Below are 143,159 nucleotides of genomic sequence, written 5' to 3'. Positions count from 1 at the left end.
GCTATGAGCCACTGAGTTTAGGGATGGTGTGTTATGTGGTGTTCTTGTGTCAATAGCTGACTGACACAAAGACGAGTGTGCGATACACAGGTCTGCACTCTCCCCTTCCCCAGGACTCCCAAAGTTAGGTAGAGGTGAGCGATAGAACCTTCCGTTACTTTGAGGGTCCAAGAGCACAGGAAACCTCTGCCACGCGTTTGTAGAAGAGGATCCAGGGAACGGGCCAGCTTCTGGCGTTCTCCTGAGACACACAAAGGGGCAGCTTCACAGGCAACGTCCGTCGGTGCGCTTGGCGGCCTCACAGAGTTTCCTCAGCTCCGAACCCCGCAGCATCCGAAGGAAGCTTGCTGTGGGCCCTCGGGCCGCTCTGCTAGATGTGGCCCAGGGACCCAGGACCCCTGGAGAGGCTTCACTCTCAAGACGCAGAGGGCACAGGTGCAGCTGGTGAGAACTGAGGAAGGGGGCTGGCTCAGCAGGTGCCCAGGGCACTTGGGACAGCCCGGGCCAGATACCACTCACTCACCTGGGGCTAGACAGGCCCCGTAAGCTATGCTCCAGGGAAAGGACGACCCCATATCCCTCGAATTAAGTTTCTGCCCCCGGCACAAGGGGCTTGAAAGAGAAATTAAGTTAGAGTTACAGTCTTTGCACATCATAGACAGTAGACTCAAATTCACGTTCATCATAGACAGAGAATTTATTTAGTCCCTGGGTGAAGCGGTCAGCTTGCTTCAATTTTATGCATCTCAGTTCCCATTGGGCTAAACCACGCTTGACAAACTAGGGCTTGTGGGCCAAATCCAACCCACCACCTGCTTTTGTAAATAAAGTTTTATTGGAACAGCCTTACCCATTTGTTTACATATTTTCCAGGGCTGCAAAGGCAGGTTGAGTAGATGCAAGAGGGTCTGGCCTGCAAAGCTGAAAATGTTTATTATCTGGCCCTTTGCAGAAAAAGCTTATCAACCCCCACACCAAACTGTCGCTGACTTTCTTACCAGCTCCAAATTCTAAATCCCCACCTACTGAACTCTGCTTCCATTAAAGTAATTCAACAAACGCTTGAGAACAGTGCATTAGCAGGAATAAAATTGGCTTTATAAAAGCATTTATTAACAGCATTAACAGGAATAAAATTGGCTTTATAAAAGGAAACCAAACCCTTGAGTGGGCCAGGGAGCTATTTCCCACATACCACAAAATTCTTCAGACTTCCCCCTCCAATTAGCCAACGGGATGTGTCAGGGACCTGCCTGGATCACACGGCTTTGGTACCCACTCCTGTCCAAGAAAAATGACTTTTGCTCTTAGAGTTTGCATCCCCTGCTGCCCAGCACTTCTTACGATCCTCCCTCAGCCCTGGGGTTTGCAGGAGAGGCAGCAATGAGAAGGGAAATCTGCTCCGGCCAGACTCCACCCAGCACCGCGGATGCCAGCAGAAATCCGATGTTTGTGTCTATTAATCACAGGCGGAATCTGCAACTCTAGCCCGTGTACCAGAAATGAATGGAAAAAGTGCAACCTGACCACAAAAGTATTATTTTATAAATAAGGGCCTTCAATAGTGGTTAATTGGATACACATTTTGCAAGATTTGGGGAACATTAAAACTATCATACTCAAATTGACAGGCTAGGTTCGTGTTACAGCAGTGGCCATTTTCTAGACCTTGTCAGGCCCCAGGTTGCAAATCCTAGCTCCGAGACTTTATTTTTCCCTGAAAGATGTCACTTCTCCACCTCTACCCTTACAAAAAAGATCAAGATTAATTTAGTGTATGTTTAACAGCTCCACAAATCACTCAACATACTCGAATCTCAGCAAAATTCTGCCAGAAATGATTTTCACTAAAGCAGATGGCCTGATTGGGAAACTAATTTGGCATATGCTTTACTTTCCACCAAATCTCAGTGAGTTCCTACTGTGTGTCAGCCCACACCGAGCACTGGACGCAACCAAGGGAAGTTGTGTCTAATACCTGGCTCTACAGCCAAGAGAAAGAGAAAATTGCAGGAGCTGGAAGTAAGAGAGGCTGTTCAGGAATACGGGAAACCTGTTACGAAGATCGTGAGATGCGGTCGTGCCCCTGTTTGTTCTGAGGCAGTTTAAAATTCACAAATTTCTCATGGAGACAGAAGATCAAATCCAAGGTAAGCTTCGAGTACCGTCTCCTGCTCTGCTTGTCCTCTGTGGCTGCTGTGGGGACAGTGAAGGGACTCAGCCACGCCTAGAGGGACAGCTAGAAGGTAGGTGACAACTTGGGAGGCCAGAAACTTCATATGCTTTATTGCTGATTCCTCAACGTGACCCCAAAATGCAGGTCCAGTTGTTAGACCCAGTCCTCAGATGAGCCAACCAAGCTTCTTGAGTTTCTCAATGTTTCCATCAAAATGCTCCTGACAGTAGAAGAAAATAGCATGTAAGGTGGGGACCTGGAGGGGCTTCCCAAATCTACCTGCCACAAAAACAAAATTTCTTTGACGTTCTGGTTTTTAATGTTGAGTTGTTTTTTATATTCTACTCTATAACATTTCTCAGTCTGTTCTCATATAAAAATAATGTTCCTAATTGTCTATCAGTAATTCCACAAATCGCCGCCCCCCAAAAAAACTTCTAATAAAATTCAGTTTCCCAGAGGATGTACCTCATTTCTCTGGGGGCTTTTCCAAATCCTTCACCATTGACTTGTACCTGGAGAGCAAACATGCTCACGCCTGAGAAGTTTGGTCAGAGAGTGAGCAGGACTTGTAAACTGGTGGCCTTTGCCCCTCTGGTTTTGTTTGGCCTGTGTAGTATTTTTAAGTTTTCACACACACACACACACACACACACACACACACGCAAATCCAGATTTCCAGGTTCTCTTAAAAAACGGTCTCAAAATAGCCCTTGTGTGTCTCTGAGTAGTGTCAGCCCCTTCAGGCTGGGCGTGGGATCTGCACTTTTCCCCAGTCCCCACCACTCCCTAGTGTCTTATACCTAGACAATGTCACTGACTTATATACTCATTTGGACTCTGGGGGCATTGAGTATGGGTTCTTGTCTTGAAACTATTGGTATTTGGAGTTCAAAGTGCTGAAAAGCCACGGGTCCTCCTTGGGAAGACAGAGGGCCACAAGAGGAAGAAAGAAGAGTCCATTCACGAAAGAGCCCTGCAGGGCCTTGTCAACATGGAGGGGGGAAAAAGCCTCAATGATGCTCAAAGAAGCTGTTTTATTTTCCACTCTACCTCTGATGCTGCTCAGGGTGATGGATTAAAGAAGCTCATTTCCTTTGGTTGGAAAAGCAAAAAAAAAAAAAAGAAAAACAGAACGCAAAAGAAAAAGCCAGTGTTCAATAAAATGTGGAGGAATGACGCAATGGTGCTTGGAACCCGCGGAATGGAGCTGTTAATTGCTTCCTTCCCCGGGGCCAGGACGCTGGTTCGCCCTCTCCTGCGGACTGGGATGTGTTTGTCAAAGAAAGTATCGACCTCCCATAACTCTCTGAAATGATACAATACATCACTTGAAAGTAAGCTAGGATCAACACGTTGTTAACCGTTTGATCTCACAAGTCAGAATTAATGATAGGTATTTTGCACAAAGAGAAAAAAATGAATGTTAAAAGCCTATTTACGTTAACGAAAGACATCCCTGCAGCATCAGGATTGAGTTGGAGGCGATTTCCTGCGGCACAGCTGTTCCACGTTTGTTAGTCTGCGGGTGGGTGGCAGCAACCGGTAATCAGAGCCAGACAGAGGGTGCAGGAGCTGGAATGATGGGGGGGACACGAATCTTCAAATGGAAAATCCCAGGGACTCCCTGGAAAAAGGGGGTCCCAGGTTAGAGCTCAGAGCAAACTCCTTCAGAGCTTTGGGGAGAGTCAGGAATCAGTTTCTTCATCCGAAAAATGGACTCCATTCATTCGTTCTGAAAATACTCAAAGAGGTTGGGCTGGGCACAGGGGATACAGTGGGGAACAGACCAGGTCCCTGCCTTTGTGGATCTTACATTCTGGACAAATCTACTTTAACCAATAAGGAAACAAGTAGATTTAGAAATAATAATAATAATAATAATAAAACCTCTAGGGGGCAGGAAGGATAAATTGGGTGATTGGGATTGACATATACACACTACTATAAATAAAATAGATAACTAATAAGAACCTACTGTACAGCGCAGGGAACTCTACTCAATACTCTGTAATGGCCTATATGGGAATAGAATCTAAAAAAGAGTGGATATATGTACATGTATAACTGATACACTTTGCTGTTCAGACAAAACGAACACAACACTGTAAATCAACTCTATGCCAATAAAAATTAATTATTTAAAACAACCCTCTAGGTCACGATGATGCTATGAGAGAACAAGCAGGGTGAGATGAGCCCTAAAGGGATCAAGATTGATGGGCAGGGAAGGCCGCTCTGAGGAGCTGATACTGGAGCTGAGCCCTGAATGATGTGAGGATGGAATGAGCCAGGCAAACACTCAGGGGCAGAATGTTCCAGCAGAGGCCGAAGCCCGTGCAAAGGCCCTGAGGCAGGACTAGGCTTGGGGGGTGTTCAATCTACAGCAAGATGCTGGAAGGTGCTGGAAGCAAGCGAGGGAGCAGAGTGGTGGAAGAAGAGGCTGCAGAAACAAGGACAGCAATGTGGAAGGCTCTGGAGGCCAAGAGCCCGGCTGCGGTTCTGAGTGTGGAGGCTCCATTAGAGGAGTCTAAATGGAGAGTCGTGAGATTTGATTTTCATTTCGAAAAGCTCTCCGGTTTTGGTTGGAGATGAGACTGTGGGCCCCAGTGGGGGCAGTGGAATCCGGGAGACCAGGTCCAGGCCATTGGAGGGGCACTCCCCATGCCTGCTTTGTACAACAGCATTCCCTGCTTCTGGGGAGTTGGAGGTTAGGATTTAGGGAAGGCTGGGGAAGTTTAGAAAAAGCCATAGCTGCGGGGTGGAGGGGGATGCACAAGAGGCTCTGAGCACACACGGAGCTGCCTTGTTGGACAAGCAAGCCCGCTTCTCGTGCTCCTTCCTCCCTCCGAGCACGAGGGACCTTGCTTGGAGACCCTTTAATTTCTCGGATTCATCAAATTTGCTGTCCTCGTCCAGACAAATGAGAGGTTTTCTGGAGAGGATCAGGGACCGTCAGAGAGGGTTTCAAAGCTGGCTCAGCTCCCCTGTGTGGGGTGAGTCTCTTGTCAACCGGATAGCTTCTGGGGTGTGAAGCCTGGGAAAGGTAGGTCACGGCGGTCCCAGCGCCGGACAGACACCCTATCAGAGCTCCACATCCTGGTGGGAGCTCGGAATGGCTGCAAAGCAGAACAGGAGGCAACCGGTCTCACTGCAAATGTTCCAAGTCAATTCTGTTAGCAAATATTGGTTTGAATTAAGTCATACCTTCCATTTAAAATAATATTTTTATTATTTTTACTTATTTATTTATTTTTAAAAGTCTTTATTGAATTTGTTACAATATCGCTTCTGTTTTATGTTTTGGTTTTTTGGCTGCGAGGCATGTGGGATCTTAGCTCCCCGACCAGGGATCGAACCCGCACCCCCCTGCATTGGAAGGCGAAGTCTTAACCACTGGACCGCCAGGGAAGTCCCATAAAATAATATTTTTATATTGCAAAGAATTTTCACCTGTACAAGTTTATGTCCAGGTTTCACAAAGGCTGTTCTGAACACCCCTGGTGGTGAGATGGTTTTCGGTAGGACACAGACTTTTAAAATTTTACATATTTGCTTTTAACTGTATTGGAAAAAATATAACAAGTACATCAAATACATGAATTGCTTAAGTCAAGACTAAAGTGGGTACTTAAATGATAAAAATAAAAGAGAGGGTGCAGTTGATTTATATAAAATGCTGAATAATAATTTGGTTATTTTATGGGTACAGGTAAAAATCGTGAAGTGACTGAGTTTGGGGAGCACTTGCTCACGGATGGCTACAAATCCAGAGAAAGCACTTGACCTGTGCTATTGTCTCCAGGTGACAGGTGACGAAACAGAGGGAGGGCAGTAAGACATACACACCTCAAGTCACACATCTGGTGATGAGGAGCCAGGACCCAGATGCTGGATTTTTTTAACTCTCGGTTCAACAGTCTGTCACCTCCACTGGGCTAAGAAGTCTCTATCGCTAAAATGTGATTTTTGCAAACTTGCCCCAATATAGCGCTTCTCAAGACTTCTCTAGAAGCAGAGAAAACATGATAAAATGTGATAATCATCACTTTGTTCTTATTTTTCCTTCTCTAGCTGTGGTTCTCAACCAGGGTGACTTGGCCCCCAGGGGACGTGTGACAACGTCTGGAGACATTTGGGGTGTCACGGATGGGGGTGGGGGGGTGGGCGCGCAGGGGGTGGAGGCCAGGGGTGCTGGTTAGCATACTGCCAGGCACAGTCAGCCCCACAGCAAAGAAGGATTCAGCCCCAGACATCAATAGTGCCCGGGCCGAGAACCCTGCTCGATCCTAGTGATGCCCCATTCCACGTCGCGAAATCAGATCTCAGACTGAAGGATTGGAAAACTGTCTCTCTCTTGTACTCCTGAAGATTCCCCAGAAATTAACACTTTGTTGGCTAAAACATGGGGACTGTTTTCTCATGAATAGCCAGCGTATCATAACATCGTTAATAAGAACAAATGTTTATACAGCCTTCATGTCGTGCCAGCCTCACTTGCCTGAGGCTTCACAGCCTCTGCCTTGGAGGCAGGATTTGACCCCAGGCATTCTGGTTCCCGAGCCTGTGCTCTTGACTACAATGTTGTTCAAAACAGGATATAGCCCAAGTTGTCAGAGTATATATTTTCCATGGGACACAGTTTAACGATGTTTATTATTAGATGGGGGAAAATGCCACGCACAAGACTTTTATTTTCCCTGAGCTGGTCTTCATGAAGAAGGAGGACACACCACTGGTCCAGGTTGTCCGCCTTTATTGCGGTTACTTCCCCTGCAGTTGCCCTGTTTGGCCTTAATTTCCTTTTAGTCCTCGGGTGCCACGTGAACTGGATTGGAGGGGTTCACTGAGTGGGCTTTTGTTCGGCTTCCCAGGGCAGATCGTTGGCTTGTTTGAGCAGGATTTTCAGACTGGGTGGTGGGAATGGAAGGTTCTAGAACTGTACGAGTCTTACCATTTACTTCCAGCGAGCTAAGTTCAGCTAGTTCTGGTTATATGGCAGGCACTGTGCAAATGCTTCAGGGGTGCTATTTCATGCCAGTTCCAGCCCTTTGGGGGTAGATATTGTTTGGTTTTGTTTTTTATTGAGGTAAAGTTCATTTAACAAAATTCAGCACTTCAACCATTTTAAAATGTGTAATTCAGTGGCTTTTCATGCATTCACGATTTTGTGCAACCCTCACCACTATCTAATGCCAGACATCTTCATCTCTCCAAAAAGAGACCTCATACCCAATAAGAAGTTATTCCTCATTTCCCCTCCCCCAGCCCCTGACAACCACTAATCTACTTTCTGTCTCTATGGATTCGCTGGTTTTGGACAATTCCTATAAATGGGATCAGACAATATGTGGCCTTTTGTGTCTAGCTTCTTTCACTTAGCATCTTAGCTTCAACGTTCATCCATGTTGTAGCAGGTGTCAATACTTCCCTCATTTTTACAACTGAATAATATTCCATTGTACGGATATACCACATTTTGTTTATCCATTTATCAGTTGATGGGTGCTTGGGTTGTTTCCCCTTTTTGGCTCTTGTGAATAATGCTGCTATGAACACTCATGTACATGCTTTTGTTTGAACACCTGCTTTCAATTCTCTTGGTTATATTATCTAGGAGTGGAATTTCTGGGTCGTATGGTAACACTATGTTAGATACAGTTTTTTGTTTTTTTTTTAATAAATTTACTTATTTTATTTATTTATTTTTGGCTGCATTGGGTCTTCGTTGCTGCTCACGGGCTTTCTCTAGTTGCGGCAAGGGGGGGCTACTCTTCATTGCAGCGCGCGGGCTTCTCATTGCGGTGGCTTCTCTCGTTGCGGAGCACGGGCTCTAGGCACGCGGGCTTCAGTAGTTGCGGCTTGTGGGCTCAGTAGTTGTGGCTCACGGGCTCTAGAGCGCAGGCTCAGTAGTTGTGGCGCATGGGCTTAGCTGCTCCGTGGCATGTGGGATTCTCCTGGACCAGGGCTCAAACCCGTGTCTCCTGCATTGACAGGCGGATTCTTAATCACTGCGCCACCAGGGAAGCCCTGTTAGATACAGTTTTAAGCTCACTTGACAAATGAGAAATCTGAGTCACGGTGTAAACTTGCCCAAGATCACTCAGTAGTAAGTGTTAGGGCTGGGATTTGAATCCAGGCCACAAGGCCATAACCACTGGTGTCCCCTGCCGGTCATAAAGGAGGCTTGGGAGAAATTGCAGACAGATCATATGACACAAACCCTCATTTATTTATGTTAACTTTTATATTCTCTTTGTTTAATTTTATTTCATTATAAAAGTAATGTGTGTTCTTTGTGACATGCCAAATGATTTTTAAAAGCAAGTATATTTTTAAAAACCCACACGATTAATGGTTCACATGCTTTAAGCAGCTCTTACTTTCCAGGTTATTTTTAACATCAGTGAACACAGTGATGGCATGACACCCCAACAGAGCAGCGCTCAGCTTTAATCAGTTTAACCCTGGGGGGAGGGGCTGAGCCTCGGCGGCCAACGGCTGTGCCGTCCCAGGGACCCGGAGTGATGCGGACTCTGAGGGCCTCAGCCGAGCCATCCTGGGAAGCTTTCATGCCCTCCGCAGCCCCTGAGGTCTTGCCGACAGTGACAGTGACCCTCAGCCAAAAGCATCAGCTACCGGGTTAGCACAACATCATCTGGCCTACGTTTGATTCTAAGGAAAACCGCTGTTTTCCCTCGCATTTTTTAGGTAAGGGAACTGAGGCTTGGACAGGTGGGCTGACTTGGTAAGTAGCAAGGAAGAGGCTGGTCTGGGAGCCAATCCAGCTCTTTGTGACCTTAAAGCCAGAGAGGTTTATTTACTCTCTGCCTTTATATCCATTACTGCATTTGATTCACAGGTTCATAGGTTTATGAGTAGATACTTTCATTGTCTCCATTTTGTAGAGAGGGAAGCTGAGGCTCAGAGAAAGGGCATGATTTTTTTTTTTTTTAATTTTATTGAAGGGCATGATTTAACTGAGATCATTTGGCTAAAGGTAGAGCCAGGCTTGAACTCAGATGCCAAGTCTGACACTCTTCCTATAACAAGAAACCATTTTCTTGCAATTCAGGTGTCTATGCACTGTGCTTGGCTTTCCTTCCCAATGTTAAAAGCTTCTAGGCTTCCACCTTGATTAGCTCGATGGGCTTTGGTATCATACAGACAGGTCTTGGTTTCAAATCCCAGCTCTGGGCAAGTTGCTTAATGAGAAGTCAAACTAAATACATGAAAGGCATATCTGTTCCATGGAGAAATAATTTTAAAAAATCCAACTGGTCCAAAGAGCTGATTTCATGCCAGAAACTGGGCAAAGCATTTCCTATGTATTAATTTAATTCTCACAACAATCCTTTGATCTGGGTAGTGTTTTTATTCCCATTTCAATAGAATTCATAGATGTGGAAATTGAGGCACAGAGAGGTTAAGTGACTTGTCCAAGGTCACCCAGCTCCCATCTGCCAAGACTGGAATTTGCAATCACACAGCTTGGTCGCACAGCCTGTGCTCTCAGCCACCACGGCTTAAAATCATGCTGTGGAACTACATCCACTAGCATGGAAAACTCCATGAGTTCAGTTTACAAAGTAAACAAATCAGCACAGATGCCCCTATTTATTTGAAGTTCGTATGTAACGCTACAGTTTTTGAGTGCTGACTATATGCTGGGCACTACTAGAGTATACTGTTTAACTTAATCTTTCAAGCAGCTCTGCTAGGAGAGCGCTACCATGAACAGATTTAGATGCATAATTGAAGACTCAGAGGGGTTTTGTCACCGGCTATGGTCACAGAGCCCTGAGAGTAGGAACTGGATTCAAACCCAGACACTCAGCCCCAGAATGCATCCACATGGAGGCCACCACTGACTGACGGCCACAGAGCTCCGAGCTCCTTCACCATGGCCCGTGGCTGGTGGCTGTGGTCTGTGGGTGCACGGTGTGGCTCTGTATTATCCCTAGAGACACATGCCCCCCAACCCTGCTCCCACTTTTGCAAAGTGCTTTTCAAAATATTTAGCAACACACAGTAGGAAGATGGTGCTGGCCGCCCCACAGGGCTGATGCTGCCACTTTAGATGCCAGGCTGCGGGTAGTGAGGGAGGATCCGGGGCAATGGGAGGGATGCTCGGAGGGTTCAAAGCAATGCTGTTTGCCCACCTGCAGCTTTTCACTGCAGCCATAGTTCTTCTCCCCCAAAAGCAGGCAGGTGCCAGGGTTTCCTGTATCTCCCCAGGAGCTGCCTCCAAGCTCTGATGCCCAAGCCCCTCCAGATGCAAAGCCCCAGGTGGGAAGACAGAATCTGGAAGATGCTGGGATCATGAACAGCTTCGGAGAAGCAGCAGAGGGGACATGGGGTGGGGGGCGTGGGCCGGCTCAGATGCCCGGCCCTCCATGTGCAGGCCAGATGCAGGACGGGAAACAGGAACCACATCAAAGTGGCAGGAGCCCCAGCCAGAGTGGGAGGGGGCCAAGGAAGTGTACAGCACGGCGATAAAAAGCCAGGCCCTACAGAGCCACCACCGTCTGCGGGCACGGAGCCCAGGCCAGCAACAGGACAGCAGTGATGTTGGCAGGTCCAGGACGGCACTGAGAACCCGGGCTCGTTGGCCAGCGGGTTCACCACTGCAGCAAAGCGGGCTGAGGGGCCATGCCCTGCAGAGGTTAGGAGCACGGGCTCTGGACCCAGAGGGCCTGGATGCCAATCACAGGTTGACCAGTCTCTAGGATTGTGGTGGTGATTGCACAACTCTGCGAATGTATCAATACTAAAAATATTAAATTGTGTACTTTAAGTGGGTGAGTTGTATGGATGTTATGTTTAAAAGCTGCTTCGTAAATTCCAGAGGGCTGGACGATGGCTGTTACGATGACGATGACAGCACAGTGCGCACACGCATGTGCACACACACTCACACCCACACGGACACACGGGTCCTGGCTGCCTGTGTGCCAGACCTGCGCTACTCCCCTGCTGGATTCTCCCTATTTATCCTTCACCTTTAGGAAAACACATCTGCTGCCAGGTCCTCCAGGGAGAGGTCCCGAATAAATACGCCAACCAGGAGGAATCCCTCCTTCCCACTGAGGCTCTGGTGGGTCATGTGATGTGGACTCTCTGGACCCTCCCCAGGGCAGGGACGGCTTTCCGACCTTATCAGGAGGCGAACAGCTTTCTCGCCTTGGTTCAGGCTGCAGATGACAGAGGGCTGAGGACAGTGGTGCCCAGATGGGGGGCTCCCCAGAGCAGTCAACATTCAAATAACGTTGTGGTGACTTAGGTGGGGCCATCTCCTCCTCTCTCTCTCTTTCTCCCTCTTTCTTCCCCAGTTTTTGTGTATGTCCATCTCTGACCCTCTGATTCTCTCCCTATCTCTCCCTGGTTCTCCCTTCATTAGCATGTTGATTGCCTCATAGCTGTAAGATGGCAGCTGTGCATCCAGACATCACATCAACATTCCAGGCAGGAAGGAAAGGCAGAAGGAACATTAAGCAATGCCTCAAAATATTTTCCAGGTGCTTGTGACAGAGACACAAATCAAATATTTGAGCGCTCCTTCTTTTACCAAAGAATCCCAGAACCACCACTACTAAAGAGGATTATATATTTTGCTTGCTCAATTTTCTCCTTTTTTTCCTGCTCTAAATGGAGCCCAGCCTGTTCCTGGGCTTCTGTGAAATAGAAGTGGGAGAATAGATAGAGGCAGAGGGACTGGCGAGGCACAGGAAGGGGAGAGGGAGGGACTAATTCAGCTTGGGAAGTCTTGGCAGTTGTGACAGTTCCGGTCCTTCAGCCCTGCGTGTTTCCACCAAACCTGCACTTATGCCACCCACAACTAGCGTTTTAGTTCATTCATTCGTTCATTCTCTCACTCCCCCATGGATTCCCTCCCTCATTTCAGCAAGAACTAAGGGGCTCCTCAGACGGTGATGTGACTGCCTTGGACTTGTCGTCCTCCCTGTGAGACTGTGGGCTCTTTGAGTTTCTTTAAGACTGGGGGTTCCAGGGGACTTCCCTGGCGGTCCGGTGGTTAAGACTCTGCGCTTCCAATGCAGGGGGCGCGGGTTCGATCCCTGGTCAGGGAACTACGATCCCACGTGCCGCACAGCGTGGCCTAAAAAAAAAACAAAATTGGGAGCCTAGCGTGCTGCCTGTTCATTAGACAAATGAAAGAATCCAGGGATGTGCCATGATGCTTTCCAGAGAAGGATCCTGGGTAAGAAAAGCTCAAATAATCAGAAATCTCTGGGCCAGAGGAGATGGAGATAATGAACATTGCTTTCTCCATGACCCCTTGATGTTGGAATCTTGCTGCAATACCCTGGTCTGGTTCTCTTCCACGGTCAGGACCCATGAAGCCTGACTGGACCTCCCCATAGCACCTGTGCTGTTACAGAGCCTGGAGCCTCACCTTGAGTGATGGAGGCTGGTGGACATGCTTCCACATTGGCCGGGCTCCACCCTCCGCCAGGAGCTGCTGAGCAAGTCCTTGCTTGTTCCCCATTTGTTAATTCCCACATTCAGAGTCAGGTGGGTCCCTCGAGAATGGCAAAATAAGCCTGATAATTACAATAACAGCAATAATAACACCAGCCATTGTGCACTTATCATGTTCCATACCATCATAACATGCTGAGCACATGGTATTTATTTTTTTTTTTAATCTTCACACCAGCGCTATGCAGTACATGCTATAATTATACCCATTTTGCAGATAAGGAAACCGAGGCTCAAGGAGGCCAGACAATACAGCCAATAAGTGGGTGGCACTGGGACTTAGCCACAGTGGTATCCACCATCAAGGCACACACCTTGGTCCGCACTCTCCACCAGCCACCATCCTGCCTGCCCTCTAGCGTCTGCCTTGTGCTGGGCTTCCCTCCCTCTTTGTGTAAATTAACTTACTCTAATGTGTGGATGACTGCTAAGCTCAACTCATCATAAAAATATTTGCCTTTTAATTTTAAATGCTAGTTCATCCAAATGCATGCTTAGTTGGTGGAGTATAGCGTAGCACCGACCAAACAAAAAGGCACGTCCCGTATGCCTGTTCCCAGGGGACAGACTGGGGGTGCTGAGGAAGATCCGCCGACTCCCCTTCCATCTACAACCCCTGTTGCTGTAGAGATGGTGAGAACATCACCTCCAGCCCTGCCCTGTGTTGTGAGTAAGCCCTTCCAGGCTCTTCCATGGAGACTGCTCCTCTCCAGCCCTAACGACCAGCCTGCTCTCTGCATTTCCAGGTCTTGTTTGGACTGGAACAATTTAAAATGCTCTCTCACAATTACAGAGGTTGCGCAGGCGGGGGCTGCACCTCCGGGCGGCCACCAGACCTGCACGTCTCCGCTGCAGCCGGCAATTTCAGTAATGATAGTCATGCCTGCCGTTTATCTTTGGGGTTTCCAGAAATACAGGGACTTTTCCAGACACTTGTGAGTGTCTGTAACATGAGTGATTCGGTCCGCGTCATTCTCTGAGGCTGTGAGGACCACCGCCTGGATGAGCCAGGGCACTTTCGGTGGCTGTTCAGGGAATACCAAACTCAGATGGGTTCAGACAGTCGATGGGGTAAAGGAGACTCAGAAGCTACAGCTGGAGAAATTAGTTTTCCCAGGACTCAGGAATTTCCTGAGATGCAGGACTTTAGTTTTATTTATTGATATTTATTTTGAAATTTTTATTATTGAAGTATAGTTGATTTACAATGTTGATTTACAATCTCTGCTGTACAGCAAGGTGACTCAGTAGGACTTTCAGTTTTAAAACCAAGAAATTCCTGGACAAACCAGGATAAGTTGGTTACCCTATTCCTGGTGAACCCAGGGAATTGAACATGTGTGTTTGTCTTTGCTCCATCCAGAGACCATGCTAAAAAGTTAACAAATGAAGTTTTTTGGTGTTTTTTAAAAAAATATTTATTTATTTATTTTTGGCTGCATTGGGTCTTCGCTGCTGCACGTAGGCTTTCTCTAGTTGTGGTGAGTGGGGGCTACTCTTCGTTGCAGTGCACAGGCTTCTCTTGTTGCGGAGCACGGGCTCTAGGCACGCGGGCTTCAGTAGTTGTGGCTCACGGGCTCTAGAGTGCAGGCTCAGTAGTTGTGGCACGTGGGCTGCTTAGTTGCTCCGCGGCATGTGGGATCTTCCCGGACCAGGGCTTGAACCCATGTCCCCTGCATTGGCAGGTGGATTCTAAACCACTGTGCCACCAGGGAAGCCCACAGATAAGTTTTAAGTAAAAGTATAAACCTAAAGAACAATATGAATAGACGAGAGGACAACAGCAGTTGAAGGACACCCACAAAATATTTGAAAGTGGAAGTCAAATGGATGGGGACGACCCACGTAGGCCAGCAGAAAAGCTGAACTCTAAGAAGCATGGCCCAGAAAATTAGGCTCCCTAATTCTAGCCCCTCTCTGGAAGGAGATGGGAGATCAACCCTACAGAGATTAAACCTGAGACTCCAAAACCAGGGATGCCAGCACAGAGAAAGACGGGCAACCCTGTTGTGAAAACGGTAAACTTAAATGCAAGTTAGTGTGGGAAAATGGTGAGCCTCACCTTCCTCCCATCACGGGGCCCACCTCCACATCAAAACCAGAAACCGAAACACACAAGCAGAAAACAACAGAACATAAGGAAACAAAGACAATCCAGAGAGAAGAAACATGCCTAAGAAAAAAACAAAAAAACATGGCTAATATTATCACAGAGATAAAAGATTGAATGGGTGAAGCAAGAAGAAAATGCTATCTAAAAATTTTTTTTCAGAGAAGCAAGAATGCACTCTTGTAAAGCTATAAAAAGAGCGTCAATAGAATAATTGAGAAATAAAGGTGAAGAAATACCCCCCAAAACTTGGCATAAAAATATGGAGATGGAAAACTAGAAGTAAGAGATAAGAAAATTAGAGGTTCCATCCTGGGACCCAAATTCCAACTATACTTCAATAAAAAGGAATTATCATAGCATGAAAATTTTTCAGAAAATTGGAGATTAAAAAAGACACTTCAAGTTTTCAAAGAGAAAGAAGGGGGAAAATGTCATATACAAATGAACAGGAATCAGAATAGCCCTGAACTTCTTAACAGTAACACTGGAAGTATTGCAACTATGAAGTGCATGGAGCCAAGCCTTATTAGCCTTCAAATACCGGGAGGAAAATTATTCTCAAACTAGAATTTTATATTGGGTTAAACAATCAAAGTGTGAGTTAGAATGATGATGTTTTCAGATATTAGATGTTTCAAAAAGTTGCCTCCCTTGTATCTCATACCAGGCAGCTCCTAGAGAACCTGTTCCAATCACACGGTAGTGTAAACCATGAAGGAGGAAAGCGCAGGATCCAGGAATTGGCGGCCCATTGCAGAAGGGAGGTGAGGGCAAGTCCCAGGATGGTGTGAGGGGAAGTCCCAGTGCTGCAGCAGGCCTGGAAGCCATTGACTGGGAGCCAGGAGGAATCACTGAAAAATAAAGAACAAACAAAAATCACCCAATAGATTACCTGATACGTTTGTGCTGAGAAAAGTTTTAGAATTCTTTTGGAGGGTTGGAGAAAGACACATGATGCATACAAAGAAAACTAAGCAGATTATTTTCTTAAGGCAATTATAAACTCCAGGAAAAACAAAAGGTTGTGTCAGAAAGGAAATGATGTCATAACAGACTACACTGGGTAGAGGTAAACAGTATTTACAAGGCCAGAATAACATAAACACTAAATGTTCATTTTGCCAAACATTTGGATCAATAGATCAAGAGGATGTGGGAAGTCTATATATGGAAGTGGTGTTAGGTTTTCAATTCTCATTTTCCATATGAGAGGTCAATGGTTAATGTCTAAAATAGGAAATCAAGAAAGAACAGGGTGAGCATATTATTGAGAAAGACAGAGGTTTATATGAGAAGAAAGAGCTAAAAGAGTAGAAAGAAAAGGTGGTTTCTTCTAGAAGGCACTAATGTCCAGATTTAAGGTGCCCATCAAGTACCCAGGACAATAAATTTCAAAATGATGAATATTGATCTGAATCCCCCTGGGAGTAGGAGCCAGTGCTGAAGAGGGGGGTAGAGCACAGCTGCTCTTTATTATAAACCTTGTATTAGAGTTTAACTTTTTATTTACCTCTGCACAAATAGAAATTAAACTTAATGAGTAACAAAAGGATAGTTTTCTATGGGTAAAAAGAGGAATAAGAGGAATTGACTGGTATATACATCGGCAAAGCAAGGGGTGGTGGTGGGGTGGTCTGCTTTCAAGCACAGCTGGATTTAGCAGCTCAAGTGACGTCACCAAGGGCTAGAGCAGCCAACTCAACCCACTTTGGGGCGATCTCAGTTTTAGCACAGGGATGCCCACACTCCAGGGAAAGCTGTCTGTCCCAGGCACACCAGCACAGTTGGTCACCTTAGCAAGAGCCCAGTTTTTCTGTCTCTCTGCTCTGCCTTCCTCGGGGTCAGCGTCTCGCTCAGATTCCCCAAGGTGGCCCCTCAAACATTTGTGTGGTCATCCCATGCCAGGTGCCCACCACTGTTAACTTCATTGTTTTTTTTTTAAAAAAACCTCTGACTCCAATTTTATTTTAAATCTTCCTATTTTTTCACGTGTTTAAGTTTTTTGTTAAGCCTCCCACAAAACCTTTTTGGGAAGCAGTGCATCTATAAATCCTAAGTAAATAAATACATCACTCTCCTTCCCACAGCTGTTCTGGCAAGAGCAGCATTCCCGGCAGAGCTGCCAGGCTTCCCGATGGGTCAGGACTGATGGAGCAAGTGAATTCTTTAGCCTGAATGATCGGGTTTGTTCCTCTAGACTGGTCAGTGAGCAGGACATTGCCAAGTCCCCTCTTCCTGCTGTGCCTGGTAAATGACCAAGGAGGTCACTTATTTTGGTTTTAATTCACCCACATACAGGTTTGGGCAATAAGCTGTCTCCCCGGATTCTGGTTCAAGTTCTCACATGGTGGCCCCCACATTTGTGATGTTCAAGGCTTGGGGCAGATGCCAAAGGGAACAAGAAACAATCTTTGGTCTGTGGGAGTGGAATCATCTTGGTGTCCCCTTACTTGGGCAGGGCGAGCGCCTTCACGGGTGGAATAGTGCCAGGGGTGGGAGCAGGGTTTGGAGCAGGACGAGCCTGAGTTCAAATCTCCGCCCTTCGCTGTGTGACAGTGGCAAGTCGCTTAGTGTCTCTCGGCCAAACTCCTTTTCTCTGGTCCCCAAAGTGCAGGGGCTGTCACAGCACCTCCCTTACACCATGGACTGGAGCAGTGGGTGCAATTGCCCAGACCAGCTCCTGGCTCACAGGAGGTTTGCAGGGCACGAAGCAGCAGCTAGCAGAGACCTTTTCTCTTTTCCATCCCTGGTCCTGCCCCTGCCCTTAAACACTTTTGAGTGACTGTGAATCCCCCTCAAAAAATTAATTCAAACTAGCAAATTCAAAATTCAATTGCATAGCTCACCAGCATCCGTAAAGTGAAAAACAAAAGCAAAAACAAAAACAGATATATCAAATGTAGGCGAGGATGGGGACTTCCCTGGTGGCGCAGGGGTTAAGAATCCGCCTGCCAATGCAGGGGACTTGGGTTCGAGCCCTGGTCTGGGAAGATCCCACATGCCACGGAGCAACTAAGTCCACGAGCCACAACTACTGAGCCCTCATGCCACAACTACTGAAGCCCATGCACCTAGAGCCCGTGCTCCGCAACAAGAGAAGCCACCGCAATGAGAAGCCTGCGCACCACAATGAAGAGTAGTCCCCGCTCACCGCAACTAGAGAAAGCCCGCACGTAGCAACAAAGACCCAACGCAGCCAAAAAAAAAAAAAAAAAATGTTGGCGAGGATGTATAGCAAATGGGACTCTCACCTGCTGGTGGTGAGGATGTAGCTTCAATCACCTTGGAAAGCAGTCTGGCAGAATCAGCTAGAACAGACATTTCACAGATCCTGTGACCCAGCTCTGCTAGTCCTTTCCTAGGAGGAGACCCAGCAGAGACATGCATGGACATATGCAAGAGTGTTCACAGCAGCATTTTCTTATTAGACAGAAACTATCAAATGCCCATCAACAGTAGAATGAAGAAACAAATTTGCTATGTTCACATAATGGAATATTATACAGCAACGAAAAGCAAACAAACTACAACTAAACACAGCAAGATGGGTAAGTCATGACATTGAGGAAAAGAGGCCAGGTGCCGTGGAACAAGTATTATACTGTTTTGTTTGTATAACTTGCTAAAATAGGCAAAACCAACGTGCGGCGTGAGAGTTGCATGCAGTGGTTACTCTGGGGGGCCGGGGTGATGACTAGAAGGGCAACTCTGGGGGACCATGATGCTATTTTTTGATTTATTCCAGGTGCAGAAACTGTCACTCTGTGTTCACATTTTGCACATCCTGCATGGATATCATACTTCAGTAGAAAACTGAAAGTAACTACAATCACATAATCTTGATTGTGTTTCCCTCATCCAAGGGCTGTGGGGACCAGGCTGACGGTGGCTCCCCATCATCTTGTCTCAGCTGAAATGTCACCTTCTCAGAGGAGCCTCCTCTGAAAACCTGTCCCAAAGCGGCCATCGGCACCACCACAGCCCTGTGAATTCTCTACTGGCCCTGTCACTGTCTCTCCCAGGGCTGCTTTCTCCGGCTGGTGGGTTGTCACTTGCCGGTCTGGTGCCGACGGTTGATTGTGTCGTGCCTGCCTCGCCTCCCAGACTGTGAGCGCAGGAGAGCAGGATCCCGTCCATCTTCCTCCTGCTCTATGTCGTTTCCGTAACAGCGGCTGGCACAGAGGCAGAGCTGAAGGAGTCTTTGTGAGTGCCAGATGTTGAATGGACTAGTCAGATATCCGTCCGCAGAACAGAGGAGTGGAAATGTGCATCACGTTTACATCCAGTGAGGGGGAGAACGTTGGATCAATGGGTCATTTGTTACCTTTTCCCGTGTGCTGTTCTTTATTTCCAAATCTCTGATCAGGAATGATCAATGTTAGCCAAAGGAGCATTCTGAGGATGAGCCATAGGCGGCCAGAGAAAGGCTTAAGGAATGACGCTGAAGGCAAGCACCCCACAGCCGATGGCAGGGACGGAAGGTCACGGCTGGGCAAAGGCTGGGAAGAAATGCTGCCCAGATGAGTCTGCCCCGCACCCCCGCTGCTCACAGGCCCCGCCTGGCTGAGGACACACGGGCAGGAGCAGTGGCAGGTCTCCGTACACATGTGACTCTCGGCGGGTGTCATGAACCAGGCGTGCCAGGCTCTGCCGCCGCCGTCACGCCCGCGCACGCAGGCCTCCAGCCTGCCGGACTATTTATACCCCTGGAATGTCACCAGGCCGCCGGGAAGCAAAGACCCTTGTAATGCATCAAGGCCACGGCCGCCGCCCGGTCTCAGCCCAGGGCATCCGAGAAGCCCCACTTGGTGTTATCAGCAGACCCCTCTGAAGATAAGGCGCCTCCGCTTGGCCCACTAATGGTGTTATTTTAGGGACCACTCAGAAGGACAGGATGAGATGGAGGCCCGGGTCATCTGTCATCCTTCCCTTCATCAACACTCGAAACAAGAATGGAACAAAGACCAGTGCTTGTGTGGAGGGCTGGAGAGGCCACCGAGCCAGAAAATCATCCTCCCCAAAGACACCCGGGAAGGAATTTGCTCAGAGCGACTCTCCGTCCCCCTCATAGCACCTCTGGGCGACCCACCCACCCCCAGGCCAAGTGGGTTGCCAGATGGAGGCGCAAAGCCGTTGCTACCCAACTCTGGGCTGGACAAAAAGGGTAAGATGATTCCTGCTAAGACGTCCTGAAATAGAGAGATCTGGATCTGGATTTGGTTAGGAAGGGTCAGAGCTCAGATATGCAGTTTCGCTGTTGGCTTTAGCAACTGAAACCATTTTTATTCAGCATTTCTGTAACGTGATTAAGTTCTATGTGCACCATCAAGGGTCAAGGACAAGGATGTGGGCAAATGGTGGTCACGTCTCCCCGCCCCGCCCCGCCCGCCGGACCTCCACCTTCACCGCCACCGTCCCAGACCCCCACCCCAGCACACACGCACCAACTCTTCTCGGGAATTACTTAGTCTGCGGCTCAGCGGCTTGTTCGTGCCATTAAATAATGACATGAGTTTGGAAGAACATGGATCTCAGGCCAGAGTCACCATTCCTAAACTCCCCCAGCCCCTTCCTTTCCTAGAGCAGCAAAAGCGGAAAAGACCACAGGGTTTGGGATGAAACTCGGAGGGTCACTTCACCGCTCCATTAAAGCACACTCCTGCGTACACCTGAGAAAACGTCTCACAGATGATCCCGAAACGCTGCCCAGATGCCAAAGGGGCCCATCAGGTGGAGCCGGCAGACACCCCCGATCTAACCTTCATCTGAAAGGGCGAGGCCCAGGGGGCCAGGGTTAAAGCCCTCTCCAAGGCCCTTCAGCTACCAGGAGCAGAGCCCAAGTCTCCTGATTCCGGGCTTGTGAATAGCAATACAGGCATTTATTCATCAAACCGTGTCAAGGAAGCCCTGCTGTGTGCCAAGACTTGGGTTGGGCATGGGGACACCACAGCGACCAAAACAGACAAAATCCCTTGTCTTCTGGAGACCAAGACAGACAACAGCCACATAAATAAGTAAAAACATGGAGTTTGTCAGGTGGCAATGAGCTTTACGAAGGGAAAGCGAGCAAGGAAGAGGACAGGGAGGGTGGGGGGTGGAGTCACCAGCAGGCAGCAGAGGAAGGCTCGCAGACGAGGCGATTTGGGGAAAAGATCTGAAGGAGCTTAGGGAACAGCCTGCAGCTGTCTGGAGGAACAGCATTCCTGGCTGGGGGGCGCAGCAAGTGCAAAGGCCCTGAGGCAGGAGCGCACACCTGGGATGTGGAGACCAGCAAGGGGGGTGCTGCAGCTGGAGCAGAGTGTGTGAGGGGAGGGGCGGTAGAGTGGGGAGGGAGGCTGATGATGGCCCCCCAAAGATGGCCATGTCCTAATCCCTGGAACCTGCGAATGTTACCTTACGGAAGGTGACGTACGTTGGTCTGTATCAACCATTTTCATTCACAACACTTCTGACACCAAACGTTGGCGGGGGGGTTTCTCCCCACACCAACCAGTTCTCCAAATCTCTGGATACCAACTGGGTGTCCAACAATTCAATTCAATTCAATTCTGACACTATCTCCCTGGAGTTAGCACAGACCCTGAGTTTAAGGGCTCAGGCACCAATTGCAAATCCAAGGTTGTCACCTGCACTTTTGACCGACTGGCTATAAGTCAGGGGTTTCCACACCCCCCTCCTCAGGTTTGATAATTTGCTAGAACAGCTTACAGAACTCAAGAAGGCGCTTTACTTACTATTACCCGTTTATTATAAAGGATACCACCCGGGATCGGCCACGTGAAAGAGATGCTCAGGGAAAAGTGCAGTGGGAGAAGGAGCACGCGGCCCCCGGGCCTCCCCAACTGCCACCGTCCCTCACCTCCATGCGGTCACCAACCTGGAAGCTCTCCAAACCCTCCTTCAGGTCAGGGGTGGGGCTGAAGATTTCGACCCTCCAATCACAGAGTCTTTTTGCTCAGTCAAGAGTCACCTCATTAGCATAAACTCAGGTAGGGTTGAAAGGAGCTAGTTATGAAAAACTAGACAGTCCTAAAACTCCTATTCTTCCCAGCACTCAGGAAATTCCAAGGCGTCTAGCAGCTCTGTTCCAGGAATCAGAGACCAAAGACCAAATATTTATTTTTTATTATGTCCCGCCTTGCAAAAGGGACTTTGCAGATGTGATTGAGGATGTTGAGATGGGGAGATTTTCCTGGGTTGTGTGGGTGAGCCCGATGTAACCACAGGGGCCCTGGAAGACAGAAGGAGGAGGGCTGGACGGAGAGATGTGAAGAGACCTAAAGATGCTACCCTGTGGGCTTTGGAGATGGTGAAGGGGCCAGCCCTCTTTGGACTTCAGACCTCTAGAACTATAAATTTGTGTTGCTTTAAGGCACTAAGTTTGTGGTACACTCAGCCCTCTGTATCCATGGGTTCAACCAACCACGGATCAAAAACAGTCAGAAAAAAATTCCAGAAAGTTCCAAAAAGCAAAACTTGAACTTGCTGCATGCGGATAGCATTTACATTGTATTAGGTATTTTAAGTAATCTAGAGATGATTTAAAGCGTACGGAGGATGTGTGTAGGTTATATGCAAATACGGAGAGGGGTCCTGGAACCAATCCCCCGTAGAAAATGAGGCACGACTGTAGTTTGTCACCACGGTCACTGGTAAGGGGAAACTTGGTAGGAGGCGAGGGTCAGATACTGTAGGTTCTTTTTGGTTCTTTTACTCTGAGCGGGGTGGGAGCCCGTGGGGGGCTTTGAGCAGAGAACCCTTGTTTAAGAACATCACTCTGGCTGCCAAGATGTGCTCTGCTTACATCATCTCATTTAATGCTCCCAACAACCCTAAGAGGTTATTATTGTTGTGCCCACTTTATAGAAGAGAAAACTGAGGCTTGAGGAGCTATGCGATGTGCCCAAGGTCACTCAGCTCATAAGAGGCTCCAAGTTCATCCTTTAATAGGGCATACAAGGTCCTTTGTTTAGTGGCCCCACTCACTGTAGGAGTTTCCCCTCAACTGTCCCTAAAATAAATGCCCAGCTCTCTACTCTCCCCCGTCACTGTCTCCTGCAGATGCCCTTCCCAAGGGACAGACAACACCAGAGAGCAGACTCCTGAGGGCCAATCCAGGGGCTGGACATCACTGGGTGGGGGGTGGGGTGTCTCTAGGAGGCCGGATGGGGGTGCTCCAACCCCATTTCCTTCCCTTCCTCAGCTGTGAGTTCTTAAGTAAGTGGACCCCACCCCTCAAAATCTCCCCATAGCTCCCAGGCTTCTGTTGGCTTGATTTCAGTTTCCGTAATTCGGTGGTTCTCAACTGGGAGCGACTGTGCCTCCCAGGGGACATCAGTGGTTGTCACAACAGGGGGATGCTACTGGTGTCTAGAGGGTGGCGGTGTACAATGCACAGGACAGCCCAACAGCAGAGAATGCCCGGCCCCAAACGCCGGTGGCGCCGAGGCTGAGAACCCCCTCACTTAACCTCTTCCCATCACAGGTCTCCCGCTGGCCTTGGCTTTCTCCCCTGGGGTCTGTCCTCCGCTCCGTGGGCTCAGGGCCTTCTACCTGGGGTTTCTGCACACTTGGACCGCACACCTGGCTAACATCTCTTCAGCTGGTGCTAATCCTTCCCCCAACGCTGGCCATCTCCTGGCCTCTCCCTTGACCATTCATTTGCTCGCCTGCTCTCTTTGCCATTGCATGCGCCATCCAAGAGAGGGGGGCCTCATTCCCCCCACCCCCGTTCACAGCGTATCCTCAGTGCCCAGAACACTGCCCGCAGCCCATATATGTCCCAAATGTCCTTGTTGAACAGTGAATGTGGCAGAGGACATATCGGACCCTGGGCCTGACACCAAAGTTCTTGTTCTGTCCACCAGGCACAGGGCTGGCTACGGAAGCTTCAGGACCCGGAGCAGCATGGAAACGCAGGGCCTTCTGGAGCACAGAGCCCTGGGTGACCGCCCAGGCCACACGCCCTCGTCGGGGGGGTGGGGTGGGTGGGTAGCTGGCACCATTTTACAGCACTGCCCGCTGATGCTGGGACATGACTTGTGGCCACACTGCAGTGCTCACAGCACTAAGGTAGGGCCAGCCCAGGGCCTGCGTTCCATGGAGCGGGGGGCTTGAGACCCTGCCCCACTCGGCCACCTCCTCCGTCACCAGAGAGCCGCGGCTGGGAGAGGGCGGGTGGGAAGGACCGAGTGCCAGGGAAGGCAGCGCTGTCCTCCCGGGCCAGGTGCACTTCGTCTCTGTCCAAACAGCTGTCGCAAATCCAGAGACTTTGGAGAGTTCTGTGTTTTTTCTCTTCTATTTTTATTTCCTCAAATCTAAGACCAAGAGAGGCTGGGGCCAGAGTCTTGAAGGGGTCTGAGCCAGGAGGACCCGATCCACAGGCAGAGGGGAAGCATGTCTAGGTCACGGTGAGTATCCCTAGAAGGGGTGGACGGGCTCCAACCTGAGTGCAGGGCTGGGGCCCCCGAGAAGGACTCGGTCCTGGGAGAGAGGGTAGGAAGTTGCCCAAGGTCCCACAGCTAACAAAATAAGTTAGTTAGGCTTTGAGCTGGCGCTGATCCCAGGCCCCTCTGCCCAGCATGCACTCCCTCTGTGGCACGAGGATTCACCTCCATCTCAAGTAAATATGTGTAAGAAGGCAGCAGAGGTCTTCTCCCAGGGGAAGCGAGCATGCTCTCAGCTGCCTCCGTGTGTGACCTTGACCGGGTGCCACTTCCCATCCCAAACGCCAGGTACAGGGGTTTGAGTGCTCACCCCACCTCCAGCCTCTGCAGATGGGAGACGGGCAAGGCTCAACTGGGGCAGGGAAGATTAAAATGCCACGTCCTCCTTGAAGCCCTCCCTTATTCCCTTACCCACCCCCCAGCTCTTCCCATCAAGTCCTCTCCTGCTCTCAGCACGTCCTGTGACCCCACTGCCAAGTCCCTCTGGGGCCCTCAAAGCCTTTGCCTCGCTGACTTCATTCCTGCCTGACTCACTCTGCTCCGGCCACAAGGGCGGGCTTCCTTGCTGTTCCTCCAACCTGGCAAGCAAGTCCCACCTCAGGGCCTTTGCACGTGCAAATCCTTCAGGCAGAAATGCTCTTCCCCATGGGGACCCCCATCTCTCCCCACTCAGAGTCCTTCCCTGACCATGCTTTCCAAGAGCCTCTCTGCTGACACCACTCCCCCTTCCCTGGCTCACTCTTTCTTCCCAGTACTCATCACTAAATGGGTCACCCCTAGCTGGCTTGTCCATCAGGCACAGCAGACACCGTGCTCGGGAGCCACGGTACTTTTAGGAGCCCACAAAAAATATTTTAATATCTTTTGAAATGAGAAGATAAAAAAATATGATGCAGCCTGGTTAATATTCGTCTCTATACCAACACAATCGTGAAGGAAAATCTGTATTATTTTATATGGAGGAAGAAGCCCACGTAGCCGTGGTGTGGTACCAGATACTATTTGTTTCCTGTGCCCTCGAACATGTGCTTCCCTGAGCGGATGCTTTGCTCCTGTATCTCCAGCGCCCGCAGCCTGGCACACAGAGGACGCACGAGGAACTAGTGAATGAGCGAATGAATGAATGAAGGCTTCTGGCCGAAGAGGAAGCCTGTGCAGCCCTCAGAGACACCTTTGCACCTGTGAAGGGCACTGTGGTTCGGCCATCCTTGTTTACGGTCTGCCCACTCCTCCAGAGCTGACACGGCCCGGCACCCCGTGCTGCACCTGGCTGCAGCATGACTGGGTGAAGGCTCAGAGTTGGGGGGAAGCTGGGCTGGGCTCCCAAGCCCCTTTCTAGTCGTGGGACGAGACAAGGAGCTGCAGCGCTCACACAGCAGCACGGACGGCAGCCAGGGGGCATTGTGAGGACCACGGTGCTCTACGAGGTCCCAAAACTCTGCAGCAGGAAAGCGGGGGCAAGGCCTCAGGGGCGGGACGTGTAGCTTCATGATAGTGGGCTGAATGGTGGTACCCCAAAAGATATGTCCACATCCTAATCCCTAGTACCCGGGAATGTGACCTTATTTGGAAAAAAGGTCTTTGCAGATGTAATTAAGGATCTCAAGGCGAGGAGATCATCCTGGATGATCTGGGTGAACCCTAAATCCAGTGACAAGTGGCCTTTTAAGAGACATGCAGAGGAAGGACATAGAAAAATGGAGAAGCCATGTGAAGACAGTGGCAGAGATTGGTGAGATGCAGCCACAAGCCAAGGATGCCGGCAGCCACCAAAGGATGGAAGAGACACGGAAGTTCCTCCCCTGAAGCATCTGTAGGGAGTATGGCCCCAAGGACACCTTGAGTTTGGACTTACGGCCTCCAGAACTGTGAGGATAAATTTCTAGTTTTTTAAATCACTAGTTTGTACTTTGTGATGGCAGCCTCAGGAAATTAATACACTCAGCTTCTCCAAAAGATCTGGACAGAGGGAAGGACTCAAAATGTACATGTGAGAATTTTCTGAGCAGATGGTCCCAGTGACCACTGCTGACCCTCCCAGGCTCCCAGCAAGGTCCACACACTACCGTCACCAGGCAAGGAGGCAGAAATCAGAGGTCAGGCAAGCTAGACTGTACAGCAGGCAGGGCTGGCGGGCCCAGCCAGGGGGGAAGCTAGAAGTTCGGCAACACGCTCACAGATGAAGGCCCTCCAGCTGCTTGGAAGCAGGAGGGAGACCAAAAGCCTGAGCCTGTGGTCCAGGAACTTGGCATGGATTCAGGGATGGACGTAGGGAATTGGGAAAGGTCATTTGGAGAGTAAGGGCTGGGGGCCGGGAATCCCCACATTTCGTGAGCAGACCCAGGAGGCTCTAACTCAGGGAAGCATGGGATCGAGCCCAGGCTTTGGGTCCCAATTCCAGTTCCAGCAGTTATTAGCCGGTGATGTTGAGTACATTCCTTCACTTCTTCAGGCCCTCTCAGCACGGCCAGCGACGATGTCAGGCCAAGTGGTGGGAGCCATGGTCCCTGACAGAGGCGCTCTGTGAGCGGGACAGGGAGAAGAGGCGCCAACGCAAAATGCTCCAAGGTAACAATGAGCAAGAGAGGTGGGAACCAGGAGAGGGCAAGGTGAAGGCCAAAGATGAGGCCGCCTGCGGTGCTGCAGCCACAGACACACCTGCCTACAGGGGTCCAGCTGGAAAGGGGAAAGTGAGCCAGAAGTGAACAAAAGGCTTCTCCTCTTCCCCCAAAGTGCGTGGCTCTTTCAGTCCAGCCTTTACTTTCCTACTCTTCGTAGAGACATGGGGACAAATCAATAAATACCTACAATTTTTAAAACAGCAACTGACATTCGCACCTTGAGATAGACAACAGGGAGCAGTGGAGACTGTGGCAACAACTGCTCTTTGGCTCCAGCCGGGAGCTGCCACGCAGGAACGGGGCCCAGGGTGGCCAGATCTGCAGACTGCTCAAGGGAAGGCAGAATCTGAGGGTTTTTTTCACCCCAATCTTCTGAGTTTCAAAAATGTGTTGGCAACGAATTCAACCATGCAGGAGGAATAAGATACGTCTGCAGGCTGCATCTGGCCCTCTGGGTTGCAGCTCTGGTCTTCAGCCTGGAAACAGAACAAAAGCTAGATCACGCATCAGGACAAATGACAGGAGGGTTTGGAAATCACAGGGGCTGGAACTTGTTAGGAGCGGCTGCTTCATTTGAGGCAACAGGGCAAGAGCAAGCAGCCGGCCAGGGAATGGGCCCAGATTCTAACAACCATCAGGTGACCTCAGCGTGCACTTCAAAGAGGAAAGGGACCCAAGACGCTGCTCCATGCTGCACGGCTGCACGTTGCTGCATGCACAGCGGGCCCCTGGCTACCTTCACCAGGCCCGCTGTGGGCCATCTCCGGCTCAAGCCGGGAGCCAGCAGCAGCCCCCAAGCCGCTGAAATAATTTGCACTGGACAGTGTTGGCTCCGGGGTCTGCGCCGCTTTAAAGTTTTGGGTGTACACTCCCCCTACCCCCACTACTATTTCTTTTTCTTTCTTGTGCCTCTATTTTATTGGGATGACTAAATCTTTCAACTATGTTAGCAGTAAACACAGCTAATTTACCCCCTGCCTCTTTGAAACAGCTGCTGACAGCTGCACTGTAATTCAATCAAGGATCTTTGTAGTTGAGCCTACCAAATTCACATTTGTTGTTTGGTTCCATCTCTCCTGCCTGGAGCCCCACACAGCTGCATCAAATATTGACGAGCGTCCCTCTCTCCCCAGGGCCTGAATGATAAACAGCGTGTTAATGGTGGAGGCCAAGGCAAAGAGTTCTCAGCACACCAAGAGAACTCCAATATCCAGGCGCTGAGAGAAAAAACAACACAGACATACACAGGCCCAAAACCAGAACCCTTTTTATTTTGTCTATTTATACAGCATTTTCTCTGAGGACTGCTCTATGCAACGGCTGAAGGTACATTGGTCTGACCATTAATAAATAGTCTTAAATAAGAAAATAAACAGGTTGGAGGGAGGCAAGTAAGCTCATCGTCCTGAACAAGGGATTGGAGAGGGTCTAAAATGAGCTTCAGACGGACATAAATAATTTCTTTGTTTAGTAACAACTATTTACATGCTTCAGTGTACAAATGAGGCTAGCCAGATGTCGGCTGGGGTATACGTGGTGACAAAACTTGCACCAAGAGGGAATCACAGCAAAATCCCCAGATCTGTCAACAGACGAAACAAAATGTAACAAAAACACCGACTCTTCCCCATTGACCAGGCAGAGTGAAGGCTGCAGCCCAAGCTACTGAAGAAGAAAATATAAAAGAAAATGAAGACAGGGTCCCTGTGTTTCCAGGAACCAACTTAATCAACATGGAGAAGCAGTTTCCCACTAGACCAGATCCCAGGGGCCACAGGCCTCGCCAGGATAATCCTGTTCTTTGTTCACAGAGAGCTTGATCGTCTCCAAGGCTGTACTGCAGCTGGAGGCGGGGTGCACACCATTTAGGGGACCCACCAGCTAAGGCAAGGGAGGCTCATGCCAAGAGCCACGTCAGAAATGGCACCTTCAAGTCAGGACACTCTCACGACAGCTTCAGGAGCCTTCTGTTTGAGATTCACATCTGCACACCCTGCATCCAGCAGACCTCCCACCGTGTCACCTTTCCCTTACTTCAAGGGGCCGATTCTTGCACAGAGTCCTCTAAAAGGGGTCTGCAAACGAGGTGACCACGGAGGCCCTCATCAGAGCCCAGACTCCAGGACGCTGCTATCGATGACCAACTTGGGGGACTGACGGTCCCCCTGCCCACCCACCCCTGCTGAAGGCTAGCGTGCTTCTGAAAATAGGGCTATGGTGGCCGGAACTCAGGATCAAGCTGCAAGTTCTGTCCTGAGCTGTCCTCCTCCATCTGCCAACCCTCACTGACTTCCTACCATGGGGAGTGTTGGAAAACCAATTCCAGGCGTCTGCCGGTGCTTCACATGCCTATTTTAATTTCTGCCACCACGCACTCGGCTGAATGATGGAACCTATTTATTCTTCAAGGTCAACTCCAAGCAGAAAATTTCCCTCTCCCCTGCTGGCCAAATCTTGGCTTTTGGGTGAGTTTACGTAAACAGTGGGCTTCGGCAAGCCTCAGAATGAAACCGGAATGGCACGGAGAGGGGGCCTCCCCTCCCTCCGCCGGCCACAGCTTCTGTTTATGGAAATCAGAGTAAACCAAGAAATGGGGATAAATTGTTTAGGAAAATATATCTCTACCATCCTAACCATTTTCATTCATTCGTTTTATTGTGACATTTATTACAGGGACTTCCGCGTTAGTCTTCCTCTCGCACAGAGACGGACGTGCCCACCCCTGGCTGCGCCCCCTTCCTCCCGCTGCTGGTGGCCGGGCTGAAGGGTGTCATCATTACCCCTGGGAACGAGTTGGTGCACAGCTGAGACTTCACAGCCAGCGATCGGGGCCCGGCAATTTTTCTTGATATATATTTTCCCTGTTAGGTTTTGCCTGCAGCAGCTTGTAGGATCTTGTCTGTAGGATGCCGACGAAAAACGGATCAAAAGCCATCTGCCTCTCAAATTCCTTAACACTCCTACAGCGCTGCAGTTGGGGAGGGGGACGGGAAGGCCTCGCGAAAGGCAGTTGGTCTGCGGGCTCCTCGCCGAGGTGGTGGGCGAGACCCAGGATCTGGAAAAACGTGGCCCCGAAGCGTCTGACTTCCAGGAGGGGCTAGTGGCAACCACAGGCCCGGACAACCATGTTTCTGTATTTCTTCAGGATGACGTTGGAGCTGTCATCGAAGTAGAGCACGGAAATGGCGTTGAGCTGAGTCGGAGCACAGCAAGGCTTGGGCACCGTTTCCGGGTTGATGAAGTGCACCTGGAACACACACCAAAACGGTGGCAGTGGTGAGACCCGGTGAGTCACGCCTCCCTGGCCTCAGTATTTCTAAAAGGAACAGGTACTGCTTGGACAAAAATCCCCGCAGGTGACACTTACCGCTCACTCCCAGTTCTAAGCGCTTGATGGGTAACTAACTCAGTTCTGGGGTTATTCTTGATTCACAGATGAGAGAACCAAAGCATAGAGGGTCACACAGCACACGGCTAGGAAGACACTTGGGGCCAGGATGTGGGGCTGTCCTGTGCACTGCAGGATGTTTGACAGCATCCCTGGGCTACACCCACTAGAAGTCGGAGGCACTCCACCCCCACCCCCTAAATCGTGACAACTAAAAATGTCTCCAGACATTGTCAAATATCCCCTGGGAGGCAAAACTGCCCCAAGTGGAGAACCACTGGGCTAGAAGAGGGTCGGCCTGCAGGCCGATCCCTGCTCCACCACCTGTTTTTACGAATAAAGTTTTATTGGCACATGGCCACGCCCATTCGTCTACACAGCATCTGTGGTGAAAAGGTGCAGCATAGACTTTCAACTCTCGAAGCTGAAAATATTTACTATCTGGCCCTTTCCAGAAAAAGGTTGCTGACCTCTGGGCCAGACCTGTCCTGTCCAAGAAAAATATCATGCAAACCACATGTGTAATTTAAAATGTTCTAGTAGCTACATTTTAAAAGGTGAAAAAGAAAGAGGTGAAATTAATTTAAACAGTATATTTACTCTAACCCCAGATTTCAAAAAATTATCATTTCAACATATACTTAGCATAAGAAATCATTAATGAGATATTTTACATTTTTTTATACTAAGTCTTCAAAACCCAGTGTGTATTTTGTAGTTGTAAAACATCTCGATTCAAACTGGCCACGTTTCAAGTACTCAAGAGCCACACATAAAAGTGGTTACTGTATTGGATGGTGTGAGTCTAGACTATATTAGACTATTCTGCATCTTGAGCAATAAGAACGAGAGGAAAAGAATTTGGGCAAACACTTGGGTGGACGTCAACAAGAAAGGAGAAGGTCCAGAAGGTAAGAATGAAGAAAGAAGTCAGCCAGCTGCCCAGGTTTATTGTTCCTTCTGGCTCGTGGGCTCCTACGCACCTTACAGGTGGTGGGGCTCAGGGACAAACAAATTCAAACGTTGGCAGGGGCCACGCAAGTGCCACGGATGACCAAACTGGGCCAGGAGTCAGACCATAGGGTCCAGTGAGGACTGGGGCAAACCAAAGGGAGACGGACACGAGCTGCCCAAAGCCAGTGCGATCAGATGTGCCGAGTGCTCAGGACAGGCCAGCTGTCAGTCCTGTTTTGTTTTTATGAGAAACTTCCAGGTTTCTAACACACCACGTGGGCCAACCGAAAACCCTGTGGATGACCCTCTGCCCCCAAGCCCCAGTCTATGACCTCCCACGTAGGTCAGCGCGCTTTTTTTTTTTTTTTTTTTTTTTTTTTTATATATATATTTTTTTTCGCAGTTGCATTTTATTTATTTATTTTTATTTTTGGCTGTGTTGGGTCTTCGTTTCTGTGCGAGGGCTTTCTCTAGTTGTGGCAAGTGGGGGGCCACTCTTCATCGCAGTGCGCGGGCCTCTCACTATCGCGGCCTCTCATTGCGGAGCACAGGCTCCAGACGCGCAGGCTCAGTAGTTGTGGCTCACGGGCCTAGTTGCTCCGCGGCATGTGGGATCTTCCCAGACCAGGGCTCAAACCCGTGTCCCCTGCATTAGCAGGCAGATTCTCAACCACTGCGCCACCAGGGAAGCCCAAGCGCGCTTTTTAAACTGTTTTTTATGGATCATCTCAAACCTTACAAATCTAAACCTTCCCCCATCTCCTCCATCCTTGAATAATGTTAAAGCAAATCCCAGATGTTAGCTCACTTCCTCTGTATTTCACTAGGACTCTCTAGAAAGCAAGGATTCACCTCCTTTTCAAACATGACCTTCATTTCAGAATAATCAAAGGACGCATTCTGATCCTGGAGCTTTCTGGTGAATTGCAGATTGAGAGGGTGTCACAGGGCGGCCGGGCTTCTGCTCCGTGGGCCGTGAAGGCAGGGCTCAAAGAAGGGTGGAGGTGTGCTCCTGGCAGCCTGGGAGACACCCCCGTCACTCTGGTCCTCGGAGCAGGACAGAACAGGGGGACACTGGCACGGGGGACAAGTTCAGGCCAAGGAACAGGCTGGGGTGACTATTCATTTCCAGCCTGAAGACCTTCAGTCCTGAATAGGGCTTCAGAGTTTACTGCTGTGGGAGAGGGGGTCCTGGCAAAGCAATGCTTAAAAAAAGAGGCCTTCCCTCAAAGGGCAGAGCCTGATCCAAATAAACGGAACAGGAGAGCGAGAAGTAACACACGGGGCAGGGACAGGGAAGAGGGAGGCAGGTTACTAAGCAAAAGAAGCACAAAGCTCTGCAACAAACAGACCCGTGGTACAGAGGAGATGGGCCTGGGTAGTGAGCTCTCTATCACTAGAAGCATTCAAGCCAGAGAGGATGACCAGTTGTCAGGGAAGGCCCAGATAACGTTCACAGCAAGGAGGAAGATAACCAACGTCTCTGAACCTCAGATTCTAAGCTAAAGAACAAAGTCTCTAACTCGTTTCACTCTTGTTGTTGGTAAAGTAGTAAAAATAACATCTATTGAGTGTCCTCCGCGCTGGATACCCCATTAAGAGCTTTAATTGCATCATCACACTGAATCCTCCAATGACCCCGTGAAAGTTCAAAGAGCCCCACGGCTACCCCCCATCTCTCTATCCTATTATCCTGTTTGCCATCTTCCTGTTGTTCCCCTCTCCCTGAAGTTCCCACATTTGTTTACTTGACTGTTTCCTTGCCTGGAAAATGAGGCTCTGAGTGCAGGGACCACGTCTGTGATGTTCCCTGTATGCTGTTCCCTGCAGCGCCCCCGGCTGCCAGCGCAGGGTCTACATCTAGTAGATGCTCAATAAACACCCTTGAATGGCTGAACCACAAAGTTCAAGGCTAGGAGGCAAAGCCACGAGCTCTGGGAGGGGATGAGCCCTCAAGCCTACCCAACCTGGAGGAAGCCCAGACGTTGCATGGCCTGTGGATGTGGATGCTGACAACCAGGGACAACGGTCGCCTGACAGAGGCAGGGCCAGGGCGACTGCCGTTAGGCACAGTGACCTTTACCCACGATACCTTTAGAAGCCCATGAAACTGTTCTAACTGCTTTTAAAATTAGGAGAAATAAATGCACTCTGGGGTTGAAGACATACACGAAGATTATAATGCATGTTATTAAATATAATTTTTAATCTTGTTTTATGGAGGTAGGGCCCACGAAAGCAAAAGTGCCCTGGGCTCCTGAAAGTCATGACGTGGTCTTGGCCAGAGACCTGCTGTGGCCCCAGCTCGGAGGAGCACGAGGCGGGATCTGGTGGGCCTGCTCCCCCAGCTGCCCACAGCCCAGCCGGCGCGCAGGCCACTCACCAGCGTCTGCACGATGGCGTGGTTGGTGGCGTTCATGTAGGAGTTCAGAGGGAAGGCGCACTCCCCCTCACAGTAGTAGGCGGCATAGCCTTCGGGCGCTATGATCCAGTCCTGCGGGAGAGAGCGGAGGACGAGGCGGGGGGCGGGTTCAGAACCACGTGGAAAGTGGGAGCCGCGGGGTCCTGCCCTCTAGGCCGAAACATTCCTCCTGTGGGCCAGACTCCAAAGCTCCCAGAGGTCAAAGGCACGGCCCACGTCCTCCTGGGCAGCTGGGGCTCCTACAGAGGCAGCCTTTCATGGTCCCAACAGACTGCAGAGTGAGGGAAAGACCACCGGGGGCCGGGCTGAGCCCAGAAGGAACACTTGCTCTTCATCGGAAGGTGGCACAGAGAGGGGTGATTACGGTGGCATCACCCTTACCCCTACTAGGTGGTAACCCGTGGGCGGTTTGCTTTAAACAAAGCCTCCAGGCCTCACGTCACCCACCCAGGGGAGAGAGGACAGTATAGCCGAGCCAGCACAGTGCCTGGTACACGTGTGCGATTCAGTAAAGGATGCACGTGGTCGGGCTAGCACAGAAATGTTGTGCTAGCGATACATACACCCCTCAGGGACTCAAGTGCATCTGGGGGCTCTGTTCCAGCACTCGAACGTAAGCGCGGCCTGGCACCTCTTAGACCATGGATGTTGTCATAAGAGTGAGGACGCAATCACAGGAGGACTCCAAGCCGGCTGTGTGCACAAGTGTCCTGGGGGTGTATCTGAGGACATGATGCCCTGGGAAGAATCTGGACCCTCCCACTGAACTACAAGCTCGCTGAAGGGAGAACAACAAAACCAGTGGCCCTGATGATCTTATGACAACACCCTGTCCGGGGATATTTGGGCTCCATGAGGGCAAGCACATTGCTATGCCCAGGGCTGCACCTCTAGTGCCTAGAAAAGGGCCCAGAATGTCATAGATACTCATAAATAGTGGAGATACTCTTTTTCTAGGATTCATCCTCTGCCCTTTGCCCTGCTCCAGTGAAATGATTCCAGAGGGGCAGCCACGGTCCTAGGACATGATCCCAGCCCTAAAACAGCTGATTGGTTCAGAAACAAGCACCTGACCCGAGCTGGGCCAATCAGCACCTTCTCTGGGAATTGGAATCACAGACGGGGGAAGGAGGAGCAGACAGGGCAAAGGGTGGAAGCCCGTCCCCCAGGCCGCTGGATTCCAGCACACGGGCTCGGCCATGTCTGAGAGAAGCAGCCAGTGCAGGATGGAAATGGGGTTCACATGGAGAATGAGGTTCAGAGTCCACATTGTTTGGGTTTCTGGTTCTAGCTTGAGTCTCAACCATGTTTCTGCTCTTGGGTTTCATGGGGCATCCCTGGAGCCTCTAGTTAGGACGCGATACCGGAGTCTCAAGAGATGACAAACACGGCTCACTGCACATGTGGGACCCAGCCCCACCACCGGGGGAGCACGGGGGAGCCCACACTAGAGGCCTCACACATCCGGGGCCGATCCAGCCACCCCCCCCCGCCCACCTTACCTGCCAGCCCAGGTCCCGGAAGCTGACGTACAGCTCGTGCTTCTTACAGGCCTGCCTCTGGTCGCTGCTGCTGTTTTCTGAGGAGCAGCACCGGGGAGAGGAAAAGGAAACACACACAGATTAGAGTTTCCTCAATCTAAGACAGTGGTGTGATCCCAAGCAAACTCTGAAAGCTGGAGGGTGACCTTCCTGACACAGAAGCCGTTCAAGCACCTGTAGCCTCAAAACTCATTTCCATCCCCAGCAAAGGGCCTCTGTAAGGGAGGTACCAATGCCCCCGTCTCCCTTACGCAGTCTTGGCTCACAGCTCTCTCAGGACCCTTCTGTGGACACTGTTTTCTCTTGTTTGGATGCTGACATCTGCATGGATTCCATCTCCATCCACCTCCCACACGCTGGCTGCAAGAGTCGGCTCAGAGGGGCTGCTTCCACTCAACCTCGCTTTGTGAGGCCCGCCCGCCTCACCATGCTCAGCCCCGTGGAGCGGGCAGGAGGAGACACGGACAGGGCCTGGGACAAAGCCCCACCATCGAGAAGAAATGAGAGGGCAAATAGTCAAGTCCCACTGACCTTCCAGAAAAACACAATACTGAGGTTTCTCTGAGGAACGAAAATGATGCACTGGGGTTTTCCAGAAGTATGTAAAGTTTGTAGGAACTTTGGGTTAGGAATTGAGCCCTTGTAAACATGTAGAAATCTGTTTCTCTCTCTCTCTGTGTGTCTATGTCTCTCTCTGTCTCTGTCTCTCTCTGACACAAACACACAGCTGCCACTGCACAACCTTCCCTGAACCCAGAAGCTAGAGGGATTCATTTTTTTTCTTAACCACGACCTGTCTCTCCTCCACCTAAAACTTCCCAGGGGCTTCCTATCAGCTTTTTTGAATATCCCCAATTGTACACATATCTTTATATCTAGAGTTCAGAAAAGCAGTTTTTTAAAATGTACAAACCAACGAGGAAAGGACACAATTGATTATGACAGAATTGCGTGCGTCTTTCTAGAAGGGATCCTGGCTGCTAGGAGACACTCAGAACCAGTGAGAGGATCTCAGTGAGGGGGGCATAGACTGGGGGGGAGGGAGCACCCACCTTCGGGTATCTCGGGCCCTCATGACCTTGGTGCCTGGTATGTCATTCATTCATTCATTCATACAAATTGTTAATGTCTACAGGTTTGCAGATGCTGTTTTGGGCAGTGGAGCTACAAGTGTGAACAAAACAAAGTCCTGCCACTGAGGGGCTTATCTTCCAGCGAGAGAGGCAGATAGTAACCAAATGAGGAAACACCAACTACATTCCATCTAGATGAGCACCGTGGAGGAACTAAGGGAGGAGAGGAGGACAGGAAGGGCGGCTGAGGGGTCCGTGCCACGGGCGCTAACCAAGGCCTCCCGAGGAAGTGATGCTCGTGTGAGAACCAAAGGAAGTGAGAGGGCGGGCCAGGGAGGAATCCAAGGGAGGAGATTCCAGGATGAGGACGGAGCAGGATGGAGAGGAGCGTTAGGAGGTCGGCAAGAACCAGGACAGGAGTGGCGGTTGGCAGAGGGACGGGCAGCAGGCACTAGAGCCTTCCAGGAATGAGGAGGCAGCCCTGGGGTCAGCGGCCGGCAGCGCGGAGGGGGGAGGTCTGCTTCGCTGGATTGAGCTCCACGGCTCGGGGATGGGGAGGTTAGGGAGGATGGAGCAGGAATGGGGAGTCCTAGGCCCCCCTTCCCCACTTTGGGACCTAGCCTGAGGGACTTGAGAGAGAGAAAACCAGCTGCAGGGGTAGTAGGGCTGCTGGAGGGCCAGGTGGTCATTGATATACAAAGGTCAAGGTCAAGGGAACCATCAGAGGCGAGCCCAGGAACCTCCTGGACCATTCACTGTGCCATATGGAAGGCACAGACGCTGAGCAGAAATCCAGGAAGGCCTCCATTGCTGTGGCTGTGCCTGTGGCCCCAGGCGGCAGTCCCACAAGCCTTCTTCCCCTCCTTCCCTGTAGGGAGGCAGAAGGTAGGGGGGAGAGGGGGGAGCAGCCTCAGCCCAGTGATGTTGTGTGAAGCAACCTGAACAAGACAAAGGTCTGAGCACGTTAGCCTAGGCCAGGGATGTGGCAAAGAAGGCGTGCGTGGAGAGCCAACACTGCTGGCTGTTTGTTGCCCTGAGTAAAGAAGGATCCGAAGCTTTGTGTGGGCTCAGTGAGAAGAATGTGCCAGGATTGATTAGCAATGTCTGCCATGAGCAGAGGAAGGGCGAGTAGGGACCTTAGTGCCACTTCTCCCAACCCTGTCTGAAAACAAAGCAATGATATGTGGCTTAATGTTGAAGCCCAAGGCCCAACAGACCAAGGCCAAGAGCAGCTCATGAAGCTAGGTGTGGGCATATCAGTATGGGGTGGGCCCTGGCCCTGCCATCAGGGACCTCAGACACCTGGGTCCTTCAGGCCTCCTTGGAACGTGGCTGCTCCAGGAAGAAGTGGTTGGAACTCCTATTTCACTCTGACCTCTTATTAGCAGAAAGACGAGGAAAGAGAAGAAAAGAGATGCTCAAGAAGTAGAACCCCAGTTCCCCTGTCCCTCCTGCCGTGCCCACCCATCCCAGGCCGCAGCAGGCAGGCAAGCAGGAGTGGAGAGGCTGCTGCTCATACACCTCCGCAAGCCCGGCCTGAGCAGCTGACAAGTTACAACCGGTGCTGGGACTCAGCGCCCACCCCCGTGGGTCATCTGGTGAAAACGGCTAATGACTAGGGAGTGGAGTCCAGTCGTGGGTGAGAAGCAAGTGGAAGGGAGGCGAGGGACCCACTTTCTCGCCCCAAACCACACGGTCTGAAGAGCAGTTGAAGGCCTTTGCGGGGTGGGGCTGGCCTGCAGGACGTGTCTCTCCAGCACACAAGGGCTGCCATGGGAGAGAGGATTCTACTCGTGTGGCCCTGCAGCAGGATTCCCAGCTCATCACAGGAGGCAAAGCACTTCAACCGGGCATGTGTGCACAAACACACACTCAGAGATTCTGGTTTACTAAGCCTGCAGTGGGGCCCAGGCTTCGGTGTTCTTTTAAAATTAAACTTCCAGGCAGGGTTTAGGTGAACTTCAAACAGGCCCAGGAAGTAGAAATCCAGAGCAAGGAAGTAGGTCCCAGGCAAGGTAGAACAGCTGCCACGTGAGACAGTGAGAGCTCTGTCCTGTGGGGTTATGTAACTGGAGACTTGATGGGGGTCTGGTGAGGATGCAGTGGGGGAAGCTGAGTGTCCAATTTTAGGATTTTGAGACCCGTCCCTCCCCTTTCATTACCTCGGTTAGACCGTTACACCTGACAGACCTCCGAGCCATGGGAGTCTCTGCAGGGATGACATTTGCTAGCCCTTCCTGCCTGATTGATATAGAAAAGCCTCTCACAAATCTTCCTATTCCAACCCTCCCTGAGTGCCCCGCCCTGCTCCCCACCATTCTCAGAGCAGCCAGAATGAGCTTCTTATCAACCCCACCCTGCATCATAGCTGGAAACTCTGCAAAGGCTTCCAAATTTGCTTTGGATGAAATTCAAACTCAAGATGTGGCTCCCGAGAGGACACTTGACTATGCTCACTCCCCAGCCCAGCCACACGGCCTGACCCCCTCCACCCTCCCTCCCAGAGCTGCCACGAAAACTCCCTCCACCTGCAGGTCCCACTGCCTGCAGCGCTGGCCTCCAGCCCACCCGGCCTGGCCCCTGGGACACCAGCTCGCCTTGGAGCTCTCAACTGGAAAGTCTTCTCTGAACCACCCCCTAAAGAGTCCCTCGTCACCACATTCCAACTCCCAGGCCTGGTGTCAGTGTGGCTGTGACTGACGGCAGCCTCCTGCCCATCCTGAATCATCTCTGCACCACGGCTGGGCTTTCACTGTTGAATCCCAGCCCCCAAGAGCCCAGTGCAGAGGAGGCTCCTAATACAAATGAAGAGATTCAGTTGGGTTTTAATTTGGGGGATCACAGATTCCCTTTGAGCAGCCTAAAAAAGAATGGATGCACCTGCCAGAAAAGAATCTAAAGACTCTTTTAGATTCAAAATCTCTGCACACAAACTCTGGAGCCACACGTACCCACTAGAATCCACCCAGCAGGATGCCCTGCTCTTAAAAATATCACCAACCACAGTAACTATAATTTTCTTTTCCCTCGGAAAGGAAAATGAACAGAAATTTCCAAATTGTCCAGGTAAGGCAGAAGAAGCTATTGACAATATAAGTGAATTTGAGGGCGGCGGCTCCTTTCCCACCTCACCATCACCCTTCTAAACACCCCCATGTCCCCCTTCCACGCTTCCTCCGACCAGCCCCAGGCCTCTCCCAGCTCACAATGAACCCAGAGCCGGGACGGCTCCACAAGAAAATCGTACCAGCCATATTCAACAAGTGTTAAAATTTGACATGAGTTTCAAATGTTTTTCACTTGAAGAAATAAAATTAAAGATACAGCAAACTCTCCCCTTTTCCTCCTCCCCACTCCCCGGGCAGCAGCCTCCCTCCCTCCGGAGGCTGGCGTGAAGTCTTCCCTCCATTTATTTGTAGCTATTGTTTTGTCCGCTTAGAAATTTACATGATTGGCATCTTGTTATACTCATGTTTTGCTACTTGCATTTCGAAATGAATTTATGACACAATTTATACCCTGAAGATGGTGAGCTCTGGGGTGGAAGGGATTCTGTGGGTTGTGCTTCCTGCTGCATTGGTTCCAGAACCATCTGTCAAGCACACAAGTGGATTTTGAGTCCCACCCCAACTGGGGTCCCACAGGGGGCCCCCTGTGGGCTCCTCGGGGGGGCAGGTGTCCATGTGTTAACCCTCCCGCCCCCAGGCGTACCTGCGACGTTGGCCACCCGCAGGGCTTCCTGGTTCTTGGGTGTCTTGGAGCGGTTCTGGCTGCGCTGCTTGCCCCCCGTGGAACGGGTGCTGCGGAGGTGGACCTCGGTGGCCTTGAAGAAGGCCACCATGAAGGGCTGCTTGTTCTGGGGCCCCTGCCGCCCGATCAGGCCTGCCAACTTGGGGTTGATGCTCTGCCCTAGACGGGAAGGAGTCAAAGGCACAGAGGAGCAGTTACAGGAGAGGCGGTTAGTGGGAAGGGCTGCACAGACGCCGTTTCATCCGAGGCTCACGATCCATCCGCGCGCCCACCACCCGTCTGTCGCAAGTGTGGCCTCAGCTCTGACCCTACGCCAGGTTGCTTTAGGAGCTTGGAACACGGTGGGAACCACAGAGAGAAAACTCCCTGGCCCCTGGGTGCGCCCACTGGTGGGGAAGGCGGCCAGGAAACACGCAGGGCAGGGAGCCCGTGGTGATACGTGTGTGGAGACAAATGGAGCAGGCGAGGGGTAGGACGCTGAGGTTTGCAGAAGGACTCCAGCTGGTGCAAGTTCCACTCACATCTCATTGGCCAAATCAGGTCATGTGATCCACCTAAATTCAAAGGGTGGGGTCAGTCCCGCTTGGTGCCCAGGGGGTGGGAACAGTCACAAGCAGCCCCAGTGACTCCCACCTTCTGCGCGGAGGGACCTCTTGAGCAGAGAGGTGGGTAACAGCGAGGGAGGGAGCCACATGGATGTCAGGGAAGGGGGGCACTGCAAAGGCAAAGGCCCGGAGGTGGCCGGGGGCAGTGAGGAAACTGGCCTCCTCTTGGAGCAGAGACTAAGGGCGAGAGGGCCGGGGGAGTTCAGGGGAAAAGTGGTGGGCACAGCAGGGGGCAGAAGCAACGCAGGGTCCTGGGGGCATCAGCACGCCCTTTACCTTCATTCCGTTTACTCCCGCAAGTTCATGGCCACCCAGAACCTCAGGATGCGACCTTATTTGAAAATAGCATCTTTGTAGATGTGATTAGTTAAGATCATACTGGATTAGGGTGGGTCCTAATCCAATGACTGGTGTCCTTAGAAGAAGGTCACATGAAGGCACGGAGATGCATACACACACACACACACACACACACACACACAGGGCAGCCGCGTGAAGACAGAGCCCAAGGAACACCGACGGGCACCAGAAGCTGGAAGAGGCCAGGAAGGACTCTTCCCTGGAGCCTTTGGAAGGAGTGTGGCCCAGGACACCTTGGTTTTGGACTTGCAGCCTCCTGACTGTGACAGAATAAAGCTCTGCTGCTTTAAGTCCCAGGACACACACCCTGTCTGCATGAAGTGGAAACCACGGGGTGTTCGGCTGAGGAGTGGGCAGCTGGATTGTTTGTAAAAGACCAACCCAGGCCACTGCGGGAGACTGAACTGCAGGGGGCGAGGCTGGAAGTGGGCGTCCAGGCAGAGGCGACGGAATAGCGCAGGAAGACGTGACAGGGACAGGACGGGGGGCAGTGAGGGCAGAGGCGGCCGCAAACCCTCAGATCCTCGATGGTTCATTTTTAAGTCCATCTTTAGAATTTATTTTATTTTCAATGTCTTGTTTTGAAATAATTACAGATTCACAGGAAATTGTGATAAAAATGTACAGGGAGGCCCCATGTACCCTTCAGGAGGTGGGGAAACCAAGGCGGGGGTAGTAGGGGTGGGGAGAAGACCTGGGAAGGGGAGGGCAGAGGACAAAACGGTGTGACTGAGCGGCTCCTGTCTGAAATCCCCACCGGACGCACGAGGAAAACGGGCAGGGGACAGCAGAACATCCCAGCCCGGGCCTGGCTCCTGATCCAGGGGGAGAGACAGCCTTGGAGCCAAGACGCACTCTGGCCCAGGGCCCGCCTTCCTGGGTTCACGTCCCACCTCTGCCACTCAACACACAGATGCTTCTCCCAGCAGAGCTCTGCACACCGGAAGTGCTCACTAACCACCAGCTAAGGGCAGCGGTCCAGGCCAGAGTGGAGACTGGACGCGTGCACCCTGGGGAGAGTGTGTAGCTAGACAAGCAATGTGAGGACTGAGCCCAGATGCCCTGTCTCCATCTGAGAGATCCGGGGAATGCAGCAGAGGCTGTGCACGAGTGCCCGGCGGGGAAGGATCTGGAAGAAGCTTGAACCGGAGGAAGGGGGATGCCAAGAGGATATGGGGCTCTGGATTCTGGGGGAGAAGGCGGATGAAGCAGTCATAGTGTCCTGTGCTCTGCGGGCGGGTCGAGTGTGACGGGGGCCTAGAACAGGCTACCAGCTCCGGCAACCATGAGACCATTGGCCAGTATATACTTAACATCACATCTGGTGGTGATAAGTATTCCAAAGGAAGGTAAAGCAAGAGGACAAAGAAAGCCCATCTCACTCATGACAAAACAGCTCAGAGAGGCTGAATAACTTGCCCAAGGACACCCAGCTTGGAAGCAAGGGAGCTGAATCTGAACCCAGGCTTCTGAAGGCCCTGGGCCCATCCACATCTGGAATCAGCTTCACCTGGAGCCCTCCAGACGGGCCAGATGTCCCGAAACCCAGCCTCCCAAGGACCAGATCAGCAGCAGGGGGTTCACTCTGGTTGTTTAACAACAAATGTTTAAAAGAGCGAGCTCCTCCACCCACCACTACTTCACCTTAGTCCCTTTTAACGCCGGCTTTCCTGCATTCTTTAGCGGGGTTTCCTCGAGTTCACCCATCTATAATTTGAATGATTCTATAAAAGAAACCATTAAAGCCGAGCCCTTCGGAATTGTGTCCCCCCTGGAAGGCTTTTAGGGCAAAATAAAAATGCCTCCCTGAAAACCTGACGCTGTTCCAGATCCAGTGAATCCAACAAGCACTGCTGGCAGTCGCCGTGCATCCGAGGGAGGGTGTCTGGCTCGCTCTGGCCACTGTCAGGACAGCCACGTCCAGGGACTCACAGCCTCAGCTGAGACATGGGCAGACAGAGAGGAAAGAAGAGGGTCTCCAGGGGGTTGAAACCGACATCTGCCGCTGACCAGCCTGTGTGGGCTGAGAGAGGGGAAGTCACGTGCTGGGGCCTCCATTTCCTCATCTGTGAAATAGGGATGATGCCATTTGTCTCACCCATGCCCTCTTCTTCTTCCTACCCAACCCAATTGTTATTTAGGCAGCTGTGCCTTAGAGTGACTCCAGCCTGGCCATAGAGGGCAGGACCTGCGGTCTTATACGCGGCAACCAACCCTCCAGCTACAGCGACTGGTTCAGGAATGGGCACATGACCCAATTTAGTCAATGAGTGGAGCACAGGTATCCTGGAAGTTTCCAAGTCCAGAGCAGCCCTCTCTTTCCCTGGACAGGATTGAGAGAGAAGGGATGGAGAGAGTCCCAGAAACAGCTACCATCTGGCAACCACGAGTAGACCACATTTCCAAATGGGGCTGACCTGGTGGAAGGAAGAGCAGAGAGACAAACAGACACGTGATCTCTGGTGGTATCACCGAGCCACTGGATCACACCATTCCTGAAGCTGAATTCTTGCCCCAGCCAGCCAAATGAATAAACCCCTTTGATTGTTCAGTCCGAGTTGCCATTTTAGGGTTGTCCTTGCCCCTTTTTTAGAGGCTGGAGAACTAGGGAACAGGGTAGCAAGCCATCTTGGGCCTGGTAGAGAGCAGGCACTCACAGGGCAGGTAGGGATCATTCCCCTTCTATCACCAAGTATGAGAAAAGATGAAAGCTTTCAAGGTAAAACTGACTGTCACCACAACAGACATTCACCTTCAACAAAAAACAGGGATATGGAAAACTACAGTGAAATATCACTTCGCTCCCACTAAAATGGCTAAAATAAAGGCAGACAAAAGACAAGTATTGGTGAGGATGTGGAGAGAGTGGAACCCTCTTACACTGCTGATGGGGTTATAAAAATGCCTCAGATATTTTGGAAAACAGTTTGGCAATTCCTCAAAGAATTAAACGGAGAGCTCTCATTCGACCCAGCAATTCCATCCCTAAGTACATACCCAAGAGAACTAAAAACATAGGTTCACAAGTGTTCACAGCAGCATTATTCTTAATAGCCAGAACGTGGAAACAACCCAAGTGTCCATTAGCTAATGAGTGGATAAACAAAACATGGTGTATCCATACAATGGAATATTATTCTCCATAAAAAGAAATGAAGTACGGATCCATGTTACACCATGTATGAACTTTGAAAACATTATGCTACGTGAAAGAAACCAGTCAAAAACATCCCATGTTGTATGATTTCCAGAATATGTAAATCCATAGAAACAGAAAGTAGATTAGTGGTTGCCAGGGCCCAGGAGAAGGAAGGAAATGGGGTGAGTGCTAATGGATAGGAAGTGTCTTCTGGGGATGACGGGAATATTCTGGAATTGGACAGTGGGATGGCTGCACAACAAGGCGAATGTACTAAAGAGCACTAGACGGTACCCTTTAAGATGGTGAATTCCATGTATGTGAATTATATCTTAACTTTTGAAGTACATAAATTACAAAAAAGACAGGAGTAGGAATGACCCATCAACCAAACCCCGGGGGATAGTTTTTGTTAATAAACAGTATAAGGATGTCCGTCATAGTGCCCGGCACTCGTGGGCTCCTGATGACCGTTTACTAAATGAACAAACATCTCCTGTGTCAACAGTGGACCGGGAGCTCACAGCCCAGCCAACCCTCTACACGGCCCCATGGGGCAGACATCGTGATGTCGCTTTTCAAAGAGGAACAAGGCTCCCGCGATAAAGGCCTTGCAGCGGGTCAGTGGTGGAGCCAGTATTCGAACCCTGTTCTGCTGGAAGCCGAAGTCTGAGTTCTCAGCTTCACACCAGTGTGTCCTGGGCTGCCCCATGTGCTAAAAAGGGTTCAAGGTTCCCCAACACAGGGTGGGAGCTGCATGTGAGCTCGGAGGCTCCCCTGGCCCAGGACCACATCTCAAAGAGCCACCTGGAGGTGGAGAGGAGACAGCTTTCTCCCAGGCTGGTCTTCACCTCCCTGGTATTCCTTGAAACGTCAACTGTGCGACCACGGTCATTTGGAAGAACGTGGAATGAAGGACCCTGAACTGAGTGCATCCCCCTGGCTTCCTCTTGGGGTGGGAGGGTTATAAAAACTCTACCTGGTGTCTGCAACCAGAGCAAAGTGCAGAGAAGAAAGTGGGTTCTCCTGCTCGCAGCCCATGTGGGGTTCTAGAAGATGGACTGATCTCCCAGCCGTCCCCGGGCACCAGGACTGGCTACAGAATCTGCGGGTCCCAGTGCAAAGTGGAAATGCAGGACTTCCTGACCTAATGTTATTAAACATCGCAAGACGGAGACAGCAGAGCATCAAACCAAGCATGGGGTCCTAGTACAGGGTCCTGTGCGGGTCACACACCCGTGAAGCCATTCCCGTCATGCACGTATAGACACACGGAAACACGTGTGTGCAATTCCTCATAACTGGGACGTGTGTCCCTGCTGATTCACATAAACCTGGGGTGGGGGCAATGTACTGTGGACATCTTTCCTCGTCAATGAAACACATGCTGATCTCGTCTCTTGCGGCTGCAGAGAGGCCTCGCATCTGGAAATCCCTTTGCCTCATCCTCTTCCGTCCCAGGCTTGAACAAACAACTTGTTTATTCATTTAGCAGCTCAGTCAACAACGATTCATGAAGCCCCCTCTGTGTGCCAGGCACCGTGCCAGGTGCAGGTACAGCAGCGAACAGGGTGACAGCCCCCAGGAGCTGACCAGAGAGGGAGATGCGCTCAGGGACAAGGGGGGACCGGTCAGGGGCCGGGTCATGCGGGGCCTCGGATCACGTTCTAGGTCTGGCAGGGGGACGTGGCCAGAGTTCTGTGATGAGAGGCCCACTGGGGCTGGTGTGTGGTGAACAGATAGGGTGGGGAGAGAGGAAGCCGCGTGGAGGTCCAGAAACCAGCCCCCTCCCACCACGCCCTCCTCTGGACCCCCGTAACGCTCAGGGCGGCCTCTCGGGGCTCTGCACACACGTTGTCTTCCTCCAAAAGCTCAGTAACTCAGGGCAGGGATGGTCCCCTTCACCCACCGTCCCTGCACAGGTGAGAGCTCTAAGATGGGGCCCAAAGCACATTCACCAAGCAGGCGATCGCAAACACAGCCGGCCTCTCCACCTGGCACGGGGCGTTTGGGCTGATGATCCTCTGGGGTGCTGTCGTGGGCACTGCAGGAGGTGCAGCAGCATCCCTGGCTGCTTCCAAAAATGCAACCCCAAAATGTTTCCTGACCTTGCCAAGTGTCCCTGGGAGGCAAAACATCCCAGGTCAAGAGCCAGGTGTTACATATACCCTTCCTAAAGTAAGCCAGGCAGCACAGACATGCAAAGATAAGTTACTGCGGTCAAGTTTTTCGCTGCGAAACCCACAGACAATGTGGTGCTTTATTAAGACAGGATAATTAAATGAGGGGGCACGGGCATGAAGTACCAACCAGCCACCTAAACAATTCACTCATCTATTTACAAATATTCCTGGCTTACATGCCCCGAGCCCAGCAAAGCTCTGCGCCCTGGGGGTTACCACGGGGACAAGACAGGTCCAGGCTCTCGTGGGACCGACAGAAGGAAGGGCTGCCAAGTGAGGGGCAGAACATGATACAGTGTGATTCCACATGGGAGAAAAGAAATTTGAAGCATATACCAACATATGTGGATATGTATATACATAAAGTTTATTTCTGTTTTAATACTCCCACAAAGGGCAGAGAAAGGTTACACTGGGGGAGAGGACGTGTGGGTTAGCTGAGAGAGGAATTCCTTTTCATTTTATGCTGTTACAATATAAAGGCTTCACTTAGCACTTGCAAGTATTTGTTTTGATTATTTGTATTTAAACCTCCAGAGCAAGCCACACTGAATAGGGAGCCAGGCCAAACGTATTAGGCAGAGGGACTGAGGTAGGTGAATTCATTAATCTAGGCAGGAAGAAAAGATACACGTAATATTTTAACATAGGTCTGCATCTTCGGGAAAGTTGAAAAAGATTTATATTCTAGACAAGGATTAATAGGTTAAAAAAAACCCTGAAGATTTGCCCAAGGATGGGGTTATCCGATTTTGCAAATAAAAATACAAGATGCCCAGTTAAGTCTGAATTTCAGATAAATGAATAACATTTGCAATACGTGGGACAAACTTATATCAAGCAATTATTTGTTGTTTATCTGAAATTCAAATTTAAGCGTGCATCTGTATTTTATCTGCCAAGAGGTGCTCCTCAAGTCAGGATAGAAAGCCTTTCCTGGCCTATGATGGTAACTGACCCTGCTATACTGTAGCAACCATGATGGGGTCTCCGGCCCACCCAACAAGCAGGTAACAACTCTGCCGATTTCTTCATCCTTAGGATTCATGGCTTGCCTCTAGCAGAGTGAGTGTTTTGTTTCTGTTCCTGTTCTTTGGCTTTTCTTAAATTTTAGTTTTCAGATTAACATCTAGTAAAATTGACTTTTATTTGGTATCCAGATCTGTCAGTTTTAATGCGTGTATAGGTTCACGTTAGCACCACTTCTCTCAGAATACAGAGCAGCTCTTGCATCCCAAAGAACTCCCTCGTGCTGCTTTACCTCAGTGCATCCAACCAGGGGTGAGCCTGCCCCCCCCAGGGGACATTGGCAACGTCTGGAGACATTTTTGGTTTTCGCAGCTTGGGGCAGGGGTGCTACTGGCATCAAGTGGGTGGAGGCCAGAGATGCTGCTGAACATCCTACAGCGCACAGGACGCACCCCGTCCCAACGCACACACAGAGCACGCCAACGGTGCCGAGGAGGAGAAACCCTGCTTTCGCAGTCACCCCCTCCCCGACTCCCAGACTCTCAATGACTGACCTGTTCTAATCCCTACAGCTTTGCATTTCCTAGACATTTCATATACATGGACGCACAGTCTTTTTCGTCGGCTTATTTCTACCCGCGTGTCTTTGAGAGCCACTCGCGGTGCTGCATGTTTCACGGTCCACAGTGTGCGTGCACGAAGTTTGGTGACCCAGTCACCTGCTGAAGGACACCCGGGCTGCTTCCAGTGTGCATAAGCATGAACATCATGACAGACGCTCCCGTACAGGTTTCTGTGTGGACCTACTCTTTCATTGCTGTGACGTGAAGCGGAGGTGAAATCCTTGGTGTGGCCTATTCCCCACGGTCTTCGCACACTCGAGGTGTCCGTCGGTGCTGGAATCAACCCGCCTGCCATCTGGAGAGGCCGGGAGGGGGGGCTGCCGAGCGCCTCTGCTCCCCCTGCAGAGCTGAGCCGAGAAGGTCCGATCCCAGGAGCGTGCCCGCCACCGCGCGCAGCCCCCTCCTGCCTGGCCCTCCTCCGCCGAAGGAGGCTGCAGAGGAGACCCTTCCCAGCCTCGTGTGCCGCTCCTTCTAGGATGGGTGCTGCAGGCTCCTCCTAGAGAGGCAGAGAACAGCCTTCCTTCAGCCCCTGCTCCCCTCCTCCAGGCTTGGGCACGTGGAGACAGCCATCTGCCAGCGGTGCTAAGGTGAGTCTCAGGACACGCAGCCGACACACGCAAGACGGGGGCCGGGGGAGAAGCCCTGCGTGCTGTTCATACTCTAACCAGGGGTTGGTAACAACAGACCGCGGGCCAAATCCAGCCCACCGCCTGCTTTTTTTTTTTTTTTAAAGGAATTCCTTTATTTTTATTATCATTTTTTATTTATTTTATTTTATTTTTGGCTGTGTTGGGTCTTCGTTTCTGTGCGAGGGCTTTCTCTAGGTGCGGCGAGCGGGGGCCACTCTTCATCGCGGTGCGCGGGCCTCTCACTATCGCGGCCTCTCTTGTTGCGGAGCACAGGCTCCAGACGCGCAGGCTCAGTAGTTGTGGCTCACGGGCCTAGTTGCTCCGCGGCATGTGGGATCTTCCCAGACCAGGGCTCAAACCCGTGTCCCCTGCACTGGTAGGCAGATTCTCAACCACTGCGCCACCAGGGAAGCCCCCACCATCTGCTTTTGCAAATAAAGTTTTATTGGACATTTCTCGTTCTCTCCAGATAAAGAGAAATATGCGGAATCAAAAAAAAAAAAAAGAAGAAGTAGATACAAATGAACTTATTTACAAAACAGAAACAGACTCACAGACTTAGAGAAGGAACTTACAGTTACGGGGTGGGGCGGGGGAGGGATAGTTAGGGAGGTTGGGATTGACATGTACACACGGCTATATTTAAAACAGATAACCAACAAGGACCTACTGCGTAACACGGGGAACTCTGCTCAATATTATGTAACAACCTAAACGGGAAAAGAATTTGAAAAAGAATAGACACGTGTATGTGTATAACTGAATCACTCTGTTGTACACCTGAAACCAACACAACATTGTTAATCAACTCTACTCCAATATAAAATAAAAAGTTAAAAAAGAAGCTTTACTGCAACAGAGCTTTGAACACCAGTGCACATACTTACTGTCCGCTTTAACGCACGTATGTACTGCCGCTGTCACGGTCGAGTTGAGGAACCTGGACAGAGAGTGTCTGACCCGCGAAGTTAAAACATTTACTATCTGGCACTTTAGAGAAAGAGTTTGCTGACCTCTGCTCTAACCAACCCCAGATCCACTTAATTCTAGACTTGTAAAGAAAACCATAAAATGTCCCAATGAGATAAGATGCCTTTACTGTCTATTATTTGCCAGTGAAAGTATTCCTTGCAGAGAGGGTTCTGCCCATTGTTGGTTCACAGCAAAGATTACTGAGTGTGTGCTCTGTACCAGGCACTGTGCAGAGCCCATCCCCTGCACTGCTCTCGGGCAGGACTACTGACCCCACATTTACAGACGGGGAAAGCTGGCTCGAGGCTATGAACTTGACCACCAAACCTTTGCTGAGGGAAGGTGGATGGAAATGCAGAAAGGAGAGATTGCCCAGGCACGGATGTGGGCAGCCTACGGGGGCCTCCAGGGGAAGGAAGAATCCACCGAGGCTCTGAGGGGAGGTCCCTCCCAGAGGCGAACCAGGTGGGCAGGGGTGTGGATGCAGGACTCTGGGAAGTTGAGTTGAGGACAGGGACGAGCCAGTGCATCAGGCCACCACTGGCAGGCCTGGGTGGCCTGGGCAGAAAGAGTATGCCCAGTCCAGAAGAGCCCCGGAGCAGGCAGGGAGCACAAATGGGGCCTCTTAGGGAAGGAGGGGATGTAACTCGCCCACAGAGAGGGTGGCATCTTGGTTTTCTTGTGGTTTCTCTGTTTTCCAGGGCTAGAGCCATCGGGTACCCCTCGGAGGCCCACAGCATAAGAATGTTCCTCCTTAATTGTGCAAAACGTATTAATTCCAGCCACTTCTCCTGATGGACCAAGGCCTGAGTGACAAGTGAGAACGCAGTTAATACTTGTGACATCCGCCTGGCCCAGTTACCCAAGGCCACCCCAGCCGCCACTGCCCACTGGCCCTGGAAGGTCCCATCCCAGCCTCTGGGTCACCAAGGCCTCTTCTTCGCTCTCTTGCTTCGGCTTCTGGACAAACAGGATGTGAAGCAATCGCAAGGGCGAAGGCACCTGGAAGCCAGCTGCGCCGTGGGCGGGATCGCTCACCAACCTCGGCTTTATGGGGCTTAGTCTCCGCAGCCTCCATGGGCGAAGGCTCACTCCCGGGTCCCGTCTTCAGCTGCCGCGGCCGGCATCACACTTGCACAGCATACGCCCTCAATCCTTTAAATGCCTCACAATCCCATTTGATCCCATCTGGGATGATCAAGAACAGGGATACGTGCTCTCGCGGGCCCCGGAGAGAAGCCCGAGGCCCTCTTTGCATGCAGACGTCCAGGATGTGCCTGTGTCTGCCCTCCTGGAGGGAGAAGAAGGGGCCCTCCTGGTCTTGGAGCTCCGGGGATGTCGAGTAGCAGCTGGAGGCCCCCGGCGAGGGAGCGTGAGGGGGGAAATCAGGCCCCCAGGTCGTCTTCTTGGATCAGAGAGCCAGGGCCGATGGACACCACGGGCCTCCTGAGCCGTCAAGTGATCTCTTCTGTGGACAAGGGAGAGGAGGAAGACCCTGTCAACGAGGACAAGATGTTGGAGGCCTCGCCTTGGGAACAAAGGACTAGGTGCTTCTGTATCTGCAAAGACGATGGAGTCTCCAGCCCAAAGCAGTCTTCACCTCCCCGCCGCTTTGGGATGGACAGCGGCACCAGGAACACGGTGTGCAGGAAGCCCTCTGGAGCCGTCCTCGGAACCTCAGAACTAGTCTTCAGGGCCTCATCCCTGACCTTCAGCATATGGTTCCTTCACCGCCTGCCTCTTCCTATGAGAATGTGAGCAAAAGCCTTGTCCTATCCAAGCCGTAGCCCCGGTGCCTGCCACAGTCCCGGGTCCATCATAGCTCCACACAAATGTTTGTTGAGTGAATAAATGTGCTTTCAACATGGGCAAAAGGCTCTTGACTGTAGGAAGCTGGTTCTGACCACCAGGTGCTGGGGCTGGGAGGGTTCAGCACTGCTCTACAGGCTGGGATCCGTCAGGCACCGTGGCCAGACCCACAGCACTTTTAGGGGCCTGGGAAAACGTTATAACATCTCTTAAAATCCGAAGAAAAAACATGAACTTTTTAGGGTTGGAGAAAATGTTTTCATTTTTCATCCAGCCAGGATTATATTCATTGTTATACCAAGGTGGTCATAAACCAAGTTGTAACATTTCTGAATGCAGGGAGGACCCCCTGGCCACTTCTGTGACGCTGGCTCCTCCACTTAGTCCTGTGGGAAGCCCACTGTCTTCCGGGTCCTTTTTCAAACTCTCTTCCCAGGAAAGGGGATGTGGAGAGAAGAGCCAGGCAGAAACCAGGATGCTATAGGGTCCCAGGCTCTCTGTCTGGGTGGCCCAGCCGTGCACCCAGCAGGGGCCTGTTAATTACACACTGCCCCTCAAGGTGTGGCCACTGGTGACCACATTCCTCGAAAGGCTTTCCAGCAACGAGCAAGTCTGGAGTCAGAATCTGCAGCAAAGCCCAGGTCTACCCTGGGAGCAGAGTAACTTTAGTCAAGTTGCTTGGCCTTCTCGGCCTCTGTCTCCTCACCTGTAAGATGCTGGCCATAACAAACGTGCTACCTGGGCAGGGTCATTGTGAGAATTAAACACATCGATAACAGCAATAATAATATCTAACACTCACGAGTGTGGACAGGGTGCCGGCCCAGGGCTCAGCATTTTTACATGAATTCACTCTTTTCTTCCTCCCAGCCATAATTATGCCCGACGAACAGATGAAGGGACAAGGCATCAGGAGGTTGGACCAGCCGTCCCAGATCACACGAGGCCGCCCCGCGGAGCATCAGGCTATCGGGCACTGGAGTCGGTGCGGGAGCCGCCAGAATGTCCCCACTCTGGTCCTGTACGGGAACTAAGCACGGGGCCTGGTGGGCAGCGAGGGCGCAGCTCTCACCGGCACCGCCTAGACAGCCCCCTTGCCAGCGGGCGAGCCCTCCACACTGGTGTCAGGTCCCCTCTGCTCAGGGGCCCTCTTCTCCCCTCTCCCACTGCCCTGGGGGCGCAGCCTGTGTGGCTTGGGAGGTGGAGGGGCTGCCTCTCCTCTTGTCCTCTGTACAAGGAAAGACAGCAGACGCCAGCCCTCCTTCCCGCAGCGTCCTGTCCTCAGAGATGAGACGAGGCTCCCTACTGGGCTCCTGATGAGCCCCAGGTGCCCGGGGAGTTTATGGGCTTCTCCCCACACAGGCTCGCTGGCTGGCGGAGGCCTCGGCTGTGCCGCTCCGCTCTACTCCGAGGGGTGACTAACTAACAGGAGGGCCGCAGCTGGAGGAAGAGGGAACAGACGCACGCTTCCTGGGTGGTCTCAGGCAGCATTTGGAGACCCGGTGAGCCGGGGCTCACCTCACGTCGCACCAAACATCAGGAAAGAGGGTCTGTGACGTCTGTGCCTCACTAAGCAAGCTGGCCCGAATTACTATCATCAACATGCCCATTGTATGGGTGAGGAAACTGAGGCCCCGGAGGTGACCTGGCTGCATATTCCGGCAGGTGCCCAGTGGCTGCAAGATGCTGTACCCCGACTCAGTGCCCCATCTCCTCCCCTCCCAGACGGGGCACTGGGAGCTGGGCACGGGTGCCACGCCCTGAAACCCCGTCTTCTCCAGGTGCTGTCGGAGTTTATGTTAATGCTAGTAGGTGGTCCCAGGGCAGGGGCCAGGCCGTCCCTACAGGCAACGCAGGGCTGGCACACAGTATGTGCGCATCAGCCTGCCCATCAAATGCACCCCAGAATCCACGGACTCCCCAGCAGGCCCTGCTGGTCTTTCACCTGTGTAGGCATCCAACATGAAAAGGTTCTGACCCAGGTTTAGACCTGAATGGACTTGGCCAGCCCGGGCACCATCTTATAAACAGGGTACCCCAAAACACGGGGCAGAGTGTTATCACTGGGCCAGACCCCAAGTTACAAGGAGCCTGTGAGAAAAGGCAGATTCCTGGGCCCATCCTTGGGGAATCGCCATCAGTGGGTCTGGGGTGGAGCCCGGGAATCTGTATGCTCAATGTGCCACCCAGGGGGATTGTGACGGACAACACGTGGGAGAAACACCATGGAGGGAAACGATGTCCCAGACAGGAGCCTGTGGTCTCAGAAATGCTGGGCTCACTTGCTTCTTATCTCATCCCCCAAAAGATGCAAAACCTCATACGCCCAGTTGGCCATTGAATATTTTCCTCCTCCCTGACGGTCTGGGTGGGCGGTCCTTCCCTGACCCAGGCAACCAGACTAAACTTGCTGCGTCGGCGTGCACAGCACCTGGACAAGCCGGGTCCCAGGGCGGCAGCATCCATGCCTGGCCCCCAGGGCCCCATTTAGGAGGGGAGGAGATGGGGCATCAAGTCAGGGGCATGGCGTCTAATCCTTACCCTGGCTCTAGGCAGCATCTTGCGGCCACTAGGCTACGCTCCCCCTGGATAGAGAGGGGTCCCCAGGCCTCAGCAACTCTCAGGGGCCCCAGTTTCGTCACCTGTCCCTCGGGGATGTTAATGATAGCATCTACCCCGCTGGTAATGGTGAGGATCACAGGAGACAATGGCAGAAAGCACTTACTTTGTGCTTAGCAGCTACCACATGTTCAGCAATTAAGCTCTTCACTTGCATGAGCTCATCTAATCCTTTGCAACCACCCTGGGAGGTGGAAACTATTATTAACCCCATTTTCCAGATGAGGGACATTAAGTGACTCACCCTGGGTCATGTGGCTAGAAACAGCAGAGCTGGGACTTGAACCTGGGGAGTCTGGCCAGCTCCTGAGCCCAAGCCCATGTCACCATCAGGCTGTGCCACGTCAATAAATGCTGAGCCTCAGCCACAGGTTGGGGGGAGCAGACGCTGGAGGCAAAAGGGGGACAAAGTCCCTGACTGTGGGGGAGAAAGGGGATGGCAGGCCTGGGTTGAGTGTCACTTAAGAGAAAAACCAAACCTGTGCCACCCTGAGCCAGAAGGGCAGGCAGGATAAAGCAGCACATGACCCATTGGATCAAGTTGGCAGGTCAAGCCAATACCCACAAGTTCAGGGAAATGGTCACTCTGAAGAGGTCAATCAAGTCTCCCTTAGCCTCATTTGTGCCTCATCGCCACTATGTTCCACAGGGGCTTTTAAGGACAAACAAGAGTTGAATGATTCTATCGCCAAATAAGTTTGGAATTCTTCCATGCTGTATACCCTATCAGGAGATTCACAATGGACATCAGCAAAATAAAGGCTCTGATAAGTCCTACAGTGAAACCTGTTTAGTTTATCCAACCTAGCATTTCTTGCACTTAACTGATCATGACTCTTCATGGAACACAGTTTGAGAAATTCTGGTATAGAGCAGGGGTTGCAAACTCCTTCTGTAAATAGTATTTCTGAAAATAATATTTTCAGCTTTGTGGGCCATAGTGTCTCTGTTACAACTACTCAACTCTGCTGCTGCAGCACAAAAGCAGGCCCAGGTGATACACACAAACCAGTAAGTGTGACTGTGTACTAATAAAACTTTATTTATGGACACCAAAATGTGAATTTCCTATAATTCTATGTGTCACAAAATATTCTTCTTTTTAAAATTTTTCTTAGCCATTTAAAATTTTGAAAACTATTCTTAGCGCACAGGCACCCAAAAACAGGCTGGAGGCTGAATTTGGTCCACTGTGCATAGTTTGCCAACCCAGTATAGAGCAATGGGAAACTCCAGCATCTTCTAGGACCCCACTATAAAGTGTCAGGGGCATGAAAAGGGGAAGGTTTGGAGGGGTGGGGAGCCTGGGGGAGACCATCAGTAGAAAGAAGACCAGACTGGAAAGAAGACAAGTGTGGTCCTAAACTCTGTGGCCCCCTCCCACATAGCATGTGACCTTAGGTGGATAATTCTGGGGAAAACATTATAAAATTTATCTATATTTTCCAAATCCACTTGGCCAAACCCAGCATTAACCACAGTAAAAAGAAGAACTAAAAGCTGGAACAATATTTGCAGCTCAAATCGCAAAGGGCAAAACGTCCCTAAAATATAAAGCAGAAAAAGACCGACACCCTATGCGAGCAATGGGCAGAGGAGACAGAGGTTCGCAGGGAGGAAACTGCAAACGGCGTATTCGAGAAAGGGCTCAGCCTCGCACAGAGGAGAGAAAAGCAAAGCAAAACTACAAGATCCCACGCATCATCTATCGGATCAGCAAAGACAGGTACATTTGAGAGGTTGTCCCGACAAAGAAGGGGACACGGGTGCCCTCGTGCATTGCCGGCGGCGGGTGCAAATGGAAAGACCTCTCCGGAGGGTAAACTGGCAATACCGATCAAAACTACAAACAAGGACTTCCCTGGGGGTCCAGTGGGTAAGACTCCGCGCTCGCAATGCAGGGGGCCCGGGTTCGATCCCTGCTCGGGGAACTAGATCCCACATGCGTGCCACAACGAAGAGCCTGCATGCCGCAACTAAAAGATCCTGTGTGCTGCCTAAACAAATAAATAAAATATTACAAAAAACAAAAAACAAAAAAACTACAGACTTGCCACTTTCAGGAATTGTTCCTAGACCTACACCTACTCAAGTGTCCAAGGACACGTGCGCTGAGGTTCTCCACTGCAGCCCTGTTTATGGGAGCGGAAGATGGGAAAACCCTAGACGTCCCTCCCGGGTGGACTGGATGTGTTACTCTTGGTGGCAGTAAAACAACAAAAACAACGACAACAACAACTCCTTTCATTTAGGGCACGTGTATTACGAGCTGGGTCCTGTTCTCAGCCCTCACTACTCAAAGCACTGTCCAGGGACCAGCAGCCTCTGCATCACTTGGGGGCTGTTTGGACCACAGCCTCCCATCCGTCCCAGACCTGCTGAAACAGAATCTGCATTTTCACAAGAGTCCCAGGGAATTCCTTTGTACCTTCGGACATTATTTTTAAAACTCTTCCTGTATTAACTCACTCATTCTCAGAACAACCCGATAACCCAGGCTCTCTTATTACCCAAGGGTTGGAGATGAGAAGCCAAGGCTCTGGGACGTCAGCGAAGTTGTCCAAAGTCACACAGTGAGTGAGCGGCAGAGCTGCATCCACTCCACACGTACACAGAAACACAACAGCCTCTAAAGACTAAGGAAGCTCTTTAACAGCGGAGAAAAGACCAACCTCCGAGATAACGTTGTCCGGTGAAAAAAGCAAAGCGAAGAACACTGTATATACTATGATAGTATTTGTGGGAGGGAAAAAAAAAAGGAAAGCAGAATCTATATGTAATTGCTTAGATACCCAGAAGGCATCTCTGAACAGAAAGACATCCAATAACGTGGAGATAGCTGCCGCTGGGAGGTGGAACTCAGCAGCTGGAGGAAGGAGGTCAGAGGGAAACTACTCACTGTTGCACAGGGCTGTAACTTTTGAATTTTGAGCCAGGCACATGTATTACCTATTCTAAAATAATTCTTTTGTAAACTGGTATAAGGAAGAAGTTACCCACCCTAAAGGCATCCCCACTTAATAAGAAATACGCTTTGGGGAAGGAGAGATCGGCACAGCCGGGCCCACCCTAGTCCCACACGTGCTTTCCTGTCTGCCCTTCTCAGAAAAGATGGGCGTGGGGTGCGGGGGAGGTGCTGGGGGAGGGCGGGCGGACAGCGCATTCTCCCAAGTATCTGGGACCCAGCACCACATTCAGTCTCTTGGAAGAGGGTTAATGCCTCGTATCAGTGCGGTGGTCCTTAACCGGGGCAACTGTGCCCCGCATGGGACACTTGGCAATGTCTGGAGACATTTTTTGGGTGTCACAAGTGGAAGAGGCTATCTATCTATCTAGTGGGTAGAGGCCGGGGATACTGTTAAACATCCAACAATGCCCAGGACACCCCAGAATGTCCTGTGTCCTGAGTTTGAGGAGCCTGCATCAGCACGTTCTATGTTCGGGCATCACCGGAGGCTCAGCTAAAGTGCAGGTTCTGATGCAGCAGGCCTGGGACGGGCCAGAGAGTCTGCATTTCGAACAGGGGGAGGCCACCCATGCTGCTGTGAGCAACGAGGCCTCACCCAACCCAGCTCTGGCCAACTGTGTAATCATCTTATGCAAAAGGGGTAGGGACTGCTTTCGTTTTGGATCAAAAAGCTGGACAGTAAGTACTGATGGGTGAGGGGACAGGGGAAGCCTGGTCCTGATGGAGACAAGCACGTGGACCGCCGAGATCCTCCTCGAGTCCACGGCTGCGGGTCACACTGGCACGAGCTGGGGTGGTGGCGGGGACTTACCGTCCAGAGTCTCCACCGAGAGCTGCAGGCCCAGGTTGTGCCGTGGGTTGACCACCCAGTGGTTGCTGGTGGCCGTGATGTCGAACACCAGCCAGCCCTCCTCCGAGGCCCAGAGGGTGCGGCTGTCGAGCAGGAACAGGTCCGACTCCCTGCAAGAGAGGAGAGAGACGCAGGCTCTGGGTCAGCAGGTCATGGCTCGGTCCCCCCGTCAGCCAGCCAGCCACTGACGGACAGGAGGACCTTGTGAGGCGGGGGAGCTGGCAGGAGGTCTGTCAGTCCCCCCAAAGTGGGTTCATCAGACCAAGAGCCAGCCATGGAGATCCCCAGGTAGCAGCCGTGGTGGGGAGACAGAGTACAGAAGAGGTGTAAAGAGATACGTGAAGGAGACAGGGAGCTGCTACGAGACAGATGCGCCCTTCAGATTCATTAGGGGGGATGCCAGTGAGACAGAGCACAGGAAGGCAGCAATTACACAGCCTCCATGAGGCCGGAAGTCTCAGGGAACAGAAGTCCCCCTTCGTTGGCTTATTCACCACTTGCCAGGCACTGTCCCCAGTGTGGTACGCACATTCTCATTCAGTTCTCACAACCCTAAGCTGTGGGAGTACTATCATCTCCCATGAATCCATGGTAAAACCATGACATGCCCAAGGTCATGTAGCCAGGAAGTTGCTAGCCTGGGGGTTTGAGCCCAGGCAGCTGAGCACCAGTGCAGACACTCCTCATTTCCACACTGTGCAACTTCCTCATGAGCCCACCAAGTGTCAGGAGGTGGACCCCCATGCAGACTGACATCATTACTAGAGGGAGCCCTTTAATTCTCTCTTCCTCAGATTTGTAGTAGCCAAATGGGTAAAACCACAATTGACCTTGTAGTGGATGGAGGATGAATGGATGGAAGATGGATGGATGGATGGATGGATGGAAGATGGATGGATGGATGGATGGATGGGAGATGGATGGATGGATGGATGGATGGAAGATGGATGGATGGATGGATGGAAGATGGATGGATGGATGGATGGATGGAAGATGGATGGATGGATGGAAGATGGATGGATGGATAGATGGAAGATGGATGGATGTATGGATGAATGGATAAACAGATGGATGGATGGATAGATTTTTACATTCCTAGGTAGTAGAATTCTAGTATGTAAGATATCTTAATGTCTCTTTTGCGCTTTTAATTATAAGGATTCAAAGTTTAAATATTTTGAGTCCTTCGATAGTCAATTAGGATATTTGAGCTCCTACATTGTACCAGGCTGTGGATACAATGATGAACAGCACCCAACCGGCTCCTGCCCCAGGGTACTGACAGTCTCTATCATACCTGGAGGGATCTAATTTTCCTGGGAATTAAGGTGAATTTTCTCTGCTCTCACCTTATCAGATGTACCAGCTACTGATTGAGCACTTAGCACCTGCCAAGCCCTGGGTTGAACTGCCTGCCCAGATCATGTCACTGAGTTCCTACAGTAACTCTCTGAGGTGGGTAATATTAACTGTACCGCTGTGCAGGTCTCAGAACTGAGGCTCAGAAAGGCAAAGCTGTTTGCGCAGGGTTACACTGTTAGCACACAGCTGAGGCAGGCCTGGAACCGAACCGGGCCCCCTGTGAGGCTTGCAACCATACAAGAAGAGAAGGTCTTCTGGACGCTGCCTTTGCTCAAGTGTCGTCATTTCAGAGCCTTTGGCGAATTAAACCCATTGTATATAACTCACTAAGCCATCGGCCGAAGCGAGCAGCAGATACCCCCTCCTTGAGATGAGGCACAATCTCCCTATTGACCCCATCCCCCGCTCTCCCTCCTGAAACTAGTGCTGACCACCCTCTTCATCTTTCCTGTGTGGTCTGGAGACCTCCAAGTTTGTGAGATCTCTGTTGCATCATAACATATTAGACATTTACCAAGCATATTAAAATGTATAAGACTCAGAGAAGGCATGCATGCAGAAAACAAATTGGTAATGTTACCCAGTGCCTCCAATTTACTTTCACTCGGAACCCAGCGGAAATGTACTGGGAGATTAACAGGTCACTCAGAGAAGTCTACACAGGGTGGAGAGCCAGGCTCAGAAGCAGACAGGAGCCAAGACAGGTGTGAGGGTGCAGGGCTGTCTCATCAAGGCACAGTTTTTGGGAGTGAGGGAATGAATTTGAGCTGTATTTCCCTCTTTGACTCTCTCCATCCAAAAGTCTGAGGGCAGAGGATCTAGTTGGCCTCGTCAAGTCCCTGCCCCACCCTTGGCCACGGGAGGGCTGGGCACCCCACTCCACGGTGATGGACAACATCACCAGGACCACAAGATGGAAACAGGGGTTATCCCCACCTCACGCCCCCCAAAATCCCACTTTTTAAGTGATACTCAATAATCGCCGGAACCCAATTCAGAAAATGCTGAATTACATTATGTCACGCACGTGAACGAGATACGACTTCTGATCTTACGGCCAGCAGAATGGAGCCACACTACAAGACAGTGCATTGTCTCTTGACCAGCCAAACCGCAGCCCCTGGTGACTGTAGGACACTTGCTGCCTCTGTAATACAGAGAGAGCAGGGGGGCAAGGATGTCTTTTTAGAGCCACAGAATATTTTGAGGACACTTTGACTTTCATGGCCAAACTGAATTAAAATAACGAGACAATCTTTCATGATCTGTTTACTTCTACTTCTTCCCAGTGCCTTTTCAGAGGTAGTTTCAGAACTGACTTGGGGGGATGTCCACACAGATTTTAAACTTCCAAACAAGAATTTCCACTGTCTTCATCTCCAATCTGCCTTGATGGCTTTCCTGGCTATGGAGATTACCAAGACTGTCAACGAACCAGTTCGCTGCTCTCGATAATTAACAGATGAGAGAAGAAACAGCACTCAGAATCAAAACAATTCCCTCACTCGCTCAGGCTTCCAGGGCCCTGGTAGGAAGCCTCTATACCACAGCACAGAAGTCACAGACCTGGGTGGCGACTTCACTGGAAAATTATTTGCCGGAAAATGTGACCAGATATCTGGATAGGCCCTGATGGACAGTAAAACAATGAATAGCAACTTAGGGAATGGAATTGGGCCTTTGAACAGTGAACGCCTTGCCAAACGGTACTAAACGTTCTCTTATTACAGCCGGGACACTGAGGGCCAGATGTTACAGGCGAGCGTTGACTCATTGTGAATCAACATGCGTGCGTGTGCGGACTCCCTCTCCTGAGCCCTAGTTCGCAGTTCGTTCCGGGCTTGCTGGGAAGAGCCGAACCTTCGTGGAAGGCATCGGGACAGGAAAGCCCTGTCGAGGCGGGGGGAGTGAGATGCTAACACAGACTCCGCTTTGAGACAGAAAGCCCAGCCCCAGGATGGCCGCGTGAACGGGACAAGGGAGCAATTACCCAGCAGCCGCGTCCAGACTGACAGCCGGGGAAGTGGGAATGTCTTGCTGCCACCTCCAGCATCTTATTCGAACACAATGGTTCTTACAACTGGGAGGAACCAACAAGCCCTTTGTGATGTTTTTATTTACCATGAACATACTGGCCTCCCTGACAGCCCAGGTGACAGCAGAGGCAGAACGGCTCAGGGTGGGAGCCCGGGGGAACCTAAATGCACTCCTTCCCCTTTCCCACTGCTAAGAATCTAGGTGCTTTCCATGCACCAGCTCCCTGATCTCCAACAGTCAGGTTACTGTTCCCATTTTATAGATGAGGGAAGTGAGGTTCAGCGAGGGGAAGCCAACTGCCCACATGGATAAAACTTCTAAGTGACAGGGGCTTCCCTGGTGGCGCAGTGGTTAAGAACTCGCCTGCCAATGCAGGGGACACGGGTTCGAGCCCTGGTCTGGGAAGATCCCACATGCCACGGAGCAACTAAGCCCGTGTGCCACAACTACTGAGCCTGCGCTCTAGAGCCCGCGAGCCACAACTACTGAGCCTGCGCGCCTAGAGCCCGTGCTCCACAACAAGAGAAGCCACAGCAATGAGAAGCCCGTGCACCACAACAAAGACCCAATGCAGCCAAAAAAAAAAAAAAAAAAAACCAAAACCTTCTAAGTGACAGAACCAGGATACAGCGCCAGAAGTGTGACCTGAGGACTTGGTACTTAAGCCCCATCACCTCCTTAACTCACCCTCTGGCCAAGGGACAAGAGACCCAGGAGGTTGTTCAGTGCTGCACGATGCGTGTTATTGTCACAACATTGTGTGGAGCAGAGAAAATACTAGAGGGGGGATGACGTCCAGATGGCAGGGAACAGAGAAGGCAAGTAGGGCAAGCTAGCTCACTCCAGAGCCTCACTTTCTTCCTCTGTAAAATGGAGAGGATGCCTTCTTCTTCAGCAGGTGGGGAAGCCGAGTGAAGACTAGCCTAGTGACAAACTCCCAGGGCTCCTGGAGCATCGCTATAGTTACTACAAGTCATGTAAGTGCTGGTGTACACTCCCTGTTGGACGGTAGGAAATCCTGGGATGGGAACTTTATCTATCTTGGTCCCAGTCATTACATGACTGCCCAAGATCCATGGAACAACAGACCACATATCCATTCAAACAACGTTTGCCTTGGACTCCAGCACTCATCAGACAACTGTCTCCGGATGTTCGCAGTCGGAGATTTTCTGCAAATATGGCCATCAACAATTCCTCCTCGCCCTCCCCACAGGCAGCTCTCTCATAAATCGGGGAGGAGGTCTGCTCCCACCTCTGACGTCTGCGCTGACCACCTGACTTGTTGTGGACTCAGCGGCAGGGAGGCCCTGCCATGTCCAGGAGGAAGACGGAAGAGGCTTAGCAGATCTGCTTCTGCTGCCCACTGCACTGGCAACTCTGACTCTTCTGCGGGAGAGATGACACGGAAGGCGAAGGGGCAGAGGCTGCGGAGGAGGGGGGTCTATGAGGGGAGAGAGGGAAAAGCCAACCCAGCCCTCAGCAGACATGCCATCCAGGGTGTTCCAGCCCCAGCCAAGCTCTCAGCTTCATCAGGGACTACAGCAGACGCTACCAAGAGTAGAAAAACTGCCCAGCTGAGCCCTGCCCAAATTCCTGAGCAATTAAATGATTGTTGTTTTAGCCACTGCGTTGTAGGTGGTTTGTTCACCACAGAGATAGAACCCAAACAACAGTCACACTATTTAGAACAGAAAAACCAAAAACGAACCATCTACTGAGAGGGACGGGTAAAAACAGAGGGTGTATCCAAGCGCTACACAGTTGTGTCAAAGGACCACATAACTCCATACTTCTTGACAAGAGGGAAACACGGTATTAAGTAAAAAGGTGTCATAAAACAGGATGTGTAGTATGCAAATTTCTGGGAAAATACAATATGCTAAGGTTGGTTTAAAAAAAAAAAGGAAATAGAAAATTTGAGTCACCCAATATGCACTAACAAATTGAAATAGAAGTAAAAGGCCTTTCCCCACACCCAGATGGTTTTATACTGTATTTTTACCATATTATCAAGAGAGAATTCCTTCTGGACTTCCCTGGTGGCGCAGTGATTAAGAATCCGCCTGCCAATGCAGGGGACACGGGTTCAAGCCCTGGTCCGGGAAGATCCCACATGCCGTGGACCAGCTAAGCCTGTGCGCCACAACTACTGAGCCTGTGCTCTAGAGCCCGTGAGCCACAACTACTGAGCCCGCATGCCACAACTACTGAAGCCCACGCACCTAGAGCCCGTGCTCCACAACAAGAGAAGCCACCGCAGTGAGAAGCCCGCGCACCACATCGAAGAGTAGCCCTCGCTCGCCGCAACTAGAGAAAGCCTGAGCGCAGCAATGAAGACCCAACGCAGCCAAAAATAAAATATATACATAAATAAATACATTTTTAAAAAAAGAGATAATTCCTTCTTATACAAATTGGTGAAGAAAATGGAAGAGAGCAAAGTAAGACCTGTATTGTAAAGCTAGCATGTTATTGATTCCAAAGATGGATAAGGCCAATTTGAACAAACATTTCTTTAAAGATATACAAATGGCCAATGAACATATGAACAGAGAGTCAACATGATTAGCCATTAGGGAAATGCAAATCAGAACTACAGTAAGTTAGTGCTTCACAGCCAGCAGGATAGCTAAAACCAGAAACACAGACAATAGCAAGTGTTGGCCAGGATGTGGAGGAATTGGAACCTTCAGACACTGCTGGTGGGAATGTGAAATGGTGCAGTGAATTTGGAAAATAGAACGGCAGTTTTTTAAGAGGTAAAACATAGAGTTACCATATGACCCAATAATTTTACTACCCAAGAGAAATGAAAATCCTATTCATGAATGTTCATAGCAGCATTACTCATAAGAGCCAAAAAAAAATGGAAACAACTCATATATCCATCACATGATGAACAGATAAACAAAACATGGTAAGCCCATACCAAGGAATACTATTTGGCAGTAAAAAAGGAATGAAGCACTGACACATGCTTCGACATGGGTGAACTTTGAAATCATTATGTTAAGTAAAAGAAGTCAGACACAAAGGACCACATATTGTATGATTCCATTTATATGAAATGTCCAGAAGAGGCAAATCCACAGAGACTGAAAAGATTAGTAGTTGCCAATAGCTGAGGATGGGGAAAAATGAGGGGAGGCCGGCTGCTAATGCGTATGGAGTTTCCTTTGGGGTGGTGAATATCATCTAAGATTAAATAGGGTAACCTTAAATAGCACAGCTCTGAGTATACTAAAAACCAATGAATAACATACTTTACAAGATTGAAATGGATGGTATGTGGAATATATCCCAATAAAGCTATATTTTAAAGAGTGAATAAGCCCAAAATATAGAGCACAGTGGCATGATGTTAACAATTTTTTTTAAGGTTAACACACCTATGCGTGGAAAGCCTAGATGCATATACTCTGGAGTTGCAGCAACAATTACCCCTGGGGCTGTTTCTCGCCTCTACACACACACACATCAATGTTGTCGCAAGTCAGCAAGCACGATCTATTTCTGAAAGAAGTGAGATAGTACGAGGTCCACATTGTTTCCATGTTTTACTGTGTCTGTGGAACAAACACAGGCAAGGTGGCTGGCCTGGCTTCACCCCCTCTTCTGGGTGGGGACAGTTCTGCCCGTTCCTCCAGGCTCACAGAGGCAGCCGGGCTGGGGAACAAACCTGGTCTTGCTCCTACTCATGCTGCTTCCGATGAAAGAAACAGCAGGAGACCCAGAAGGAAGACTTCACCCCTCCTGAAACCCAGCCTCCCCCAAAGCCCTGCTCTCCGCGAGGCGTGAACCGCCAGTGACCCCAACTCCGTGGCAGAAGGGGTGTTAATATTTAACCACCGGCCTGGGGACACAGTGCTGCTGGGGCTTGCGGGCTCCTCCTCCCAGGGACACCATGAGAGCGGCCGAAATCTAACCCATGGGGGAAGCAGGAGGAAGCCCACACCATCACCTGACCTAGTTTCCAGCATCTCAGCCCACCTTCCCCTGGAAAGTCCGACCACAACGGAAAAGTGGGTATTTTAAAATCTCCAACGTGGGAAGGTGGAAAGTCCTTTTTTTTTTTTGCCCTCTGGCTCCTTAGAGACTATTTAGAGACTGTGATCTCAAGAGCCTTCGCCCACGAGCCTCTCCCGGAGTAGTAAGAGCCCCACGCAGGATGCAAGACGCCACCCGCTCCGACCAGGGCCTCAGAGACATTGTTAATGCTTTGCATACACTCGGCTCCCAGGGAAACAGCCCCAGGACTGAGAATGGAAGCCTGGGGATTCCTCTGGCCCCCGGCGTTTTCCAGGCAGGAGCAGGACCCATGGGAAACGGATTCCCACGGGGCCACCCACTGCCCATTGCCTGGTCACCTGGGACCGTCCCTGTCCAGCCTCAGGACCCAGTTTCACTCTCCTTCCCCCCAACCCTAGAGCGCTGTAGGAAGGACACTGCCTTCCACCTGCCAGTGGGGCCCAGCAGTGCAGGGTCTTCACAGCCAAAAAGGACCTTGGAAATCTACTCCGGATGCTTTAATTTTCAGCCCGGAAGACCAGAGTCTGGTGCACAGACCGCTGGTGGCTGCATGGGAATCAGAACCCAGCCCTGGGCCTCAGTCTAGGCCAGTGTGATGGAGGCCGAGACCCAGCTTGACTCCCTCTGGGATCCCTCAGACACAGCCCATCACCGACAGGGAGCGGACGCAGGCTGGGATTTGGAAGGGCCACATTCGGAGTCACCCAAGGTCTCTCCAGGAGGCCTCGCTGGTGGCAGGGGGGCATCAGCACCCCAGCTCCGCATCCTGGGCACCTACTGTGCACCAAGCTCTTGAGTGACATTCTCTCACCTAATCATTCCTCTTCCAACCAGGTAGACATAATCACAGCCCCTACTTTATAGATGAGACAACTGAGCTGCAGGGGAGTTAAGACAGCATCCTCAGCTAGTGACCGGCCGGCCCCCAACCAGAAGTGACATGAAGCACATGGGCCCATTCTTCACATCGGTGCCCCCAGCCAAGAATCCCTCCCTGAGGTTAGAGGAGGTGGAGAGGATCCAAGAGAGAATGTGGCTGGCCCAGCGCCAAGGTTCCCCCCAACGCCATCAGAAAAAGGGAAAAGAACTTGACATTACGTGGTGTGCGGAATGATACCCCCTCAAAGACATCCACATCTAACCCCCAGAACCTGTGGATTACGTGGCAAAAGGGATTAAAATCAAGGATTTCTGAGATGGGAGATTACCCTGGATTATCCAGGTGGGCCCCGTGTAATTACAAGGGTCCTTATAAGTGAAAGAAGATGACGGAAGGGTCAGAGAAGGAGATGTCGGACAGAGCAGAGGGCCGAGTGATGTGACTGCTGGCGGGGGCCACCAGCCGAGGGATTCAGGTGCCTCTAGAAGCTGGAAAAGTCAAGGAAACAGATTCTCCCTAGAGCCTGCAGAAGGAAGGTAGCCCTGGAGACATCTCCCTCTCAGCCTAGCGAGACCCATTTCAGACTTCTGACCTCCAGAACTAAAAGATAACAAATTTGTGTTACGCCACTAAGTTCGCGGTAATTTGTTACAGCAGCCAGAAGAACTTAAGAATTTCCCTCCTGAAACACACTCTGAACACCTCCTATGTCTCAGGAGTTCTGCTGGGAACCAGAGGCACAAAGGCAGCCACAGACGGAGCTCTGGGTCCATGGGCCATGGATGCATCCCATCGTGAGGGCAAGTAAACCCTGACTAAGTGGAATGGAGGAGAGGAAGTGCCCTCTGGGTGAGCAAGACAAAGGGAAGCACTGGATTTGGGGGGGTGAGGCTGTCCAGGGAGGACATTCCTTGGGAAGTGTCTCCTGAGGGAGGCCAGAGGGGTGAGCAAGGCCAATGCAGCCAAGAGGGCAGGAAGGGCATTCCAGCAGAGGGAACAGAATATGCAAAGCCTCATGAGAGAGGCTACCGTGGAGGGGGTGCAGGTACTTGGTGAGCACAGAGGCGTGCGGTGGCACGGAGCTGCAGGGCGGCCTGGCCACGGGAAGGTTCAGATGCTGGGAGAACTGGGAGGCTGGGAAGAGTTTTAACCAGGGGGTGGAAATAACTGGCTTTGGGCAAACTCTCCCTCACCCCTGCTCTGACCCTCACCCTGTGGCTCTTTGGGAAACTGCAAGGCTGGACATTTTATTTCAAAACCCTGCATGTTGTAAACCGCTTCTGGGTCTCGAGAACGTTCCTCAGAAGGCAGCGAGTGATGGAGAAGCCAGAGCTTTCCCAGGCTAACATGATGTCACGGAGCGGGGCAGTCATGGCGCTGCTAAGGCTGAGTCAGGCTGGGAAGCCAGCAGCCCGCCGTGCACCTGGAGACAGCCCAGCCTGCAAACACCAGCCCCGCAGGGAAGCCGGGAAGGAGATCAAAGTAGCCGGCAGAGGAAATGGGGCGTGGCTGTCATTCGGCTCCCGGGTCAGGGAGGACCCAGCCCAGGTCCCGGCACCCCACCTGGGGCTTCAGGGAATGCCCCACCTTCTTCCAAGTCCCCCAGACAGTCCCTGGTGTCCCCGGGACGGGAAGATGAAGTCAGAGAGGTCCAAGGCTTTTTTTAAACACTTTTTTTTTTTTTTTTTAAGGCTGCACCTATCCAGGAAGACTAAAATTAAGTCATTTGGGGAGAAAGGTGGAAAAATACACAAAGATGCACAATATTCTCCTCCCGCAGCCAGAGCACGAGTCACCAGCCCACAGCTTCCCTGCCCCAGGACCATCTGCCTGTCTGTCTGTCTGTCTGTCTCTCCCTCCTCTCTTCCCTTCCCCATCCTCCACCTGGGCATTCACAGGAGGGTCAAGAACACCCGTGTCTAGGGTCCAAGAGGCCTGTGTCACTGGAGTCAGGGAGCAAATCAGCAGCTGTTAAGGCCTGGGTCTCAATCTGTCTGTCTGCAAGAGGAAGGATTTGGAGTTTCTCAAGGTCTCAAAAACTGCTTCCCGGGCTTCCCTGGTGGCGCAGTGGTTAAGAATCTGCCTGCCAATGCAGGGGACACGGGTTCGAGCCCTGGTCCAGGGAGATGCCACACGCCACGGAGCAACAAAGCCCGTGCGCCACAACTACTGAGCCTGCAGTCTAGAACCCGCGAGCCACAACTACTGAGCCCGCATGCCACAACTACTGAGCCCGCACAGCACAACTACAGAAGCCCGCGCGCCTAGAGCCCGTGCTCCACAACAAGAGAAGCCACCGCAATGAGAAGCCCGCGCACCGCAACGAAGAGTAGCCCTTGCTCGCCACAACTAGAGAAAGCCCACGTGCAGCAACAAAAACCCAACACAGGCAAAAATAAATAAATAAATTAATAAATTAATTTTTTTAAAAAACTGCCTCCCATGAATAAGATGTCCAAGGGGGGAAAATGACAGGGCTGAAAATCACAAAGGCTCTGTATTCAAGTAAGATCAGGAAGCACCACGTGATCACTGCTTCTTAAGAGATTTCATAATGCACATTCGCTCTTTAAAGGTTCTGAGAAATCCTGCTGCAAAGAAATGTCTCCTCCAGCCATGGAGTGTGCTTGCAGAGGCTCTCAAACTTGTGTGTAAGAGCAGATCACGGGGGCAGGAGGGGAGAGGGATGAAGTCTGGACCTAAAAATGGGATGCAGCTACCAGCAGGAGGAAACAACCAGGAGGTCTAAGTGGAGCCCAGGATCCTCTTTGTGATGAACTCGCCAGGGTGGTCCTTGGGTCACACTTTGGGGGGTCAGGGATGTATGCATTACGACACATGGCTTTGGGTCCTAGGAAAGCTGAAATCAAATCCCTGTGGAGTGACCCAGGGCAAGCCAACCTCTGTCCTTCAGGTTCTTTTGTTTGTCATGTGGGGATAACAATGAGGATTGTTCTAAGGATGCATCAACTGGGATGGTACAGTCGAGATGCCGGCACAGAGCTGAAGACTCAAGGCTGAAGGCTCCGGGGAGCAGCAGATTCCCTCACAACCACATCGTTCTGACTCTCATTCGAGATGCAAAGATCATAGAACAGGTCTGGCATGGAGACAGCCCACCAAACCCTACGATACCTGAGAGGCAGGCAGGTGCTGTTGTCCCCTTGCACAGGCGGGAGACTGAGGCTCAGAGAAGCTTACAAATGCTCCCGGGGTGGAGGGAGAGCGGCCACCTGGAGGAACCTCAGAGCCTTCCTTCCACCCTCCTCCTCCCCCACTCCCTCTGTCCCCAGCAGCCAGCTAGGCTGTCAGAACCCCGATTCTGAACAGCTAACTGCCCTGCCCTAAACCCTTTATTAGGTCTTAGGATAAAAAAGCCAAAATTCACTAATGTGTTCCATGATAAGGGAGATGATGTAACTGCCGGTCCAAACTGGGAAACTCTGGGGAGAGGAAGGAGGCGCTATTAATTCCAGGTGGGCACATGGGGGCATTTACTCACCCTCCCTATAGGCTCTGGGTGGTCTGGCCCCCCTCCCTCCCCGACACCTCCTCTCACTCCACTGTCCTTCCACCTGCCCCCCAGGGCCAGCCACTCCAGCCTCCTTTCAGGCTGCCATCTATACCAGACTCTGGCCCATTCCAGGCCTTGGTACATGCTGTTCCCACTGCCTGGAAGACTGTTCCCTATCCTTTCACCTCTGTCGTACCTGGGCATCCTGCAGGTCCGCAGGGAAGCTTCCACTGACACCCTGATGGGTACATCCTCATGATACATCCTCACAGCCTCTCCTTTCCAGCACTCAGGCTAGAGTTTAAATGTGTTCATATGGTTCTTTGGGTTTTCCTCTTTCCCCAACACATTTTAAGCTCCTTATCGGCCAGAACCAGTCCTACTTTGCTCACCTCCGTCGGAGCCCCAGCACCTAGCAAACAACATAGCACATAGTAGGTCTCAAATAGAAGACCTCTGAATGAATGTGCTGGTAACTTTGGAGTTTCTATCAGCCAAGGAGGTTTTCTGATGTCATTCTCTGTAGTTTGTGTTATTAAAAAGGAAGAGTGAATGTTTTTTCTAATGACTCAGGTGCTTCCAGAGATGGATTTGCCTCCAGTGCCCTGGACCTCAGCCCACCATCCACCCTGTACCCACCGGGAGCCCCCTCCCAGGTCACGGGCACTAGGCTGCCTGGTCACACACACTGGTCCGTCCCCAGGCCCCTCCACACTCCCCACCTTCCACAGGTCCCGGCTAGGTAATCACAGGGTGGCCAAACCTCCCCCAGCCAACTCCCAGCTGGAGGCTGCCCGGCTGCCTGGGCTTCACCTCCTCCATTTCTGTGCCCTCAGCACTCTGTCAAGATCAGCTCCTTGGTCTGCACCTGTCAGGAGAAACCAAGAGGACGCAGACAGGCAGGGGGCTGCGGCTGGGAAGAAAGTCAATCTCAAATTTACTTTGGGACTCAACTGTTGTTCCTCCTTACTTAAGATCCCAAGGTTTGGGGCCCAGAATTTCCAGAACCCTGGAGACCTGGCATTCTGTTCACCCTGGGTGGGATCCATACAAAAACCAAACGATGAGAAGTGAGCCGCGCTGGGGATTTCAGTGCTCGGAGGTGAAACATAAAGGCCCCCGGGGTCGCCCCAGAACAACCAGGCCTTGTGGGGAGCGCCACGGAGCTCTGAGATGGGAAATCCCACGTGGCTGGGCAGCTGCCTGCATCTGGCATCGTGGAGGTGGGCGGGCGAGACGCCGAGGATGGGAGACTCATTTTTCAAGACTTTCCCCGGTTGCCCCATTTCCTCCAGCCTCCAGCTCCAGACCAAAATAGCACAAGGTAAATGCAGCCTCTTTCACGCACACTCAAGGAATAAACACACCAACACAAACCCAGTTTTTGTGCTGTGTCATCTTTCCTACTTTTTTTTTTAAACAACCACAGGCTGTTTTAAGATTCCAAACCCAGACGAAGAAAAGTTAAGTGAACCAGGCATACAAGGGAGAAAGGAAATGAACTCATCAGTGGAGTCTGCAGACAGAAGCAAGTGTCGTGAGCACCATAGTCAAGGTTTTCGAAAACAAAGGCCAGATCCAACTCGATGCAGAGGAGGGAGGGGGTGTCTGAGACTGTGGCTCCTTAAACCAAAGAGTGGCGGCAGGAAGAGGCGAGGCTGAGGACACACCTGCTGTGCCAGGTGCCACAGGTGCCTTACGCTGCTGAACCCCTGACAGCCTACCAGGTGCACACTCTCTCGTCCTCTGTCATATTCGGAGGCCCCCCCAGGAGCAGATCCTGAGCCAAGGACTTGAATGCAAGTGGTTCGTCTGAGAAGTGACCCCAGGAACCACCTGGAGCGGGGCGGGAAGTGAGGCAGGGATGGAAAGAGGCCAAAACACGGAGCTGTGGGCATCTGGGGCTCACACCCGCTGGGCCCCCGGGGCGCTGCGTGAACACAGCTCAGCGTGATGGTTCCTGGGTGCGAGGAGGCTGGGGTATATATCCACCTGCGATGGAAGGTGAGGGGCTTTGACTCTGCAGTGAGCTGCACACACTCCTGGGGCAGAGAAAGCCCTGAGCAGGAGAGGCCGGTGCAGAGCGGAAGCGTCTCACGTGCGGCACCAGTCAGTCATTGCAGTGAGGAAGGACGGAGGCCCTGTCCCAGGTCACAGCTGGCGAGGCCAACACAGCGGGAGTTGCCCACCCTTGGAGGCCAGACATGGGCTGCAGGAGAAATTGCAGGGACCCCCCTCCCACGATGGCCAGTAGGGGTGGGACCTGGGAGAGAAGACCCAGCGCTGAAGGGGAAGCCGGTGGGCGGTCCCTCTTCCAGCCCAGGAATCAAGACTATGGGCCTCACAGATTCTTCTCCTAGGAATTCAGGGTCACGGGGATGCACCCCGATCCGCTGCACGTGTAATGCCTGACAAAGCAGGGCTCTGATGGAAAGCGCTGTCCAAGGAGAATCCCCATTTCCTTTCTTTGGACAATGACCGATTCCTTTGGAGGTTGCTCGTTCTAACTCTTAGTCCCACTCGAAAACCTGGCTCACAAACCACCCCACTCCTCCACTTCCCCAGCCTACAGGCCCAACCCTGGAGCCAAAGGTTGAGCCCAAATCCCTAACCTCACGACATCAAGGGGAAATAAGAAGTCTGCTTTTGGACACAAGTGTCATCTTTAAAGAGTCCCTAACTAGGTTCTGAGAAAGAGCCAAAAAAATTTAAAATCCTCCCCCCTAAAAGGCTCTCATAATCTAGTTTCCGTTCAAGAAGTGAAACCACAGGCTTTGTGCCAGGCACCAGAAGGGGGTGGTGTGCAATGGTCGAAAGCCCCAGAGGCCACAGGGTGCTCCAAGCTGAGGACCTCGCGATCCTGACCACCTGCGTCCAGGTTCAGAGGATGAGGGATTCGAGTTGGAGTTTGAAAGAGGTAAGGTTGAGACAGACGAAGCAACAGTGGGAGAGGATTATTATAAACACTCTGTCAAAAGCTGGTTGAGGGGCTTCCCTGGTGGCGCAGTGGTTAAGAATCCGCCTGCCAATGCAGGGGACCCAGGTTCGAGCCCTGGTCGAGGAAGATCCCACATGCTGCGGAGCAACTAAGCCTGTGCGCCACAACTACTGAAGCCCGCACGCCACAGCTACTGAAGCCCGAGAGCCACAACTACTGAAGCCCACGCGCCTAGAGCCCGTGCTCTGCAACAAGAGAAGCCACCGCAATGAGAAGCCCGTGCACCACAACAAAGAGTAGCCCCCACTCACCACAACTAGAGAAAACCTGCGTGCAGCAACGAAGACCCAATGCAGCCAAAAATAAATAAATAAATTTATTAAAAAAAAAAAAAAAAAAGCTGGTTGACTGTCAAGGTCATCAGAAACAAGCAGAGCCTAAGAAACCCACAGGCAAGATGTGCCCAAGGAGACGTGATGACTAAATGTCATGTGATGTCCTGGATGGGGTCCTGGAGCAGAAGAAAGACACTGGGTACAAACCAAGAAAATCTGGGTCAATTACTGACTTCAGTTCATAATAATAATGCATCAACATGGGCTCCTTAACTATAGCAAATGCACCAAACTAATGTAAGAGGTTAACAGGGGAGCCCAGGTACAGTGCGTATGGGAGCTCTGTGTGCCATCTAGTCAACGTTTCTGTGAATCTAAACCCATTCTAAAAATTAAGATCCAGTAATAAAAAGTAAATTATATTTTTCTAAAATCTGGTTTCCAGGGGGGTGGAGGGATTAAACTAGAGTGAGAGGACTGAAGAGACAGGGAAGGGAGACCAGCTGGGGGAAAGCAGAGGCCAGAAAACAAGGTATCTCTGGAGAAAAGGGGGGTGTGCAAGAGCCAAGCTGGCTGCACCACAGGTCGTGTGTGTGTGTGTCCATCTGTGTGTGTCGTGTGCCCGTGTGTCTCTGCGTGTGTATACGTCTGTATGTGTATCTGTGTGTGTCGTGTGCCCGTGTGTCTCTGCGTGTGTATACGTCTGTATGTGTATCTGTGTGTGTCGTGTGCCCGTGTGTCTCTGCGTGTGTATACGTCTGTATGTGTATCTGTGTGTGTCGTGTGCCCGTGTGTCTCTGCGTGTGTATACGTCTGTATGTGTATCTGTGTGTGTCGTGTGCCCGTGTGTCTCTGCGTGTGTATACGTCTGTATGTGTATCTGTGTGTGTCGTGTGCCCGTGTGTCTCTGCGTGTGTATACGTCTGTATGTGTATCTGTGTGTGTCGTGTGCCCGTGTGTCTCTGCGTGTGTATACGTCTGTATGTGTATCTGTGTGTGTCGTGTGCCCGTGTGTCTCTGCGTGTGTATACGTCTGTATGTGTATCTGTGTGTGTCGTGTGCCCGTGTCTCTGCGTGTGTATACATCTGTATGTGTATCTGTGTGTCGTGTGCCCGTGTGTCTCTGCGTGTGTATACGTCTGTATGTGTATCTGTGTGTGTCGTGTGCCCGTGTGTCTCTGCGTGTGTATACGTCTGTATGTGTATCTGTGTGTGTCGTGTGCCCGTGTGTCTCTGCGTGTGTATACGTCTGTATGTGTATCTGTGTGTGTCGTGTGCCCGTGTCTCTGCGTGTGTATACATCTGTATGTGTATCTGTGTGTCGTGTGCCCGTGTGTCTCTGCGTGTGTATACGTCTGTATGTGTATCTGTGTGTGTCGTGTGCCCGTGTGTCTCTGCGTGTGTATACGTCTGTATGCGTATCTGTGTGTGTCGTGTGCCCGTGTGTCTCTGCGTGTGCATACGTCTGTATGTGTATCTGTGTGTCTCTGTGTGTGTGTGTATACAGGCGGCAGCTGGAGGTGAGGCTGGAGCTGGACTGTGGAAGGTGTGCACCCCCGGGCTAAAGCACTGGACTTTCAAGGTACAGATGAGAAGCATTCATATGTGTATAGACAGCAACAGATATCTATACCCAGGTCGCTTGCAGGGCCAGCCTCATGGGCGTGTGACCTGGGCAATCACCCAGGGTCCCACACATACCAGGACCCCGCGCTTGGTTTAATGCTCTGCAGTCACTGCCTTGAAATCCTTAATGCATTTTTTTTTTGGCCGCGCTGCATGGCATGTGAGATCTTACCCTGACCAGGGATCAAACCCGGGGCCCCAGGCACTGGGAGCGCAGAGTCTTAACCACTGGACCACCAGGGAAGTCCCCCTTAATGCATTTTTAACAAGTAGTCCCACGTTTCTGTTTTGCACTGGGTCTCACAAAGTATGTGACCAGTCCTGGGAGCTTCTTTTTAACAATTAATAATAATAATTACATACTGTATGATTCTAACTGTATGACATTCTGCAAAAAGCAAATTTATGGAGACGGTAAGAAGATCAGTGGTTGCCAGGAGTTGAGGGGAGGGGAAGGATGAACAGGCAGAGCACAGAGGATTTTTAGGGCAGTGAAAATACTCTACATAAAGATACTGTGATGATGGATACATGTCATACACATCTGTCCAAAGCCATAAACTGTACACCAAGAGTCAATCCTGATGTAAACTAGGGACCCTGGGTGATAATGATGTGTCGATGGAGGTTCCTCAGTTGTAACAAATGTACCATCTCGTGTGGGATGTGGATAATGGGGAGGTTGTGCACATGTGGGGAAGGGGGGCTATAGGGGAAGTCTCTGTACCTTCCCTTCAATTTTGCTGTGAACCTGAAACTGCTCTAAAAAGAATCTCTTTAAAAAAGAAGAATACTAACAAAGACTTCTTGCCCCTACACCAGATAGGCTGGGGTTAAACGCATGAATCTGTGTTTTTCTCTTTAAACGTGGTCCCGGGGGTCCCGACAACAGCTCAGCTTGGGCCCTCCCATCCCAGACCATGGGGCCGATGGACGCGTGTGAGCAGGTACGTGGCTGGAGCTTAGTGGGTCTTTAGGGGGAGGATAGCAGTGAGCCAGATGAATGGGAGGCAGGAAGGAGACAAGGTGGGGAGGGGCTCCCCACTGAAGCCTGGGTCAGGGCCAGCAGCACCCTCTCCGGCTCATCCACAAGCGCAGCATCTCAGATGCTTCTGCCTGGGCTCCCCGGCTCCCGGGGGCTTTCCCTCCCAGGCGCCAGCACCCCTTCACCTGTGAACATCCAGGGTGGAAGTGCCCCTCCCCCTCCCCAGGGGTCCCGCAGGGGACATGTGACAACGTCTGGAGACATTTTGGGTTGTCGCACCCTGGCAGTGCCATCTCACGAGCGGAGGCCAGGGAGGACGCTAAACACCCTATAGCACACAGGGCAGCCCCAAATGTCCGTGATGCCAGGTTGAGAAACCTGCCTCAAACAGCGCTGGCGGATGAGGAGGTAGAAGCACTTCAGCTCCTTGACCTGTGAGTGGGGGGAGGGGTACGACTCACCTCCAGAAGTCCCTACAGGACGAGGGAGCCAAAGTCACCTTCCGTGGGACTCTGCCCGGCACCACCCCCTTGCCTGGCTGCCTGTCTTTCCAGGCCCACTTCCCCGTGCACCTGCTTTTTCTGGAAACATTTTCTAATCGTGCACTTTCACACAGTCTTCATCTCAGGGTCTGACTTCAGGGAAGCCTGATCTGAGACCGGTGGCCGGCAGGCTTCACTCGATGGCAGCTTCGCTCAACTAGCAGCAGCTGCCTCAGCTAGCGGAGCTGTACTGAGGATTCAGGCCAAGGCTCGGGTAGGCAGGAAGGAGCTCTGTGATCCATTAGCGATGCCTGCCCTGGGTCCCTGAGGGGGTGTGGTGGCATGCTCGCTGGACTGCAGGCCAGGTGTCAGCTTTCCTTCCTCCATTTTTGGAGTGACAAAAGGCGAAGCCTTGGACATTGGGGAGAAAAGAAGAAAATGGTGCTGCTGGGGGCTGGCAACAGGAAGACAAAGGAAGGACCAGTGTCTGGAAGAACCTTGAGCATTTACCCAGATGCTGACCTCCAGCCTGAACTTGAAATAACCAAGGGCTTCCTTAACCATGGTTGACTCCTTTAAAACGTCCCTTTCCCGGTGAGCCTGCATTTCCCATCCTTACTGAGTTCACATCTGAGCAGGCACTTTTCTTCCCAGCTACAGATGACCGACTGCTCATGACCAAACTGAAAAATATTAATTCTCTCTGTCTCCTGCCAAAAAGGCTAAAGCAATTACAGGCCCTGATATGAAACACAGATGTTAATACATTTGGAAAAATAGACTCCTATGGACGAGCAGAGGTCCAAGTATGAAGTGCTTTTGGAATTAAAGCTCCGGGATCAAGTTATACAGCCAGCCCCCAATACTGAAGCTCATTCTTCCAAAATTCATTCCAGTGTAGGGAATCCGGGGCCATGGCACACACGCTGACATGTCCCCTACTTGCAGACGAGAACCAATCCACCCTTGGGTACCCACTGGCACACAAGCTCAAAATAATATAATTATAATCATCACAGGGAAACTTCCCTGGGATTGAAAAGTATTATAATTATGGGCAATTTTCACTTTTTGGAAATTGGGCTCAGATGCTGAGGAAAGGTTGCGAACGAGGCTTTCTTGGGTTTCAGCTCTGGAAGAGAGAACGCATTGGAAGGCTTGCTGGGACTGACGGGCCCAAGGTGGGAGGTGTGGGAAGTGTGAGAGGAGGGCCGGCGCTCCCCCGGCCAGCAGGGACCTGTTTCACACGGCCTCGTACCAGCCCCCGTGCTTGGTGCTGAAACTCCTCTGTGTAAGACGCAGCCACAGTCTGTCAAGTCAGGAAGCCCACAGCTAGAAGGGCAGATCCTTCATGTACACGTGTTTTGCTGAGCACCTACTATACACCAGGTTCCAGGTACTAAGGATACAACAGTGAGCAAAACACACCAGACGCCTGCCCTCATGGAGAGTTCGTCTCTGGCCCTGCTGCTGGGCCACCATCACGGTCACCACAGCTCCCACTCAGATCTTTGCTGAAGCCCGATGAGGCTTATGGGGGGCCACAACCCACCCAAGTTCACGCAGCTTCCAAGTGGTGGAGTGGGAGGCAAATCCAATTGCCTCCAAAGCCCCTGGTCTTTACCAGCTGTCCACACAGCATCACTGGAGCAAGCGGGGCAGGTCTTCCATCTTCTCGGCCTCAGTTTCCTTGTGCAGAAAATACGTTTCCCTCCTATTACCCGATTCCTAGGATTGCCGTGAAGGGAAAAGGAAATGTGTATCCACCAGCCAAGGAGGAAAACCAGATGTGACTGGGGACAGATGCAAACTTCCTTTCCTTAACCCTATCCTGCTATTGTGCCTCAGTTTCCTTGTCTGTAAAATGGGGTGGGTGATGGTACCTCCCTCAGGGGGTTGTGATGGGAAGGACAGAGTGCTGCATACTGAGTGCTCTGAACAATCAGCTTTGTCATCGTCACCGTCAGCAAAGGCAGCCAACTCTTCTCTCAGTTCAGAGAACTGTTATCCAAATGGGAGCGTGTATATTACATCGTGAATTCGAAGGCATCTGCCGAATGGACAAGATGTAAAGGAGCGGCCCTTTCTACAAGGCGGGTCTGCAAGGGGACTGACTCACGGGACATTTGGTCTCCTTGACCTTCACAGTCATTAAGCATTGAATCCATATGGAATGATGGGAACAGGGCAGACACAGAAGAAGCTCCTCATAAAGGCTCCTCAGCGTCATCATCTGTAATCTCCTCTCCCAAAGAGGCATCTAGGCTGCCATCCGCTCACCTTGGGGAATCCCACACTGGCACTCACCAGCATCATCCACATCTCACGCACTCCCGGGAGGGGACGCAGGGCAGGAGTCTCCACCCACACTGAACGGATGACGTGACTCCTGCAAGGTCCCGCAGATCCTCAAAGGAGCAGGAAAGAACAGGGATCAAGTCCACTCTGGGGACTTTAAAAAAACTCAGTGTCAAGGTAAAAAAACTCAGTGTCAAGGCGATACAGGGACCCGTTACATCAGAATTCTGGGGGTGGGGCCCCAGCACCCGAAATTTTACTTGGTGCCTGGTTTTGAACTGCAGGGAGGGTGGGACCTTGGGAGGGTCATTTGACCTCTCTGTGCCCCAATGACCACATCCACGGAACGGGAGAATATAGACGTCTCAAGGTCGTCGTGAGGACTTAGCGTGCGTGCAACTTGCAAGCACTTGACGCACAGAGTTTGTCACCACCGACTCCCTGACCACCGCTCGTATCTTCCCTGTGAAGCCAGTTTGGGGATGAATTACGGAAGGAAACAAAAGGCACCAAGATTTTAAAAAGCACCAAGGCCCACGATGGCCTTAGCCCCCAGGACAGGAAACCAACGGATATGTGGACATTTGGTCCCGGGCTGCCGAGCAGGGCAGCCCAACTGCGATTTGACTGGCACGACGCAGGCTGGACACAGCAGCTTGCCATCTGCTCAGCGGGGGGGCCACTGGATGCAGGCTTTTTCCAGAGTGAGCCCGTTGGACACCTGAGTGGATCCCAAGGGGCCCTGGGTCCTGCTGAAGCCGCCCTGTGCTGGGATTTGGAGGGGTCTGGGGGAAGGCAGCCAGAAGTGCCTGGGTGCCCTGGACCAAGCCGCTCTCCCTGGACCTTCCAGGACATTCCGGCCGTGCCTGGGCAGCCAGTGCTGCCTCCTTGCCCTCTGCGGAGCTGAACCAGAAACTCCCGAGAAAGCAGCTCAAAAATCAGAGCTCACGCCCTGGGGCGGAGGTGTAGTGATGCAAGGTGAAAGCCAGGAGACGTGGATCCGGGCACGTAGGCCTTCCGTGGCAGCAGGAAGGCTCCAGGAGATTCCGGAAGCCTTCAGAACCAGAGCCTGCAGGACTTCCACCCTCAGCCTGCCCCTTCCCTGTGCCACTGAGACTGTTAATCAGGGCCTGGACCACACTTGGGGCTCAGTCCAATGGGAGAGAAACAGTGTTCTTGGAGAGACCAAGGCAAGAGGAACCTGGGGGCCTGGGCTAGAAGAAATCTCTCCCCTTCTCTCCCCTGGGCGCGTAAGACGGCCCACAGAGGAGGGAGAAGAGAGAGCTCAGCCACCTGTTCTCAGCCCTGGCTACATAGAGAATCACCTGGGAGTTCAGAAAATACTGAGGGCCAGCCACACCCCAGACCCTGATGTAGCCAGAGTCGGAAAAGCCCCCCCAGGTGATTCTAATGCACAGCCAAGGGTGAGGACCACAGCTGGTGACTCACACTCGCCCTGTTTGAGCCTGTTTTCTCCAGGGAAGGAAATCCGTACGAGCAAGAAGCACCAGGGTGCTGCCGTGGCCAAGAACACGAGCCCTGGGGTCTAAGAGACCTGAGGCTAAGTCCCGTCTCTGCCCCATTTGAGCTGTGGGATCTCAGGTAAGTTACTTCCCCTCTGAGCCGGTCTCTACACCTGTAAAATGGGGATATCAAGCCTTCGCAGGATCATTTCCAAGGTCCTCAAGGGAGGTGAAGTGCCCTGGGGTGCGACCACGTCCCTCTGTCCAGACATGCTCACGGTGACTGAAGTCAGATAAAAAGCAGTCTCGTGGGTTTCCCCGGCGGCACAGTGGTTAGGAATCCGCCTGCCAATGCAGGGGACATGGGTTCGAGCCCTGGTCCGGGAAGATCCCACATGCCGCGGAGCAACTAAGCCTGTGAGCCACAACTACTGAGCCTGCGCTCTGGAGCCCACGAGCCACAACTACTGAGTCCGCGTGCCGCAACTACGGAAGCCCGTACGCCTAGAGCCCGTGCTCCGCAACAAGAGGAGCCACCACAATGAGAAGCCCGTGCACCTCAACAAGGAGTGGCTCCCGCTCGCCGCAGCTAGAGAAAGCCCGCGCGCAGCAACGAAGACCCAATGCAGCCAAAAATAAATAAATTAAATAATTAAAAAAAAAAAAAAAAGCAGTCTCGTTACCAAGCCCTTCACCTTTATCTGATGCGACAAAGACTTGGGAAGGGTCCGATGACCCGCCGCCCTGAGGCCGCCCTGGGGCCGCCCTGGGGCGTGGGGACCACAATGTCCCCACAGTGGGAGGCCTTGTCCACCCCACCCGGCGCCTTCTCACTCGCTTCTGTGCATCGCATCCCCTGGGAGCTTGTCAGAAACACAGAAGCTCAGGCTGCACCCCAGCCACCTGACTTGGAACCTGTGTTTTCACCTGATGCCGGAGGAGCCATGTCAGTGAGCTGAGTTTTTAAAGGGCGAGGATGGCCTTGGGCTTGGGTCAGGGAAGCTCTGGATGAAGCTTCCTTCTCGAGGGAAGGCAGGAGCTGCAGCAGGCGTGCGAGTTCCTGGAGGGTGGGGACACCGGCTGAGGAGAGCCGTGGCATCTCCTCTGTGCGGGGAGCTGGGAGCCCTGAGGCGGGGCTGCTGACGGGGCTGCAGGTTACAAGGTCCCCACGTCGGCAGCACAGGCACAGCGCTGGCCTCCACCCTCCTCAATGCCCGCGGCTGCCTTGGGGTGAAGGGAACTGGCGAGCAGCCCCTCGGCCCCCCACCCCCTCCGGCCCGTCACGGGGACAGTTCCCTCTTCCTCAGAGTGACTCAGGCTACGGCTGAGCCAATCTTGGCCCCAGAGACCACTCTGAGGTCACCCTCCTGGCAGCCAAGGTCCCTGAGACAGACCGAGGGACAGTTTTTATCCAGCTGTCAGCTTCATCTCGACCTTGGCAGTGACTGACTCCCTGCAAGCGGGTTCTGCTGGCCTGCGGGCCCCAGGGTGTCTCACTGACCAGCTGGACCCCCTAGCGGTGGGGCAGTGCTGCGGGGAGAAAGCGTGGACCTGCGAGGAGAGGGCCGGGGCGGGGTGAGGCTGGAAAATGCCCAGCCTGAGTTCCACGAATGAAGCCCGTTAGCTTGCAGGACGCCCACCTCAAACTGCCTCATCTGGAGCTGGAACTGGAGTTAGAGCCAAGGGGGACAGAAGTGGGAGCAGCTCCTGGAAGCCGAGCCTCGACTGGCCAGCCCCTGACCCAGGGTTCCGAAAAGGAGGGCAAGACTCCAATCCCTACGCCGCCCCCCACCCTCCCCAGCAAGGCCACTGGAGCCAAGGCCACCATCCCAGACCTGCCTCTCGGCCCCCGCTCACCCCACAGCCGGCCAAGGGCGGCCTCTCCAGCTGCAAGTGGAGCCCAAAGGCTGTGGAAGGCCTCCAGCTCGGCTCATTTTCGGAATTTAATCTGGATTCCAAGAGATCAAGAGGAATCTGTGGAAAGTGGCTGCCACAGGGGGAGTGATGCTGAGGCCGACCCGAAGTCAGCTAAGCCCCGGCACGCCCAGGGCTTTCCTGGAGCTCAGGCAGAGGCTCGCCAGATGTCCCAGCTCCGAGCTCTGCGCAGCTGGGCGGTTGGTGTCAGGGAGGCCGCGGCTCCCTTAGCAGAGGGAGCAGGGGGCCACACAGCAGGGCGGCGGGGGCGGGATCAGGACTCCTCTCGGGGTCAGATGAGCCAAAGGCCTTCTGCTTGAAGAGGATGCGTGGCCCAGGCTGTGGAAATGCAAACAAGCACTCCACCTCCAAGCAAGCTTAGGCCTCCATACCCATCAGAAACTGCGAAATTAAGGGATTTAGCATAGAGGGCAAAGGCAGTACCACCACCCAGACCTGGAGCCCTTCATTTTCCTAAGCAGGTCTCTGCATTCCCAGTGACGGTGGTGGTGATGGTGAGGACGGTGGTGGTGGTGAGGATGGTGGTGGTGATGGTGGCAGTGATGGTGATGATTCTAATATCTGGTAAACCTTTACTGAGCACTTACTATGTTCTAAGTAAGTATGTTAATTCCCTTTATCCTCACCACAGCCCTGGGAGGTAGATTCAGTTATTATCCCCATTGTACAGAGGAGGAAACTGAGGCTCTGAGGGGTTACTACTTCCCAAGGTCACACTGGTACATAGTGTTGGGATGCGAATCTACACTCTTAAAAGCTGGGTTATCCCACCTGGGGAATAACAGAATAGGATCATTTTGCTTCTGGATTCAAAAACAGAACCTACCCAGAAAAAAAATCACTAATTCTTTGGAAAAAATGTTAACCTTTTAACTCTTGGAGAATGAGGGCCTTGCTTTCTTCTTTCAAGTATAGATAGGGGACTTCCCTGGTGGCGCAGTGGTTAAGAATTTGCCTGCCAAGGCAGGGGACACGGGTTCGGGCCCTGGTCCGGGAAGATCCCACATGCTGCGGTAGCAACGAAGCCCATGCACCACAACTACCGAGCCTGTGCTCTAGAACCCACGAGACACAACTAATGAAGCCCGTGCGCCTAGAGCCTGTGCTCCGCAAGAGAAGCCACCGCAATGAGAAGCCCGCTCGCCGCAACTAGAGAAAGCCTGCACGCAGCAACGAAGACCCAGCGCAGCCAAAAATAAATAAATAAAAAATAAATTAATTAAAAAAAAAAAGTATAGATAGGAAGTTTAGAAATCTAAAGCAAGCAGCCCCTTCCTGCCCTCCTGCTGCCTCTCGGTCCACCCTCTGCTCTGCTTTATACTTTGCACCTGCCATGTCCTCCTGTGTCTCCTCCTCTGTTTGACTGTGACCTCCTCGAGGGCTCGGACTGGGATCTGGTCACGTCCACCATCGCCCAGCACGGCAGGTACTCAAACATCTGCTGAGGGGGGACTCGGTCTTCCAGCAAAGCCCAAAGCCCCCTGAGGCAGGAATTCCCAACGCTGGCCTGAGCATCCCCAGAGATGGCCTGTGGCCAAGCTGCTCTTCGGGGCAACCTGCCACGCCGGCCACAGAGCCACTGACAGCTGTCCTGTCCCTCTTCCAACCACAGTGACTCAGGCCTTCTCCCCTCCCAGGGCCTCTGGATCCACCCCATGGAGCTAAGGCAGGGCCGAGGAGGCAGCCACTTCAAACCGTTACGGGACCAGTGCCCACGAAGTCAGCAGGTTGACATAAGCAGGAGGATGAGGAGCTGCCGGCAGGCGCTAGGGAAGCCGAAGGCTTGTGTTTCTTCTAAGTGAGGACCCAGTGGCTCGCACCCACCCCAGCAACATCACCTCCCTTCTGTCCTTCTAACAAACATGCCTGTCTCCACCTTAGGACGGTGGCCCTTGCAGTTCCCCTGAGATACTCTCCCCGCACCCCATTTCAGATCTTTCTAGTCCTTCAAATATCCCCAGCTCAACAGGCCTTCAAGGACCACCAGTCACCTTATCTGGCCAGTGGGCCTATTTATTTGCTTATTTGTTGACTGCCCATCTTTGCCCCCTGTTATGGATGGAATTGTATCTCCTACAAAGATGCGTTCAAGTCCTACCACTGGTGTCTCTGAATGTGACCTTATTTGGAATTAGGGTCTTTATGAATACAACTAGTTAAGTAATGAAAAGTCATGCTGGAGCAGGGCGGCCCCTAAGCCAAGATGACTGGTCTCCTTATCAGAAGAGGAGAGAGGCACACAGAGAGGATGCCAGAGCCGTGTGACAACGGAGGTGGAGATCGGAGCGGCGCAGCTGAGCGCCAGGAACGCAGTCGACGGCCGGCACGAGAAGCTGGAAGAGGCAGGAAGGATCCTCCCCCGCAAATTTCAGAAGGGACACAGCCCTGCTGACACCCTGATTTCAGACTTCCGGCCCCCAGCACTGTGAGAGAGCACATTTCTGTTGTTTCAAGCCACCCAGTGTGTGGTGCTTCGTGAGGGCAGGAAACCAGTACACCCCTCACACAGAGTTGAGACGAGGTCCCTGTCCCCGTGACCCGGGCTGGTTTATCCCAGCGGTTTAGCAGCAGTGGTTGAATAAGCAAACGGCTGGGCTCCCACGGGTCTCTCCAAATGCAGTGGCCTCTGCGCAGCCCACCCGCACCGCGAGGGAGGCACGTGCACGCCAGGACCGTCTCGCCCGTTGCCGGGTCTCCGCTGCTCTTCCCAGCGCGTGGAGTGGAGCGGGCGCGCACGGCAGGCGTGGGGCCGAGGGGTGGGGTGCCCCTCGCGTCAAGGGCGGGGCCTGAGGATGCTCCAGTCACGAAGCAAGCTCCCACGCACGTGAGGGCGGGTCCCACATCAGCCGTATCCCAGCTGACCCCAGAGACCACCGGCCAGGGAGGGCGAATGCCTTCCTGCGTGGAGAACTTGGGGGAAGAGCTGCACAGGTGACACCAGGCAACCCTCCCTGTCCTGCTCAGCCAAAGCCCATCGGGGCAGCCACATTCCTGAGGTTAAACCTCTGGATGGAGGTTTCTGAGGCAGGTTTGGGGAGCCTGCCAGGAGGCCCTGGGGTGTGAGCAGGGCTTGGCTTTTGCACAAGTGGACCGATGGAGTGCTACTGACAAATAGCCTCTGGGTACCTGCCTCGCCCCCAGTTAGTCAGCCTTCACGAGAAAAAAGTCAAACATGTGCTCTTGTTCAAGAGTCCCGGGGGATCTGTCAGAGTACAGAGCAAACATATGTTACCCTGGGGGACTGAACTCAATGCTTCTTATTGAAATTGGGTGTGGGGGCCAGGGTCCAGCCCACCAGGGTGAAGTGGGGCACCTGAGTTCCTTTAGTAAGATTCGGAGGTGATTGCCGAGGCTGCCTGCTCCCCGCCCCCCCCCCCCGAGCCACACCCACATTCCAGAAAGGTACCATCCCCTCAGGGAGGGTCTGCCATCGTCTCTAGCAGGGGAGCAGTACAGGGCAGTGCATTCAAGCGGGGGCTCTAAAATGCAAATTGAATCCACACTGAGATGCCATGTGTCACCCATCAGACAGACTAAGATCAAAACAGTTCGATAAGAGCCCATGCTGGGGAGCACATGGGGCCACAGGCCCCCTCTGTGTGGCTGGCAGAAGTATAAATTGACATAACCTCCAAAGGGAGCAGTTCAGCAAAATCTATCAGAGTCACCAATGTATGCGCCCCCGGACCCCACAATTCTATTTCTAGAACTATATCCGACTGATAGACAAGCACATGTGTTATACGCCCCACCCACACCGTCTATAATTTGGAAAAATTGAGAATCCACCTTGTGCACGCAGGAAACTGGCTAAATACCTTAGAGCACAACCCACACGATTGGAGACGTGTGGTGATGAAAAGAACAAGGATGCCCCCTGGGAAGGGCCATGGAAGGATGGTCAAGGTTTACTGTCAAGATTGGCAAGGTTTAGTGATAGAAGTAGGTGCAGGAGAGACCCTATGACGAGATACCATTTGTGAAAAGATTTAAATGCACACATATATTTGCTGATTTGAGACAACGCAAGAAACTGGGGGCAGACGCAGTTAATGAAGGCAAAACACTGGAAACGCTCAAGAAAAGCTTGGTTTTCTTAGTATTTAAGATGACCTTCCAAATGACAGTGCTGGCCAACCCAGGTGCTGAGAGTCGCTATGTCCCCAAATGTGCTACGAGGTCCCCTTTGCCGCTGAAGACGCTAGGACAGCCCAGCAGAAGGGGGCGTCCACACCACCTTTCTTCCGTTATGAGGAGTGGCAGGTGGTGCTGGTGGGAGTAAAAGTCCAACAGCCCGCAATGTCCAAGAACCCAGCCACCAGGCGGCACCACCTCGGGACTGCAGGATGTCCCTGTTAGAAGTTCCAGCCCATTCTCTTAGCCTTCTCACCTCTCAGAGGACTTTGAAACGAAACGGAAGGGTCTCAAGAAATTAAAGTCCTTCAACACAAGCTTTTGGTTCCTGACCTCAAGATTCCTGGAAGGCTGAGAGTTCTCTGCCTGTTTATTTTTGATTTGGGGATTTTTATCCCCTAGCATTTTATTACAAATGGCCACTTTCATTGGTGGCCTGACATCACATGCTGGGTTTCAGTGATGAATGGGAGAGAGGCAGACCGTCAAAAACGCTTCTTCCTCTTCCTCGTCCCCCTAAACACAGGCTGACCCAGACTACCCATAATTACCCACGGGGGCCACCCAATCCCAGGCTCACCTGGCTGTCCCCTATTCCTAACTCGATCTGCTGACGGTGATAGTTTTAAGAGGTGGAGACATACACCATACACCATCTCTAAAAAAGGATGCTCCATACAGGGCCTGGCACGTGGCCGGTGCTCCACGGGGGGAGCAGTCATGACCAGTCTGGTCGCATCCTCTAGCCACCAGCTCCTCTGTAGCTGAAGAAGCTCAGGACCTCTCCCAGGCACCAGTACAGCACCCACCTGCCCAAGTGCTCCTGCAGCACCTGGTAAACGCTGATCCGGAATGTCTCGTTAGTGAAGTGTTCCCGGATGTGGTCCTTGTAGATCCGGAATTCGGCTGCAGTCACCGCTTCCCCTTCTGGGATCTTGGAAAGATCAAACCGAAACTCCCGGTGGTGGTAGCGTGGGTGGAAGAACTCTTTGTCGTGTTCCACTGGAAAGGGGAGAAAACACACATCGGCACCAAAAGCTCATTAGTGACCGGGTTTCACTCTCCCAGCTCAGCGTCCAAGCATCTTGCCTAAGCTCGATAGAGACCTGCCCCGAGCCGGTGACCCCTGGTGATGACTGCCCGTTCCAGGCTGATCTGCAGCAGACTACAGGTCACAGGCTCAGACCCTTGGTCACCCAGGTGGGTCCAGGTGGTCACCTTGGACAGCAAGAACAAGGAACTCTGCATCTACTTGCTGGGGAGAGTGGGGTACCGACCAAGTCATCCCAGAGGCCCTGGACAGGCTTGGGTTCCGGGGACTCAGGCCTGGCCTCAAATCTGGACTCAGCCACTACCTAGCTGGGTGGGCTTGGACAAGTGCCAGGTAAGCTATCCGGACCTCAGTTTCCTTATCTGAAAAATGGGAATAATAATCCTCCTTCATGGGTTGTTGTGAGAGTTAAGTGATCTAATTCACATAAATAGTTTAACCACTGGAAGGGCTGGATAGCTGTGAGCTACAGTGTAAACATCAACCTTACTATGCCTGTCATGGGTTACCTTAGGCCAGTGGTACTCAGCCCTGGCTGCGTGTGAGAATCACCATGGGAACGTTGAGAAAACATTGATGCCCTAGCCCAGTGGAGGCTGGTAAATGTTTAATAACTGGCTCTCTAGGACCCGATCTGTAGTGTTGGCCAATTTTCATCTTGGAAGATTTGAAGCTACCAAAGTGAAGTCACTGAGGACAGAGATGGCAGACTGGCACAAAGTGGGGTCCAGCACCCTGACCCTCTCGGAACCAAATGAATCATTATCTTTGGGGAAGGGGCCCGGAAACCTGTACTTTTTAAAGCACCCCAGATGTCTCTAATAGCAGCCAGGGTTTACAAGCACAGCCTTAGACAAAAAGCAGAAAAAGAGGTGAATGGCAGCGTCTTGGCAGGGAGAGTGGGGGGTTTGGGAAAGGACTTCAGGACAAAATAAGGTAAAGGGACAAAGCCCTTCTCCCTTATACTGGCAGTGATACTAGACTAAGCCATTATGTCCACTTCATAGACGGCGAACACCAAGATGGATATAAGTCCAAGAACAATGCTTCTGGGAGTGGGCCCCTGGTTCCCAAGGATCATGCATCCTTTGGACTAACACGGAGCAGCAACGAAGGTGAGCATCATCGATGTTGCAAAGATGCAGGATGGCCAAGCCCAGGTGGGCCTGCAGCATCTGTAGATACCCTTCATTTCCTGGGAGCCACAGCCCAATCTCCACTTCCTGCCTCGGGGTTGGGGAACCAGAGAGACAGGGAGGGAGAGTGGAACCAGCTTGGCCGGAAGGGAGGAGAAACATGACCAGCGAGCTTCAGCTTTCTGAGCTTGAAAGCCCTCAGGCTGGGTGGGTTAGGGCCGCCACAGGTACAAGCAGGATGTGAATGCGTGAGTGCCTTTGAGGAAGGAGGTTCACAGCACTGGCAGCCCAAAGGCCCTTTAAAAACCAAAAATCTGTTTTAAACCTTAATAATATGACTGGCCCAGGGCATTTCCACTTTGATTTTTGGAGAAGATGAGGATGCAGGGTCTACTGTGGCAGCCTCTACGAAGTGCCACCCACTGGGGATCAAGTGAGCCTCGGGAGGGGACCCCAGGGTAAGGGGGCCTCTGTCACTAGGGAGATGCCCCGGGCCAGTCTTGGTCACCCTTCCAGCTCATTCAGCCCTCACGTCACCCTAGGAGGTGAGCACAATGCCGCGCTGGTAGGGGTAGGGGTGCACCTGAGACCCAAGAGGCGTGGTGTGGCCTCCCAGGGTCGGGGAGCTGGGACTCAGACCGGGGTCCCACCCAACCCGAGGCCTTAACCACACATCTCAGTGGCAGTGCTGACGGCTCAGCAAGGGGAGTTTCTTTGCTTGTCTGTCAGAACGTTTTCACTGCATTACAACGTACGTGTTGTACGTGCACAACCACAGGGGTGCAGTTCAGTGAACTGTCACACTGAACCCACCATGGAACCTTCTCCCAGATCAGGAAACAGAACATCACCAGTGCCCCCTTCCTCTCCCCCAGCTTCTCAAACCAGAGGTCAGTTTTGCTTGTTTCTGAACGTTATAAATGGGATAATACAGTATCTATTCTTCTGTGCCAGGCTTCTTTCACTCAACAGCATTTGTGCGATTCATCCATGTTGCTGTGGACATTCATTCCTCTTCGTTGCTGTGTAATGTTCCACAGTTCGATTACAGCCCTGTTCACGGATCCACCCTACAGGACACGGGCGTTTGGGTAGTTTCCAGTGCAGGGCTCTGAGAGCAGTGCTGCTGTGCACAGCCGGGCACCCGTGTTTCCGGGGGGCAGGCACACCCAGAAGTGGAGTTGGGCGTGTTCGCTATCGCGCCGGAGCACTTTTATGTGCGGGGGGCGGGGGTGATGGAAGAAGACAAGTCTGTCCTGCCAAAGACGTGGGCACAGTCTGGGGGTGACTCCTGTTCTCCTCAGGCACTTTTCTGCAGGGGACTTTGGGTGGGGGGCTGAGGGGAGGCGACGACTCCTGGAGAGAATCCCTGCGCCCCAGCGAGCAGCCGGAGGGTGCACCCGTGCCCCCCCGAGCTCGCTCGCAGTGAACTCAGCCGCGTCGCCCCCAGCCCCAGCCCCCCACCCAAGCCAAGGTCACCAGAGACCTCCCACAACCAAATGGAAAGGACACCCTATGGTCACCATTTTGCTGGACCTCCAGGTAGCAGCAGCCAACATGTGGCTCTTCCAGCCTCGGCAAACCTTGCCTTCCTGCAGTCCCCTTCACTGTGAACACTTAGCTGTCTCCCGCCCACCCCACCCCATCCTTCTGGCCACTCCTTGAAACATCCCCTTAGATATTTCCATTTACAGGAGTTGACATGCAGCTAGGGTACATCCAGAGTGGCCCCCCATGCTGACAGACTACACAGATACAGTCTCCATTTCCAACCATCTTCCCTTCTCCCCCAGCAAAGCCAAACCCCCAAAGGCCAGAAAGAACCCCTGAGGTGTGCGATGCTTCAATATTCAGCGAGCAAGCCTGCTTCGTGCCATTGTGCACAGGAGCCTCGGGCACAGTGCCTGGGACTCAGCGAGACCCCGACAGACCCCGGTCCCCCTGCTCCCAGCGCGGGGACAGACCACGCCTCACCACAGCTCCTACTGGCAAACACAGCCATCAACCCAAGCAGAGAATGGGGCAGTGGACCCCCCAATTTACAAATGAAGATGGCTGAAGAACCCAGAAGTGCAAAAAGGCACGTGCTCCGTGACGGTTCTCGCATTGAGCACTCTTGGCCGTCACGTGATGGATCCAGGAGAGGCAGGATTGAGCCCCATTTGACAGATGAGGAAACTGAAGCTCAGGGAGGAAAGGTAACTTGCCCAAGGTCACAAGTTAGGTGAGTGCCTGAGTCCGAAACCCCACTCTTGACCTTTACACTCTCTGGAGCCGGGTGGCCTGAGTTCAGATCTCAGCTGTGCGCCGCTTGTGGTCTTCGCCCAGTTACTTAACCTCTGTGTGTGTCCCCTTCCTCCAGGGATACAACACTGGTCCTTTCTCATAGGGAAGATCACAGGAGGTGGCACTTACAACAGTGCCTGGCAAATGGGAAGTAATTTGTATTGGTCATTTTTACAGGGCCTCTCAAACAATGAGCTGTAAGAGTGACAATCAGTACAGAAAAAATAATATGTGCATGTGGGTATTTACATAGTTCAGCTATGATAACTTTATTTGAAAAAAATTACAATAGATCAAACAGAAAAGAAATGTTTGGATAAGCATGACATTAACACAGGTACAATCACTAAAGTCACAGGCAATGAAGAAAGAAAACACTGATATATAATCACAAATATAGTTTGTTGCAGCAGGTGTAACTTTTTTTAATGTGTAAGATAAAACATATCTTAACTGCTAAGACAGTTAAGATATCAGGGTTATAAGGTTTCTTTTTTAAAAAAAGATAAATGGATAAAGTGTCCAACTAAATTTCTTGCAAACATTTACAGGCTCTTTGGCATGGCTTCCTAAGTGAATTTCTTTCATTAATCATTTTAAGACAATGAGAGGCATGAACCATGTCATTATTCTGTTCTTCCTGAAACCTACATAATCTTGTGATTTATCAAAGAAAAAACAGTCATTTTTAAAAAGAAGAGCAGCGACTAATTCAAAGTTCAAAGCAAATCCCAAATCTCCTCCTCCCAAGGTTTCCATTTTATATGGAAACCGCTCCACCATGTGGAATCTACACCATTTCAGTCTCAGGGATCAAGATGGCTTAACAGTCACCACTAAAGCAGATGGAAACATGCATGTATTTTAGGGAGAAAACTGTCTTTACACTTTGTTGTTAAATTACTGTAGTTGATTACCCAAGACTCGAGTTTTAAAAGAAATGCCTAGAGTTGATATCTCCCTGAGCCCATTAAGAAAAGCAACCTAAGGAAACCCAGAAGCTAGGAAACCAGCTTTTTCTCCCACTGCCCTTTATATTCTAGAACACCACTGACTGAGAGAACTCACAGGAATGAACAAAGGACTTTCATCTTCAAAAGATTAAAGAAGTCCAAACCCCTGAGACCAAAAGCTAAGTCCAAAGAAAATAGATTCCAGAAAAACCATCCTGACAGCAACCAGCTTCACGACTGTCCCCAAAGTCGATTCTGGTGTCCTTCTTTTACAAAAGCCTGAAATAATAACCCCAAAGCTGGCCCTGGGAGGGCAAATTTTGGGCTGGAGGGTGCCAATAAAGGGTAGAGGCAGGTGGAACAGGAGGCCACTGACCTGGGTATCCCCTCTCATGACCCTCTGACATGTCAGGCAAGACCTCTGCCCCACATACAGGTCAAGCCTGATCCCCAAGCATCACCCAAGAGCGTTTGCCTCCTCTCAGCACCTAGGGTTTCTCCTCCCATTTACAGTCACACGATATGTACAAGTGTGCCCCTCACTAAGTTAGGGTCCTCTGCACAAGTGGATTACGATAACCAAAGGCAGCTTGCCATGCAGACTTGCAGAGGGCAGCAGGCATTTAAAAGGTACCTAAGTGGGGCTTCCCTGGTGGCGCAGTGGTTAAGAATCCGCCTGCCAGTGCAGGGGACATGGGTTCGAGCCCTGGTCCGGGAAGACCCCACATGCCGCGGAGCAACTAAGCCCGTGAGCCACAACTACTGAGCCCACGTGCTGCAACTACTGAAGCCCGCGCACCTAGAGCCTGTGCTCCGCAGCAATGAGAAGCCCGCACACCGCAACAAAGAGTAGCCCCTGCCCTCCACAACTAGAGAAAGCCCGCGAGCGGCAACGAAGACCCAAAAATAAATAAAATTAAAAAATAAATAAATAAAGGGTACCTAAGTGGAGATTTCCAGAGCCATGCTTTATAGAACTGTATTTAACACCCTAAAAATTAGGGGTATGCCCCCCCGATATACACACACTGATGTGCATACATAATAATACACAAAGATAAATGAATACAATGAATTCTTATACACATGAGAAAAGAGATATAGAAGATGCAATATTTCTCCTGCTCCCTAAGGGTTCATTTCATGCTGAGACACAGCTCACTGTGATGTCACCAGTAGGTGCCACGTTCACGCCACTCTTTCTCTTGGAGAGCTTCATCGTGGCTCTTGCAATCAAGCCAAATGGTCCCAAGGGAGCCACCATCTTGTCCCATGACCTACTTCTCCAGAGTTGAGGGATGGGAGGGAACAAGCCCCAAGCTGGGCCAAACACAAGATATCTTTTATTTTTACTGGTACCTGGTGGGAAAGAGCCCCGTTTGTTTTCTCTGCCTTAAACCCTAAGGATGTAATGTGGCACTCTGGGCAGCCACACACCACCGCCGTTCAGAGAAAGCTGGTCGGTGAGAAAGAAGATTCCAGGCAAGGAGGACAGAGCTCAGAATTAAGGGGGAAGCCTTCCAGGCTCGATCCCCTGGCCTGGTGGTCCCCGTCCTTCCTGAAGTTTGAGGTTTCAGTTCTTCTAATTTGTGAGTCACGTGGAGACCCTTCAGACAAGTCCCGTGTAAGCTATTTAGAGTCAGGTCGCTGTCCTTTGCAACCAAGGCAGTTCTGAGCAAAACAATTGAGCCCAATTATATACACACCCAGAAATGGATGGGCAGGAAACACACCCAGGTAATAGTGGGGATGTCCAGGTGACCATTTGCCGTGAAAGCTGCTTTCTTCAGACGTGGATAATTTCCAAGTATAAGATGACCCCTTGACTGAGCTCTGGGAACAGGGGCAATGACGTCTCGATCATGAGCCTCCAGTGCCCCGCACAGCCTGATGCTTAGTAGGGCTCCATTAGTCTATTGGATTCAATATATTACTTCGTGTAATCCTCTTCTAGTCTTTAAGTCAACTATTTTATTGATAACATACATGCAGTAAAGCACACAGATCCTACGTGTTCATGAAGTTTGGTGAAATTTCTCAATGCAAACGCACCCAGAGCAGGACACGGCACATTCATTACTAGCACCAAAGACACCCCCCCCGGGCCCCTCCCAAACACCAGCCCCTTGCTCATCCCCAAAGGTGACCACCATCCGAACACCCAACACCACAGACTCACTGCCTGCCTAGGGCTTCCCCTTCTGCCTCTGCTTCCTTCACTTAACTGTGTCCGCGCGCACCCTCTGTGGCTATGCGGAGTGGTAATTCACTCATTTCCACTGCTGTATTGGACCCCATTGTATGAATAGGCCACTGCTGATTTTTCTATGGGCATTTGGGGAGTTTCCAGTTTGGGACTATTACAAATCGGGCTACGATGAACATCCTTCCTTTTGGTGAACACAATTCTATTGGGTAAACACCCTGAAGCAGGATTGGGAATGGACAGAAGTCAAAGATTGGTCAAGGGCAAGCATTTTGAAGAGAGGGAAATCGAGAAGGGCTACCCAGTGCTGGCTAGGAATGCCTCATGGGCAATAATGCCAGTGGTGGATAAAAGCACAGGAGGAAGAGCTCCACAGGTGAAGCAGGAGGGAAGAAAACACGTGTAGATGCAGAAAGCTAAACTTGGGGTGACCTGTGGGAAATTTGGGCAATTGAATGTCCAATTGGGGGCTGTTGAATTGCACTCATGCATCTAGTTTTGTGGGAAAAATGCACATCCAATGAGAAAGATGAGCACCGCCTCGGACCACTACTTGGGGGGCTGTGTGGGAGATGGAAAACACGGCCACCGCAAGACCTCGGTCCAGGGGAAGGAGCAGGCCCAGAGACAGGCAAGATAAGATGACCAGATGGTAGCCAGAGTCAGATAACAGGGATAGGGAGACCACGCACGGGATTTGATCGTCGGCTGTTTAGAGACCCCAGGAAGTGGTAACGGTGGAGACAGCCGTGCAGAAAAGGCAAAGAGAGCAAGACCATGGCCAGCTGCAGAGGACAGACATTTGCATCGTGGAGAGGGGACTGTCGGCCCATACAAAGCTGCCTTCATTCCTTCCTTGAGCCGGTCTCCCGGCCAGGGCTAGGAAGACCTGATAAATAGTAGTAAGCAAGTTAATGGCCCAGCTTGTTCCTTCCAAAATTTCATGGTTTTTAGAAAAAGCTTAGTTAACTTTCCAGACTATGCGGTCCTCTCACTGTCCCCAAAAGATGCCGCCAAACTATGAGAGAGGACTAAATATTTTATAAGCAAAGTGACACTTTCCAAGTAAAAACTGCAAGTCCAGCATTAGAAGTCTGCTCTTTACGCAGCGTCCGGTTTCCCTGAGCTCAGACTGGACCACGAGCTCCAGTTGTGGGCTAGGGGCAGACCCCTGAACGCCTTTCACGAGGCTCCGAGAACCAACCAAAGCCCAAAATATAACCAGAAACTAGAGCTGAGTTTTCAAAGACCCTTGACTTCTTAGGATCCTGTGGCCCAGCATCCCCCCACCCTGATTTCACTCTGAAACTTTCACCCCAGGCTCCTTCCTGTCCTACGGGGATACAATTCATCCAGAAGGTTCTGGCACACGCCAGAATGCACTGGAGCTGATGTTACCAAGGCTGCTGTCACTTGGCGATTTATGGCTCTGCAGCTTCAGGGATGTGAAATTTGATGATGGCTCTTCATTCATTCCAAGATTTACACGGCAAGATTAAGGAGCTTGAAAAAGCCGCCAGAGGCATGCTATAAATTGGGAGTCCTAGAGAACTGAAGAGACATACCAACGACCCTAACAGGAAAATGTTCTCTTAATAACATGAGCGTTGATACACTGTGCTGCTCTTACAGAAGAAGGGAGACGGTCCTAAACATAGAGAGGAGGAAAACTGCATCAAAGTCTAACATGATAAACACTGCCAAGAAAATATTTCGGTGTCTCCTCACCCCCACTGTATTCATTCTACAAGTATTTCTTGACCGCCCGCTCTGGGGGAAGGAGTCCTCTGTTGACCTGCTAGAGGCGAGAGGTGGATAAAAGCTCACTTGGATTGCAGCTCTGTCACCTACCCAACCCCTGAGCTAGGTAACAGCCACCGTTTTAAAATTTTTATTTTTAATTGTGGTAAAAATACACACAGCATAAAATCTGCCATCTTAACCATTTTAAAGTGTACAGTTCAGTCGCGTTAAGTCCATTCACATGGCTGTGCAAGCAATACGCAGAACTCTTTTACTCTTGCAAAACTGAAACTCTGGCCCCATTACACACCTCCCCATTCTGCACCCACCCCATCCCCTGGCATCCACCAGTCTACTTTCGGTCTCTATGATTTTGACAGCTCTCTGTACCTCGTACAGTGGAATCACACAGTATTTTATCCTTTTGTGGCTGGCTTATTTCACTGTGCCCAATGTCTTCCAGGTTCATCTATGTTGTAGCATGCTTCAGAATTTGTTTCATTTTCAAGGCTGAATAATATTCCATTGTGTGGATACACTACGTTTTGTTTATCCAGTCATCTGTCAGGGAACACTTGGCTTGCTTCCACCTTTTGGCTCTTGTGAATAATGCAGCTACAGATATGGGTGTGCAAATCTCTCTTTGAAACCCTGCTTTCCATCCTTTTGGATATATGCCCAGAAATGGAATTCCTGGATCATATGGTACTTCTATTTTTAATTTTTTGAGGACTTATCATACTGTTTTCCATAGAGGCTGTACCATTTTACATTCCCACCAACAGCACACAGAAGTTCCAGTTTGTCCACATTCTCTCACCAACACTTGTTATTTTCTGACGATTTGTTTTGTTTTGATAGCAGCCATCCTAACGATATGAGGAAGACGGGTACCATTATAAAAGCCCTCCCACTGGCCTGGATACCACATCACATGTGTCACACACACATCATTTCCTCGAATCCTTATAAAACCCCCACTCAGAAGTAAGCACGTGCATCGTGCCCATTCTACAGATGAGGACACTGAGGCTCAGAGAGGTAAAGTCAGTTGCCCACAGCCACACAGCTGGTCTGAATGCTTCACCACTTGGCCACACTCTCTCCCTCATGCCGGGAGCCACCGCCAACCTTTTAGCAATGGAGACGATTAAATAAAGACATCCCTGAAGTACACACCAAGCTCACAGCACACACGACGCGGTCACAACATTAATCTCCTTAAAAGCTAAACTCAGAGAGCGAGGACTCTGCATCACACTCAGGTCCCTCTCTGGTTTGTGAATGTTGCTCCTGCTGGTGGTAGACTCACCCCGAGGGAGGCCGACCGCTTGAAGGTGGCGTAGCCTTAACCCGTCTCCCCATCCTCCCTCCCCAGCCCCCCAAATCAGGGGGCGGGGCCCCGCCCGGCAGAGGGCACACAAGCGGCATTGTCTCCCCTGAACTGCCGCTTCAACTCTCGAACTTTCCACCAAATGCTTTGGCTGCCAGCAAGACCACCTGGAGCCCCAGCGCCGGGCGCTCCGAGAGGGTCTTCGGAGACACTGCCTCCTTGTTAGACGCAGGGGGCCGCGTCCCGAGCCGCGGGTGCGGAGGCGAGCCCGCTGGCGGCCAGGCGCTTTGTCATAAGCGTGGCAGCCGCGCAGATGTGGAGGGGGTGGAGCAGAGAATTGCTGCCCCGCGAGATTAAACACCCCGGCGTCAACATGTGTGCACTGTTGCCTGAACAATGTTATCATTGTGAATTGAATGGACCAAAGGGTTTAGGGGATGGGGCGGGGAGACGGAGAAAAGATGGGTTTAATTATCTCTAGGGCCAAAGCCAGTTGTTTGCCTAAAAAGCCCCAGACGCTGGTAGAGCTGAAAAGAAAAACAGGCTGTGAGCTTACATCAACCTTTCCGCCATAAATCGAGGCAGCCATCCGTCACCCAGGGGTACCCCGTCTCCCCAGAGGGGGGGGGGGACCCAGCCATCAGGGACCTCTGGGTCCCCACCCCATCCTTAGCTAATTGAAAATGAGGGGAAAGAATGGAAACTAGTTACTATTTCAGCTAAACTAGTGATTCTTAGCCAGGGGCAATTTTGTCCTCCCCTCCCCTCCCCAGGGGCTCTTGGGCAATGCCTGCATTCCTTTTTGTTTGTCACAGCTTGGGGAACGTGTGCTACTGGCGTCTGGTGGGTAATGGCCAGGACACTGCTAAACATCCTACAGTGCCCAGGACAGCCCCCACTACAGGGGGTGGTCCAGCCTCAACTGTCAACCACGCCGAGCTGAGAATCCAGGAGCTAACAGACACACAAGCCTCACGAGAGCCAGGCGGTTTTGGTCCCACCTGGGCTCTCAATCGGCTGGGTGGGACCCCGAGCTCCATGGGCCTCAGTTCTTCCCTCAGTAACAAAGGAATGGATTTAATTGGTCTGAAGTCCCCTTTCACTTCTGTTAGGTTGTACCATAAAAAGTTGTGAAATTTCCAATTTTGACCTATGTGTAGTTCAACCTAAACTTGAATTCTACATCTGCACGGTCCAGTATGGCAGCCACTAACCACATGTGTCTACTGAGCACTTGAAATGTGGCCGGTGTGGCAGTGTTTACATTTATTTCAGTGTCATCAGTTTAGATGTGCCCAGGGGCGCCTGTACTGGACGGCAGATACGGAACATTTCCATCATCGGGGAACGTGCTATTGGACAGCGCTGTTCTGTAGCATCAGTGCACTGGTTTCTGACAGCAGCATGACGACAGAAAGAGCTTATCACAAACCAGGGTCCAAATCCGTGTTCTCAGAGAGACAGGGAGGTTCTTCCTCAAAAACAGGTTCCCAGTGTGAGAAATTTCATGGAAGTAGGGAGAACCTAATCCCGGAGCTGTGGGAGAGGACTGGGACGGACGCTGGTGGCCCCTGGGCTCTCGGTTCCGTCTGTAAAACAGGAATGACGACCCCTGCCCCGGTCACAGGGCCACCTGGGAGTTTGTCACTTGCTGAGTGACGTCAGGCTGGGTAATCATCAGACCCAGCAAGTTCAGGGGCTCTGCTTCAGGCCCACCCGGCGCCGAGACCCCTTCCCCTCGGCTGAGCCGGGCCGTTCACTCCCTCCCAGCCACCCCTCCCCGTTCATTTCCTTCCTAGGGCTTAAGGAAGTGATTGATTGGCCCGTTGACCTGTTTATTAACCATCTTCTTTTCTAGGTTTTAACTCCCAGAGTAAGGCCTGAGAGAAGGCAGGTACAGAACGTAAGAGGCTTGAACGTGGAGCCAGGCTGGCAGAGGAGTCCCGGCCCTGCCACCCACGGGGCGCTTGGGCAAGTTACTCCTCATCTGTCAAATGGGAGGATGATGAGAATCACACTGACTTCACTGGGTCGGTGTAGGATTACAACAGACCAGGGATCCTCAAGCTTCGGCGTGTTCCAGAATCACCAGGGAGCCTGTTAAAACACAGACCACTGGACTGACTCCCAGTATTTGTAACATGGGAGATCTGAGGTGGGGCCCAAGAACTTGCACTTCTAACAGGTTGTCAGGAGATGCCGATGCCGCCGGTCCAGGGACCCCACTTTGAGAACCGCCAGAATAGAGCCCGGCCGTGGAGTCCTTGGTACGCAGAAAAGTCTTGAACGATGTCAGCTCTGATTATTTTGTTGTTCTCCACTGTTCCATCCACCATACTCACTTGCCTGGCACTTGGCAGGTTCTCAAGTATCTCAGTGAACAATCTTTGGAAACTTTCCCCCCGGGTTCCCTTAGGAGGGCAGAAAAGCCCCTCTCGGTCTCACTCAGCTCTAGAAGCAGCAGAGAATTGGGGTTGAGATGGGGCCCTACGGCCTGGGTTCAGACTCGGACTCTGCCAATCACCAGCAGTGACTCAGGACAAGTTAACCCATCTCTGGGAGGCTTAGCTTCCCCTTCAATAAAATGGGGACATGAAGAGGTCTCCAGTTATGGGGCCGTCATGAGAATTCAAGAAGACAGAGGCCAGCGATCATGGGACATGACAACGACAAGCGCCAGACCAGAGCAGGCCCCGGGAGCGGCCGGGAGTGGGAGAGGCAGTGCGGCAGCCCACGCACCCCTCCCCAGGACAGAAGGGTGCCTGCTCAGACCTTCCCCCAAAGCAGCCAGAGACTCCTGGGTCAGCTGGGCAGGCACAGCTGGTTTAAGGTATTTTAGAAGCAAATCAAATCAAATGAGAATTTATAATCCTTCCTGAGGTCTGGGTTCCATCAACCTCAACTCATTAGGCCAGAGCAGTGCAGGTGCAGCTAAGGAAAAGATTGTTCTGCGTTTCCTTCATGCTGGACTCCCATCTCCCTTTCACAATAAGAGTCTTCTCTAAACCCCATACTTGGAGCAAAACACTCATCACAGAGGCATCAGCGTCCACTTCTGCAAATAGGACTGTAAAGAGATGTGCAGAAGCCGCCCTGGAGGCTTGCAGGGGAAGTCTGGTGGAAACCAGCAAACTTCAAGACCCTCATTCATTTCACGCTCACATTGCAACACACTGAACTTGACTTCCCAAGCTGAACTATCAAAACACCCTTAAAACTGCATTTTTGTCCCTTGAACCTATTTCTGGTAAGTGAAGGAGAATCCGAGGTCAAACCAAACAATGGTTCTGAAATTACAGTTTGGATTCTCTGTTGAATGTAACCGGCAGAGCGGCAAACAGATTTCCGAAGTGAGTCTCCTCTGGTTTACGTGAAACAGGTCTAAATGGGGTCATCCTTCCAAATAATTGGAAATGATTGGTAGTGATTTAAGGGAACACTTGTACAATTCAATGGATAAAGTTTTAAAACAGGCAGCACTAGTCTATGGCGTTAGAAGACAGGATGGCAGTCGCCCTTGGGTGAGGCTGTGAGGGGGCTTCTGGCAGCTGGTCACGTTCTGTTTCTTGATCTGGGCACTGGTACCTGGGTGTGTTCACTTTGTGGCAATTCCTAACTGTTCTAGATTCGTGCACTGTTCTGTACACAAGTTAAACTTCAATAAACAGTTTTATTAACAATACGTATTGGCTGGCTTTATCCATCTCCAGTTGTACTCAAGAAGTATCTGTCACCATAGTCTCCCTATGATAAGAGGTACAATTTCATACCAGCTGTTTGGGGAAAAGATACTAACACCTTTATCAGTTTTAAGACATCTTGGTTTCAGAAGCATCAATAACCAAAGAAATGGGATATTATGCCTAAAGCACCTAACTGGGAAACGTGTATGTGGCATCCTACTGCCCTGACCTATGACCCTCCCGTTAGCAAGGCTGTTTATTCACCTGCTCCAAACCCATCCTTCAAGCCTGAGGAGCAGCTCGGAATCAAGTTTAAGAGGGAGGGCTCAGTAACTGGACCTCCAAATTCAAATACACTTTCTGGGCCAGCTACTTACTTCTCTGTGCTCAGTTTTCCCATCTCTAGAATAAGGAGGATAGTAATAGCTCCCACCTGAAACAGCTGTTATGAGAATTAAATCAGTAATATAGGTAAAGAGGATAAAGTGTACTTAGCACATAGTAAGCCCTTCACAAATGTTAGCTACAAAGATCATTATTATTTTTATGGCTAGCTTAGCGATAATTAGATCGTATACACACCCCCAACTCCCCCACCCAGCCACAAGGGGCCAAAGGCTGACCCTCAGAAACCTTATTTATGTAGCATGATCTACCTTCTAGACCCAACCGATTCACGAGTGAACATGTAATTCAAGCTAAGGGTCCCTCCCGAGGAATTTTATTTGGGTGCAGTAGCTCAACCAAGTCATCAAGAACTCAAGTTTCTTCCGTCTTTTTGCTCTGCCATTGCCTGCATATCGATGTTCAGTCCTTAAGCTTGTTGCCTAATGGTCACAAGATGGCTGCCATGGCTCCAAACATCACATCTTCACAGAACCACATTCAAGGTAAGAAAAGGGAGAAAAGGATAGACTGTTCTGTTTGTTCATCTGTCACCCATCAGGAAGCAAAATATTTTTCAGAACCGTCTCCCACACCTTTCTACTCCCAGCAGATTTCCTCTGGTGCCTCACTGGTTAGAACACCATCCCATGTCCACTCCATCCTGCTAGGGAAGCTGGTAAGGCAAGTATGTGGCTAGCCAGAGAGCTGTGACTACAAGTTGCTGTGGGTGGCCATCTTTCTCCCAATAGGCAGGGTAGCAGAGGAATCCAGTGGGGCAGAGAGGTCAGAGGGAAGCTATTCAGTGAGGGACATGGAGAGTAACCCCTGGACTCTCTAAGGACATTCTAGTTGCTGTTATGTCCTTTCCCAGGTCTTGGGGATGCATCAATTTCCTATTTTTTCTCCTTAAACTAGTTTGAATATATTTTCTTGCCTGCAACCAAAAAATTCTGTTACATATAATTTTGTTCACACCAAACACACACTGCACAGAAACAACACCTGAAAACACCTTCTACCTCCTTTTCCACTGATCATCTCTTCCAACCAGTGGGCCTAGGGATATACCCAGACCCTCTCACATCGGTCTCTCTTGGAAACAAGCAGAAGTAACCCATGTGCCCAGAACCCACTTACTGGAAAAAGTTCTTACAGGCTTTCAGGGTACAAACAAGGTTCTACCAGGATAGCAGGGCTTCCGTCCAAGTAGCTCTCCACCCTCGGCTCACCAACAATGACACAGATTCTTAACATGCCTTGAGTATCTTGATCTGTTCATCCTCTACCCAGAGGGAAACAGGAGCCACCTGTCCCACAAGCCCCCTCTACCCAGGGGCTCAGACCAAGCCCCACCTGGCCTCTGTTTTCTTCCAGGGGACAATGATTCTGACCTTTTCAGATCATTTTCAAGAAGTTTTGCCACTTGTCTAAGGAGATGGTGATAAAATAAATATAGTTTTCAGCACGCAACTGGCTGTTGGCCAGAATCCCACGCAGTCTTCAAAGTCAGGGCGAGAGGTGTACCTACTCACAGGTTCGAGTTTAAAGAGAAACTGAAGTCTCTCCATGGGCTGCAGAGGGTCTGGTTGAATTAATGCCAACATGCAACCCAACTTCTGCATACATTCACTGCGGCACGCAGTGGAGACTTTGGAAACTAGCTTAGGGTCCCCATTTATCTGGGCACAGTGAAGAGTTGAGTCAAATCACATGTGCAGATAACTTCTGTAAATCCAACTATACACCACATAGGCAACAACGACAAAGAGGGAGAGAGAAACAACTTAGATTATTTGAATGGGGCTACATAACGAACACTTCCAATGCACTTTCCTTCCCCACGCTTTCCCTCCTACTGTGTGGGCCAGAAGCCAGTTTCATTCCTTTCCATCCTTCCTTGTAGCAATATCTGGCCTTGTGAACCAGTTTGGGCCAGGGGACTTACAGAGAAGTCTTCTAGGGAATGTCTAGGAAGCCAGGAGACAGATAAGCAAGGAGAGCTCTTTGGACCCTTTCCCTTTCTCTTGCCTTGAACGTGAGGTTATATGAAGATGTGATGTCTGGGGCTGTAGCAGCCATCCTGTAACCGTGAGGTAACAGACATAATAAGGCATTTGAGGATGGTGAAGGCAAGGGGGAAAGTTCGTGGATACCTGGATGATATTACTGAGCTGCTATCTCAAACTTGGAATCACTTCACAGAAGACTTGCTGTTATGGGAGATATTGACATGTTTCTAATGCTGAAGCCACTGTTAGGCAGGTATACTGTGACTTAGAACAAGTCCTAAATGAGACATCATTCCTCTCCACAGAAACAAGGAGCAGGCTTTGGGAGGTGTGTATCTTACAGCACTTCCTGTTCATGAGAGTGGTGCTAGTGTTTAAAAGTAAGTATTTTGGGGGACTTCCTGGCAATCCAGTGGTTAAGAATCCGCCTTCCAATACAGGGGAAGCGGGTTCGATCCCTGGTCGGGGAACTAAGAGCCCGCATGCCGCGGGGCAACTAAGCCCGCGAGCCCCAACTAGAGAGAAGCCAGCGAGCCCCAACGAAAGATCCTGTGTGCTGCAACCAAGACTCGATGTAGCCAATAAATAAATATATATATATATATATATATATTTTTTTTTTTTTTTTTAAAAAAAGGTATTTCGGTATAATATGGCACTAAACTTAAGCCAACTGTTTCATCTCATGGGCCATGGAAGAACTGGCAAACTACCCCAATGCTGGAAGAAAAACCAGCAGCAGGGACTTATACAGAGTGTGTCTATCTCCAACATGGCAGCTTCCTAAGGGATTCCAAGGGTAATTTTCACGCTGCCCAATTTCTGTCTGACCCACTGCCCCCACAAAGGGGCAAATGCAGCATCACACTGTTCTTAAAATGTCCAGGCCTCGTCAAAATCTATAATGGGAGTTGAATAAATAATATAAATACGATTTTTCAAACGTGAAGCTACTTAGGAAAATGCAGGGTCTTAAATGTGAGGACCCAAGTTGGACCTGGAGAGGAACTTACAGGCGTCCCCAGTGAGGACGAATCAGGACATCAGGCCATAGCCATGTTTACAGAAGGACCTAAAAGAGATTCTGCAGCCAGACTGGGCTCCAAAGGCAGTACCAGGAGCAGCCCCTGTTTACTGAGAGATGGCTGCCATCATCCCATTTAGTCCCAGCTGCCCTGGGCCCTAAGCCACACCATATGAGAGGGGAACTGCTATGAACTAAATTGGGTCCCCCAAATTCATGTGTTGAACCCCAACCTCCAACAGGATGGTATTAGGAGGCGGGGTCTTTGGGAGGTGGTCAGGTGTAGATGAGGTCATGAAGGGATGGGATTAGTGCCCTTATAAAAAGAGGAAGAGACTTGAGCCCTCTCCCCATCATGTGAGGACACAGCAAGAGGGCAGCCGTCTGCAAGCCAGAGAGAACAGAACCCAGCCATGCACGCGCCCTGATCTTGGACTTCCAGCCTCCAAAACTACGAGAAATAAACGTCTGATGTTTCAGCTACCCAGGAAATGGTATTTTGTTATGGGAGCCCAAGCTGACTAAGACAGAAGCTGGGTCCCAGAGCACTTGAATGCCTTCAGTCACCTGCATGAGGTCACACACCAGTGACCTGGGACTCAAAGCCAGACAGACCTGCTGTCCCCAAAGCTGGGTAAATGACTTGTCACCCCTGAGTCCCAGTTTCCTCACACATAAGAATAAATGTGGAAATCGTGCTATTTGAAGAATGACCGGCATGGGTGGGTCCTCACTTCAGGTGGAGGTCAGTTGCCCATATCAAAAAATGTCGGACACAGGAAATGCTACTAAGTCTGACATAAACAGAGTTCAGGAAAAAAAGAAAAAAAAAAGAGAAAAGGGTACAATTTTACTGTGAAATTTTTATTATTCATTTTTTTAAAGAGTAGGCCAGCCCATAGACAAGTGTCTAAATCTGAGGGGTTGTCTGTGCCCTAAGCTGGCGGACATACGGAGGGCTAGTCCTGATGATCTGGTGTTTCCTTAAACCTCTGCATCGATAAACACAGATTATAATCAGCAAGAGGTAACTTTCTAGTATAACAGGACTTGTAATAACAAAAGCAGCTTCCTGGTTTGCCTCGTGCCCAGTCAACAGAGGCCAGCTTCCAGCTTCATCACGGGGCATCCCGGCTAAGGGAGGACCACCCCGACCCAAATCCCACAGCGCTCAGTTGGTGGGACACGTGCCCACGCCGCTCCCATCCCCAGAAGGTGCTGGGCGGTGCATCCCACTGCCCTACATGCCAGGGGGAGCTGCACGGAGGACCTGCACAGGCAGGCCACCCCCAGAGTGGTCCGAGTTTTGGCCAGGCAAGTGACAGCATTGCTGCCGGCCACTAACGTTACGTATGGGGCACCAGCTGCCATGTGGGCACCATGCTCAGCTCTCCTCCCGCCACCGCGGAGGGGACAGATCCTCACAGCAGCCCAGGTGGCAGGCGCCAACACGAACCCAGAGGAGGAAATGGGGACCCAGAGTTTCATAACCTGCCCAAGGTCACAGAGCTAACAAGTAGCAGAGGTGGGATTTAGGCTCAGGTCCGACCCCAGAGCCAGTCTTAACTACCACCTGAGACATTTTAGGACAATTTTTTAAAAAAGAGAACATGGGACGGGGCTGCTGGGATGAAGCGAATTTAGGAAAAGCTGTGCAGTCTACCTGATCACTTTGGTGGGAATTTGTGATGCACGACCCACATGAAAGATGCCAGGAAGTCTTCAGAGGAGCAATCTGTTTAACTAAGAGTTTGTTCAAACTCAGAGGTCCTCCGACATCCGGGAAGAGAGAGGGTTGTCTCTGTGTCACTGGACGTCTGCAGAGGACAGAGGGGTCAGATAAAACTCAGACTTTTTTACTATTTACCCTTCCCCAGGTAAAGGGTATAGGCAGTCTAAAGCAGGAGTCAGCAAACTTCTACAGCAGACCAGATAATAAATATTCTAGGCTTTGGAGACCGCACCGTCTCTGTTGCAACCACTCAACTTTGTGGATGGAGCATGAAAGCAGCCACAGACAAGGCGCAAACAAAATGAGTTCTGATAAAGCTTTACAGACACTGGAGTCTGAATTTCATCTCATTTTCACATCATGGAATATTCTTCTTTTATCACCCTTTTTGAAAAATATAAAAGCCATTCCGGCTCACAGTCTGCACAAAAATCAGCGGGTCTCCCTGCTTTATTTATTGTAGCTCTGAGCCGCAGTGAGAAATGGAAAAGGCAGCTTCCTTGCTCACCACCCCTCCCCCCAGCAAGTTACCTGCTGGAGGGGAACAAGGTAAGAGAGAGGTTTGCCCTATTTCCTCCTGAGAAGCTGGCGGAGGGAAATAAAGAGAGACCAGTTCTAAGTGTGTGTTTAATAAGTTTTTAGTATCATCGGGCAAAAGGTGCTGTAAAAATATTTTGGTTCCCGGGAGACGATGCCTGCTCTTGAGAGATTTGACCTCCTTTTCATCTCCAGGCTGTTTCAAATCCAGGCAGAGCTGGGTCCCCAGGAGAGGGCTCACATTTTGATTGCACTCTGTCTTCCTTTCAACCGGAAAACGATCCATCCATCCGAAAATGCTGCTTTCCCCGCTCACGGCCATGGGCCAACGGGTTTGAAGCAAAGGCTCCCAAGTCAATTTCCAAGTTGGAGGAAAGTTGCCCTAAACCAGTGGTTCTCCACCAGGGGCTCCTTTGCCCCTCAGGGCACATCTGGCTATGTCTGGAGACACTGTGGTTGTCAAACTGGAGGCCACTCCTGGCCGCTCATGCGTGGAGCTCAGGGATGCTCCTCAACATTCCACAGCGCACAGGATGCCCCCCAGCAGAGAAGAGTCGGGCTGAAAATGTCAACAGTGCTGCAGCTGGGAAACCCTGCTCTACACCTACCTGAAAAGGCCACTTCCAAGTTCCCAGGGTGTTTGAGGCACATGAAACCCAGAGGTTTCTGGATCTCCTCTCCCATCCCCCCGCACCCTCCCCCCCCCCCCCAGTATATTAAGACAATTAGGAGCTCCGGGTTTGAGTAGGTATAAGGCAAGTGGCTTCATTTACTGTTTCCTCCTAAAGGAAATGACCAACCAGCGCCTCCACCCTATAAACGTTTACTAGCCCTGGAAGGTTCTGAGGCCCCACTGCCATTTTTAAGGGCTTCTCCCTCAACAAATGTTAGGTCAAGTGAGTCAGAAAATGGAACCTGAGAAGGGGGAAGAGGGTGGGGGGACATTTCACAAAGTTCAAGACCAAGAGGAAAACTGAAAGACCTAAAACGACCCCCTACCCTCTCTTTCTTGCTTATAAACGGAGGACTGCTTTACACGGGGTATCTCGTGAACCGAGGCAGAGAGAGTTTTAAAGGTCTCGGGACACTGCCACGTGGGGTTTTCATTTGCTGGCTGAGGCCCCGTCATGTTAATGGGTCTGTGGATTGATGAGTTATTGGTCTTTGGGGCGTGATACCCTGAATACACTCTAAGACGGGCTCCCTGGGGCCACACCACCAAAAGCCACCTCAGGGCTGAGCTTCCGGCCAAGACTCTCTTGTCTCCAGAAGGAGAGATTTCTGATTCATTGGTGCTCGGAAAAATGTACTCACAAAGAAGAATGCAGAGGAGAATGTAACTAATATCCAGGTACCCACAACTAAGAATTTGCAGGAGTTAATACCACAGTTGCTTCCTGTTTTTCCCATAAACTTTTTATTTTAGAATAACTTTATAGAAAAGTTGCAAAGACAGTATAAAGTTCCCGTGGACCCTCACCCAGCTTCCCCCAAGGTTCACATCTTCCATAACCGTGGGACACTTGTCAAAAATAAGAATTTAATATCGATGGGTTACTATTAACCAGACTCTTGATTTTTTTCAGATTGCACCAGTTTTTCCACTATTGTCCTTGTTCTGTTCCAAGATCCAGTCCAGGATACCACACTGCACTTCCAAATGGTTTCTTATTATTAAAATAAAGGAAACTTGACTAGAACAGTTGGAATTTATTTAAAATTTCTCCCCAATCCCATCCCCTTGCCTGCCTCCCCAAAGGCGGTTGGTGTGAGTCGTACCGCCGTGTTTCCATAGTGTTACCACACATATATGAGCCCACAAACGATACACAGTATTATCTGGTGCTCTTGTGTGTGTCTGTTTTGACACAACGACAAACGCTTACACCCTAAACATCCTCCTACAACTGGCTTTCTCCCTCTTGACATTCTGTTTGAGTCTAAGGTGATACATAAAAAAGAAATTCCTGCATTCCCTTCTGGTTTATTACACATTTATAAATAAATTTATTACAAATTTATTTCTCCAATCCCCTGCTCATGGACATTTAGGCTGGTGGTGACTTGATGCTATTACAAACAATATGCAATATTTATTCCAGTACATATGGTGAAAACCACCTCCATGATCTTTTCAATACAGCGTGTTGAGGTATCGCTATTAAAATACCAGTCCCTAGCTGCCTCTGGAATTTTCCCATCAAGTGGGTGCGGGGTGCATGCAGGAGCCCCAGTACATGGGCACTCGGGGCCCTTTGCCCTGTCGATAATTCTTAAGCCATAGAGACAGAGCAGAGGGGAGTTTCCACAAGCAGGATGGATAATGAAGGGGAAGGCGTGAGCTGCTTATATTTATCTTCCTCTTCAGAGCACAGAACCACAAAGTCAAGGTCAAGGGCTTGGAGGCTGTTCTGGTGGTCTCATCACCACTGCCCTTGCGCCCCGTCTCCGCCATTCACACACCTCCACGGGGCCAGGAGGAAGAGTGAATGGGTTTACATTCAGCAAGAGCTGGTTTCAAATGCCAACCCCACCACTTCCGAGCTCTGCAAGTTCGGGGCCCTTCAGTTCCTTCCTCCTTAAAATGGGAATGATACGACTTGCTTTGCAGAACCTGAGAGAATTAAATAAGGAGCCTGATAAGGGAGGCTGTTATAAATCCATTAGTGCTACAGAAAGATCACAACCCTCCCACGTTATCACTATGATTTATTTCAGCGATGCATTTAGATAATGAAGGAGTCTCTGAATTCAGTTTCTAGGTTCAGCCTTGCAAGATCCTGCCTGGATGAGGAAGTGCCTCTGAAGCCCAGGAATAAAAAGCAAGACTTCATGACAAGACAGTCACCCGCACAGCCCGGACAAACACCGGCTAGGGCAAGAGCCTCTTGAGCTGGGACCAGAGTCAGGCTCCTTAATTCTCTGGGTAGTGAACCCGAGTGCAGCTGAAGCGTGCTTTTGCTGAAAGACAAGTCCTAAAGAGGCGAGTCATTTTACAAGTGGGAATGGAGAGAAGTGGTTATTCTTGTTGAACCACGTGAATACCTCAGTGATCAGGAAGATTCTAGAAACACTGGTCTCCAAAATGGGGTGCAAGCACTTAGGGGAGGCAAGAGGGATCCACTGGGACATGCGGCAGGAAGTATTATAATCGCAACTAAGTAAATTTCAAGAACTGATGGACGTCAGGGAAGATGGGAATTTACTAGCTGAGCTTCAACAAACATCTCTGCATAACTGATGGATGAGATTGAAAAACACAGACCTTGTTTTCAGTAACACAGCCAACAATTCACCTGTTCTATTTCCATCGTTTTACCCCATGAGAGAGCCTTCGCCTACGACAGTGTGGTCGTCATGAGTGCCACTTCCCAGGCTCTATCTGGTGCTCCCCTTTCCAAGCTTGGGGTGGGACTGTCATCTCCTGCCACCTTGGGTCAGGTCTGACCATGTGACAGGCTGTGACCAATGAAATGCAGGCAGAAGCGCCCATGTAGCTTCCTGCTGGAAAGATGAAAAGCCCGTGCACAAGCCACACTGTCTTTCCCTTTGGGACCATAACTGGTGACATTCAAGAGGCGGCAGCTCCATCGGCCTGGAGATCTGAACACCCTCCCGCCCGGCCAACGTGCAGAGGCCCCTGCCAACCCACGATGCAGCCATAACAAAAGAACAACAAAGCTCTGTGGTTTCAAGCTACCGAGATTGTGGGGTTCTTTGTGAACTCTTGAGGCTGACTAGACAAAGGATCAAAATAATCAAAATTTAGGACCAGACCTTTCGCTCGCTGACCCCAAACTGTTGAACCATGAGCTGTGAAAGATCAGATTCCATCACACTGAAAATCTCAGGGATAGCAAAATTACATTTGTCTTGCTAATGAATTAAACTTGTAATCTTTGCATTAATTACTAATGATGCATGAGTTAAAAGGTGTATTAATGAACATCAGAATTTTGTATTTTTTTTATCTTTAGTGCCTCCTACTTAAACTTCTATTTTAGTCTTTGTTTTATAAAGTGCACACCATCCTAAAACAGGAGTAGTTATACGATCTATTTCTGTTTAGGGTGTGTACTCGAAGATTTCCTAGCGGGGATGCAAGATCAAAAACACTTGAAGAGGGCTTCCCTGGTGGCGCAGTGGTTGAGAATCTGCCTGCCAAGGCAGGGGACACAGGTTCGAGCCCTGGTCTGGGAGGATCCCACATGCCGCGGAGCAACTGGGCCCGTGAGCCACAATTACTGAGCCTGCGCGTCTGGAGCCTGTGCTCCACAACAAGAGAGGTCGCGACAGTGAGAGGCCCGCGCACCGCGATGAAGAGTGGCCCCCGCTTGCTGCAACTGGAGAGGGCCCTCGCACAGAAACGAAGACCCAACACAGCCATAAATAAATACATAAATACATAAAAAAACAAACAAACAAAAAACACTTGAAGACACTGCCGTGTAACATCCTCACCCCTTTCACGCACGCAAGCTGCCAATGTCTGAGTACCTTCTGTGCCATGAGAATTCTGCAAGCCAGTGCTAGAGCGGGACGGGGAGAATATGTGAGAAAACAGTCAAGAAGAAAGTCCTTTATCAAAGGCCAAAACACAAGCCATCGAAACCACAGAATAACCCGCCTGCCTTTGAGTGCATTGTTAAATTGCTGGGCGGGCGAGCGCTGGGACCATTCTAGGTGGATGGTCATGCTAACTGCTTGGATTCTTTTTTTTTCTTCAAACTACATGAAGGCAAGAGAGAGGCTGGCATTACAAGACGGTATAGGCCTAACTCCAATGTTTAAAAGCATGCAAGTCCGCAATTTTGGAAACAGTGCAAGTTTTTATTCACAGCCAAATTTAATTAAGCCAGACAACAAAAGAAGGAAACTTGAAAGCTACTCTGGGGAGATAAAGATGTGAAAGGATAACACGTGACCTCAAAGATGTGGGAACCTTAATACTCGCTAAGTCAGAGTTTTCTAACGGTACAGAAAGAGCTGAAGAGAATTTATGGGAAACCTTGTGTGAGAAAGCCCACCCCGAGACTCAGGCCCCAGAGACCTTCACCATCCTCTGGTCTCCAGAGGCTTCTAAAGGCACTGAATCCACTTGGGACTTTGTTATCCCAACCCCAGCTGGGAAAGCAGGGGTGAGGGGGGGGCAGTCTTGCACCTGCTCCCATAAAAAGTGGGGAAGTTGTGCTGGTCTGTTAATGAATGCTTTGAGCTTGTCACTCCCTTGAAGGAAAAGACAATTTGTACTTTGACCACCTTCCAGGAAGGGGTGGGAAGAAATATGTCAGTAATGCGAGTTTTTGAAATTAAAAGTTTTTATTTTGGAATAATTTTCGATTCAGAGAAAAGTTGCAAGGATAGTACAGAGAGTTCCTGTACACCCCTCATACAAGTTTTAGGTTCCCTAGTAGGAAAGTTTTTAAATAGCCATAGATGCTTAAAATCGAGAGAAAGTCAGCATTAGACTCTACTTATCCTCAAATAAGTTTGGTGTGTTCAAATTTCACTGATCTCTGAAGAGGAGGAAAATGCATGTGTGGGGGGTGGGGGGATACACATATATACAAAGATATACATCTTTGGGGCCATTTTCTTCACATCTCTAAAACGACATGGGTGGCTTAATCTTGGTACTTTAAGATCAAGTACTTAAAAACGGAAATTTGGACTATTATACCAAAGTGAATAGTGATCTGGCCACCAAAATACAAACAAGGTTTACCATTTATTGTGCACCTACTTGGTGCCCGACTCTACCCACGAGAGATATGATTTTGTCTTCATGAGGGTCTGTGGAGGAGGGGATTCTTAACCAGATTTCTAAAACGAAGAGACAAACTCAGAGACGTTAAGTAACTTGTTCAAGGTCACACAGCTAATAGGCAACCATAGTGGAAACAGACACATGGGTTGAAGCTGGGTCTAAAGAGAATCAGTGTGGATGCCATTCCGTTCTCTCTTGCCAAGTCACACCCTCTGCTGTCACTGAGAACTTCCGTTACACGGCAGTGAAGCCCCCCAACCCCCCACTCCATATATCACCCAGAATTAGCTGCAAAGTGTCAGGAAACTTGGCCAGGCAGCCCCAAGCATCAGCGAGGGCTGGAAGCCTTCACCGTGAAGCCCTTTATAGAAAGCCGCAGTTGGCAGCCCCTGCTCCTGCATGGGAACAAATTAACATTGGCATTCCAAACACAGGAAAGGAAGGAAATTGGAAACACAGTTTATACTTGGCCAGCTCTTTGAAATACTGTACCATGCTACCGACATCAATTAATGAAAAGCAGGGTTGTGCTGAGAGGCCCTGGTTTGCAAATGCATTAACACACGTTAAACATGTTTGTACAGGAACCGGATTATAAGCACCCTGGCTCCAAAACAATAAAGCAATTTACCCTAAAACTGGTGCTCTTGGAGTTGTCATTAATTCAATCCACTCCACGCGGATCAGCAAAGGCTTTTCTCTGCTCCCAGCAATGCCTCCCGACACAAATGTTGAAAGGACGGCATCGCACATGCTACTCTGAGTTTCACATAAGTAAGTGTCAAGCTTCATGCACTGCTAATATGCCCCCAAATCATAAACACTCCACTTTGGAGAGCGGGGGAATCACACAGCGGCAGCCCTGGTATTCATCGGCACTGCCATTTCACATCGGGTTAGAGCAATTTTTCCCCGCAGAAGGTTAACTGGGAAATATCTGTTCCATATTAAGAAATACCAAGTCACATTTTTTGTCAAATATTATTTGTCAAATGCCATTTGCTGCAAAACCCAGATTTCAAGTGCAGCTGAACACACAGCTAATACCGAACGGTTCACATAATAGCTGTGGTTGTACATGGGATCATTTGCAGTGAAAGCACCCCCCTTCCTCTATAAACTGTTTCAAGAATTGGAAAGAAAAGCATCTGAAGCTCTGGAATAAATAAAGTACTGTGCCTTGAGCTGCCCAGTACAAAGGACCCAGCATGCTGGGAGAACAGACGCAAAACAACCAAAAAGGCAACTGCCGCTTCGCTTCACAATTCTGTAAGAATGCTTAAAAGATTTTACATCACGGGGGTGAATCGCAACATATCTGGCTTGCAAAGACAGAGTCGGCTAGTTTCTTGAAAGAACAGCCTCTTCACGCACTGCACCCACCGGTACAGGCACCTGCGACCCACATCCTGGGTCCAGGCGACAAACATCGCTGAGGTGGTCGCCCTGCTCCCTCGCCCAGGTGACATCACCCCACGACTCCACATTGACCCGGGATCCATCAAATCGGAGCACTTTGGGTGTGCAAAGCTAAATGTGTTATCATTTTTACCACAAATTAACAGTTTCTATGTAAATATTGGTATTTCCTCACCCCACGAAGGCGAGAGGAGGCAAAATGGCACCGGCGCATTTGATTTAAACTAATTAAAAGCAGAGGGTCATGCAATTCAGCGTATTGATTTTACCAGTGGGACTTAAATCTTTTATAATAAGTGTACACAGCTGCAGCGCTCTCCCACCGCCACGTTTTACAGGCTAATCCGTGCATTCCTTCTGACAATAACGTGACAGGTCCCACACATCCCTGCCTGTGCCCTAACCCCGGTGACACTGCCAGAGTGCATTAAAGCAGAGGCTGGCCAAAAAGCAGCCGTGCCGACAGCCCCCAGCTAGGTCTGAAGAGTGATCGCCAAAGAATGAACGTGGCCAGCCACTTGGTGCAAAGGGCTCTCCATTCAAAACAGTCAGCTGGTGAAATGGATGGGCAGGCTGGGGAAGGGTGGAGACTGGGGGAGTGTTAGGACACTCTGATTCTTGCAATGGGCCAAATATGACCTTACCCAATAGGGAAAAAAAAAGATATTAAAGCGATAGGGGTGATCAATCAACTTAGATGAGGCTCTCCCTGGAATGAAGTCATCATCGTCTCCGAGCTCAGTGGACATGTGATATTCGCTCACATCGCAGGCACGCTGGTGGTCAAGGGTTCGCGGGCCAGCTGTGTTTATCTCGGCAGAGGCTTGACATGCTAAGACGCTACGGAAGGCCCCGACCCAAAGCTCACAGGAGCTGCATCTCAGAAGCTGTTTCCTCTCTCTGTGCGTTCAGAGAAGCCCCCCCCCCACCTCGTTTCCCTAGGCCTCCTTCCTTACCCCTTCAAGGGCCACCCCACAACCAAGTGACAACTCTGGAATAAACACCAAAACCGGCCACGCGAGCTGGCATCCAGGCTTCGGCCTTAACCTGCTCTGATTCCAGAAGGGAAATACAAAGACCCCCCCAAAGTTCAAATCTGGGTCACATATATCCTTGGGGGGAGGGGGGAGAAGATCTTTGATTTATATAAGCAGGAAAACGAGGTTTAAAAGAAGTGATGTTGAAAGGGTTACTAAAAACACAGCTGTTGGTGCACTCCTATAGCGAAGACACTCTGCAGAAAGAGAGAAAGAAAGAAAGAAGGAGGGAAGGCTGTGTGACATCTATATTAACCTCTGGCCGCTCACCAGTGAGGGCCGGCACTCCAGCGCTGGAATGTGGGGCAGCCCCTTCCAAATTTTAACACAAGCCGGGTTACAGCTGCGAGCGCCTGCAGCCCGTGCTCCCTCGGCAAGCACTCCCTGAAGGAAATTTTTAAACTGTAACAGAATCTTTTTCTAATACTCTACAGTGGTAGGGCCTGTTCTGAAGGGGCAAAAGGAGAGATCTTAATGCCAAACACTTGTCAACAAAAAGGATCGCCAGATGGTATAAAATAAAAGTAAAACTGAACGGCCTTCTCCCCACTCCTCGGCTACATTAACAAAAGCCACTTTTAGACACTGAGCCCAATAAGGATAGGTTTCCAACTTCCCCTTTTTTTAATTTAGCTTCAAAGATTAAACAAATTTGGTTCCTTCAGAACCTGGACCAGAGATAAATGTGTATCGCAACACCCCCAGTGCGAGGGGGCTTCTTGAGAAGATCCCAAAAGGAGCTGCTGGATTTCTCCAAAGAAAGAAGGGGGGGAGGGAGGGCAGCTATCTTCGGGATTCAGTCTGCAGAACTCACATTGCCTGGGGACAGTTTAAGAGAGGGTAGCCTGTTTTGAATTCCAAACTTAAGTCTGCACAGAGGAGTTGGGGGCTTGTTAATCCAAACCAGTTTACAAATCTCGCCATTGAACTTAAGAGGCCCAGCCTGGGAAGATGTGAGTCTCCCTCCGGCAGCTCAGCTAGCATTACAGGGGCTTTATTGTACAGGCTGGTCTTTGTCACAAGGTGCGGTCTGAGGTCCTCATTCTCAGCACCTGGTTTTGTCATAAATTCTCCTCTAGTTCCCTCTCTAGTTTAGATCCCACTCAGCCTGGCAAAAAGCTTGAATTCTGAGGAGAACGACTTAGAGGAACAAAAACCAGTTTGGCTGCAGACGGAAGAATAAACGCACCAGCTCTGCAAAAGCCTTCAGACTTCAGGCCGAAGTCCCCCAGAGCACTGCAGGACAGCAGCGGTATGCAATGAGGGAGGAGGGGGTGGTGGAAGGAGGAGGGGGGCTTTGAGGGGAGGAGAAGGTGGTGGAGAAAGTCAGTCTCCCTTCAAGGTCTCCCCCAGGTCCCCTGCAAGGTAACAAGTAATAGCTGCATATGAACAAACGACGTTTTTCTCACTCTTAGTAAAGTGTGAGACGAAACGCACCTTTAGAAAACTTTGTATGTTACAGGTCAGTATGATCTGCAATCCAAGGAGAAATCGTGTGCTTTTTCTCAGCTTCCAAGCAGGTCTCCTACATGCCCCCTCCAACCCCACAGCCCCTCCTGTGGCAAAATCCCAGAACCCCACAAAATGGAAGGGACAGGCGGTTTATTCCCATGCTGCTGCCAAGCAGAAATTAAAGGGCAACCTTAGAAACATCTACAGGAAGAGTCTTGCCCAACTGCGGTCCAGGTCTTCACCCAACTAATTACCGAGAAAGTTTTAGGGACTGAGAAAGAAAGAAAACAAGGTCAGTGCACTCTGTTAAAAGCCACTCTGCCATCTAATTTGGAGTGATGCTCCAGAAAGCAAGACCTGAGAAAGTCAGGACTGTCCCACAAAGCCCAAAGCCAGCCTGACTGATTAAGAGGCTCAGACAAGCCGGTCTTTGTCCTTTCAAGATGAAAGAAATGGGACTAACGGGTTGAAAGGTGTGTGTACAGCCAGAGGAGGAAAACCACCCAGCTGTGGTCTTCCCAAACAAGTCCCAGCTTGCTCCCCACTACCAAGGGGCAGCAAACAGCCCTGCCCCGTTTCCCAGAGGTGCCCAGTTGGCAACCTGGTCCTTTTCTGGCATGGGAGGAGCCCGGGTCTGGCCACGCGGTTGGTCCGTAAGCAGCAGGGTGCTTTTTGCACTGCGTTTGCAGAGCCCTCCACAGAAGCCAGGGCTTACAAATACCTTTTTAATGACCTCAGCCAGGCTCTGAAGGCCGCCACTGGGACCTGCTGGCATTCACTGGGAGTCACAGGTATCCAACAGAACAGAAGATACCATAAATCCCCAGCCAGAGAAAGGGCCCTGGTTAACCCCTGGCTTCAGGATGGATACAGAGCTCTGCTTTAATTAATTTATTTATATGTACGTATTTGGGATTTTTCTTCAGCTTCTAGTATAGGTCACAAATACACATTGAAAAAAAAATCATACACAAAACTGCAGACAATGAAAAATCAGGCCCCAGCTCCCAAATCCCTAAGGCCCCAGCCCCAGTTCTGCCCTGCCCCCATAAAATCTATTTCCAATACATGGCGTCTTCCTCCAGTGGGAAAGCATGATATACAAGCACGTATGTAACCTCACTGATCTGCACCTTGCTTTTTTCCACCCCATACATCTTGGAGATTGTTCTAAATCAGGACATATGGAGCTGTCTCATTCTAACAGGCTGCCTAGTATAATTTAAACTTTCTTGAAGTCATTTTGGCATCTAAACCTCCCACCCCTTGCTCGCTGAAACTCGTTTCACTATTTGATTTTGGGCTATTATTAAGGACAGACAATGGCGTCCCGGGAACTCCAGGGACCTTATCTGGCGCGGGAAGCATTAAGGTTGATCCTCGCTTCCCGGCGCCCTCCATCCACGCCCCAGGTGCCCCGCGGGGGGCTTCAGGATCATTATTTCCCTGTTGACACAGCGCCGGTGGGCGTGAGTTTGCTGTCTTGACTGCGTTCGTATTTTCGCAGCAAGTGACACTTGCAGAATGAAAGCGGCTCGGGAAACAGCGCTATCGGGGCGTGTTATCTCAGAAACCAAATATTTGATCATGAGCCCTATAGCGCGCAGTCGGGGGTTAGTTTGAGCAAGTCTGGTGAATGTGCACAGATGGAGCGAGAGCACCACCCCCGCCGCAGCGCCAGCCTCCGATCCCCGGGGCCGTCGCGACTCCAGTCGGAAGCCGGGTCCCCTAGCCTCCCCCGGCGGCGTCTGCTGGGAGATCCCTCGCCACCCAATCGCCAGAAGCCGTGGTTTGCGCGCCACACGTGATAAACGCTGAAAATGGATTCTGCCAGTCCGGGACCTATCATTAAATATTTAAAATAGAAAGGTCGCAATGGCAACGTTTTTTTCCCCAGCTCCAGCCAGGAGAGCTGAGAGCGAGAGGGGCGCCCAGCGGTCAGGAAAGGGGGCCCCGAGGCGCTCGGGGCGCGCAGCACGCTACGGCGGGCGCACCACGAGGGGACAGGTAGGGCTTGCCAGGGCGGGGAAGGGAGCGCAAAGCCCGCGATGCCAGGGCCAGGCAGGGCAGAGAGGGGCTCAGAAAGGGCGGGAAGTCAGCTTCGCGGAGCAGGGCCCTTTAAATCCAGGTAGCGCGGGCCGAGCCGGACGGGCACAGCTCACATGACCGAGCCCCGCGCTTTGAACTGAGCCGCGGCCCGCCCGGCGCCTCCCGCCCCAGAGGTGCAGTCGCCGACTTAACCCAGAGAGGGCTTCAGACCGCTCCTTACTTCCCCTGAACTCCCACAGGCCAGATGAGCCCGGCTCGCCCTACCTGGGGCGCGCGCAGCTTGGGGTCCACTAAGGCAGGGGGGTGGGAGACACTCGGCCAGGCACTGCCGTTTTGAAAACTACCGGGAGTGGAAAGATGGGCGGGCTGGATGTAAGACGCGGCGCCCTCCCTGTCCCAAAGCGACTCCTGGCCAAGACGCGCACCCCTCCCTCCCGCCTTCACTCACCGAGGTTGACGAAGCTCATGACCATGTCGGCGTCGGTGAGAAAGTGGCTGTCTTGCAGGCTGGCCAGAGGGGGGCCTTGGGTACTGAAGACGGCCTTGTAGGGGTAGGAGAAGCCCTGGCCGTCGGGCCCGCCGCCCTCCTCCACCGCCATGGCATTGTACAGGTCCAGCATGAACATGGGCGCCGAGTTGTGCTTGCCCTGGAGGTGGGGACGCGGGCGATGGGGCAAGCCCAAGATGGAGAGGATCTCGCGCTGCATCTCCCGCCGCTCCTGGCTGCGGAGGCGCCGGTGGATGAAGCTTGAGTGCACCTCGTTGTCCAGGCTGAAGTCGGCCAGGGCGGAGCGCAGCAGGAACAGGGGCGCCCAGAGCGCCACGAAGCTGTGGGGCGCCGCGGCGCGCAGCGAGCGCACGTGCATCGCGCCGGCTCTACGCGCGACCCGGGCTCCGGGCACCCGGCACCGGGGCCCGCGCCGCCCCAGGTGACGGAGGGGGGCAGGCGGCCGTCCACGCCGCTCGGTCACTTGCTGTAGACGGGCTCCTCTGCGCCCGCGCCGGACATGGCCCCTCCCCGGCCGTCTGCGCTCTGCCCGGACCCCCGCCCCTGGCTCGGCGCTGGCCCCGGGGCCCCTCGCCCCGCACTCGCCCGGGCGCACCGCGGGCTTGGAAGCCGGCTCGAGCGAGCGAGAGCGCGAGCAGAGAGGCGGGCGCGGGTGGGAGGAGCAGCCAGCAAACCTACGAGCCGGGACAGCGAGCGCCGGGGTGGCAGCGAGGCGGCGGGCGAGCGGGCGCTCCTTCCTCCGGCTCCTCTCGCGCTCTTGCTCTTGGGCGGCGGGGACCCACCCTCTTCCGAACTCCGGAGCCCAGAAGAGGGGCCCCAGGTCGCTCTCCCAGCCCTGCGCGCCCTTGATCGCACGAGAGGCCGCCTCGGGAGCCCCAGAGTGGTACGCGCTGGGGCCTGGGAGGAGGAGGAGGAGGGGGAGGAGGAGGACGGGCTTCCAAGGGCCCCTCCCGCGTCGGCGGCCTCCCACCTGCCCTCGGCCCCGCCCTCCCCCCAGCGGCGCCCAATGGGTTCATTCATTCCTTCTAGTGCGCTCTGCAAATATTTACCAAGTGCCCACAGCGTGCCCAGCGCCGGGCCGGGCGCCGCGGGGATGCGGAGAGAGGAATCCGAGCCGGCCCTGCTTTCTCCGCACTCGCAGTCCGGACAGGGAAGGAGGCCTGAGCGGGACCCGTGGGATTTGCGCTGCGGTAGAACAAGCTGGGGGAGTGTGGAGAAAGCGCGGCGAGAAGAGAAGGCTTCCTGGCGGAGGTGACACCCGAGCCCCTCTCGCCTTTTGCACCCACCCCCCTTACTCCAGACACGCGGATCCCTCCCCGAACTTGTTGCCAGCTTGTTCTTGAACTTGCCAGTCCTCCTGCCTGGAACTCTCTCCCCCCTCCCCAGTCTCCCTCCCCACCCCTGCCATCTGGCCAACCCTCCACCTCCAGGTGCCACTCAGGTGCCACTTCCTCCCAGACCATCGGAGATAAGGTCCCTTCCCCTCCTCATCCCCACGCACACCTGTTCTATTTTCTTTAACTCCTCCTCCCACCGTCTGGAATTACTGTTTGAGTTATTCGTGCCTTCTTTATTGTCTTGCCTTCCCACTAGAAACAGAGCTCCCTGGGGGCCGAGGTGGGACTCTCTCAGATGTCCTTGAGCCCAGGGCCTGGTAGCCACTGTGGCTGCACAGTCATTATTTGTTGAATGACTGAAATTGTGTGAGCTGGCGAATTCCTCCTCACCTCCTTTCCTTTGGGGCCCAACCAGTCCTCAGCCTGAGACCAGATATCCCAGACCGGCACTGCCTTTTTTTTTTTTTTTTTTTTAATATTTATTTATTTTTTAATTTATCTATTTATTTTGGTTGCGCCAGGTCTTAGTTGCAGCATGCAGGATCTTTAGTTGTGGCGTGCGGACTTTAGTTGTGGCATGCGAACTCTCAGTTGCGGCATGCACGCAGATGCGGAATCTAGTTCCCCGACCAGGGATCAAACCCGGGCCCCCTGCATTGGGAGCGTGGAGTCTTACCCACTGGACCACCAGGGAAGTCCCCCGGTCACTGTCTGACCTTCTCCACCAGCCCCTGCCTGGCCACACCTGAGGAGCGCACAGCTGGCCTTGCATCCAGTTCACCTCTGAGTGTCTGTGCCTGAGACCTCACCAGATGCTCCTGGCCTCCTTTCTTCCCTCCCCTCATTCATTCATCCCACGAATGACACTGAGCTGCCCACTTGGGGCCCAGCTCACACTGGGCATGGCACACAGGCGCCCCAGACAACTCAGAACCTGCTGTGGGACCTTGAGTGAACTACAGCTCTTCAGAGCCTCAGTTCCACTGTAAAACTGGGAGCAAAATAACACTTGACTCAGAGTGGCAGTGAGGACCATGACCAAGTTCAGTCTTGCCTCCTCCCTTTCCCGCCCCAAGGAGGCAAACTCGCAAACCAGGGGTTGCCAGATGATGGGCTAGATGAAGGGTGACCAGAGGGAGTTTGGGATGAAAGGTGAAGGGCTGAGTTTGGGGACAGGGGTGTCCTTCGGGGGGAGGGGTCTGGCTAAGCCTCACTTGGGGGAGGCAGAAGCTCCAGGGCTGGTAAAGAGGAACCTGATCTTCTGGAGTTTTCTGCAGCATAGGTGGTTCTGCCATGCAGCCTTCTGGGGGGCTTCTGGACAAGATGGCAGCCTGAGGGTCCACAAGGGTGGAGACAGGAGAGACCAGGGGCCAGGTGAGGAGAAGAGAAATGCAAGGCTGTGGGTCCTCGCCATTCCAATCACATCCTGGCCCCGTTACACAGGCTCCAGGCTGTGAGGTGGAGCAGGTCCTGGGCCCCCTGGCCCAGGGCTAGGCCTCTGCCCACCTGTCAATCAAGGCACTGTGAAAGCCCCCTCCACCTGACTTCTTCCACTGACGCCTTCCTTCAACAAAGGTTTGTTGAGCACTTCCTGGGTGTCACGCAGGGTGGGCTCCAGGGGCATGTGACCCGGTAGGTGCCCAGGCCCCCACGCTCACACCTGGCGTAATGCTCTATTGCCACATTGCAGCTCTTCGTGATCTAGGAATAAAGGGTCCCCGCTTTCATTTTGCACTGGGCCCTGCAAGTTATGTGGCCCATCCCAGTGCCAGCACAGTGCTGGGCTGGAGGGGACAGGAGAGAGTGAGCTCACCCAGCGGCCTCCACCACGAAGCTGGCTTTCAGGCCAGGGGAGACAAAGCGGGAAGCTGATACATGGTTTAGGGTGGGAGGGGAGGCCGTGCTCAGCCATCGGTTCTCTCAGGCAGGATGCAGCGCGCTCATCTGCTGGAGCCCGGCCAAGCGGGGCACGCAGGAGGGTCGAGGGGGAGAGCCCTGGGTGGGCACCGTGGCGGGTGAGAACCAACACAGGACCTGCTGAGGCAGTCAGAGGGGCACCGGCTGGTCCAGTGTCCACCAGCGCGTATGCAACCCAGATCATGTCAGCCTGTGATAGAGTGAAGGAGTGGATAAACAGGGAGGGGTGGAGGGAGGTGGGAAGGGGATCTCCTGGAGGAGATGCCATTGACCTGAGTCCTGGAAGGATGAGAAAGACACGGCTTTGCCAGGGAGAGGCATCCCAGGCAGGCAGAGCAGCAAGTGCAACACAGGCCCTGCAGCGCGAGGAACGGCCATCAGGTTCTGTCTCCCCAGAGCTGCCTGTGCCCCCGGGGTTGGCCTTCCAGGGGCAAAGCCACTGCAACTGCTATGCCACCTCCAATGCCAGCTGAGATGAAGGCGGTTACTGTCTTCCAGTCTGAAATGCTACTCCTCTGCAGCAGCCTTCTCTGCTTTTAAATCCACTGCCAAATCTCTTGGGGGGGGATTTTAACAAGCAAGTGAGGCTGGGGGTGGAGGCCGCAGGTATTGGTGCTACCAGTCTACATCTGAAAACAACTGATCAGCTGGTGTCTGCGCTGTTCCCCGCCCCCGGCCAGGGGAAGGCCCTGAAGCAAGGGTTATGGTTTACCCTCTGTGCATCTCACCTGAGCCTGGCACACAGCAGGCACTCAAGAAGTACCTGTTGAATGAAGAGCAGTAAGCACAGCCAATACCTAAAGAGCACAGTGGATTGAGGGCTGACTGCGCAGGTGCCAGGCTAAGGCATCTCGTGGAGCCCTCACCCCGCCCCCCTTGCTCTGGGATGCCATCTTTTCCCCTGCGAGATGGAGACGATATGCTTTCCATATCTGAGACCCGGAAGAGACCAGGTTCCCTCTGAACTCCCACCACCCCCTATTTAACCTTATTTTTCCTGTGATTCATGCCGGGGGTAGGGGGGCTCTTTATTTTCCCTGCTTCCTCCCTTAAAGGAGTCCCCCAGACTGCACCAGGCCCCCACTGAATGCTTGCTTGATTGCTGAATGAATGAATGCACTCATGCAAACAAGAATATCTGCCTGGAAGCACATCAGATGCTGGTTTGAGAGCGGAGGCCATCAGCAAAGGCTTCGAGATTGTTTAGAGAAAGTCTTGGGTGGGAGCTGGCAGCCTGGGTTCACACCTCAGCCCTGCCACTTGCAGCCATGTACCAGGGATTTAACCTCTCTGTGCCTCAGTTCCCCCATCTGTATAATGGGGGGGGCAAATAGCACCTGTTTCCTAGGGTTGCTGGGAGGATTCAGAAGTTAATTCAACTCATGTAAAGGACTTCGCAAGGTGCCTGGGGCACAGAGAAAGCATTTGATAGATGTTAGTTACCATCTGGATGAAAAGGAAAATATGTTAACAGGAAAGCCTCCTAAGCTTAAAAATAACAACGCAACTTTTCATGATGGTCTGCTTTTTGGCCAAACAGAGGAAAGCAAATGTATCCTGACTAGGAGAGATCCAGGGCAGGGGCAAGAGCGTGAGAGCAGGAGAGAGCAGGGCAGAGGAGAAGGGCTCAGAGATGAAAGGGGGATCCCCGCATTCCGACCCCTCTCATTGTCCCCCAGCCCCCCACCCCCACCCCATGCCATCCAGGGCCCAGGAACTTCCCTGGGGCCTATCTCATTTCCCCAGCAGACAGCCCCCAGCCACCCGCCCCCAGCTGTGGTTCCCCAAGCCGGGGCACCCAGTACTGGACTCCTGGGCCGTAACCCGATCTCCCCAATCTGCTCCACCCCAGGGCCAGCTTCTCCCAGATGAAAGATGGCCTGGAGATGTGAGGGGTGTTATTGTGTCTGGCCGGCCCCGGCCGAGTGTCCACAGCCCTCACTCGCCGGCCTCCCAGCACTGGGTAAGCAGTTTTCATTTCATACATCATCAGTCACATCTTGCTGAAGCGATTTTGACCAAGTCAGCATATGTCTCCAAAGCAATAAAAAGAAGAAAAGAATTCTGCTGACACGCACATTCAGCGGGAGATAGGGACCTCATCTTCACGGGCAGAACTCTTATACCATCTGCCCTGGAGGAAGCGCAGCAGGCCTGAGGGCTCCCTGGGGGCGCCCTACACAGCCAAGGGAGCCTGAGGGCTGCTCCCTCTGTCCACCCACCTGGCCGAGGCCTGATTACCTGGGCCTCAGACCCCAGTAGGGAATAGGGGGCCGAGAGCCTCCTCACGCACAGGCTTTAAAATCCTTGTGTGCAAAGAGATCTACCCTAGAGAGGAAATGATTTTAGCACACCTATAATTCAATGTTGCTTTCCATGCAAATCTCTCATTGCACTGGAGGTAAACTCATGCTTGCTCACTCTGGGACTTTCTCTGCACAATTTTTTAAACAGAGGAGTAAGATACTAAACAGTTTTTATCAGTCTTAAATACACGTGGCAGTAGCCACCGCTCCAAATGGAAAACACAGACAACAAAGACACACACACACACACACACACACACACACACACACACACCTCCAGAGAAAGCTGATGCCCAAGGAGGGATTTCCAGGGTCTCCCAAACAGCTAGTGGGAAGCTGCGGTTTTGTTTATTACTAGCATGGCTGCTATTTCTTCCTCGATTGGAGGAAATCTGATTTGGTTTTGAGAACTTAACGATTCTCAATTCGGCTTTAGAGGGAGCCCTTTCCTCCCTCCCAGACATGAATAAGAGCTGCTGACAAGTCCAGGGCTTTCCCTTCTGCCAGGCACCTGCTAAGCCCTGCGCTGCCTTAGCTCCTGTCACCCTCCGGCACAGAGGGGCCTATCCTGCTTCTCAGACCGCAGGAAGGAGATGGAGACTCCGAGAGCGCCTTGCCCAAAGTCACACAGCTCATCTACGATGGAACCGTTATCCAAAGCCACATCCGTCTACACAGCCCAGGCTCCTCACCGTCTGGTGGTTTCGTGATCTTTTCCCCCCTGCTTGATCCTAAAGCAACACTTCTCCATCCGGACTGCACACACACCCCTGGGGAGCTGTCACAATGCAGATTCCCACACGGCCAGTCCCAGTGGTGCCTGGGGTTCTGCACTTTCCCCCAGTCCCCCGGGTGGGCCGCTGCTGCTGGTCTGAGGATTCTACACTGAGGAGCAAGGCTGTACATGTCTGAAGTTACCACTAACTTTCCTCTAAAGGGGACCATGAGCACAGACATACCGACAGGTGGCGAGGGACCCGGGGCCTAGATACAACAGGGGAGGGGTGCGGACCAAGGTGAACTGGAAACCACATTACCATGGGTGATGCCGTCCAGGAATTTGATCCCAATGTTACCAGATAGCTCTAATTTTCAAGAGAAGCTGGAAATTTGGGTTTGTATGTGAAAACTCTCAATGCGCATTTGTTGGCAACTAATTCCACTTGTTTTTGAACTGTTAGACCAAAGAAAACCCATCTACCAGTCTGATTCAGGAACCCAGTTTGCTTCTGGCCTTATAAAGGGCTCTGCTGGATGTGAAGGACTAACCCAGCCTTCCCCTTGCCCCAAGCCAAAGGACCACCAAGGCTGGGGCATTTCTAAGCAGCTCCGTTTAATTCACTGTTCCAGGAACACTGAGTGAGAGGCGGAAAAGACAGAACCTGCCACTCCTTCGCCTCCAGGCAAAGTCAGACCCTCACCCTCTCCGGAGTCCGCTTCCCGCTGGCACTCCGGCTCTAACTGATTTTCTGATAAACTCACCCTCCCACCCAGGTCAGAAAATTCACCCAGAAACATCAAAACTCAGAATTCTTTCGTTAGGAGCAAGAGTGTTGGTCATTGTTGCTTCCAAGCACCTCCCTCCTACCAGCTACATCTGAACCCTTTTCTTAAAAATTTTTAATTTATTTTTGGCTGCGTTGGGTCTTTTTTGCTGCGCACGGGCTTTCTCTAGTTGCAGCGAGCGGGGGCTACTCTTTGTTGCGGTGCGCGGGCTTCTCATTGCGGTGGCTTCTCTTTGTTGTGGAGCACAGGCTCTAGGCACGCGGGCTTCAGTAGCTGTGGCTCGCAGGCTCAGTAATTGTGGCTCACGGGCTCTAGAGCGCAGGCTCAGTAGTTGTGGCACACGGGCTTAGTTGCTCTGCGGCATGTGGGATCTTCCCGGACCAGGGCTCGAACCCGTGTCCCCTGCACTGGCAGGCGGATTCTTAACCACTGCGCCACCAGGGAAGCCCCTGAACCTTTTCTTTTGTTTGGGAATTCCCCATCTTGGGAAGCAGCCCCTGCCCCCCCATCCCTAAATAGGAGCTGAACACCCTGACATGCACTGTCCCAGCCTGCTTTGCAGACAGAGAATTGGCATGTGACCAAGTCTCAGCCAATCAGAGGCATCCACCCCAGAAGCTATTATCCTGCAGAGCATTTGTGGGCCATCTTCCCAGCTGCAGAGCCCCCAAGCCTGGTTCTCTGGCCTTTCTGGGGCTCCTGTAAGCCTCTCAAGATCCTTTGGTGAGCACTTTTTCTGCACCAGTTAGCCCCAGATGGTTTCTGTTGCCCACAGCTATGAACCCTGCAGAATACAGCATCAGGGAGCTGGGAGGGGCCATGGAAATCATGCTGATCTAAAGCTTACAGACCTTCTCTTTTTTTCAGCTGCTGAAACTTTTGGTCAAGAAGCTTTTCACAGATGCTCAACACAGAAAACAGAAACAGAGCTTCTCTGGTTCAACAGAGCAAGAAAGGGGTCTAGGGTTGCTATACTTAGCAAATAAAAATATAGGATGCCCAGTTAAATTTGAACTTCAGATAAACAAGGAATAATTTTTAGTTTAAGTATGTCCTATGTGTTATTTGGGACATACTTATGCTGGAAGTTTATTTCTTTGTTTATTGAAAAAGATGTTTGACAGTTTAAGCCGTTGTATACTGAGTTTCCAGTGAGTTACAACCAAAGTCCTGCCAGTGTGTGGTTCATTTCCTTCATCCTGAAGATAGAGAAACTGAGACCCAGAAGAAAATTGTAGGGCTCCAAACCTTACAGTGAGTCAGGGCAGAGCTGGGATTCGAACTGGGGCTCCTGGCCTTCAGGGTCCTGGGAGGTCTTCACTGCACCGCACCATGCTTCTCTCCGTCCCTGTTTCTTCTTCCTTCTCTTCCCTCCCTCACTGTTTCTGACCCCTCTTTTTTTAAATTATTCTGTCTTCTACTTTGGGTTTTATCTTTATTATCTCCCCCGCCAGGCACAGCCTCACTCTAAATAGGTTAGTCCTGACTCGTGTAAAAAGATAATTTGGGAAGATTAACAGATTTCAGCTCATCTATCACACAGATGCGAAGACGAATGAGTGTTACATTAATGACACAGCTAACACTAATGAGAGTTACATTAATGACATTAATTGAGCACATTACAGATTCTCTCTCTTTTTTTTGGCCACGCCGCACTTCACGCAGGATCTTAGTTCCCCGACCAGTAAACGAACCCGCGCCCCCTGCCGTGGAAGCACCGAGTCTTAACCACTGGACTGCCAGGGAATTCCTATTACAGATTATCTTGAATCTTCAAATAGCCCTGAAATTAGATGCCGCATCTCCCATTTCACAGATGAAGATATGGAGGCACCGACGTCAAAGACCTTGGCCAAGACCACATGGCTAGTGAAGGCCAAAGCCAGCATTCAAATCCTGGGCAGCCTGATTCTGACTCCCTTATTTCTTCCAGCCATACCTCTCCATAGAGCCAGCCCACAACTTTTATTTCCATAGCTCACACAATGACTAACCGCTGAGTAAGGTTGCCAGATTTAGCAACTAAAAATATAGGTCACCCAGTTAGATTTGAATTTCAGATACACATGATTAATTTTAAAATATAAATATGTTCCAAACTGTGTGGGACATACTTATACTAAAACTTAGTCATTGTGTATCTGAAATTCAAATTTAACTGGACAATCCGTATTTTATATCTGCCAATTCTACACTAAGGGGCTCTTCTGGGTAAAGCAAGAAGCATCAGTTGTGTCCTAGGTTCTGCCTTGTAGTAAAACGCCCACCTCAGGGCCCATCTTCCTGGAAGGCTCATCTGCCAATATCCACACGGCTCCCTCCTTCACTTCCTTCAAGTCTCTGCTCGAGGGACTTCCCTGGTGGCGCAGTGGTTAAGAATCCGCCTGCCAATGCAGGGGACACGGGTTCGAGCCCTGGTCCGGGAGGATCCCACATGCCACGGAGCAGCTGAGCCAGTGCACCACAACTACTGAGCCCACGTGCTGCAACTACTGAAGCCCGCGGGCCTAGAACCCATGCTCCGCAACAAAGAGAAGCCACCGCAATGAGAAGCCCGCGCACTGCAACGAAGAGTAGCTCCCACTCGCCGCAACTAGAGAAAGCCCGCACGCAGCGGCGAAAACCCAACGCAGACCAAAAAATAAATTAATTAATTTAATTTAATTAAAATAAAATTACAGAAATGGAAAAAATATTTTTAAAAAGTCTCTGCTCAAATGTCATTGAAGCCTTCCCCGCCCACCCTACCAGAATCAATCTCTCCCCACTCCTGTCTTCCTCTCCTCCTCTCCATGCTTTTTCTCTATAACACTTACCACCACCAGAAATATTATATAGTCACATGTTTATCGTTTCTCTCCCCCACTGGAATGTGGGTGCAGATTTTGGTCTGATTTGTTCACTAGAGCCCAGAAGAGCGTCTCGTATATAGTTGACACTCACAAATAATTGCTGAGTAAATGAATGCACTCCCTGAGAGCAATTCTTGGTTTCTGTCAGGAACACTGCCTGACTCAGAATCAGGAGCTGGGATTGTCACTGGTACCCTGTCCCCGGGCCACCATCCTTAATGTCACCTTATAGCCCAGCATCACAGGGGAGGTCAGGTGATAAAACAACCTCAACAGTGGCTACAGATTAGAAAAGCCACATGTTCAAGTATTCGAGTGTGGTTTCCTTTTCTCATCCAAGGGCTCGTGCTCCCAGACAACTGAGTCCTGGAGACACAAATCCTAAAAGCCAACTTTTCCCATTTTTACCCTATGTTCTGAGTGTGTACAAGCTGCCCGCCCCCAGCAGCACGGCAGACAAGAGTGTAAAGCACTTCCGTGTCAGATGGAAGGAAAACACACTTACAGACATTCTTATCAACAATAGCTAAATAGTTTAGGTTTCCTGGCACTTTATCTGCATGACCACATTTAATCGTCATAGCACTTTGGAAATCAGTATTTTGAAATCAGTCCTTTTTACAGATGAGGAAACTGAGGTTCAGGAAGAGTAAGCAGTTTTCCCAGGGTTTCTCTACCACAAAGCAATAAAATCAAACATGAGCTCAGACGGCCCGATATCAGGCTCTGAGCCCATTTCCTCACCTGTAAAACAGGTTTAATAACAGTACCACCTGGCGGGGATGTTGTGTGAAGTACCTGCATGGGCCCGAGTGCCCACCACAGGCAACCCTGTCCCTTCTCTAGCCAGAGATGATTAGGCTAGAGGAGGCCACATAAGGGCCACCATTCCATGCTGGCCAGAGTGATCAATGATATGGCTTAGAGCAAGACACTAGCCAGGCTTATCAGATTCACTCTCTTGAGTATTCAAAGTAGAAAATTCCAGAAAAATGAGGCGTATCATGAGAAAATGGGAGTGAGTCCAGGTCAGGAGGTAGAAAGTGAAGTGAACACAGCCATGATGGGCTGTGAGCAAGCCGGCATCGCAAAGGAGCTCAGGGCCTCCATGTCCAGAGGTACAGGTTGTGCACTACATTCCCTTGGATCACCATTCCCATCCTTGTCTGAGAGTGGTGACCTCTGGACTTGTGCAGTGCACACCCTGAGTGACTGTACCTGGCAGCCCTGAGATTTTATTTATTCATGATTCATTTGCATATATGTATTTAGTTTCTACCATGTGGCAGTCTCTATACAGGCCCTGAGGTAGCAGCTGTGGAAAGACATTCAAAATTTCTTATATTCTAGTTGGGGGGGACAGACGAGAAACGAGTGAGTGAGAAGTTCCAAAGAGGAAAACAGAGCCAAAAGAGAGGCTGAGGGAAACAGGAGGGGGAGACCTGTCTGAAAAGCAGATGTCTGAGAGGAAGTCAGGCATGTGACAAACAGGGAATAGTTGCTCCTGGTAGCGGCAACAGCCAGTGCAAAGGCCCTGAGGTGACTCTCAAGAGCATCTGGGCTGCTTAACTCCAGAAATAACTTCTAACTCCAGTTTTTCCTGGGGTCTGATGGTTCCCTGTGCCCAGATCCCCGGACACGAGTGTCTTTACGATACCAACATATTCCCTGGGTTGACTTAAGCGGGTGCCTAATTCTTAGAGCCAAGAGAACTCAGCCCAAACCAGCCTGGGCCTCTGTCCCCAAGCAGAGTTCAGACTCGGTGTTGCTGGGTGCTCATCCATTTCTCCTGGTCTGAAGCTCAGCATCCTCACCAGCCAGACCCTGCCCAGCCGCGTCTGAAGACCGTGTTCCCAGTAAGCTATCTGCAGTTGCAAAGCCAGGATTCGTGATGTTCCCAGACATCAAAGAGGTTACAAAGATTGCAGTCACCTCAGAGCCAGACCTTTTCCTGCAGCTGCTGTTTAGACACTGAGTCTGACATGTTTTCTTTAGGCTCCGGCAAAGGGTAGAAGCTGCTGATGCCTCCCGCCACCCCCATCCCCACCGTAATCTGTGGCTCCCATGTCCCTCCGTGTCTCTGGCACTATGGCCCTGATTTTGTTTTTATGGGGTAATATTCTTTGATTCCCAAATGCCTTGTGGGAATTTGCTGGGGCTGGGAGGTGGGAACCCGAGAAACAAAAGGATGATTTACAGTGGTTCAAAAGCATCATTATAACCAGAAAATTTAATTTACAGACTTTCGGTTCTTTCATTTCCATTTTTGAAAGAGCAAAAAAAAAATCCATTGAGTGTGACCACACTGAGTCCCCCTTGCTTGGAGGTTAGTTCAAGGCATCTGTGTCTTCAGAAAGCCTTCTTGGCATTAAGCAATAAACAGGCCAAGGAGATAAAACCATCCTGTGTTTAAAAAGCTGGTCTGTCTCCGAGGCAGAATTTTTATAGATAAAACAACGGAATGTGACTCAGAGAAGTCATCTTGTAAAAATGGTCCCATGTGGACACAGATCTCTTCACTCGGGAAGTGAACCCTACAAGAAGCAGGAAGGTTTGGGGGGATTTAGATAATTCCCTACTTCTGGCTTCAAGAAGCTACCTCGAAGCCCCATTGCCCAGATGACTTTTTATGTTGCAAATATTACCTCCACACCTCTGCTGTCTCATCACCTGGAATGCGCCATCTCTTTCTCCCTGGTCATCAGAATGTCTGCACGTGTCCTGTGGAAAAAGGAATTTCTGGTCAAGTAAGTTTAAGAAATGATGAGCTCAAGAAAGATAAACAGGTTTCTTCACTGCGGGCCTCCCCGGTCTTTAATTAAAGTGCAGTTTCCCTGAGCTGTTACAGTAAGTCAGGGGGGGTCTATCAAGTCCCAGTGGCATCAGCCCAAATCCAAGTGGTGCCGCTAAAAGGGAGCTCTGTCTGGGCTGTGCTGGGGCTTACCGTGCTTTCTTCTCTGTGGCTTAGTTTCTCTCTGTCTCTCTCTTTTGATTCAGCATCTGTCTGAATGTTCATTTTTTCCTACCACAGACGAGCTTTCTTTGCATGGCAGGGGGTCTCAGCCACCGTACAGTGTTGGCTGGTGACCCTGGGGGCGGAGGGGGGATCCACTCCCAGGAGAGGATGTCCAGATCTTGGCTCACCTCGTGGACCAGTTAATGGAGCATCTGGATTTCCTGACTTGGGTCACCTGACTGCCCCTGGGTCAGGGTGGGGATCAAGGCACTGAAAGCCTCACCAGAGAGCCATGCCTGCCGTGGGGCAGGAGCAGTTCCTCCACAACAAGGGGATGCTGTCACTAGAAAAAGTGGGGAAGGGATACCAGGTGGGTGAAAATGAAACAGCGGATACCAGCACCACCTTTGATCAAAGAATCCCCATTCTGGTCAAGCATCCAGCTGAGCTGGGGTTTTGCAGACAGACAGACACCCTGGGGAACCAGAATTATCACTGCCATATGGCCTCTCCATCCTCCAAATCCCAGCCCTGCTTGACTGCTGGCCGAACGTTAGGAGCGGATGCCTCATGCCCAATGCTTTCTGAGGTCCCAGAGGGCACACTAGATACCGTTGTTTCATACTTTCTGTGTCTAACTCGGGACCCTGCACAGTCAGTGCTCAATAAATACCTGCTTGACAGAGGAGATGCAGAGCCCCCTGCACTTTTTCTGCCACAGCCTAACTCATCTCGCTTCAGTGCAGCTCCTGGTCTCTTGTCCACCTCCCTCACTAAAACGGCAGAGTCCACCTGCCTTGAGCTCTGATGACAGTGCCTGGCACGTGGTCGGAGACGCTAATTAGGGGTGGATGTCATTTGCCAGTGGTTTTTGCTTGTGTGTTGGTTAGTTTTTCCCTGTCTTTGCTCCTACCTTGCACCTTAAACTCTTTTCTTCCTCTTCTTCAAGAGCAAGGGTTCATCCTTCTAGAGGTTCATCTTGTTTGCATGCAATAAGTATTTATGGTGTATAACTATGTGCCCGGCAGGCACCCTCCTGAGAACGGTGGGTACAGGGTGAACAACAAGGACCAAATACAATTCCCGACTTGTCGAGCTTCTATCCTAATGGGGCTGTCAGACAGAAGACCCAGTAAGGCAGAGCATGGGTTCAGAGAGAGACAAGAGTGCTACGTTAGCTACAGTAGTCACGTAAACCCTCCTGGAGGACATGTGTCTGACCAGAGCCTGCTGAAGGCAGTGGGGAGGGAGCTGCTCACATCCCTTCGGAAAAGCATTCTAGGTCAAGGGAACAGAAAGTGCAAAGCCCCTGAAGCAAGACATGCTTATGTGTTTAAGGCAGCCAGAGGTCCCTGTGGCTGGAGCATTAGGGAACAAAGTTGGAGGGTGGTCTTTGGCTAACGGTCAGCAAGGAACTGTGTCCTGTCAACAACCACATAAACTTGGAAGCAGAGCTTTCCACAGTTGAGCCTTCAGATGAGAACCCAGCCCTGGCCAATACCTTTACTGCAGTCCCGCAAAGGACCCACCTAGGCTAACAGAGACTCCTGACCCACAGAAACTAAAAGATAATAAACATGTGTTATTTTAAGATACTAAGTTTGTAAGAATGTTGAACTGATTGGATTCTGGATTCCTTTTGAAGACAGATCAACAGGATTTCTAGATGGACTGGATGTAGGGCATGGGGGAAAGAGAGACTAAGGATGATGTCAAGGTTTTTGGCCTGAATTACCAGGTAAAGGGTGGTGCCATGGACTGAGGTGGGGAATGGGGAGGAAGAGGAGGTTGGGGGGTGGGGGACCCTGTGAAGAGCTCTGCTTACTAAACTTAAAAAGGTACTGCATAGAAGGTGATGTGTTTGGGATGTGTTTGGCTGTAGGGAAACCCTGGCTGGTGTCTTAAATGATACACCTATTATATGATCACAAAGAACAACAGGTAAGGAGGAAAATGGTTTTAGAATTGGCTCAGAAATTCAACAGAGTCACCAAGGACTCAGGCTGTCTCCATCTCCCTTCCCTGCCCTCCTCATTGGGTTGGCTTTTCTTTCTCTGACTTGTTACCTTAAGGTCACAAATGGCTGCCACAGATCCAGGTATTATGCCCTCACACAACCTGCGCCAAAGATAGAAGGGATTGGGCATGGGAACCTCTCCTCTGCCCCTCTCTCTTTTTATTGGGACTGAAGATTTTCCCAGAAGTCCCTCCCTTTTCCCAGTGGACCTCCCTTTCATCCCATTGGTCAGAGCGGGTCACATGGCCACACCTGGCTGCAAGGGAAGCTGGGAAAATAAGTACCAGGTTTAGCTCCTCTGCTGTTGTAAGAAGCAGGTGGAGAGGGACTGCTGGATGGACAAACAACAGTGATGCCACGGGAGTGCATTCTTCAGGGTTCTCCAGAGAAACAGAACCAATATTTGTCGATATTTATTATAGGTATTGGCTCATGCAATGATGGAGGTCACAAAGTCCCACAATCTACCCTCTGAAAGCTAAAGAAACAGGAACCCTGGTGGTGTAATTCAGTCCGAGTCTGAAGGCCTGAGAACCAGGAGTGAGGATGTCCAAGGGCAGGAGATGGATGTCCCAGCTCAGGCAGAGAGACTGAATTGGCACTTCCACCATATTTCACTCTATTCAGACCCTCAATGGATCAGATGATGCCCACTCCCACTGGTGAGGGTGATCATCTCTACTCAGTTGACGAACTCAAATACTAATCTCGTCCAGAAACACTCTTACAGACACACCCAGAAATAATGTTTAACCAGCTGTCTGGGCATCTTTTAGCCCAGTCAAGTTGACACTTAAAATTAACCATCGTATTGGGCAAGAAGGCTCCACCCTCAAGCCTCTACAAGCATGTGGTGGGTGAGTTGCAGGTACCAGTACCCAGGGGCACAGGGATGATTCAGACAGAGGTCAACTGTGTCCTTGGGGAAAGGAGAGAAACAGGCACAATTTATGACAGCATGAAAAATACAAAGGCATTGTTCTTTCCACTTCTTTACCCAACCTCCTAACTGCTCACTGAATTAAAGGGGAAAAAAGGCATTAAAATTGATACCATGACAAAACATGCCACCTTACCACCCTACCCATCATTCAAGATGCCCAAGAGGTCAAAGATTTCACTTCTGACATTACCAACACTGAATATCAATCACTTATAAATACTCACTATGCATCCAGAACTGGACTGGTTTGCATGTGGCTGTATTAACAGAAACCTGCCCATAATGGCTTGACCAAAAGAGGGTGTGTTTTTTTCCCATACCGGAAGTGTACAGGTAGGAAGTCCAAGGTTGATGTAGCTTCTCAGAAAACACCACAAGTACCTTCCTCTTCTTAAGCTTCCTGCCCTGCTGTCCGAAGCCTGTGGTTTGCTTCCTCATGGTTTCAGTGTCCTCCCGGTTGCCCAGCTCCAGCCATCACATCAGTCTTCCAGGCAGGATGAATGGAAGAAGGAGGGGGACAAGGGGAAACAATAGCCTTTCCTGATAGCAACATATCTCATCCTCACATCTCATCAGCCATCGCAGGGCCACACAGCCATCCTTAGTTGCAACAGAGGCTAATCAGCGGGTACTTTTAACTGGCATCATGTTGGTTCTGGTAGAAAGGAAGGAGGGGAGAAGGGATACAGGGCCAGCAACCAGCAGCATCTTCCGCAGCACGTCACGGGCCTAACTCATTTCAGCCTCCCTACATCTCTGTGAGGTGCAGACTGTGCATCTAGTCTAGGGACTCGGTCAGGGGTCAGCAAACTATGGCCCACAGGCCACATTCAGTCACCTATTTTAGTTAATACAGTTGTACTGGAACACAGCTACGCCAGTTGTTTACATATTATCTATGGCTGTTTTCATGCTACACAGCAGAGTTGAATAGCTGGGACAGAGACCATATGGTCTGCAGAGCCAAAAATATTTACAATCTGTAAGCCACACTTTACAGAAAACCTTGACCGGCTCCTGCATTAAATCCTTGATTCTCAACGTGTGGTTGGTGGGCCAGCAGCGCTGGCATTGCTGGGAGAAGAACCTCAAGCCCACCCAGGCCTGCCGATCAGAACCTTCCACCTGCTCACCGTGGGAGCCTGCACAGTTTACTGATCCTTTCCGAGTCTCCATTCTCCCATCTGTAAAATGGGGAGACTTATTTCTCTCATTTATCTCCCCCATGTTGCCAGGAAGAGTCAGCGAGAAAATCCATGGAAAGTGCCCATCATATGCTAATTACTTAAGAAATGGTGACTAAGGGACTTCCCTGGTGGCACAGTGGTTAAGAATCCGCCTGCCAAGGCAGGGGACACAGGTTCGATCCCTGGCCCGGGAAGATTCCACATGCTGCGGAGCAACTAAGCCCGTGCACCACAACTACTGAGCCTGTGCTCTAGAGCCCGTGAGCCACAACTACTGAGCCCACGTGCCACAACTACTGAAGCCCGCGTGCCTAGAGCCCGTGCTCCACAACAAGAGGAGCCACCACAATGAGAAGCCTGCGCACCGCAACAAAGAGTAGCCCCTGCTCGCCGCAACTACAGAAAGCCCACGGGCAGCAACAAAGACCCAATGCGGCCAAAAATAATAAATAAATACAATAAATAAATTTATTAAAAAAAAAAAAGAAATGGTGACTGATCACAAGTACTGGTCTCCTGACAGCCTCATAACCCTCACTGCCCCAGATGGGCACTTAGGAATTCCACGGGGGATAAAGAAAGACAGGGGCCTGGACTCTGGGGCTGCTGGGCACCAGGAGAGAAACATCACTGACATCCACCTGGCATTGAATTCCCTTTGGGGCTTTTATTCGACATCACACGGAAATGCTTCCACCCAGCCGTTCCCGTGTCGCTTTCTGGCTAGTTCTTTGATGTCTGCACCGGAGGGTCCTCCTCGGGCCTTAACAGACACATTTTCCCCCAAGTTGAGGCCCAAACAGTAAGACTTGTTCCTTTGACTCCTTTTGTTCAGAGCTACTCATGAGCTGGGATGAAAATGGTTCTGAGCTGCATTAGGCCCTGCACAGCAAAAAGAGCCCACAACCCCACGAGCTGACCATTCTGGAAAAATCTGGACGAGGAACCTCGAGGTCAAATAAGATGAGCTTCTCAACCTCGTCTCCCTAGCAATTTCATCTCTGCCAATACAGAAAAAAATAGAACTAAAAACGAATTTTAGAAAACCAAAAATTTAAAAAATTTTAAAACCTCTTTTAGATGGTCTATTCCAAAGAATAGGCAGCACTGAGCTTCTTTTGTGTCCCAGAAAGCTGGCCACAAAAATTCCCATCCCCTCACGACACACAAGCAGCTCCACTTCGGGGCAATTCTCCCTGTTTCCGGAAGGTGCAGGAAGCTTACCACAAACGCCCCTACCTGTTTGGAACTTCTCAGCAGCAGAAAATCACTGACCACAAAGCTTCCAGGGCAGGCATTGAAAATCAACCCAAAGACACTGCCTTTCACACGCCTCTGCCTCTGTATACTTTTTCACAATCAGGTTCCGCACTGTTCCTCGCAGACAGGATGGGCATCCAAGCCAGGAATTCTTTTAAGGTGCTCTGTATGCATAAATATGACCACCTTGAGCTTGGGCAGGAAAAGGAGCACTCCAGTTACCAGGGGCTTTCGAAGGCTTTTAATAGGAAACATTTGTGCCAAATAAAAAGGCTTCTCCTTGCATTTTGCTTTCGTTGTAAATTATCTGCTCCAAAGATCCATCCAGAAATCTCTGTGGAGGGCGAACTCCGAGGCATGGCTGGATCCGGATTTGTGGCTTAGTGCAGATAGATTTTCAGTTGCTGCATCCAAACTGCAACCAGGGGGACAATAAGAACAGAACTTCTTTTGTTCTGATTAAACTGTTTTTAATGGTCCCTTCTAGGCCGGGCCTTAGTGGAAGTCTCAACAAGGCCACTCATTGAGCCGTCCTTGAAAGAGCCAAGTGGGGCAGAGCACAAGGGAACCGTTGGGAGGGGCTGGCGGCCCTTTGCTCAGCCTTGGTGGTCCTGCCGCAAAGTAGAACAGGGCTGTTTTATTTGTTGTCTAAAATGGAAAAGGGAAGGGGGCTGGTGTGAGGCGGACTGTCCCACAAATTTCCATAATTAGTGTCTGCAACGTGTTAGAGACTCAAACATGCGTGCACACACACACACACACACAGTAACATCAAATGTCATCCCAGAGGGACAGGGGTTCCCAAAAGCTGAAAATCCAGGAGCTGGTAGAGCCAATGTACTAAGTGCAACATGTGTTTCCCTGGCCCGAGAACTCAGCCTGCATTGGGGGAGCCACATACGGACCACTGTGCTTTCATGTGGAGGCCTCGGGGTCCCTTTGGTTCCTGCAGGATCTGACACACAAGGGAAGAAACAGACTGAAATGTACCAGCCACTCACAGGTCACAACGTGCTGCCTGCTCAACACCCCTGTTAAAACCTGAGGTCCACCTGAGTGTCCTCTGAGGGTCTCCCAGGTGGACCTGAAGGATGCTGTCTATGTAACAACAGGGACCAGAGAGACAAGAAACAAAAGGTGTGATTTATCCCTCCGAGAAAGTTTCCCGTCTTTTAATTATACATGTGCAAGTGAGATTTTAATTGTGCTTATTTGTTCTTTTCTAAAGAACATACTTGGGTTCTCCCCACATCAGTGAGGTCTGGATCAGTCCTTCTCAGCCAGGGGTGAAGATTCTGGCCCCAGGGGACAGGTGTCAATGTCTGGGGACATTTTTAGTTATTCACAACTGCAGGGGGTGCTACTGGCATCTGGTGGGTAGAGGCCAGGGGTGCTGCTCACCGTCCTACAGTACACGGGACAGGCCCACAGCAGAGAAGGATCTGACCCAAATGTCCACAGTACCGAGGCTGAGAAACCCTGGGCTAAGAGAAAGTGACCCAGACCCACGGCCAAGATTGCAAGGATCCGGATCCTCACTTAGTTAAAGGTTAGGAGAGATGGAATTGCTTTCTGACTGGGGGGGGGGGGGGGGGGGGGCGGGAGGGGGAGGGAGGAGGCACAATTTCTCCCTCCCAAATGCATTCGAACAGGAAGGGGGACTGCTGCTCTTTGAAGCAAGGGCTTTGAGGTTAGTCTTTATTTGGCACTAAATCATCTTAAATTGCATGGGGAAATGGAATACAATTCAAGTTATATTACTAATCAATCTTCCAGTGGAATAAATCATGCGGAATGATATTCTATTAAATCTGTAAGTAATTAAAGGTCATGTGGACTTCGTGGGGAAAATTCTGGACTTTCATCAAGTTTCCCTCATGCTCACCCCCTCCCAAAAAAACACACCTGCTTCTATCACAGGGGACTGTCTGGAGGTAAACCATGTTTATTATGTGACATATTGATTTATTAATCACTTCCCTTTTGCTCCAAGAAGTAATGGGAAGGGGCTGATATCAGAGAACGTTGAACAGAGAAGACGGTGAAACTTAGGATCCAAATCCTGAGATTTGAGTCTCGGCCCGGCCAGCTGTGTGACCTTGGGCTACCTGCCCCTGCTCCCCCGAACCTTGGGTTTTCTCATCTATAAAAGGGGAATAAAAATAATTCCTTTCTCTTAGGGTTCTTACCAAGATTAAAATGAGATCCCGGATGCAAGCTGCTCCGCATACCCCCCAGCCCCTGGGAAGAGGTCAGGAGACGCTGGCTATGTTTCTGGTCCAGCTGTGTCCTTCTGCAGGTCCAGGGAAGCCTGGGGTAATGAGGTCCCCCCTGTATTCCTGGGGCACCCCCCACCTCTCTGCATCCACGTGATTACAGTAGCCATTAGGACACTTGTGACTTGGAATCTGCCTTCCCCTCGAGAACGTAAGCTGTATGAGAGCAGAGCAGGTCTGCCTCGGCGCCAGGCACAGGCACACAGCAAGCACTCAATAAATGCTTGTGAAATGAATGAACAGTGGACAACATTTGACCAATATCAAGAGCCTGGACCTCTAGTCCTCTCTCTGCAAGTTATTAGCTGTGGACTTGGAATAACAAAAACAACAGCCTTCTCTTTCTCTCTCACACACCTAGTCTATCAGCAGGTGCTGCCCCCTCTACCTTCAAGGTATATTCTGACTCCACCCACTTCTCACACCTGCACCCAGACCCAGGCCACAGTTCACAGTTGCTCTGCCTTTCTGGCTGCCCTTGCTGCTCTGGCTCCATTCCAGATGTCCCAGCCACCCTGGCCTCCTCCAACATCAGCACCCAGACCACCCATCAGAAGAGCCTCTTCTACTCCGCAGTGTTACAAACTAAGGGTGCTGCCGCTGAGGTGATCGCTCTCAAAATGCATTTTAGTTAAGGTTCTTCAGGAAGCTGATGACACTGATCCACGAAATGAGACAACGCCTTCACACTATCCCCCTTGGTTTCAAAAGTTTCTTGGCTCTTCCCTCCCCTCACATGGACTACTTTCCTGGTGACTAGAGGTCTTGGGGGTACTCTCTGTGGTCCCCACATAATTTTTCCTTTTATGGGTGGCTTTGAGGGTGGTAGCCAAGCACAGACTGATTGAAATCTGAGCTTTGTCTTGCATCAAGGTCCAACCCAGCATTCTCTTTTAATTTCATTTTAGCTCTTATAGACAACAAAAACCAAAGCATTATATTGAATATATTTTGCTTTTTTTCTTATTAGTTTACATTTCCTGATGCATCCAGTGAACCAGCTCCCTAGGAGTTGGATCCAACTCTGAATTCCATTAGCAATTTTTATCTTTAGTAACTGACTGCAGCACTCCTGCTGTTCCACACCATGGGTGACCACGTGGCCACCCAGGAATCAAAAGTCCCTCATCCCCCGCCCTTTCATCCTCTCTCTTCTCAAGCCACATGTTTCCATGAGCCAGGGCTGTTCTAACAAATCTCACTTCTGACACCAACTATATGCTCTGTTTCTACTCCCAACACTTCTGACACCAAAGGTGTGTGTGGGTTTTTTCCTGCACCAACCGATTCTCCAGCTCTCTGGATACCGATTGTGTATCCTACAATTCAATTCAATTCTGACACTAACGACCTGGAGTTAGACCCCACAGGTTACGGGCTCAGTCCCAAAAGACTAACCTGACATTAGATATCAAACACAAGTCCTGGACCTCCTGCACTTCTGACCAACCAGCTATAAACTGGGGGTTCCCATGACCCCTCTCCTCAGGTTCAGTAATTTGCTATAACTGCTCACAGAACTCAAGGACTACTTACATTTACTGGTTTATTATAAAGGATATTATAAAGAATAAAAATGAACAGCCAGATGAAGAGGTACATAGGGCAAGGTTGGGAAGGGTCAAACCAGGAGCTTCTGTTCCTGTGGAGCTGGAGTGCTCCACCCTCCCAGCATGTGGATGTGTTCGCTAACACGGAAGCTCCCTGAATATCAGCATTTAGAGTTTTTTATGGAAGTTTCATCACATAAGCATGATCAACTATTAACTCAATCCCCAGCCCCTCGCCCTTCCCCTGAGATGGGGAGCGCGGGTAGGGCTGAAAGTCCCAAGCTTCTAATCAAGATCCAGTCTTTCCGGTGACCAGTCCCCATCATGAAGCTATTCAGGGATCTTCCCAGAGTCGTCTCATTAGAGCAAAACATGTTCCTATCACAAAATTCCAAAGGCTTTAGGAGCTCTGTGTCAGGAACCAGAGCCAAACACCAAATATTATAACAAAAGATGCTCCTATCACCCCTATTACTCAGAAAATTCCAAAGGTTTTAAGAGTTTCAAATTATACGATAGCCTCTCCACCCCACCCCTTATCTTCCTTTCTGTTACTACCAGTATCTGTAATGCTTTTTACTCATCTGCTGTATGTTGTCTTTCTCTCTCATAGGAGCAGGGACTTTATCTTCCGTATCACTGTATTCCCAATGCCTAGAACGGTGCCTGGTCCATTTAAGAAACTCAATAAATATTTATTGAATGAATATAAAGATTTTTTAAAAAATAACTGATGACTGATTAATTACTGATGAAGAGCTTGGGTTCGGAAGCCAGACTGCTTGAGTTCAAATTCTGGCTGCTCTACGTTCCACTGAATGTCCTAGGGTATGTGATTCTGGACATGTGAGCCTCAGTTTCCTCATCCATAAAATGGGGAACAGTCGCATCCATCCCTGGGGTTGTCGCAGGATTAAGCGGGGTCCACAGTATGTGCTGACTTAGCCCAGTGCTGGCATCTCGGAGACACTCAGCAACTACCTGTGGGATGACTTAATGCCTGTATCAGTACAACCCTTAACCACTTTCAAAACACTCCCATGCTCTTTCCTTTTTAACTGATTCAGGTAGAACCTTATGGAATTACTGATATCTGGCCATTTTTGACCTACCAAAAAAAAAAACAAAATAGAGTTCAGTCTAAATACATAGGCAGAACAAGTATATTACTGCTCCTGTTTTGCACATGAGTAAAATCATAGTCACGCAAAAGCCAGGGACCTTTCCCCAGGCCACATAACGGGGAAACGCTGGAGCCAGTCTGAATCCAGAACTTCTGCTCGGTGTTCTAACTGGGACCCTGTGTGCCTTTAGAAGAAGTTGGCATATGGTGCCAAAAGAACTTCAGAATCCCTTTGTTCTCTCCTGGGTGCAGGAAAGAGGCAACCTCCGAAACAGAGGTGCCGGCAAGGGGTGGGAGCAACAGGGGGAAGGCCTGGCAGGGACCACTTTCCAGCTGAGTGGGAAATGAGCTCATTCTGTGATAAGAAGAGATGTTCCCCCACCGCCCCCCCCCCCGGGAGAGCCCCGTCCTCTAAGCACATCACACGGTTTCCTTTCTTCCCTTCCCCATCCCTCCCCCATCACTCCTCCCTCCCTCTTTCCTTCCTTCCTTCCTGCCCTTCTTTCCTTCCTTCTTTCCCTTCTTCATTTTTTAATTAAACAATGACGGGATTCCTTTCTAGCGGTTTCACAAGAGGTGAAATCACGTAGCAACCTTAATTATTTTCAACTTAATAACTTCCTGGGGTGGGGGGAGAGGCCAAGCCCCTGGTGGGTGAAATGCCTTGCTGGGTAAGCTGCTCAGAGGACGGCATTTGACCAAATACTTCTCATATTTTCCCTCTCCCCGGTAAGCGCCTTTGTTTGGAGTGAACCTTTTTTTCTCTTCGTGATAAACATGAGTGACTACAGTTGACTGCAATTTTTTCAGCTGGCTCTAGCTTCAAAGGTTTGCGGGTTTTGAATTCCAGGCTTCTAAATTACTTTTTTTTTTGCTCTCAGACACACCTATAGTAGATAGTAGAAATATGAATTTCATCTTCAAATAAAAGAGAAATAGGGAGGTGTGTTTTGGGGAGTTGTTATCAGTGGGGTCAGATTGGCGTGAACAGTTTCTAGTGATGGAAACCCTGTAGATCACTGTAACCCTCTGAGGAATGACGGGTGTGGGGACAGAGGGGGCCATGTTGCCGGAGTCCGGCCCGCCGCTGCCCAATTATCACAGAAAACAAGTACTGAGCCCTGACCATGAGCCCCTCATGGAGACAGAAAGTCATGGAGCCTCAAACCACGCTAGGAGGCAGGTGCCAGGATTCCCAATCGAGAAGCTGAGGCACAGAGAGGTTAAGCAACTTATGCTGGGTCACACAGCACCATGTGAAGCTGAACCTGAAAGTGCTTTGCCCCAAAGCCGGCCTGCCTCCCCAAAGTCACTCCTTGTACCGAAGGACTAACACTCTATGAGCAAGCAGCTATAAATCAAGACTAATAAAATACCTACTTTGAAGTGCTGCCATAGTGATTCAATGAGATAAAGGGCATGAAAGATTCTGGTACGTGATTCCTTAAGAAACATTTGCCCATTTCCTGCCTCTCCCAGCTGGCAGAATACACTTTTAAATACCAAAGACAAAGATTCAGACAGATTAGGGTTCAAACTGGGCACCCATCCTCTCCTGGCCATGTGATTTTGGGTGAGTCACTTAACCCTTTCTGAGCCTCAACAGTCCTCATCTGGAAAATGGAGCTGATGACAGAGCAGACCTCATGGGGCTGGGGTGAGAATCAAGGGAGAAAGACGAGGTGGTATTGGATAAATGTCATCTGTATTTTTAAAAAAACAGTAACAAGCTGGCAGAACTCCAGAGAAGGGCTGATCCTGGAGCGCACTGCCCAGATGGTATCTTTGATGAACCAGGAATTTTATGAAACAGCCTGAATATACCCCCAAAGATCCTTTATTCAGCATCCACTTGTGCCAGGCACTGTGCTACGCTCCACCCA

General features: G+C 51.0%; 1 protein-coding gene and 2 long non-coding RNA genes across 4 annotated transcripts in view; 1 reads left to right on the top strand and 2 right to left on the bottom strand.

Moving 5' to 3' along the window:
* Positions 1 to 28,158: 28,158 nt before the first annotated feature.
* BMP7 (bone morphogenetic protein 7) lies at positions 28,159 to 118,638 on the bottom strand. The gene is made up of 7 exons (XM_061210154.1): positions 117,984 to 118,638; positions 86,541 to 86,733; positions 57,672 to 57,820; positions 39,946 to 40,143; positions 35,123 to 35,199; positions 33,582 to 33,692; positions 28,159 to 30,103 (listed from the first exon to the last, which is right to left on the bottom strand). Exons 1-7 carry the CDS (start codon positions 118,399 to 118,401, stop codon positions 29,954 to 29,956), a joined length of 1,296 nt encoding a protein of 431 aa, XP_061066137.1. The 5' UTR covers positions 118,402 to 118,638; the 3' UTR covers positions 28,159 to 29,953.
* A 533-nt stretch (positions 118,639 to 119,171) lies between these two features.
* LOC133102758 (uncharacterized) lies at positions 119,172 to 126,035 on the top strand. 2 transcript variants are annotated; one of them, XR_009703084.1, is made up of 3 exons: positions 119,172 to 119,294; positions 123,150 to 123,260; positions 125,977 to 126,035. It is a non-coding gene; the product is annotated as an uncharacterized LOC133102758 (long non-coding RNA). The 2 variants fall into 2 exon arrangements; XR_009703085.1 differs by lacking the exon at positions 125,977 to 126,035 and adding an exon at positions 124,111 to 124,140.
* Positions 126,036 to 130,447: 4,412 nt separating this feature from the next.
* Positions 130,448 to 143,159, bottom strand: part of LOC133103307 (uncharacterized) — a 22,606-nt gene continuing 9,894 nt past the window's right edge. The window contains exons 2-3 of the long non-coding RNA XR_009703253.1: positions 130,610 to 130,685; positions 130,448 to 130,498 (exon numbers count right to left, since the gene is read on the bottom strand). This is a non-coding gene — a long non-coding RNA (uncharacterized LOC133103307). The remainder of the gene's footprint in view (positions 130,499 to 130,609; positions 130,686 to 143,159) is intronic.

The sequence above is a fragment of the Eubalaena glacialis genome, chromosome 13, assembly GCF_028564815.1.
Source record: "Eubalaena glacialis isolate mEubGla1 chromosome 13, mEubGla1.1.hap2.+ XY, whole genome shotgun sequence".
NCBI classification, from domain to species: Eukaryota; Metazoa; Chordata; class Mammalia; order Artiodactyla; family Balaenidae; genus Eubalaena; species Eubalaena glacialis.
This window is presented reverse-complemented; position numbering and strand designations above follow the sequence as displayed.

Excerpts from the sequence above, each read along its gene's own strand:
- BMP7 (XM_061210154.1), bottom strand. The coding sequence starts at position 118,401 with ATGCACGTGCGCTCGCTGCGCGCCGCGGCGCCCCACAGCTTCGTGGCG. Across the intron at positions 57,821-86,540 it reads CTGCAGGAGCACTTGGGCAG|GGAGTCGGACCTGTTCCTGC; the intron begins GTGGGTGCTGTA and ends CCTCTCTTGCAG. Across the intron at positions 35,200-39,945 it reads GCGGGTGGCCAACGTCGCAG|AAAACAGCAGCAGCGACCAG; the intron begins GTACGCCTGGGG and ends GCTGCTCCTCAG.